This window comes from Juglans microcarpa x Juglans regia, chromosome 7D, assembly GCF_004785595.1.
Source record: "Juglans microcarpa x Juglans regia isolate MS1-56 chromosome 7D, Jm3101_v1.0, whole genome shotgun sequence".
Taxonomy (NCBI): domain Eukaryota; kingdom Viridiplantae; phylum Streptophyta; class Magnoliopsida; order Fagales; family Juglandaceae; genus Juglans; species Juglans microcarpa x Juglans regia.
In genome coordinates this window covers 6,336,567-6,457,964 of record NC_054606.1, presented here as the reverse complement: position 1 = coordinate 6,457,964, position 121,398 = coordinate 6,336,567, and the positions used below count along the sequence as shown (strand labels likewise).

Here is a 121,398-nt window from a genome sequence, read left to right as displayed (position 1 = left end):
CCAAATCAACAAAAAAGGAAATCTACTACAAAGGTACCTAGAGGCAATTACAACGCACCTTTCCTTATGCAAAAAAGAATCGAGGTCGGGGGGTCTTGCCAATAGTGGTTCCCGCCACCTTTGGTGATAGACCATACAAATAGGATCTACCTAGATCTGTGTCCCTTAATAATCGGATGGTCCTTCGACCTTGCTTCAATGGATCTTGACAACTGCATAGATCTCATGAGATTCGCCCACTAATCCTATGAAAAAACCTCTACACTTTCCCTTTCTCAATTATGAAAAAGATCGAGAAGGGCCCGAAAGCCACCAAACCAGAAATGAAAATGAAAGCCTTTCGATTCACTCTCCATTCATGATTCTTTCTAGTATTAGTTAAGCGAAGATCCATTCTTGCAAACCACCATGCAAATAAAAATAATTAAAACCTAACAGGAGGGTGGGGAACAAACTTCATTGCCCCTTGCATGGTGGCGTGGAGCCCCTTCCACCTTTGGAGGGGCTGTTGTGGGAGGCTTAAATCCTCTCCCTTCCTACCACTTTTCTCTTCAGGGGTAGATTGAGGTGGGCATGCCCCTTAACCCATCTAGTGGGTTAAGGTGATTCATTTCCCTCTAGCCCTCCCCCACAAAAAATTTGGCAATTTCCTCTCCCCTATAGGTCCTCCACACCTTGGGAGGGGTTAAAACATTAAAGATTTAGAAATTCTCACATATTTTGTTACTAATTTTGGACAAAAAATAAATACAAATTAATGAATGCAGTTACTTTTGAAAGAATACGGGGATGCTTGAAAAATGAGATGATATGAAAAATCTGTGAATAGTAGTGAAATGATTTGAGTTAAGCTATTTTATTAGGTTTTTGGGAAATGAGAGAAAAAGTTGAATAGAAATCTTATAAAGTTAAAATATTATTAGAATATAATTTTTAAATATTATCCTTGTTTTGAGATTTGAAAAAGTTGAAATATTTTTTATGTTTTGTTTGAAAATTTGGAGAAGTTGTAATAATTTGGTAATAATTAGATGAAAAAATTGAAGATTTAAAATTGAAAAGTGCTTGTGTTTGAGTGATGTTTGAGAAGAAAATTATAAGAAGTTTGAGATGAGACGGAATGTATTTCCCAAACAACCCCTACGAATTATGCCAAAGAAATTTGAGTACTTATAAAATTTGAGTTGAATAAAGAAAACTATTTGGCTACCCCGTGGTGGCCCTGAAGTTGAAGGGTGGTTGGCAGAAACTAGTCTGACCATATAGTTATCCATCAATTTTTTGCATCATTTGTCATTCCTGGGGTGGTTATTCATCTGCATGCGAGTTTGAGTGCTTTTGAATTGTATGTTTTAGCTTTCACAATTTGCACCACCATCTTGAATTGGCTACGCAAATGAATGCCCCATTTATGGCAAAATGCCAATTTCTACAAACTCATCTATTCTTTCCACCTAATTGAAGCACTATTCTCTCGTATTTGTTTGGACCAAATTGTGATATACTTCAGGTGTGATGACATTTTATGGAGAAGATTAGTTTTTTATTGGATTATCTTTCATAGCCCCAAAAGGTTCTTGGGGTTCTATGTTTCTTTGAATCAAACATGTCAATGGAATAGCTAGATAACATAGTTTATGTTATGAGTTCCTGAGGCACCACGTGGAAAGTTTGTTAGTTTGTTATTCTGCTGTATATTTTGTTGCTATGGATGTCTATGGGAAGAGGGAACAAAAGGGACATCTTATCCAGAACCTTATGAACGTCTGTAATTGTGGAGGTTGAATTATCTCGGACTAATCCATGGCATTTCTGTGAGAATTTCATCACTCATTTCTATCTATTTCTTCTTTTATTCATTATAATTGTTTGGGGAGATAATTTTCATTGGAGTCCAGTGGCCAACTTCATAATAGCTAGTATCAGAGACCCGATTCAGATGGCAGACAACACTAGATTCAAGCAGCAGCAAGAGACCTTTCAATGCCAGGTTGAGTCATATGAGGAGAATACACAAGGAATCAAGGAGAGGTTCGAGCAACTTGCTGACATGATGAGGACGATTTTTACTAATCAAACACATATGGCCAACAGAGAGTTACCCATGAGAAATGAAATGGAGTTACAGGATCCTAAAAGAAATTTTACAATGGGAGTTAGACTGGATTTCCCTCACTTTGATGGTGAAAATCCATCGAAGTGGATTTTAAGGCTCAACAATACTTTGAGTTTCAACAGACCATTCATGCTCACCAGCTTCTTATGGCCTTGTATCATATGGAGGGTGAAACCCTAATTTGGTATCAAGATGCTTTGGAGAGTGGACAGTTTAATAATTGGGAGACCTTTACACGAGCACTGCAGGTTATATTCGGGCTTATAGCTTATGACGATTCGATGGAGGCACTCATTAGGCTCAAGTAGATCACCACTATAGTGGTGTATAAAGCCCAATTGGAATCCATGTCGAATCAACTGAAGGGACTATCGGACAGTCACAAACTAAGTTGCTTTCTGAGTGTATTGAAATATGAGATCAGGCTGCCCATCCAAATGCTGAATCCAATTAACTTGAGGGCTACGTTTGGTCTAGCCAAGATAGAAGAAGAGTATTTACTCAACACAAAAGGTCTTTAACCAACTAGGGAGACTCTCACCTCAGGAAGGAAGCTCCCAGACTCATTTGGAACAATCTGGAGATAATAGTAGTAAAGGTAAGAAGTCCTTCCCACCTGCAAGAAGAATTTCATCAACTAAAATGAATGAAAAGAGAAAAAATGACTATTATCATTGTGAATGAAAATATAAATCCGACTCATGTATGTAAAAATCATAGAATATATCTGCTACAATGAGTGGATGAAATAGTAGAACAAAAAAAGAGATGTCTTCTATGACTCTAAGGAGGTAGAGAAAGGGTTGGTAGTAGTGACAACAGAGAGAGAGCTCGAGATTTCTCTTAATGCCATCACTGGAACTCCAAGTTCAAATATAATGAGACTGGTTGGAAATGTGGGTAGTAAGAGAGTAGTTATTTTGATGGACTCAAGAAGTACTCATAACTTCCTGGATCCTTCAATAATGAAGAAAGCAAGGTTGGCTATGGATCCCACTATCAGATTATATGTTGAGGTTGCTATTGGTGACATAATCAAGAGTGAGGGTTTGTGCAGAGAAGTGAAGCTGAAGATTCAAGGTAACCATTTCTCCTTTACCTTCTATGTTTTATCCTTAGGTGGTTGTGATGTTGTACTTGGAGTGCGTTGGCTTGAAACCTTAGGACCTATTATTTGGGATTTTTCCCAGTTATCTATAGATTTAAGTGGAGGAAAAATGGTAAGGTTAACTGGTCTCAGCTTGAGAAATCTGACATTTGAAGGGGTAATAAACTGATGTTAGCATCAGCACACAAGGGAAATGGGTTGTTAGTTCAGTTGCTATCCATGGAAGAGAGTTTGCAGGATGATTATCAGGAGGTGGAAATAAATAAGTTGATGGAAGAATTTTATATGTTTAGCCCCCAAAAGGACTCATGATCACAGGATCATACTTAAAGATGGTATTGCCCCCATTTCAACCAGACCTTATAGGTACCCCCATTATCAAAAATCTGAAATTGAAAGGTTGATATCAGAATTATTGAAGTCTGGGGGTGATAAGGCCAAACTCTAGTCCCTTTTCATCACTTGTTTTATTGGTGTGTAAGACAGATGGGAGTTAGAGGTTATGCGTCAACTATAGAGCTCTAAATCAAGAAACTATAAAAGAAAAGTTTCCAATTACTGTAATTGATGAGCTCTTAGATGAATAACACAGGTTAGTGGTATCTTCCAAACTAGATTTGAGGTCCGGGTACCATCAAATCAGAGTTATGTCTAAGGATATTGCCAAAACTGCATTTAGAACTCATGAGAGGCATTATGAGTTTTTAGTGATGCCATTTGGGCTCACTTATACACCCTCTACTTTTTAGGGGTTAATGAACCATGTTTTTAAGCCATTTTTAAGAAAATTTGTGCTGACTTTCTTTGACGATATTTTGGTGTACAGTAAGAACTTGGGGGAGCATCTAAACCATCTTAGACAAGTACTGAAGGTGTTAACAGATCATAAGTTATATGCCAAAAGGTCAAAATGTAAGTTTGGAGTAAGGGAAGTGTGGTATTTGGGGCACATAATATCAATAGAGGGAGTGAAGGTAGATCCCTCTAAGGTGGCTTTTATGCTAGATTGGCTAGTACCCAAAAACCCAAAATCATTGAAGGAATTTTTGGACTTAACTAATTATTATCGAAAGTTTATTATGAATTATGGACTTATTGCAACCCCATTTACTGCTCTACTGAGGAAGAATGCATTTACATAGGATGAAGGGGCAACACAAGTATTTAATGAGCTCAAGTTGGTCGTGACTAGGCCACCTGTTCTGAAGTTACCAGATTTCTCCAAGATAATTGTCATTGAGTGCGATGCAAGTGGGAAGGGGATTAGGGTAGTATTCATGCAATCGGGGCTAGCCTATAACTTATATGAGTAAGGTTTTGAAGGGGAAGACTCTCTTAATTTCCACTTACGAAAACGAGTTATTAGCTTTAGTAATTGCTATTCCAAGGTGGAGACCCTACTTATTAAGCAAATCCTTTACTGTGAAAACAGACCAACAAACACTTAAGAGTTAAGTTTCTCTTAGAATAAAAGGTGGGCACTGTGGCCTGACAAAAGTGGACAACAAAGGTGATTGGATATGATTTCGTTAATGAGTATAAAAAATGGAAGAAAAATAAAGTGGCTGATGCACTCTTTAGCAAGCAAGAAGTAGAAGATGAGGTAGAAGGACTTTTGGCAGTAATTACCTTCCCAACTCCAGTGTGGATTGAAGAGCTTAAGGAGAGTTATACAAGATCTCCAGAAATGATGAGCTTGTTAACACAACTCAAGAATAACTAAGAAGTGCCAAAAGGGTTCACTCTCCTCAATGATCTTATTCTTAAAAAGGAGAGTATTGTAACTATTCCTAAATCCTCTTTTAAAGCCAAGGTTCTTCAATATATCCATGTTAATATGCAAGCTAGACACTTAGGTTATTTGAAGACATATCAGAGGGTAAAGAGGGATTTTTTTGGGTAGGAATGAAGAGGGATATCAAACAGTTGATACAAAAGTGTGATGTGTACCAAATTTCCAAGAATGAGATTGTACCACATGCAGGGTTACTGCAACCTCTTTTTATTCCTCAATAAGCTTGGGAAGACATCTTAATGGATTTCAATGAGGATTTAACCTTATCCCAAGGGCGCAATGTGATTTTCGTGGTTACAGACATATTTACTAAGTATGGGCATTTTGTGGCCCTGTCTCACCCCTACCATGCGCAAAATGTGGCACAAGTGTTCTTTGATGGGGTTTTCAAACTACACGGCCTACCCAAGTCTATAATCTCTTATAGGAACCCTATTTTCTTAGAGTTCATTCTAAAAAGCCCTATTCAATTTTCAAGTGTTTACCTTAAATTATAGTTCCACTTATCATCCCCAGTTAGATGGTCAAACGGAGGCCTTGAATAAATGTTTGGAAGATTATCTAAGATGTTATGCAGGGACTAAACCTAGGAGCTGGTCTTCATGGTTATCAATGACTAATGGTCATACAATAACTTTCAAATCACTATCAAGATCTCTTGTATCGGATGCTTCGAGTAACGAAACTGTGGATCAGCTGTTATGCACCCGAGAGCAGGTTAAAGCTTTGTTAAAGGAGAATATAAATGCTATCCAGAACCGTATGAAGGTGTATGCAGATAGGAAAAAGGACAAAGTGGCAATTTGAAATCGAAGATTGGGTTTATCTCTGCCTTCAGTCGTACCAACAAAAGTTTGTGCCCATGCGCCACCACGCGAAGCTCGCTTTGTGGTTCTACGGGTAGTTCTAAGTTGTATAGAGGCTGGGCACCGTCGCCTACCACTTGAATCTGCCAATGAACTCAAAGATACACCCTACCACATGTCCTACTTGAAGAAGAAGATTCGTGAGCAGATCCAGCCTATCCTAACCCTACCCCTAGTCAATGCATACAGGGAAGTCGAACCAGAGCCTGAAAAACTCTTGATCACTGCCTCAAACGTGTGGATCGTCGGTATGTGACAGAGGTGTTGATAAAGTGGGCAAGGGCTATGGCAGAAGACAATAGTTGGGAACCACTTTGGAAGTTGCAAGACCTTTACGCACACCTTGTGGGCAAGGTTCTCTAAGTGGTGGGAGTTGTTATGAGTTTCTGAGGAGCCACATGGATGGGAGGGAACGATGAGATAGCAAGGGAAGATTTATTGCTTTCAATAAAAGAATGCCTTGAAACAACATAGCTTAGGAGAAAGTGGAACGCTGCGTTTTTACTACCCATTGCATTTTACTACAGATTCTAGAAGAATGTATTAGGTTGTTTGTAGTACTGCCACATGGAAAGTTTGTTAGTTTGTTATTCTGTTGTATGTTTTGTTGTGATGGATGTATAAGGGAAGGGGGGAACGAAAGGGACATCTCATCCAGAATCTTATGAACGTCTGTATTTATAGAGGTTGGATTACCTCGAACTAATCCATGGCATTTCTATGAAAATGGCATCACTCAGTTTTTTCTATTTCTTCTAGTTTTTTTTTTTTTTATTATTTTAAGAAAGAAAAATGCCATTTTAGCTATGATTAGCACGTCATTCCATGTTTATTGGGAATCATAGTAATTGGAAAAGGTCAAGAAGATATTGAGGTCCTATAAACAATCAAGTGGGGAGACTCTATTGTTTAACACATTCCATGTCTTTGATTCATAGAGTATTCGGTTGGACTGACATGATTAAACTATAACTTCCAATGAATAGTGCTGCTTCTCTCTATCTATTTTTTTTTTTCATTAGCCATGAGAACCGAATCCATTTAAATTTCACTCAAAACCTTATGTGGGAAGCACAACCCAACATGCGTGGTTACAGAATGATTACCTCATGCTAAAGACACTCACTTTTCTCCACTAATTACTACCAGCTTGGGTAATACTCAAGTCAAATCTCCCATAAAATTCTCAATAATTTCAAACGTGCTCTCACTTTCTCAATAAAGGATTTTGGTTGGTGGACAATTACACAAGTAAATAATGTATAATGCTATGTACCATATTGCTATTAGGACTGTAAATAAACTAGTCTGTTTGATAGTCTGCTTGGTACTCACCTGGTTAAACTCGAATTGAACCCGACTCGTAAAAGAAAAAAAAGCTCGCCCGTAAAAGCAAATATCCGCTCAATTAGTAAATGACACATACCCGACAAAACTCGACTTGACTCGACTAAGATTCGTTAAGGCCTGGTTGTTTATACCTGAGTCGACTCGTTAGCTTGACTCGATTAAAACTCATTCATAAGGTTGTAAAAATAAACCGGAGAACCGAAAAATTGGTCCGAATCGGCCCAGACCGATTGGTTCGGTCGGGACTTGTTCCTCCATTTTAAAAACCGCTCATAACCGATCCTGTCTCGATTTTATTTTTTCTTGGACCGGAACGATTTGCATATTTATATATTTTTAATTAACTTTTAATATTATATATAATATTTTTTATATTATATATAATTTTTATAAATTATAATTATATATGAAATAATGTTATATTATAATTTATAACATAAAATTTTAATCTTAAATATGAACATTTATTTGATCATATGTTTTAAATATAAAATATATATTAATTACATTTTATTGCTTAATAAATTTTTAACATATTCCTTTTGATAAATATATTAGTAATACTAATATACATTAGTATATTAATTACTATATTATCACTAACATATAGTAATAGTACTATACCAATAGTATTACTATATACTAATAGTATTAGTGTATTACTAATATTTATATATATTAATATATATATATATAAGTATAAGAGATTAAAGATTTAATATATATTAAAAATTAGAAAACCGGACCGAACAGGACCAAAATCGATAAAACCGGAAGTACCGGTTTAGGAGGATAACTGGTGCGGTATCAGTTCTTGAAAATGCAAAATCGGCGTATATTGGTTCAATTTCAAAATTTGTCCAAAACCGGACCAAACCGAACTCGTTACACCCATACTCATTTATATATTGATAAATATATATATATATATATATATGTATATATATATATATATATATTAGCTAATAATATAAGCATAACACTTTTATAATTAAATATATAATATGTATCCAAATTACTTATGTCTATATATTGAATATACTTCATAGTTATATTTTATAATTTGAACAATAATTAGTCGATAAGATTTAATAATTTTGTCTACTAGAATGTGGGAACCATATATGAAATAGATATATGCTATCATGTTATGTGTATGTATTAATAATTTATGTAGGCATATAATATATTGTTATTATGGATAAATATTAACTAGTTAGATATTAATTATTTATAAATTTTTAAAATCTTATATTTAATAGATGTTTTACTTGTTAGTTGTACAAATTCAATATTAGATTTTTTTATTTTTTTATTTATCTAATTTATTAATTATTAAGTCTTATTCAAAAAATAAAAAAATAAACAATATTTAAGTCGAGCTCAACTCGAGCTCGAACAAAAAATAAATAAAAATCTCGAGTTCGAGCATTTTGAGTCGAGCCGAGGTCAGCAAGCCAAAGACTGACTCGGCTCGACTCGATTACAATCTTAATCGCTATCTTACCAACATCTTGTTATAGTAATGTCAAATGTGGGGTAGAGTGTCAATACCCCCATTCCATCATTTAAAATAAAAAGAACAATACTATTATCATTTTTGTGAGTGCCATGTCACCATAATAGGATGTCAATGGGATATTGATATTGTATATCTAAAAAAAATAAAAGTGCTAAAAATTATAATATTATCCTAATGAGTAGGGGTGATCTCGGTCCGATCCGGTCTTAGGCAGCTTTGTAGACTGGATCGGACCTATTTGATCAAGGGATTTTCCACCATGGACCAGACCGAGTAATGTATAGGACCAGACCGGTCCAGAGTGGTCCATTTAGTCTGGACCATGCCCAAAATGGGCCATTCAACCCATCTAAATCTGGTTTTTTGGGGCCCAACTTCAATTATTTTCGGCTCACTTCAAAATTTATACATTTTTTAGCTAAAAATACTAAAAAAAAAAAACTTGACTTGAAAAATACAATGATAAAAAAAAAAAAAAACTAATCTATATAAAAAACTAGAAAAACCAAATAATAATAATAATAATAATACAAAAGTTATTACAAATTATAAATTACAAATTATAATCCAAAACGTGACAACTTAACATATAATGGGGTACATGGCATGAAGACCATATTTTCCAACAATATGAAAACCATATTTTCCAGCAATATGAAGATGTTCCTGCATAGAAAGAGAGAGATTTAGCACGCCGTAAGATCCATTCTGCAACTCGTGAATGCAAGTAGGAGTGCCATAAAAATTAGATTATGTTGCTACAAAGTGTTTTCAAAATGCATCTCATGGATTTTAAATTTTAACAGTCACTTCTAACTAAGTTTTGTCAATCCTGTTAAGGGTGCAAAGTACTAGCATCTAAGTACGAAACATGTAAAAATTGAGTTACAAATTTTGACTTCTCATGTACATTATAAAAGCCCAAAACAACACTCACATGAGCATTTGAGTGAGTGCACAAAACCATTAAGCAAGTTTAAGTACCGTGTCGAAAAGCAAGTATTTTAGCCAACTTCTTGTTCAGATTGGGCAAGCCATCACTCACCATATTCGCTCCCCCACCCACCAAATAATTGCTATAAATAACGTTCACCCAAAGCATAACGATCAACATATGAAGCAGCATAGAAAGAGAGAGAGAGAGAGAGAGCATAAAGGAATTAGTCGTAATAAAACTCCATGTTTATCCATTCATTTGTTTTCTTAAAAACTCAAGTCTTTTCATAATTATACTATCACACCATATAAAAATAAAATGAAAAAGAAGTAAACATCAGGATTTGTTATGGTATATAAACCCATCGTACTCGCCACTTCTATTATAAAGATTCAAAGAATTTATAATGAAGGTATATCAAATTATATGTGGTTTCATTACAATCAAAGGGAAAGTGTAAAGTGTAAACATTAATTCATAATTGATCATAAAAATACTGAATTATTTATTCTTTACTTCATGACTGAAACACCCCTCTTAATTAACTCTTGATTAACCTTTAAGTACTCTAGATTAGGTTTTTATTTTTGGATTAATCACTTTCATTAAGGTTGATAGTGAGATTAGCATTAATGTTGGTACTTAGTGTTAATGAGATAAGGATTAGAGAGGCAAGTCCATTAGTAATTTTGGTGAGGTTTCTAGGACCCAAGTGCATTCATGGGCCTAGCCCAAGAAAACCTTTAACCAAGCCTTTAAGAAATCAAGGCTAGTCTTGGCCAAAGTATAGGAAGGCATAAGGCTTTTGGTGTTGATTGGATCCTTAGCCCTTTTCATGCCCATATGGCCCAGAGCCATGTTTGGACTCATTTTACCATTCAAAGATCAAAGGCCCAATACACCATACCATTGGTTTCCTTAAGCCCAAATCACACTCAAAGTACCTAAATTAAGTTTTGAAAATTGGCTAAGGTCATTAACCATCATACTTGAGATTAGTGCACTTTAAACTATGCTTTGAAACTTAATCATGCTTAATCTTCTCTTAAACTTTTTAATTCAAATTTTCTTGAATTAATACTCCTTTAAACCATGATTAGACCATGTTAATACCATAGCTAAACCATTCCACATGTCATTAAGGAAAATGACATAACAAGCCCAAACCATGCTTCGGTCGGTTTTGTGCATTGCCCTTTGTAATGCTTGGACTGTTTTTCCCTTGGGTCCAACATTTTGTTCTTTGTCCTCAAGGGTATTATAGTCCTTAAACACCTCATGAGACACTTCCAAACTTAGTTTGAGCTTTGGACAAAATTGGTTGCATCAACCAACTCAAATAACTAAATCGGGTGCACCTTGTTCTAGTTTGTGTAGGAACCATTTAGATTGAATTTGAACAAGCCTCCTGCCATGGTTTGCACCACCACCCCACACCATCTCCTTTTCCACCCAATCACCAAGAAGTCCCATGACCATCATGAAAAATTTTGACTCATTTTTGTTCCCCAAAAAATCCAAAATCGAACTGATTTTCTGCCACCACAAAACCACCTTCATCCACCTGTTTTCAAAGGTGGTTTGAAGGATCTTTTGACATCCAAATGATGCCCCACGACCTGAAGTAATCTACAAGACCCTTGCAACTACTATGGAGAGAAAATGATGGTGGTTTATGGCACTATTTCATTCTGCACAAGTGACCTAAACTCATGCAAGCAAATCTGAAAATTTTACAAATTTGAGCACCTCACACTTCAACCAATCACCAAGCACCAAGCACCGAAGCCAACGTCCCTCACCCATTGGCCACCTATAAATACTTCCCTCTCCTTCTCATCTCACCCACACCACAGCTCCAAGTATCATCTTGAGGCTTGAGAGCATTTCCCATCTAAGAGATCAAAAGAGTGCAAACCGAGTGAGTTTTGGTGAGTTCTTGAGTGTTCTTGTGTGAGGCAGTCTAGAGAGCTTGGAAGACCACAAAATTTGTAAGTTTTCTTCATTTTGATCTTAGCTAGCATGTCAAGCTTTGTTTCCAAGTGTTGGTACGAAATTTGGTTGAGTTTTGAGAAGGTTATGATGCTTAATGCAAAATCGAGTCAATTAAAGGAATGTTTGAATGATTGAATGTTTTTAATTAGAAATTTAGTTATGGCATATCCTAATAATGATTTGATATGATCTATCATTATCCTAACATGATTATGGAAGGTTAAATTTGTGATTAGAAGCATGTCATGATAGGTTTTAAATCTATCTTGTTTTGATAATCAAGCATGAATTGGTTTTAAGCATATTGGTGATTAAGAATTTTTTAGCTTTGATTAAGTGTTGGGATGAACTTAATTACTCAAGGATTAGACTTCATAATGTCCCTAAAGACGTTAGTGGTCATTAGTGATTAAATAAAATCTCATATGCATGTATTCATAAGGATCAATAGTTGAAAATATACATAGGCATCAACTAGGATGCATGCCATGGGTTGGGACTAATTGGACAAGTTCCACTTTGAATTTTGAAAATATAAGGGCATATATAGTTTTATAAGGCCAAAAATATGAAGTCCATGAAATTTGGTTAAATTTGATGTTCGTTTCCAATTAGTAAAAATTTAGGGTCTAAATGGTAATTTTTGAAAGTCTAGGAGTATTTTTTTGTAAATACTCAATTTTTTTGAAGCCTTTGAATTTGAATCTATCCATAAGAATATTAACTCTAACTTAGTATACACACGATTTACGCAACTACAACGCTAATTTCGACTTTCCCTGGAAGTTTGTAAGTTGGCCTCTAACTTACACCTTGATAAATTATTTATGAATTCTTGATAAATGTCCATTCATATTTCAATTATCATTTATATGATACATTGACTGCATACTTACAGGACATGTGATATTTTTACCATTTTTAGTATATTGCATATAAATGTCATTTTCCATGAAACTTGCTACATATGCACGCCATGAAAAATATTTTTCAAAACATTATATAAAAATCATTTTATCACGACTCCAAAGGCTGGGATGGGGAAATTATCCTAGTGAAATTCTTCTTTTCATTCTAGAGTGTTTAATAATGGAGTGGTGACCCCTGGGTTGACGAAGAATAGTCAACAGGCTTCGAAATGGTTCTTTTTAAAGAACATCGAAGAAGTCAACATGTTATGACACTTAAAACTGGTGGGTGTACACGTCATAAATTTTCATGATGATATGTTATATTTACCAATGCATTGAGAACGAGTCTATAAACAACGTAGTTTCAACATAAGTTATACTACGGTCACCGACAGGTACTCACAGTGCATATGAGGAACTGTGACATTACCACACGTTATGTTATTAATTAAGATAATAATGTAAGTCTATGATGATGAAAGTTTATGATGAAATTTTTATAAAGAAGTTATATCTTTTCAAAAATGATGACGAAATTACTTACTGAGTACAAATCCGTGTCTCCATATTTTTAAAAGATGTTGAAGAATCTGGATGGGAGACATGTAAAATGATTTTATGCATCTCATGCATTGCATATTTATCATTTTTTATGATTGGTTTATCTTTGTGCCAATTAGTTGTTTAACTTACTGAGATTTTGAATAAATCTCACCCTTTTATAGGACCACTATCATTCCACTCGGAATTATAGAAGTTGTGTCAGGAATCGACCAGAACGAGATTGATGGAGCATATGACTCGCATGATTGAGGAGGAGTCGGATCTAGAGAGAAAGCTAGACTTAATTTTGATGTTCATAGCCCAAGTTCTTTATGCTTTAGATCGCATGAAGAGAATGATATGACTTTGTATATAAGTCTATGCTACTTTAGTATTTTGAACATAATGATTATTTAATGAAGTTGGGATGTGTTAGTTATTATGGCATATTTTTCACTGTAACCTTTTATTTCCGCTGCAATTTTTTTATATTTCTAATTGCATACTAGGATGCATTGCATATTAACTGTCATTAACGGAGGTATATAACCTTGTGTTACATATCCCAAAGTTCTAAGTCTCCGTTCCATCCCAAGCGGGGATTGGAGGGTCACAATGATTGTCCATGATCATGTCCCACAATACTACAGCCATAAGATATTTCTCTTTTGTGGTCCATTACAATCCACATAACCATCATATTTTCTAACAAAATGAAATTAGCTCGATGATAAAATCCAAGACCAAAAATGATAACCAACAAATTTCTCACCTCTTTAGTCTTTTTTCAACATTTGGTGTAGGGCCAGTAGGCATTAAATTTGACACTTCCATAGAATCAACAAAGTTCGGGTACCTAATAACTTCTATTCATAAAAATTTAAAACAAAATAAATTAAAATGTTAAATAAAATTACATAACATAGAAGATAAAACACAATAAACCACAAAAGATATCAAATGTAATTTTATTACATACTCATATCCAACTGCTTCTCAAATTCTTCCACTTCATCCAATAAAGTCCTAAGGCTTATTGGAGTAGAAGAAGAACGAAACCAGTTTTGTGCACATATGAGACCCTCAACACTCATTGGATTTAAACTACTTCAGAAAGGGTCAAATATACGACCCGCAGTGCTAAATGTAGGTTCATAAGCCATAGTAGATACCGGTATTGCAAGTACATCGTTTGCAACCTTTGAAAGTACACAATATCTAATTGAATTCACCTTCCACCAAATTAGAAGGTCAAAACTATCATCTTGATCCTCACATCTTTCAGCTAAATATCTATCAACCTCTGACTTACTTTCCAAACTGTCTTCTGACTGTAGCTGTTGCTTAAATTGGGCCATAAAATTTGCCTTTCTACTCGCCACTTTGTCAGTTGAAGGAGCTACATCTTTATGTGGGGAACTTGCGCACTGAAAAGAATGCCCTTCTTCATTTTCCCTATATGCCTCATACATGCAGATAAATGCATTTCTCACCTTTCAACTGAAATCATTTTTTTTTTTTTTTTGCATGATCATATGCATACATTTTTTCCAACCCAAAATCAAGATATCGCATCTTGTAGCGAAGATCAAGAAGAACACTAACATAGAGCAGATTTTTCAAGTTCTCTCAATACCTGTCAAACTTTCTCTTCATATTTGTGGCCATTAATCCCACTACTGGGTTTCGTTCTTCACTCTTCATGTTAATGGCATCTTTAATAGTAACCAACTCCAGGAAAAAAACATTGCAAGTTACATATTCACCACCCGAGAAGCGTAAAGTTGCATCATGAAATAATTAAAAAAACCTCACAAACAACTGTACCTTCTTCCAATCTGATGCATTGGGAGGCCCTAACTTTTTTAACATTCTCGTATTCATCACATGGTTCACATTTTTATCATCGACATCATCATCATCATCATCTCCAATACTACCAAGGAAGCACAGATCTTCTTCCTCCAACCGATCATAAGCCCTTCTAAATTCTGACGCCCTCTCCAACATAAGATAGGTGGAGTTCCATCTAATCAGTACATCTAAGCAAACTTGGTTTTTGGATTAAATTTCTTTCAACTCCACACATTTCTTAAATGTACTCCACATTTGAGGGGAGGATTTAAAATACTTTACAACACCCCTCACATTCGCAATAGACTCATCATATTTTTTTTATCCTTCACGAACGATTAAGTTCAAAATGTGGGCACAACATCGAACATGTAAGAATTCATGTTTCAAGACCATGTTTCTCCTATACTTGGTTTTTTTTTTCAAATAAGAAACAAACCGATTATTAAAATTTGCATTATCAAGTGTGAGTGCAAGTATTTTTGGTCATCCCCAATCATGCAAACACTTCTCTATGCCCTTACCAAGAGTATCACCTTGTGATTTTCAATCAAACAAAAGAAAAGAATCATCTTGTGTAACTTTCAGTCATCATCAATAAAGTGTGTTGTGAGACATATATAGTTTAGGTTTTGCATGGATGTCTATGTATTCGTGGTGAGAGAAATTCGCTCCCCTCTAAGAGCATTTCTCACCTTTTATTTTTCTTTTAAAAACAAACTAAAGCAATCATTGGCAACCGTCATACGTGATGGAATCCCTACCCACTTAAGGCAAATCACAAGCATAAACTTCCTGAAACCCTCCCCTTCAGCATACCTAAAGGGCAACTCATCAAGAATAATCATCTTTGCTAAGGCTTGTCGGTAAGCCTCAACATTAAATGCAATAGGCACAAGTCCCCCACTACCACTACCATTTCCTCCCTCCACCTTCCAACCTAGAGTTGTCTGAGATTTATCCGTCTTCTTAAACAGACATTTCTTACATTGATGCTCAATGTGATACTTCATGTTTTTCGTACCATTAGTCTTCGTATCACATGCATACGAACCACCACAATAATGACATACAACCCTAGGTTTACTTAGATCACCTTTTGATATTATTGTAAAGTGATCCCAAACAAAAGACCTAACTCTACCTCTTTGTGACCCACCAACTGATTTATCACTTACATTGGATGGGGGTGGGGTGGGGGTGGGGGTGGGTGACTCTTGCACATCATTTGTAGAAGACTCCATCTATAAAAAGGATAAAAGGACAAAAGAATTAGAAAACAAACATTAATTTATGTACAAGCAAAAAGATAATGAATAACACTTTGAAGAGTAAAGAAGATATATAATTAAATAGGTTCAATACAATATTGTCAGCTCGCAAAGCTAGAGTTAAGTCATGCATATGTCTTTAAGAGAAGATGTGGGAGTTGTTTTCATTTCTCTCTCTCTCTCTCTCTCTCTCTCTCTCTCTCTCTCTCTCATTTCATTTCAGCAATGGACAATTTGCAGATTGAAGCATTATAACCTAATTAAGATCACAAATCATAAGGTTCAGAATAACACAATATAATAAAAGTATAATAAGACTACAATTCCTGAGATATTTTTTAAAAAATCATAATACAATTTATCATGTTTTCCTCTTATTTCAATAATATATTTTTTTATACAAAACCTTATCAAGTTTATATATTCATAAGATGTAGGTTGATGATGTACAACTTTTCTTGGGGCCGCTGATTGAATCTGAGGGGTTACAGAATAATAGAAATATTTACATTTGTATGATTTAGGTAAGATATATAGACAGTGACTATTTCTGAGTTAAAACTAGAGGCATGCAATTGCAAATCTTTTATTATTAATATATACAGAAGATAAAAAAACAACTTATCTCACGAAGCTAAAAGGACAAGACATTAGCTCAAAAAATAATCAGTCTAGTACTTATAATCGTATCTAAGACTATAATATGTATAAGTTGGGCATTGCAGGAAAACTTGAACTCTACCTACAAAATCAGAGAGAGAGAGAGAGAGTACCAAATCGGTTGCCTGCTGCGACGGAGGGGGGATCATGGCACCTAGGGTTCGCAAGAGGGGAATTGGGGAAAAGTAAAACTGAAATGGAAATGAATGGGGGGAAGAAGATAGCGTCGAAGAGAGAGAGAGTACCAAATCAATTGTCTGCTGCGACGGAGGGGGGATCGAGGCGCTTAGGGTTTGCAGGAGGAGAATTGAGAAAAAGTAAAACTGAAGTGGAAATGAATGGGGGGGGGGGGAGACGATAGCATCGATAGGCTATTCCCTAAAACGGCGCAGTTTGGGATTGCGTGAAACGATGCCGTTCCACACAACCCAGTTATTTTTTTCTCCTGCAGTGACTAAAATGGCGTCGTTTGGATCCAATTTTGTACCAAACGGCGTCGTTTCTAGGAAGATAGGCTAGCAGCTCACATGTCACAGTCACATGTGTGTTTTGTAACTTGTTGTGATTCTGTTATCTTTTTGGCACATAAATTAATTAAAAATATATTTAAATTAGTAAAATTAAAATTAAATAAACTATTTAATGTGGATTATTTAATTAACTCATTAAAAAAATAATTAATGATAATTATATTTATGATGTTAAATGTTAATTGCTAATTTGTTACTAACTTAGAGTATGTCAATGACTCAAATTCAATGTATTATAAATTTATAATCTATGATTCTATGAATCTATGATCATTTTCAATTTTTCAATATATTAAACCTTTAAGTTTTTACATTTTGTATATGTAAATTTGTAATATGATTGTATTAGCCTATAAACCTATTAGGTATATATGGTTATAACTTATAACTTATAGTGATATTAATACTATACTATTATACATATATTATGCTATAATACTATAACTTTTATAATATGCTATTAATACTATAACTCTTATATGAGTATAGGTATATAGTTAGTATAATATAATACTAAATAACTATAGACTATACTAATACTAATAGTGATAGTAATAATATATACTAATGGTGATATTAATATTATATATAGTTATAGACTTATAGTACCATATTAAGTTAACTATATTGTTAATCTATTATATATATATATATTATGCTATAATTCTTATAATATATTAATATATACTAATTGTGGAATATATATTATATTATAATACATTGACACTAAATTATTACTAATACTATATACTGTATTATGCTATAACTCTCATAATATATTAATATGTACTAATACTATATATTATACTATTATAGTGTTACTGTTACTACTACATATAGACTTATAGTGTGTGTGTATATATATATATATTATAATGATATAGTAATAGTAATACTATATATTATATAATAATACATTAATACTATAGACTTATAGTGATTAGTTATCATGAATCATGATTAGTATAACTATATAATAGTATTAGTATTAGACTATTAGTAATATAGTATAGCTATATATTAGTTACAGTGATTTAGTATAAGTTATAACTATATTAGACTATTAGTATTTTTTTTTATACCATATTAGAGTCTAGAGTCTAGACTATTAATATAATACTTGTATAAATATTAGTATTAGTATAAAATTATAAATATTAGTATTAGTTAATAATTACTTAATAGTGAGTTAGTGATAGGATTATGTTAATTGGTTAAATGAAAATTATATAATTAATATATATAAATTATAATTTTTTTTTAATTTTCATTCGGTCTGGTCTGGTCTAAAAAACCCCTAGATCATAGACCAGACCAAATGTATTATGTCCTATAAAATTCAGACCGAGACCGACCGAAACCATTCCCGTTTCAGTCCGGTCCTGACCGAATTGGCCGGTCCAATTAGTTTTTCTGGTCTGGACCTCCCGATTCTCACCCCTACTAACAAGTTTGGTACTTACAAGATAATGTGAAATATACTGTTTATTATGCAATCGGTCAGTCATAAAAAAAGGTTTACACAAATATTTTTTATGTTAATTCATATTAGTAGAATATCTAGTGGGTTAATAAATAGAGTTACAAATAGAATTTTCTATTTCATTTTTATCTTAATTTATAGTTAATAACCTCGTTAAAAAAACAAATGGGAAAAAGGTCTTGCCTAACACTGACCCAAGATAGGAAATTCTATATCAGGAGTAGGGCGTTACTACTTCTTGAAACCAAACACACCCCTTGTCTCTCCCAGCTCTCTCGGTCTCTTATAAACCGGAAGCCTCGAGCCTTTTCACGCAAGCTTTTACAGACACTCTAACCCTCTTTCACTCTGCTAGAAAACCTCACTTATTCCTATCCCTGCATTCGAATCCCCAATCCCTTTTTCTCTAGGATTTTCGTTGAAGAATATGGCGAGCACAGAACCGGTGCACGAGCACAGAGAAGACGAAGAAGCCGTCGCCAACGAGGACGAGGACACCGGTGCTCAGGTCGCCCCGATCGTCAAGCTCGAGGCGGTCCCCGTCTCCACTGGAGAGGAGGACGAAGATACCATTCTCGATCTGTATGATTTATTTATATATGTCCTGCCTTGTTCTTGTAAATCTAGGGTTTTTTTTAATCATTTTGAAAAGATGGGTACGACTTGATTTTGGTTCTCACCTGCAGGAAATCGAAGCTCTACCGATTCGATAAAGATGGGAACCAGTGGAAGGAGAGAGGTGCCGGTACTGTGAAGCTCCTCAAGCACAAGGAGACCAGCAAGGTCCGCCTGGTTATGAGACAGTCCAAGACCCTCAAGATCTGCGCCAACCATCTCGGTCTGTTTCAATTTGAGTTATTTTGATTTTCTTGGTTAGGCTAGGGCTTTTAATCTTTCTTTGTAAAGGTAGGGTTCTTTTTATCTGATGCGGGGATCTTCTGTGTTATTTTCTCAGTTCTTCCGACGATGACGGTACAGGAACACGCCGGGAACGAGAAGTCGTGTGTGTGGCATGCGACTGATTACGCGGATGGTGAACTGAAGGACGAGCTTTTCTGCATTAGATTTGCTTCCATTGACAGTGAGTCTTGATCTCCTTAATAGAGTCACAGTATATTTGAATTTTGATCGGTAAAGCTTGATGTGCTTTTAGATGCTAGCCAAATATTCTAGGTTTTTTTTTTCACAATCGATTAGTTTTAATAATCTGAGTGATCAATAATATTGGGTACGGTTCTTTTATGTAAAGAAAAAAGATCTGAATGCAGTTCACTTGGTTTTCTTATTGCCATATGATATATGCATGCATCATGTAAAGATTTTGCTACGTTATTGTGATGTTGCACAAGTTATTAAAAAACTATATGAAGTTAGGAGTAAAAGAAAAAAACTCAGAATGGAAATTTGATTGCAAGCGTCAAGAATTTTGATTTGTCACTATAACACCTGATTTTCCATTAGTTTAACCACAATGATCTTAATTGAGGTGATCTCAAATGATTGTAGTACTTATTTCATGTAATCTTAGAAATTCATTCATTAATTTTGAATGACTTGAGGGTTCTGTAATTGAAAGAGACACCTCAATTCTTAGATAATATCTGTGCTAAGTCAATAGAGGGTTCTGTAATCAAAACCAAGAACTACACGGTGTAAAGTTTTGCTATTGATAGGGAATCTTAATTTCAATTGTAAAGCATGAAAGTAAATCTACTTTATTGGAGAGCTCACTAAGCCTGCGAATATGCGAAGAAATAAGAAACAATGAATGCACCATCTTGCTCTAGATATTGGAATGAATTATGAACTCGTTAGATTCATTTTTTTGGGATGCAAGTGTGCAGGAATGAACGCGCCATTTTGCTATAGATATGATAATCACAGAAAACTATCTTCTTACTTATAAAAACATGATAATCACAGAAAACTGTTTGGGAAGTTTAGTTTAGATAGAGATATGAACTTAAGTATCCCTTAACTTTAGTCAACTAGTATTTTCTGCAGTTTACTAGATGCATTTGTGATAATTTCCTGCAACCATCTCTTGTTAAATTAGATTGTTGCGCAAAAGTCGTCACTGCATTCTATTTCCTGTTAATTTAAAAGGTTACCAACCCAACTGTTGTTGACAAATTCTTTAGTGCAGTGAAGAATTAAGTACATTGTCTGTTATGTCTTTTTTCCTTTTTCTTTTAAGGAAATGATTCTCTAACTCAGGATATTATTTATTTTTTCCTGTTATCAGATTGCAAAGCCTTCATGGAGAAGTTTCAAGAAGTCGCTGAATCCCAAGGCAAGAAAGAGGAAAACAAAGATGCTGCTGCAGCTGCTGGGCTTCTTGAGAAGTTAAGCGTTGAAGAAAAGAAAACTGAGGACAAAGCTGGGGAGGAGGTACCCGTTGCATCCGAAAAGGAAACTGAGGACAAAGCTGGGGAGGAGGTACCCGTTACATCCGAAAAGGAAACTAAGAGTGATTCAGAAAAGACACAGAAGAAAGATGAGGAGCCTGCTTCCTCAAGTTGAAGAGGTGATGATTTTAATGCCATAAATACCTGGCAATATGATGAGGTTGGTTGGCCGACCTTTTTCCCACCCATGTCTTGGTATACGCATGCAGCGAAAATTCATAGGATTGTGATTTGTGGGTTGGATGGTTTGGGTCGTCTTGTGCGTCCTTCAGATGGAGTCTTTTTCAACATTTGGTCAAACTTCGTTTCTTGTTTTTGGGTATTTGAGGGTTGTGTTTTTGCGATCTTGGAATTGTCGGAGTTCAGCTTATTATCAACACTATTTATTTACTTGATGTATGCTGCGAGTCATTAAGCTCGGGAGGTGCTGCAGGAAAGAGCTATTATACACCGAGTTTTGTGCAGAGTATGGAGTTGTTATCTTTCTAGTTAATGATCAAAAGGTCGTCGAATTGTTCATCCATTTCCTGAAGTTTTTTGTTTCTGCTTGTGCCTCAACCTTAAATCAATTCGCTGAGTTTAATTGAGGTACAAACTGTGGATTACTTTCTTTCAAGAATTGTGACGCAAAAAGCTTCCGGTTAGGTCGTGGGCTCGCCTCGACTTATATATATATTGACACACACACACTAATAAGGGCAAAAATATGAAAAATGTTTTTAAAATAAGAATTTTCTTGTAAAAGCATGTAATAACAAAAAATAGATTAATATATATAATTATGAAATGTAATAGATGCTAGTATTCAACAAATTTATATATATGACAGTAGATTAGATCTTACTTGGCTACCTGTCAATTCACAATGAAAAAAAAAAAGAGAGAATTTAAATCCATATAAATTCTTGAGTTTAATTATAAATGGACAGAATTTTACCTATATTTTAAGATTTTATCATAAAAAAAAATCACATATATTATCTGTAAAATATCTTGACTATAACATAGAAATTTTCACAAATACATTTTCAAATACACAATTTTCCAGATTGGTTCATAAGTGTGCTCAAGACAATCATCTATTTTCTATTTTGGATTTTGTTTGTAATATTCTCGATATATGAGGAATCTTCTTCTAACGATAAAAACATATAAAGAGCTCATGTATTAAATTTTTTAAATTTACCTAAAAGTACAAATCTTATCTCTCTTACATGTTCTACGAGATCTGTCATTGTACAATTTAAATTTCATTCTACTGCAAATCTAAAAGCGACTATTAGAGTTGATGTGCTATCATCATACACTTCTAAATAAACTTGACATCTAAAAATAGTAAATAAATTATTATTTATTGATATTAACAATTAATATATTCTAATTATAATGTAAAAATTTTTAACTCCACAACATGAAGAAAATTTTTTACCTTAATTCTGAAGTCTCATTTTTTTTTACATGAGACTTCATGTAACATATATGAAACGTTCTCATTTTTACCTTAACATATATGAAACATTCTAATTATATGAAATGTTTACCTTAACATATATGAAATTTTTTTACAACAAAAATTTCTTTGACACTATAACATAAAACGTTCTCATTTTTTTTTATATTCAGTTGTTTTGTTGCAATTTTTACATGTGTTGTAAATTTTAAACAGTGCATCTTTTTAAATTAACTATTATGAATTTGGAATATAAAGATTAAAAATTATTCAGAATGAAGTAGAGATAAATGATAAAAACTTCTTAAATATATGTTGTCAATTTGAAAAAATACATGTGGTTAAATTTAAAATATTAATTGTTTCTTATGATTCAATTAATATAATAATACTAAACTTTTATTCATATATTTAATACATACATGATCAAAGTCAGGTTGATGATGTGTGATTTACATTTGTAATTTTTGTGTTGTCAATTTAAAACAGTTCATATGTTTGAACTTAGAATATTGATTATTTATTAGTTTCTATTAACATGATAATATTAAATTTTTTTTATATCTTTAATTGTCAATTTTAATGCAGCGATCAACATTTCTGGTTAAAGGGAAATTTACAATATCCGATCTGCATCAACCATTTTTTTACTTATCATGTGCAAACTGTAGTAAAACCACTGGATACGAGAAAGATGAAGAGTTTTTATGCTATAATTGTAAAGAACTAACAACTGCACAACCAAGGTAAATACTCATCATGATATTTTCAAGTTAACAAATTTTACATTATAATTATAAAATACTATTTGGTAATACCAAGAGATAATAACTTATTTATTATTCCTAGATCTCGTGTCTATTTAGAGGCATTTGATGACAGTAGCTCGATCGCAGTAGTAGCCTTTGAACCTACAGTGGAACGAATTCTTGATTGTACAATAACAGATATTGTACAACATGCAGAGCAGGTAAGATTTATACTTTTAGACACATTTAATAAATTTAAGAAATTATTTTTTTATATGTTTTGTCATTACAGAACGATCATTCGTACATAGAGAACATTACAAATAAGATTCAAGATAAACAGTGGATGATTGTTTTAGGTGCATCTATGAATGAATTTGGGAAGCTGCGCCAAAACAAACTTAACGTATTATCTGTCAATGACATACCTGAGACAGCAGAATAACTATTTCAGAGAGTTTCTTCTAGACTTCCAATTATTATAATGTATAGATATAAAAATTTCATATGTAATTATGAGATAACTTTTACTTTTTATCTGTAATTATAATGATAATGCTTTTGTTCCAATAATCACTTTTTTTTCTACAATAGAACATTGTGTAATTATAAATATGTTCGTATAAATTTTTATGTTATAATCATGAATACTCTACAAATTATATATATGATTATTTTTATAATGAATAAGAATTATAAAATATAAACAAAACAATTAGATTTTATAATTTTATGTATTAACTTATTTTTTATTATTACATATTTTTATATTTCATAAATATTATTTTTTAAAATATTTTTTATATTGTCACAACTGGGCACACGTGCAATGCACGTGTTTGCCCTTTACTAGTATATATATACATATAAATATATATTTATGTGCGTTAAATATTAATTGAAGCGAGTGAATTGGATTCATGAGTGCATCTTAAAACCAGAGCTTGGCAATCAAACACAGCCAACCCCCAGCAAGAGACTCTTGGATTGGGAAAGCAATTGTAAGAAGACAAAAAAAAAAAAAAAAGGTCTTTTGCGAAGGAAGTTGCTATAGACTCAACACAGAGGAAGAGGATATGCCTAATCTGGAACGTTCATTGGATATCAAGGCTTGACAACTAACGATCGGCTGAAACCAAAACGAGACATCAAATCCAAATCAACAAATATATAAAAACTGGGACTAAGGATTAATTTTTCATGAACCAAAATGGTGGGATACGGATACCGTTTAAAACCAAAACTGTCTTTTGATGACACATCAGTGGAGCATAGGAGGAGGATGTTCCACACATTTCCAGATTCTTTTGCGTGTACTAGAGTCTCTTTTTTGCCCCCCTCGATGTTCAAGCCCTTGCTACTGGCTCCCTTACCGATGCGATCAACATATTTCCTCATGATACTAACCCTAGTGTTGAGACTTGAGAGTTTCATACTTGTGTCGGCACAGAATAATACTTTAATATTTTGTGGACTTTTTCATGGTCTGGATCGTGTTAGGCGAACACCTTTTCATAATAGTATAAACTAATCACTTAAATGGACTTTTCTGTCCACATAAGATATCTAAATATCCTTTCAGACCAGAAAATAGAAACATCCGACCCAAGATACCAGGGCCTTGTAATATATAGTAAGCTCCAACTTTGCTTGATCATATTGCCTACTGCCTCCTGCTAATATCAATCACATAAAGAACAGATCAGCATATGCACACGTGGCAACATCTAAGGTCAGAAACTGACTGATTGCCCCCTGATGGGACCCACTAAAACACAGACACGTGGACCAATTGGCTTACTTTTTTTTTTTTTTTTGTCCATCAAAACAACTTTTGGATAGGGTATGTGACCTTTCAAACATCCCACAAATCCAATCTTGGAAGGCCGAGCATCGAATCAAAATGGGGACACACATAAATACTTGAAGTAGAAAGCACACCTAACATAACGTATCCCCAGTTCTGATTCAAACTCTTTCATTCTTTCTTTTAAAATTTCCACCATCTCTCTCTCTGCAATCTGCAATATGCAATGTATTCAGAATTTTAAAACAATCGTGGGTTGGAACCCAATAACATCAGGACTAGATAGGAAAATAGACGACAAAGACCAACTTGGTTGTCTTGTTATTCTAATCATCTGTCTTGCAGTTCAAAGCCACAAGCAATCAATTTTGCCATAAAGAAATCCAATAATGGTGATGAACAAGAATTTGTACGGCTGGAACCCAATGACATAAAAACAAAAGACAGTCTGATTTGGTTGTTAAGGAAGATATCTCACTTCCTAGTTATGCAGCTTATGATTAAAATTCAAACACAATTATTTTTGCCCATAATGTAACAACCTACCTCACGAGCCTCTGACTGACAGTCCAGCTTCCAGAATTTTTTAGTTTAAAGTGTCGATAGATTTGTGTGGAATAGAGAGAGTTGGGAGATTAGACATAACTTAACATTGTATGATCTTTAGGTTAGTTGATATCATAATGTGTCTATTTTGTATCTAATTTGGTGGGTAACATCAAATCTTAGCATCTTATACTGTTTCCTGATAATGCATTTCAATAACAATTACTTTGACGCTGCTTTCAGAATTTTATGGACCACAGGGAAGTCAGCAGTCCAGACCAGCATTTTCTTGACCACCTTCAATTTCCATCTTTAAGAGTCGAACAATACTTCAATTATTCAGCATTTTTTTTGGAATAATGTATATTATTTAAATTATATGAAAATATTACAAACAAACTCAGGGCCGAATTTTTAGATTTTGCTAGAATTAATTATTTGATAAGATTTGGGACCAAAATTTAAATATAAAAGAACTATGATTACCATCCACTAGAATAATACCAACTCCGACAAAAAAGAAATAATCATAATATTTACGAAAGAGTAATGCTAGGCTACCACCCAGCAGTGATAGTTGGACGTGCCATCTAGGCAAAAGTCATGTTGTTTTATTTTTTTCAATTTTTCTTTTCACATTTTTTAAAATTTTTAAAAAATAAAATAAAATATCAATATACTAATAATCACTTCTTTAATCAACAAGTAAAAAAAAAAATTTTAAAAAATATATAAGCGGTCAAAATAAAAGATCAAAATAAGAGGATAAAGTAGCATTATTCTTTACTAAAATGTTCAGTTCAACTTTTAAACAAAAAAAATGTTCAGCTCAAAACCATTGACAAGCAAATTTAGAAGGAATTTTGTTTGCTTTCTTGGCCATAAGATCCTCAGAAAATATGGTGATCCTGAGCAAGGTCACTTTTTAGGAGAGGACCACAAATATGGTGGTCCTAGGGTTCAGTCAGACATATAATTTTCTCTGTGTCACCAACAGCAGAGCAGAATTATAATAGACAGCTGTGATACCCTAGTACTTTCCTAAATGAATCTCGTTTTCCTTTCTTTATTTTTTGCAAAAAGAGATATGCAGGATCTTTACTGTAGAAATAAGAGAATGTAGAGGAAAGGATTTTAGAAGGTACACGTGTGTATCATGTACAACCTTCTGGCATTTTAGCAGCAAACACCATACATACTGATATCAGCTGCACATAAGAGTTACATGACATGTCAGTAGCCAGTAGGTATGATTTAGGACCTTCTTGCTGAAGAAGCTTTGCCTAATTTGTTTTGGTACAGTTTGGCTGGTCAACTTTAACGTGGGTTCCCACACTGAATGGAACATGAACCTAGAACTAACAAGAAAATTGTCTTTTTCCTTTTAGGAAAGTTGTTTTTTCCCCCTAAAAAGATCATGTTGCTTTTTGGGTCTTGGAGGTAGAATTTTCTTAATGAAATCATACACATTTATATATGGTAATTAGAATTAGATCGCATGGTTTTTTTTTCCCCCTTCTTTATGTTATAGTAATTACTTAACCTTCTCATTTTATTTGTAATTCAACGAAACCAAGCTGATGCGAAATTTTCTTTGTCTATATTCAAGCTTTGTATCCTAAAACAAATGAGACTATGATGTCCATTCGTCGATCAAGTGAAAACTGAGAAGTGCTAAATTTCTATGAGGGAACTGTTATCAAAGGCTTTTGTTATGACATTAATGGTTCTTCCAATTTCCAGTAGTTGGTGATATTCTACAAGGTTGCCAGAACCTCGACGCTATTTATTCACCCTTACCAGCAAGACGGTAATGCCTCCAAGAGAAAAAGATGAATTGGGTAATTAAATAACAATTAAAACAACAGGATAAGCATAATATTTTGGTGAATATTCTGCTTTTCAGAATTCATTCTGCAGTCAATGTTCGTACACCATTGTTTTTCAACAAATGTATTAAGAAATTCTTCTACTTTATACTTAAAACAAATAAAATACAGTTAATAAAGCACAGGATGAGAAATGGAGAATAAAATAACTGCAATTTAGAGAGAATTAACCCAATGTTTTAATCCAAAAGATTTCTAAATAATTTCTCAACGGAAAGAGAGGTCGAGAGAATTGAATGCGTTTTGGACATGTACACCACTTGCCAACTTACTGCTGCTCACTTCCTACATCCTCTACTTTCTCCCTCATTATTTATATTCTCATTCTCAGGCATCTTCCTTTTCAATCGCCTCTCTGACTCTGCCTCCCTCTATTTCTCTCTCAGAGCCATGAACCCCTCTGCAGAATTTGTAGAACGCGGAATGTCTCAAGAGGTATGCTTCTTCTGTTGCCTCTGAATTAAGCAGTTATGAATGTCGATTCTAGTGTCACCTTTTTCTCTTCAATTTTTTCCTAAAGAGTTTCTGGGTCTATTAGAATTAACGACATTCTATGATATGATGTCTATAAATAATGTGCTTACGAAAACTAACGTAAAAAATAGTGAGCAGTATCACATTCGGATTGTGAGTGGTTCCCAGGTTGATTAGTTCTATTTTAAATGGAGTTCTGACAAAAGATTGATTGCTGAGTTTTCGTATGATGCAGTAAAAGGAGGAAGGGTGTATTCTGCTTCAATAACGTAGTTCAGGGTTTTTGAATTCTGTAGCTTTTTCATTTTAAATATGACATCATTGTGTGTAAAGTGATGGCTTTTTCATACGCTTCATCCCATGCCTTCTTGATAGCCTTTCAAGCTGGAATCTCAACCAAATATTCTGTCTAATGGCTCTACAGCCTTTACTAGGCTTGCTGCCTCAACCATGCCAATCAGGGAAAAAAGAAAGAAATATGATTTAATCTTAGTCAGGCTTGAATGCTGAACCTGGTAGGGTCGTGAATTTGTGACAAAGCTAATCCATTATAAATAGATTTTGATTCAACCACTAATGCTTGTTCATTTTCTTTTCTTCTAAGTTCATCTCATATATGTTAATAGATTTAGTGTCTTGAACCAGAACTTGAAAAGGGTCTCCCGCACAACAGTGCTCAAATTGGCTTATCAAAGTCTAGGAGTGGTGTATGGAGATCTCAGTATTTCTCCCCTCTATGTTTACAAGACCACCTTCTCTGGCAAATTGAGCCTCCAAGAGAATGATGAAGAGATTTTTGGGGTGCTCTCCTTTATCTTCTGGACAATTACTCTCATTGCTCTATTTAAATACATATTCATAGTGATGTTGGCCGATGACAGTGGTGAAGGTATGACTTTGTCATTCCTTTCAATAATTAATTATTTAAGATTGATAACGTGATCGAACTTATGACTCAAATTTACTCATCCCTCAACTTTCCCTCACACCCCTGATATAGTTTACTAGGACACAAAATATTATGACACCATTTGTTGCACAAAGATCATTTCTTGCTCTAAATCTGGACTGCAACTGCATGTATGGAGAACATGCATGCTACATCGCCAACAACTGAAAACAAGTGGTTTAGTAAATCTTACAGCTTTTATTCAAGCTATTTTCCCTTCTTACAAATTTGGGCAGTTAAAATGTCATGCTAGCAAGTTAAACACTGCTTACTACAGTATAGTTTCCTCAATTGAGAAGGAGCAGCTGATGCTTTTTCAAAACTTTGTGCCTGAGATTTCCTTCTGTATTTCATATGGTAGGCATAAGCATCAGAAAAGAATGTTGTGATCAATATGTAAGGCAGTACTTTTAATACTTCGGGACTGCAGATTTAGGCAAAGGAGAAAGTTAATTAATGTCAATTTTTTGCTTCTGATGCAGGTGGTACCTTTGCATTGTACTCCCTTCTCTGCCGACACGCAGGACTAAGCATTCTACCCAATCAACAAGATGCGGAAAAGAACTTGTCTTCATATTTAACAGAAGAATCTGCAGAAACATGGCAGAGTTCTGCTCTGAAGTCATTCTTCAAGAAGCACCCAAGATTTCGCAAAGGGATTTTTATTTTTGTACTGCTTGGGACCTGTATGGCGATTGGAGATGGCGTACTCACTCCCGCAATATCAGGTAGCTGGATTTGGTGTAGAAGCTTGGCCTCTAGTGCTATTTACTTCTTAACTGATATGCTCTCCATCATTTGAATTTTTCTGATAGCCAGATTTATTCACATCAAGTCCACATGATATAGATTCAAGTTTATCTAGCATCAAATTTTTCTTAGTTGCATATAGCAAATATGCTGCAGATTTACTAAAGCTCTTAGCATTTCATTTCACAAGTTTGTTTCCATTATCATGAGATTACAGAATATCTTCATGAGATATTGGCAATGAAATTTATAATGAATCCAGATCTTAACCACATAATTCTTTATAAAACATTCCGTGTAGTTACAATATAATTTAAGTAATATATTCATTTATGTGATATGTCTAGTTTTGGGACTTTTTAGAAGCAGAAATGTAGGAGTCAGTCATAAATGACTTTTTCACTGATTTTAAAAATTATTTTTGGAAAAGCAAAGAATTGTTCATGTAGAATCCTGGATCATAATTCTAAAAAGAGCTTGGCTGAAGATGATTCTGCATCATAAAGGCAAAGAGTGTAAAACTAAAATTCACTCTGTTTTGGTGGGGGTGGACACTGGACAGGAAGGATTGTTCATCTTCTCTTTGGTCTTGATCCTACATGCTGAAAGTTTGCCTTTAGTATTTGAGTCAAACGAAGATTTGCTGGTCTTTCAATTTTATTTCTGCTTCACTTTCCACTAATGCTCTTGTAAAGATCGACATGTGTTCCCATTTCAGTTCTTTCAGCAGTTTCGGGCATCAAACTGAAGATCGCAGAACTTCATGAGAGTAAGTCCGGCTTAATACACTTCTATCTTCCAGTTCCCTTTTAAACTCCTCAGCATCTAGTCTATTTTTTTTTGGGCGGTGGGAGGGGGGCTTCTACTTGTTCTATCTGATTGTCTTTTCTTTCAGATTATGTTATCATAACGTCATGCATCATCTTGGTGGGGCTTTTCTCCCTTCAGCACCTTGGAACACACAGAGTAGCTTTCATGTTTGCTCCTGTTGTCATATCTTGGCTTCTCTGTCTTGCTGGTATTGGGGTGTACAACATATTTCGGTGGAATTCTCATGTATATTGTGCACTTTCTCCGATTTACATGTTAAAATTCCTTAGAAGCACAAGGGTTGAAGGATGGTTATCATTAGGAGGAGTGGTTCTTTCAATCACGGGTAACTCCTTCTTCACAATTCCAATATGACTTTCTGTTTATTTGTGGCTAAAAGGAGCAACTGGAACTAGTTTTACTTGGAATATTGTCTCAGGTGTGGAGGCAATGTTTGCTAATCTGGGCCATTTCTCTCCACTCTCAATTAAGGTAATCTGAAACTCAGTGCATGTATGGGACATCAATGGCAGACATCAATGCCTTTTCTTATTATCAAACCTAGAGCATAATACTTGGTTTTCAAATCCCAGATGGCCTTCATATTTCTGGTCTATCCCTCTTTGGTTCTTGCATATATGGGTGAGGCTGCATACCTCTCTAAGCATCATGAAGATATTCAGAGAAGCTTCTATAAAGCCATACCAGGCAAGAAAATACTGAAGTGCCAGTTAGTTTATATCATTCCTTCCCGATCTCATGTTAATGCCATTGTCCTCTGTGCAGAAGCTGTATTTTGGCCGGTGTTCATAGTGGCCACTTTTGCAGCTGTGGTAGGAAGTCAGGCTGTAATATCAGCTACCTTCTCCATCATCAGCCAGTGCTGTGCATTGAATTGCTTTCCCCATGTTAGAATCATTCATACTTCAAGTAAAATATATGGGCAAATATACATATCTGAGGTCAATTGGTTGTTAATGTGCCTGTCTTTAGCTGTGACAATCGGACTGAGGGACACAAACATGATGGGTCATGCATACGGTATAAACTTAAACCACCAAGTAAACATGCAAATTTCTAATGCTTCTATAGGCCCTTCATGTCCATGAATGAACTTGGTTGTTCTGCTGAACATACAGGACTTGCAGTTACTACTGTCATGTTTGTGACAACTTGCTTGATGGCATTGGTGATGATAATAGTGTGGAAGCAGAAGATAATTTCTGTTGTTTCATTTCTTTTGTTGTTTGGGTCATTGGAACTGCTTTACATCCCTGCATGTATGTTCAAGGTACCTGAGGGTGCATGGATTGCGCTGGTACTGTCTTATGTCTTCATGGCTGTAATGTATGTATGGCACTATGGAACAATGAAGAAACACCAGTTTGATGTGGAGAACAAGGTCTCAATGAATAGGATAGTGTCTTTAGGGCCAAGCCTAGGCATGGTTCGCGTCCCTGGAATTGGACTTGTTTACAGTAATCTGGTGACAGGGATCCCAGCTGTTTTTGGACACTTTGTGACTAATTTACCTGCATTCCATCAGGTGCTTGTATTTGTTTGCATAAAATCTGTCCAAGTTCCCTATGTTAGTGAAAAGGAACAGCTTCTCATTGGTAGGGTTGGCCCGAAGGAGTGTGGTATGTACCGGTGCATCTTGAGGTATGGTTACAAGGATTTACAGCAAGAAAGTTACAACTTTGAGAACAGGCTGGTGTCAAGACTAGTACAATTTGTAGAAACGGAGGAAGAAAGTGCATCAAAAGCAAGAGCTGATTTTTGTGCAGAGTTTGAAAACTTGAATACTGAAACCTTTGATTTTTCAGTGCACATGATAGAAGGGAACAGTGTGAAGTCTGCACATGATATTCAAGCAATGACATCTGGCATCAGGCATGTCGAAAGTTTTGTCCTAAAGGATGAGTCCCTGCACATTTTAAGAGCTAAAGAATCGGGTGTCACATATGTTCTTGGGCATTCCTATGCAAAGGCAAAGAAATCATCTTCCATCTTTAAGAAATTTGCTATTGATGCGGTATATGCTTTTCTGAGCAAGAATTGTAGAGAACCTAATATTCTTATGAACGTGCCTCCTACTTCTTTGCTGGAAGTTGGTATGGTTTACCACGTCTAGTATCTATAATGCTAAAAAAAGAAGGGTTCACCAGCAGTTAGACTCAGAAGATCTCCCCACAAGTGTTGTTTCTCCCCTCTCTCTCACACAGATAATTTGTCACTGATCTTTAGGTTTGCATTGCCAGACTCTGAAATCTTAGGATGTAAATCATATGATTTTCATCGTTTTGACAAAGTAAATTCATACAGCAGAACTAGCACTTCCTTAAAACCACTTCTTCTTCCTCTATGGTAATGAATCGAATGATAAATTGCTTTGAGCCTTTAGCAAGTTGTTAGTCTACCACCCTACAAGGTCCCCTGCCCAATAAAGTAGTATTAGGAGCTAAAGAAGGACAAGGCCAAGAGCCCTGTAGAAACTCCAGATCTGTACCAGCTACTGTTCCATTTAAGTCACTTCAATTGCATTTAAGGTTGTAAAGATGCATCTAAGTTCTCTCGAACCTAGTAATTGTACCTCAAGTTTACAAGTTCAAGTGAGATCAGGAGTTGAGGGGCATTGAGCAACCTCTCATACTATGTTGTTTAATCTTCTTTACCACAATTATTATTCTGCTGAAGTATCTCTCAGATTCAACTACCACAGAAAGCACAGTTTCGCCATCAAATTACTTTGCCCATCGCACCATCATATTTGTTTATGTAAAAGGCAGCAGTGATGTCTATATTCAAGGAATTCCCAATCAACTAAGATCCCAAAGTATAAATCCAGGCACAGATGGGGAAAATATAAGAGATTAATACTAAAAGTTAGTTAGGCTTGAGGAAAAATATCAACTAATTGTCAAGAAGATCACATTCGGAATATGGTAGGCTGTAATAATCAATGCTTTTTGCTTTTTCTTGTACTTTTCACTGTGAGCATCCTTCACCAGTATTCATTTCTCACTCCCTTTTTCTTTACTTCCCAATGCTTCGCAAGCAAAGAATACCAAATGGCAATCAAGTCCACGGAGAAATACTGCATCAATCGTCATACGAACCTCAGAAGTGAAACCAGATTGACCTAATGATTTCACCATCCCAATCTGGGATTGACACTTGGGCCACGAGGATTTCAAAGTTCCAACCGTGGGAAGTTGGACTGTTGGATGTTTTCTATCAGTCATATTTCCTTTTCTATTCGACGCATGTTTCAAAAATTATGTAAAAGTATGAAGCAAGTAACACATACGGGCCAATGATCCCAACAACACACGCCATATCAGGCTCATTGGTTTTGTACCATGATTTTGTTAATACCAACACAACACAACACATAAACATGTAGTAGGAACAACAAAATTGAGTTTAATGTTGTACCTACCGAAAACTCATTGAGAATTATCACATGCTAATTTAATCTGCCTTTTTTTTAAACTTCAATTTGTAAGACCAAGACTTGCACATGCCGAAAGCACCCTTGTCTACAGTATGTATACTGTATGCCCCCAATGCAATTACTAGAATATCCAGGGGCATTTTCTTGAATGCCACTTGTGAGAACATTGCAACCTTCAAAAGCAAGGTCATAGACATAAAAGGGGAGAAAGATACAGCAATTGGGTATGACTCTTGTTCCTGTGTCATCCTCAGGATGAAAGCAGAGCACAAGAGAATGCCACAAGAGGATGATGAATCAGAGATCAACCTCCTCAAGAAGGAACTTGAAGTCTCTCTGCAAAGAATTGATACATTGGAGAAAGAAAACCAGGAGCTAAAACAGGAAGTAAGCCGTCTGAAAGCGCAGATAAGTACCCTTAAAGCATACAATAATGAGAGGAAGACCGTGCTCTGGAAGAAGTTACAGAATTCTCTGGACAGCAACTATACAGATGCACCTCAATACAAACCGTCCGCTTTCATCAATGTATCAGAGCAGATTCCAGGAACTGAAAAATCATCTACCAGAACAAGTTTCCTGGAATCAACAGCGGAAAAAACCAGTGAAGGTTCCAACCCCGCCACCGAGACCCAATTCAGTCACTCCCACTTTGCCCAACAAAGTGAAAGGAAATAAAGCTCTATCTCTGTCATCGCCAGCACCAGCACCACCACCACTTCCATCCAAATCGCTAGCTGGGTCAAGAGCAGTGCGTCGTGTGCCAGAGGTGATCGAGTTGTACCGTTCACTAACTAGGAGAGATGCTGCCCACAAGGAGAACACAACCAATCCTACAGGAACTCCAGCAGTTGCCTCTACTAAGAACATGATTGGAGAAATTGAAAACCGCTCAAAATATCTCTCTGCTGTAAGTATGGTTGCAGCCTACTGTTAAATAATAGTTACTCTAAATAAAAACCCTGTGCTGACAAAATGAAAATGAATGGACAGATAAAATCAGATGTGGAAACACAAGGGGATTTCATCAAGTTCCTTATAAAAGAGTTAGAATCTGCAGCTTTTAGAGATATTTCCGATGTGGAGGCCTTTGTGAAATGGCTGGATGGGGAATTATCTTCATTGGTTGATGAAAGGGCAGTGCTGAAGCATTTCACACAATGGCCAGAACGAAAAGCAGATGCACTGAGAGAAGCTGCTTGCACCTACCGAGATCTAAAGAGCCTTGAATCTGAAGTAACACATTTTGTGGACAACCCAAAAGAGCCTTTGACCCAAGCTCTGAGAAGAATACAAGCATTGCAAGACAGGCGAGCGTGTACAAACTAAAATATAACAATTCAGTATTTCATTCCATTCTTTAGATTAATTACATGATCTTATTTTAACTTAAAGGTTGGAGCAAAGCATTGACAACATAGAAAGGCTGAGGGAAAGCACAAGCAATAGGTACAGGGATCTCCAGATCCCTTGGGAGTGGATGCTGGACACAGGGCTTATTGGTCAGGTACGTAGCACATAGCTGATCTTTGTCCCCAAAGCTTAACAGCTTACCAAAGAGGAAAAGGTTTGATAAGCACTGAAGTTGCAGTTTGAAGTAGTAGAAATCCATCAATTCTTCAAAGCTTTTCTTTCTTTTAACATTTTTGGCTCAAACGTTTGAGCGTCCATCCATAACCAATACAGTAAATAAGAGACTAGTAGTCCGTGTCGATATTTTATAACGAATAATACCAGTATACTCTCTCGTTTTGCCACTGCTCATGTATCAATTTATTTTTTTTACTTACTCGTAACGAATTGAATATTAATATATTGATTTTTTTTTTTTTTAAAAAAAGTGTTTAAAGATATTAAAAAAAGTGAAAAGAAAAATTTTAAAAAATAATAAAAAAGATAATTTTGTCTAGGCAAACACCCAGCTGTCACTTCTGGCAGCAGCCTAGCTAATATTACTCTTTTATAACACTAAGTTGTGTTTAAATGTTAAACTGAATTGAATTAAATTAAGATGATAAAATACTGTTAGAATATTATTTTTTAATATTATTATTATTTTAAAATTTTAAAAAATTGAATTATTTATTATATTTTATGTTAAAATTTAAAAAAATTGAATTATTTATTATATTTTATATTAAAATTTAAAAAAATTGTAACGATAAATTAAAATAAATTTAATATCCAAACTTACCCTAAAAATCCTCATTGACATTTCACCAACCAGAAGCCGACCAAAAGGACAAATAGTCAGAAAAATTACCGGCACAAGCATTCTTCGATCCGGTCTGTGACGCAGATCGGTAAAAGGCAACCCATAAAGATATCTATTTTGGATCCATTTCCAGATCAGTCAATCTGTTCGTGATTTTTCCTACTGTTAGCAGATGAAACTAAGTTCATTGAAGCTCGCCAGAAAATACATGAAAAGGATAACTAAAGAACTGCATGCTGATGAATGCTCGGGTGAAGAGAATCGCATGCTTCAAGGAGTTCGATATGCATATCGAGCACACCAGGTACAATGGGTCTCTAAACAATGAATGCAACCTTAAATGTCCGTCTAACTAACCATCAGAATGTTCAGTTTGCAGGCGGTTTTGATGCAGAGACCATACAAGCATTTGAAAATCTAAAGAAGGCTGGCTTGAGGAGAGAGTGATTTTTCAACTGTCGCCAAACACCCAATACATGTCAGAATATGATAATGGATAAGTGGTATAGAATAAATCCACCAGTATTATTAAGCATCCTCGCTAGTTAACTCATATGATTCGTTCAATGATTGCAAATGTTGGTTCCATATTATAGGCAAGGACGTGGAAAACAACCTTGGTAATTTTAAAGCTTATGAAGCAAGTCCTTCCACCTATGCAATGCACAGCCGTTGCAACCCACTAGACGGGTCAATTAAATAATGGATCAAAGAAACTAGAGAGCCATTCCTTCCTTGGCTGCCTAGGAAGCACTAAAAAATAAAACTCAAGGTGATAATCTACACATGCAAGCTCAGTATGTCCTAGATGATTGCAAAAACACTAGGCAAAGCTCAACAGCATTTCAGATATTCTGCATGATACAGCAAATCAGAGACTCTGTTCTTTATATATCGCATGGAAAGCATAGTACAGAATGCTTTAGACACACAGAGACATCACAGGGGTTGGATACTACCCATGAGAACCCACGCACTGACGCAAGCGCATCATAGTTAACATAAATCCTAGGAAAACTCTATTCGCAACCGGCTGGAGAACCCCCATGTAACCGGTGCAATAAAAAATTTTATTCTCTTCATTCAGTTCCCTCTTTCTCTCTCTTATCATTTTTTTTCTGAAATACTCTATATGCAGGCCGTAGAAGACCTGGCATGACCAGCTGGAAAATGGTACAGGGCATTTTGGGGAGCTCGAAAAATGGGATGTGTCTGAGCGGGAGAAATGGAGAGGAGAAATGTCGTGCATTGAAATCGTTGAATGAACACGGTTGCGGAGGAGTGCAGATGCATATATTTCTCTACCCCAGGGATACATTGATCTCATGCCTACATAGATGTTTGCTTCTCTGTTTCTTTGCACATCATGGTTAGGAAAAAAATGATCTTTTGTCAAAATCCCTCATTGAGAATGGCTACACCATCCAACGGTTACATCCGACGGTTGTCTGTAGCATTGTTGGCTAAGATATTCAACCGATCGCGTTTGCCGTTCACAGAAACCGTACCCATCACACAAGCATGAAAAAATAGCTGCAACGATGTCACATAATCCATTTCATAAATGCAAAATTAAACGCTTAACAGAGTTAATCACTACGCCAGGATGTATAAATTGAAAGATAAAAACAAAACGTTACGAGATGTTCCACAAAAAGGCATAAACTAAAGCGAGGAAATGAAAAATGGCAGCGAGAGCGAGCCTAAAGCCGGAAAAGAGCTCCATAGGCCCCAATGTTACTCTGCTTCTACTTAGATCTCTGCCTCATCTTTCGGCGCTTCCTCTTCAGCCTCCTCATACGCTTCTTCTTCCACTGCAAAAACACGATCACCATAGTAATTTAGCGCGGTGAAACTTCCTTTTACAACAAAAATGATATATTATAATCTTTTGATTACTACCTTGGCTCTCATGGCGTCGCAGAGAGAGAGAAACCTGCCTAGCCTCCTTGAAACCCTAGATGGCTCTGCGCAGCGAAGAAAAAAGAAAACTTATGTCTACCGGTGCGTTTGGTTGTGGCTTCGCGGTATTTGTATGCAAACCCTAGAACTTTTAACTAGGCCGGTTTTGAAAACCGGGCGAGTCTGGATCTGACCCACTTAAAGACCGGGGCCTTCAATGGAACGTAACGCTTGCGTGGCCACCACACTTGGGAGCCCATGAGCCAAGAGGATCTTTGTGGTTGAAAGAACCAACAGAGAACTAGCAAAACGTCAATAGTTTAACAAACAAAAAAAATTTCTCATATTTACTATTCCATATCTTATATCTTATCAAAAACATTTTCACATTTTAAATAAAAAAGAAAATATTATAACTGTGAAAGTAAATAGTAATGATATTTCAGCTAAATTTGTTTAGCTCCAACAAACATATTTATCATGTGATATATTTTACATTGTTATAATTTAATTAATTAATTAAGAATAATCACTTAAAATCTGTTGTATAAAATGGAAATTATAAACGCGTAATTATAAATAATAAGAGTACTAGTAGTGGACTTAACTTAACTAAAATTTGGTCAAAATTTAGTTAAATCGCAACAAAATTGACTACAATTTACTCAATATAACTACAATGATTTTAGCCAAAGGTATTTTCACTGACCAAATCTGGATCTTATTTGGGGAATAAAAATACTCTTCTCGCCTACTATGCATCCCGTGCAAAAAGAAAAACATGAAGAAAAGCTTGAACTCCTTCATTTATCACTGTCCCCGAACTCGTTCATTTCTCAAAAGCTTGAACTCCTTCATTTCGGCCAATCCAGCAGCTACAGTGACTCCTGATAAGCCACGTCTTCCATCGTTGCCACCGAATGCCTCCTGGTAAGCCACCCAATCATCGCCTTTTTTTTTTTTCTTTTTTCTCTTACTCAGTTTTTTTCCTCAAAAAATTGATTTCACATAGTTTTTGATTTGGAGTTTATATATATATATATATATATATATATATATATATATTTGATTTGTTCATTTCATTTTATTGTCGTAAATCTGTGAAAAATTTAGGAGACTTTTCTGTTTTAGGTGTTTCTCTGTAATTGCCGTAAATCTCGTAAGTGGGTGTTTCTCTGTTTTGGAATCCATGGGAAAGGTTTGTCATAGCCGAAGGTGACCCATGGTTTGATATTGGTCTGCGTGAGTCACAAAGAAATCGAGATAGTGTTGGGTCTCAATTGGCCAAAGGTGTGTATACGTCTAGTGTTGGGTCTCAGTTGGTCAAAAAGTTTAAAATTATTATTTTAATAGAATAGTGATAAATTTTTATTTTAATAGAATAATGATAAATTTGTTAAATTATTATTTAATGTTATTGAAAAATGATTAATTAAATTTATTAAAGTGAATTTTTTAGTTAAATTTTAATCCAAATTTATTGAGCCCACTCTAGATAACACAAGATAAAAGAACATTTCTTTAAAAAAAAAAAAAAAAGATTCGACTGTCACAGTTATATGACGTGGCAGACAATGACCGGAGTGCATGCGAATATTCGTGGATTTGGGGTAGGCCATCCCCATGTCGTGGTAGCAAAAGGAACGCCCAACGCAGTCACCTTTTATAAGACGGACCCGATAACTGTCACCAGTGCGCACACATGACCAATGGAAAGATAAGAACCGCCCGTGTCCACTAATCGAAGCCAATGCAAATACACCTGATGTGAGTACGACTAGTCAAAAGCGACCCAAATAACTATGATATCCAGATAAAATCATATATATAAATCCCCCGAATTTTGACCCCTTTCTCTTTCTTGTATAGAATTTCCGATTTCAATTTCGACGTGTTTATTAATTTGCCGTGCAGTGCTGTCGTCTGGGACAAGTAAGGTGACAAATTATGTTTTTGAGTTATGTTTGTGTAGTGTTAAGTTATGAATATATAAATCAATTTAAATACAATCTATTAAGTTAAATATATCAAATTTCTAAACTTTAATCCAATCTATTTAGATAATATGTAATATCGTATCACTATTTTGATATGTTTAATAATTAATTAGAAATATATCAACATGATATGACATGATTCATTTTAACCTATTTGTTTCATGTAAATAGATTGAATTAAGATGCATAACTCATTTAACCTGATTAATATAATTTAACATAAAAGTTAAAATCTATATTTATTAATAACCATAATATCTTAAAAAATATATAACAATATTTTTAAAATTTTAACATATAATAAAATTAATATTACAAAATCATATAATAAAAAATATGAGTATACGTCTAAAAGTACAATTCCAACAATAAAAACATAAGTAAACTGAGAAATACCAACATTACAACTTAACAATAATAAAATCTTAATTTTGAAGTAAATTCTAAACGGGTAAAAAATGGTTGATTTCATGTTAAACAGGTTGACTCGTTATTGACCCGTTTATAAATCTTGTCTTAACAAGTCAACTTGTTTTAATCCGAACCCATTAACATCAAACTCAAATCCATTAATTTCGTGTTATGTTCATGTTAGGTTTATGGGTCATATCACATATTACCACCCCTAAGGACAAGCTAAAAACCAACTGCAAATAACTATGGAACAATTAAATTTGCAATAGATCAATTAATTTAGGCCTCGTTTGACTATCAAGATAAGATTCATCTTATATAATCATTACAACTTTTTCAAACTTTACACAAAATATAATAAACAATTTAAATTTTTTCAAATTTCAAAACAAAAATTATATAAAAATTATATTTTAACAATATTTTATTCAACTTTCAAATTTTATCTCATCTCATCTGTGTAACCAAACGAGACCTTAGGCTCCGTTTTAATTCATAATGGTCTCAATTTATCTCATCTTAACATCTAAATACTATTTAAACAGAAAAACCTTGCAATTTTAAATTTTCAACTATTTCATCTAATCATTATAATTTTACCAAATATTCAAACAAAACGCAAAAAAATCAATTTTTTCAAATCTCAAAACAAAAATAATACTAAAAAATTATATTATAACAATATTTTAAATTTATAATATTTTTATTCAATTTTTTATCTCTCATTTTTTAAAACCCATAAAACATCTTGACTCAAACGATTGCAATACTATTCACAAACTATTTCACTGCTATTATTTATCTTTTCATCTTATCTCATTTGTGTGACCAAACGAAGCTTTAGTGTATGTTTGAGAATATGGTGTATGATATAGCTTTTAATTTAAGGATTTTTAGTCATAGAGCTTAAGTTTTGAGTTTTACTATTAAAAAGTTATTTACTATTCAATAACCATATGTCAATTTTTTCAAATTTAAAAATAAAAATAATATTATAACAATATTTTAAATTTATAATATTTTTATTCAACTTTTTATTTCTTATTTATCAAAACTCAATAAAATATTTTAACTCAAATCATTTCAATACTATTCACAAACTATATCACTTCTATTATTTCTCGTCTTATCTTGTCTATTTGTGTAACCAAACGAGGCCTTAATGTATGTTTGAGATTGTGGTGTATAATATAACTTTTAATTTAAAGAGTTTTAGTCATAGAGCTCAAGGTTTGAGTTTTATTATTAAAAAATTATTTACTATTCAATAATCATATGTCTAAAACACTTCAAACATGAAAAATGTTATATTTATTTAAAAGCAATATAAAGAAATATTTGTTGAGTTAAGAATGACATAACAAGTGATTTGAGGAAGTGTCGTGCATGTAATAAGATTACAGGGTAAATCTGTAATTATCTAAAATTTGTATTGGTATTCTCACCATTTGTCAATTTTCTTTAAAATTGAAACTACCTCCCGCAATATTAAAAAAAATACGTTTGAGGAAAAATATTAAAATAATTTTTTTAAATGTACAATTTTATTTTTAGTTTTTAGATGAAAGCAACCAAACAAATTAATTTTATCATTAAAATTTGTTTGAAACTATTTAAGCATTTTTTATTAGGAAAAGTCTTTTTGCAAGCGAGTTCGTACACCAGACTGAACACCAATACTGACATATAAGGTATCTATTTAATGAAATGGTGTAAATTGAAAATGAAAATAATTTTTATGAAACAGATGACTTTTTCTTATCTCAAAATTTGTTTTATTTTATTTTTCTTTTCAATAAAAAAAAGTAATGTCAAAGTTGGTATGCAGTTTTGGTGCACCAAACCGTAGTACCTAGCAAGGCTCCTTTTACAATCTTTGACGCAACCCCATATAAGCTCTTTAGTATACGAAGCAAATCTTATAATATCGACGTTAAAAAATCAAGTTCGCATAATATCTCTCTACTAAGATATAAAATAGAATCCACTTCTTTATATCAGTATAAACTTTTAGAATAAGTAGTGATGAATTAAAACCATGACTATATACTCTACTCATTTAATTAAATATTTCAAGTGTTGAGCCCACTCATTTAAGGGGAGTCTGGTTCACGCGTGAATGATAGTGTTAATATATAAAATAAAATTTACTTTTTCTTATCAGTTTAAACTTTTAAAATAAGTAGTGATTTCACACTCTCATTTCAAACTCTTATTTTTACTCAAATTTTTATTGTCAACTATGTTGATATACTAACTTTTTTTGCACTTCACTTTACAATTAATCAATGCAATCATAATGTTTTATTAAATTACCATAGTTTTAATACAGAGTTGAATAATGATAAAAAAGATTGTAAATTGATAGTTTTCTATTAATATTTAATATAAGAGTAATACTAAATCTAATTATAGAACGTACACATTCTGTACATTTCATTAAAAAAAAAAAAAAGATAGAACCCATTATAAAAAAATGAGATTTCTTTATACTAGTCTCATGTATATTCTACTTTTATCCTTTTTAAATGATTGCAAAAGACTTTGCTTATAAAAAAGAAAAATGTACAAATCACTCTTTACTCCTTAACATAGGGGTGCTACCCGTATATGTGGGGCTGGGTCGACCTTTCCCCACATCCCGCCCTGTGAGGTGGGGGTCGGCTCCCTCACCCACTCCAATGATACCGATGGTCTATTGAGTTTAAAGATTTATTTTAGGTCAACAAAATATTTTTTAACCAAAATTATTAAATAATTAAAATTGTAAATTGAAATTTATAAATATAATCATAATTTTAAAACTAATAACATAGTTTTTAAATTTGTTAGACTTGTATTTATAAAATTGTATTGCTTTGACCTCTTAGACCAATTTTTATACAGAAGGTCAATGCAATACAAAAATTTTATTTAAACAATGTGATACTTACTATAAGTCTAAGTCTAACAAATTATAATATATACAATTTATATAAATAAATATATATATATATATATATATATATATATATATATATATATATATATATATAAAAGTGGGGGTGGGGAAATGCGGGCCGGGGTGAGCCCAACCCTGCTGGGAGGCTAGATATAAAATCATATATGACATGTGGTGTGTATGATGAGTAAAACTTTTTTTAATAAAAACGTTCTCAAATAAATTTATATTATCACAACTTTATTGGATTATACTGATTGCCCGAACCATTTTTTATGGTTATTTTATTAAATTTAAATAGTGGATTTATTAAATTAAATATATATTCTACAGGCCAAACAAAATTTTGAATTAAAATTTAGAAAAATACAAATTTTATCACTTGAAATAATTGATAATATTTATGAGTGTATAAATATTTAATAAAAAAAAATTCTATACACCACTACTATCTTATTTTCATTCTATTATATAAGATGTGATATATTCATCATAATTAAATGATTTTTTATTAGATATTTTTTATCATTTAATGATAATAAATATATTATATATTATATAATGAGGTGAAAGTAAGATGAAATTAAATAGTATTAAACTCTTTCTTCTGTTAATCACAAATTAGAAATTAAAATTCTACTAATAAAAATGTAGGGGGTATTCTAATTTTTATCATCTTTTTGTGATTTCATGATTTGATATTATATGATCGGAAATTATTTATTATATTTTATTTATAAATTTATTATGTAATATCGTATTATAAGATGAAGAGAGATGAGAAGAAAATTTAGGATGAATTGATTTTTTCGTTTTCGACATTTCGGAAGAGAATCCTATTCCAACGTACTGACCCGGAAGCAAAGACCAATTACCAGTTCATCCACTTCCGTCGATACCAGTAAATTCCAAACGGCATAAAACCCACATAAAAACCATTTATAGTTTACTCCTCTATCTCTCTCTCTCTCTGTCTCTCTCTCTTCATCTCCATCTCTCAATCTCTCTCTCTCCTCTATCCAGTATCAGAAGAAACAAAATGGTGTAACTTCAGAATAAACTCTGAACACGCTCATATCCATCCGCTTCAAGCACAGGCGGGAAAAATCCAAAACTAGTGGTACAGGTTTTTGTTTTGGGAGAATTGGAATCGGAATGGGAACCGGTGCGTCGAAGAGTACTGACGGCGGGTCTCACGGGGGCGAGGAAGAGCGAGAGGAGAACCTAGACCAGGCGGGTGGCCAGCTCTACGTCTCCTTGAAGATGGAGAATTACAAGCGCAAGGGGGACCTCATTCCCCACGTCTACGGCTCCGTCCCTCTCGTTGGCTCTTGGGATTCTTCGAAAGCCGTATTTAATTTCTTCTCTATAGCACTCATTCTCTCTCGGTTATCTCTGCTGCGTTGGATTGCGTTTTTCTAGTTCTAATTTTTTTGAACTTTGTTTTCCTTTTAAAGCTTCCGATGGAACGCGAATCTGCGTCAATGTGGGAATTGAGCTTTGTTGTTCCCCCCAATCACGGTAACCATGTTTCACCATGAGGCCCTTACTGAATTAATCATCTTAATTGCTTTGGAAGTGCTTAGTCGCTTCTGGAAGCATAAAATGCCTTCATGCATGCTCAATAAATCAACAAACAACGCTTCCAAAATATACTAATATATCATTGTTCTTGGTTTCATAGAACAAAAATAAAAGAAATTGTTGTACTCAATTGAGAAAACTTGTGTAACCACGGCGTAACACCGTGGTAGGCATTGATATGCCCAGCACATCAACCATAAAAAATGATTGACTTTCCATGTCAGAAGTGTCACACTCGTTTGTTTTCACAGATGAGATGTGATGAAATGAGTTGAGATTAGGTTAAAAGTTGAATAAAATATTATTAGAATATATTTTTTTAATATTTTTATTTTGAGATTTGAAAAAGTTAAATTGTTTATTTTATTTTGCGTGAAAATTTGAAAAAGTAGTAATGATTAGATGGGATGAGTTGAGAAGAGTTGTGAAAACAAATGAGACCTAAGGGTTTTGCGAGCAGAATTTTTCTTGATATTATCCTTAATCCGTTGGAAAATATGGCTTTAGATGGTGAGAAATGAAGGAAAAAGGAATCTAGTTATTTCAATTTTCAAATATTGCAGCAAACAGTTATGCAATAAAATTTAGGGGTTTGGGCTTGTGCATTTCATGTTTTTATTTTGTCTTGGATGCAGAAACATTGGACTTCAAGTTTCTTTTGAAGCCTATGTACAATAATGCACCCTGTATAGTGGAGGAGGGTCCGAACCGACTGCTCACAAGGGGAACCTTGCAAGGGGATGCAAGGCTGGCTCTGTTTAGGCTTAGTGCTGAAGAGGTTCTTGAGTATCGGATATTCATTCACGCTGATAGGGTTTCACCATTCGATCTTGCTGCTAGTTGGAGGGCTTATCAGGAGAACCTTCGGCCTTCGGCTGTTCGTGGTATTCCTGATGTCAGTATTAATTCAGTGCCGGTGTTGGGTGCTGAGGTGCATTTTTCACTTACAATCCTTTACCACTAATGCTTCTTCATTAAGACTTTGTTGAAGAGGTATTCTGATGGAAAATAACTTTGAGAGTTGTATTCTCATTTCAATAAGCTATGAAATTCAGTTGAACTAAAAACATATAGAGAGCTTGTTCCTTTCCAAGAGATGATTTTATATAACACCATCAAAATTTGAATTTTCTTCCCCATGCCAAATTAGAAGCTTGAGATATCTCTAGTTCTATTTAAGGCAGCTGAATATTGGGTATAAACGGATTGTTTATGAAGTGCCAATGAGGCTTTCTTCGCTTGAAATATGAGTTTATACTTTATGACATGTATTTTGCAATGTCTTATGTAGTTTTATAAGAGTTTTGTTTTTGTTCCCTTGTCGTGCAGAATGGTTCTTCAGCTAGTTTGGAGCTTGATCTTGAACATTATCTTGTTCCAGCTCCATCAACTTCTGCCAATTCAGGTTTGGTTTATGCAGCTAACAACACAGAGACTCCAAGGTCATTAACACGTGCTGGGGTTTTTAACAATATGGATGCCTCAGGGAGTGTTTCACATTTCTTTAAGGATGGTGGTGTTTCTGTTGATCGACCTGCAACTATAAAGGTTTTTCTTGGTAACCTATCCTGCAAATATGTAAATTGACTTTATTTTGGGCTTTGGAGTAATTGTAAGCTATATTAGCATGAGGATATGACTTTCGACATTCAGGTGTTCTTTAGTCCATAATGGAATGGAACTTACTATATGCAACAACTAGCATATTTATGTTTGGCACACTTGTTGATTCAGTGGCAACACGACACTATTACTTAAGGAGCTAGATAAGACCCTTCTGGTCGATAAATCTGTCTGACTTGCATATGCCTCCAGCATTTATCCTTTTCTTCTATCAAATACTATGTTATTCTGGACCTGATGGTTTATAATCACTTGTATGTAGGAGATGGAGGTAATTGTCCCTGATTCATCCAGGGTGTATTCGGGCTCTGGAATGGTTGAATCAAAGTCAGTTGGTGCATTTTCACCTTTCCAAAAGCAAGATAGTCACAGGGGTCTCCTCGTAGATAGGGGTGTTGGATCTCCTAGGCTAGTTAAATCGGCTAGTGCAAGTACTTTCGCTATTGATCTCAAAATTGACACAGAAACAAAGGTTTGCAAAAAGATTCATTTCCTCTAATCAGTGAAGATTGTGCTGGTCAAATACTTGCTTTGGTGGTGTTGGTTTTATTAAATGATCATGTGGTTTCTTTTTAATTGTTAGAATTCAATGCCGGCTGCCGCTGGAGCTGTTGCAGCTGCAGCTGTAGCTGATCAGATGCTTGGACCAAAGGAGGATAGACATTTGGCGATTGTCCTGGTATTTCTTTGCAGGACTGGAATTCAAAATTTGAACCTTGATAGCCTGAAAACTAGGTGTTGGCAAATATTGCCAACATATCAGTTTCGCATTTCTAGCTTCATAAGGAGTTCCATTGAGAGTGAATAGTTCTAAATATTTATTTTGACTTTAGGTTGGTTTGCCAGCTCGAGGAAAGACTTTTACTGCAGCCAAACTTACTAGATATCTTCGTTGGTTGGGTCACGATACTAAGCATTTCAATGTTGGAAAGGTCATTTACATTCTCACCATGACTGAACTTTTGCTCTTCAGATCACTTGTTAGTTTAGAAAAATATGAAGATGAAAGCTATCCTGATTTTTTTTTTCTCTTGGTTGCAACAGTATCGACGGCTTAAGCATGGGGCAAATCAGGTACATCACTGACGTGTTTTCCACATTGATAATTCTTTTAAGTTTTCTGAAGTTTGGTATGAGTAATTTCAGGCAGATCTGACTAATTGATTGTAATCTGTTGAGTGGTTTACTGGTCGTGTGATGGTGGTGTGATAAATACATTTGAATAGTTGATCTCGTAGTGTTCATAAATGATGCTCTGTTTCCTTCTCCGCTAGTCTCACTATTTCTATATATGAATTTTTTGTCCTTAATCTCACCTCCTCTTATGTCATCAAAGGCTCACAATTTCATATGATTCATAACCGTGAATATGACATGCAAAAGTGCAAGGCAGAGACGATGGTAGAAAACTATTTTGAGAAATCTTGTCAAATAGCTGATGGATGTGTGCTTGAATAATTCCTAGATCATATTGGTAGGATTGGATCGGGTTTCCAGTCCACTTCAGCAAACTAATCTACAAGTACATGTTGGGATTGAAGGGGAAAAGAGAACTGGGTGTGGGCTTGGGTTACAATCAGTCTGTCATGATGTAATGTTGGGTGTCGATGCCAATTTTGGTATACCTGCCACTGCCTCACTCCCTGCAGTCAGAATGAACCTCGGAAACCCGAGGGGGGACACCTCCAATACCTAAGTTAGTTCTTTACCCTTTAGAGCGTATAGTATTAATGAGGAAAAGATAAGGGATCAAGATCTAGGTTTACCTCCCATTTCCTATGTATTGCTGGAGCTGCTGGCAAAGCCCCCCGTTTTCCTCTACAGCCCGATATGGACATTTAATGCAGTAACCCGCTCTAAGCGTTTGATCTTTACGGCTTGCCATGGGCATGTCCCTTGAGAGGGCATTTCAGGGCATTTAATACGGTAACCCCCTCTGGGCCTCTGATCTTTACAGCCTGACGTGGGCAACCTGACATGGGCATGTCCCTTGAGGGGGCATATCGGGGCATTTAACATGGCAACCCTCTCTGGGCACACAATTGTCATTCTGGTCTGACATGACCACCAACTGAGCCGGTTGGGATGGAGTGACTGGACTGGCCAATGTCGATAGGTTAGCCATCACGGGTCGTACTCTGCTGGGATGTGGCCGAATGGTGACGCCTGTTCGTGGACTTCCCCTCGTTGGGCGGTCCTTAGCCGTGGGAGAGAGGGGCCTCCAGGCCCTCTTTGACCCTGCAATTTTCTGGGCCCATTTCCCATAACATTGGGATATATTAATTTCGAACAAGAGGGAGTTGGAGTTTGATAGGGGGTACAAATGTGGTTGCCTCTAATTATTGTGTCTTTTCTAAACAAGCTAGCCTGGAAGTTTTTGTTGCTGGAGGAATTGTTGTCTTTGAAATGTTAGGGACTTCATAGTTTAGGAGAGGAAGCCCAATGTTTATCTGTCTGCTACATCTGCCAGTGCAGCAGAGGGCACCCAAGCTTTTACAGGGGAATGTATTTATATCCTTAAGATGTCAGGGTCTTCATATTTTGTCATCAGGCCAAGGTTTCTTTTTGGAACATCTTACTAAAGTCTGAATAAGATTTCATTAGTTTTCTTAACTTTCTGGAATGGGTCCTGATAAATGAAGAATATATTTGTGCAGTCTGCAGATTTTTTCCGAGCTGACAATCCTGAAGGAATGGAAGCACGCAATGAGGTGAATATTTACCAGAATGATTTGTTGCTTTGAGTATATCCTGCAAGTATTAATTTGTTCTCTATATTACTCATGGCTTATGTAGATGAGGTGAATGAATATGGTGATGAGGGATAATAGTTAATTGATTATACTATTGTGAATTGGGTGTATCATCCCTCTAAGACCTGATTTGTTATTATAATTTGATACGAGTAGTTTTTTTTTAAAAAAAAAAAATTATATTCTGGTCAATTGGTAATATTAACGCCATATTAACCCTCTTCTTTGTACATAGTTTTAATATATCACATGCTACTAGGTAGCAGCCTTGGCTATGGAAGACATGATATCTTGGATGCAAGAAGGTGGCCAGGTAAGTTTATCTTAGATTCTTTCGTATATCTGTGGCTTCTGCTAATCCATTTTTTGCATTAATCCCAATTTGGTTTTAGGTAGGGATATTGGACGCAACCAACAGTACTAAGAAACGAAGGAATATGCTGATGAAAATGGCTGAAGGGAAATGCAAGGTACCATGACCACTGCATGGGTAAGGAACTCCATGCATGAATAGTAGTATAAATAGTATTGAATCTCGATGCATATTATTTTGTTTGAATGCAGATTATTTTTCTGGAAACACTCTGCAATGATGAGCGCATTATTGAAAGGAATATACGACTTAAAATTCAACAAAGCCCTGATTATGCAGAAGAGTATGATTGCTCTCTGAAACCAGTTGCTTCTTACCTTGATTGAAAGTCGTGTACCTCATAAATTATGTCCTAATGCAGGCCGGATTATGAGGCCGGATTGCGGGACTTCAAAGATAGATTAGCCAATTATGAAAAAGTAATTGCCTCAACCTTACTTTTATAAATTGACTAGGTGAGATTTGGTTAGTAGAATGCTTTGCATCATACTAAAATATGCACCGCGCTCCTGTTACAAGGTTTATGAGCCTGTAGAAGAAGGATCTTACATCAAAATGATTGATATGGTCAGTGGAAATGGTGGACAAATACAAGTAAGTTTGCTGACTTTATTTGTTTGAAGAATCTTATGTAAAAAGTTGTTTTCTAGTAAATCTATGTTTATCTTTTAATTGTGCACTCTGTTAATTGGTTTGAAAATTGCTTGATGATTATTCAGAAATTTTGGATGTGGTATTAATTGCGTATTGTTTGCTTTACTGCCTTATATTTTTGAAGATTAAATTCTATTAAATAGTACTTTAGTTCATAGCATTGACCTCTTGTATACTCCCTGCGTACTTGGGCTATGCCTAATTATGTGGATTAATAAATTTTTACTTATAAAAAAAAGTTCATGGCGTAGGGCTTCCCTGCCAGGTAAGGGGGACTGGTCAGGGGCAGTAGTTGTCAGTTAACGTGTTTGTTGTTTCTTGTAAGCTGTTGTTATTACTTAAAATATATATAAACATATATATGTCCTGCAAATCCTTTGATGTTCATGCATCTTTGTCGTCCTCCTGATGTAATTGTGCTGTGAGATCTTGATTTTCGATTTACAGAAGACATTTTTTATTCTTCAGGTGAACAATATCAGTGGCTATCTTCCTGGGCGAATTGTATTTTTCTTGGTATGTTCTTGTGAAAATATGGTCGTGGTTATATTATATCTTCCTTATTTTATAAGGCTTTGTGATCTCCAGAATCTTTTCTCATCTTGTTTAAGCAATATGACCACATCTGGTTTGTTCTTTAGTATGCAAATTGGTCAACTGCATGGCTAGCTCTCACATATTTATAACTCTTGAGCAAAGAATTGTCATTTTTCAAATTTTTGATGAACATATCTGCGTATGTGGCTGTACTATGTAAACAGCAGGTATGCCATTTGTGTCAATGATAGCTTAGGATGTACTGGATATGGCCTGAATAAGTTTTTTTTTGCAAGTAAGTTGGGCTTGAAAAAGATCAAATTAAGAGATAGAAGTGTAAACTGTGATAATTAATAATCTTCACATAATAGGTTCCCCACATATTTTCCAATAGATTTGTTTCACTAAATTTAAGCTTGTAAATAGGGACTGACTTCTACATCACTACACTTTAAGATGAATGAGTGTAGAGTAAGGTTACCTGGAAGGTGGTACATTTAGTTTCGTGGCATCCCTATGAGAATGTGGAAAGCTTGGGCCCCTTATGTCGTATGGTGGGGGTAAGCTTAGTTGGTTTGCTACTTGGTCGTAGTACACATTGGGACACGATTTAGGTCATGTAAAGATCACCATTAGTATTTATGCGTGCATGCATGTAGCCATGTCGGTAGCTAGGTATGTACACGTATGGATTTCACCATTTGTATTGTTGTGTTGTTTTCAGATATGAGATCTTTTTGTTGCTCATTAAAAAATAATACGAGATATTTTTTGTGCTGTTACCATGTTGATATATCTTCAAATTCTTGGAATGTTTCATCATATCTGTTGCAGGTTAATACCCATCTCACACCCCGCCCAATTTTACTTACTCGGCATGGGGAGAGCAAGGATAATGTTAGAGGCAGGATTGGAGGTGACACTGCTGTGAGGTATATCTTTCCCTTCACCTTAGAGACAGTATGGTAGAATCTTTAATTTTCATCTGTTCATACAGATATGGTATTCTGTTAGTAGCTGAATTAACAAATTGGAACGAGTATATTGCAGTAGTGCTATCACCAGCCTTTGAGAAATGTCTTCTTTATGGGGAGATTGTTTCCAAGGAATAAGTTTGGTTTTGACAATCTGGTGATAAGATTTGGAATCTATCCAATTTTTTTTTTTCCTTTTATTGCTGGTACTGCTAGAACTGCACGCTTGGAGAATTTGGAATCTCCCCTATTCTTTTTCATTTGATTGGAGGTACTGCTAGTCTCCACTAGGACCACACTGCAGACTTGGACACAAAGCCATTTTCTTGCAATCCTGCCATCCTGCTTGGGTTTGCTGAAGATCTGACTTCATAGACCAGAAAAGCTATTTTTGCAATTATTACAAAGGACTAAATTCTACTCTTTTGGCCAATGGCCTATGGGCCAACTGGCATCCACCCTGGTCCTTTGGGACCATGGACTAAAAGCTGGAGGGTCCGACCCTCGTTCTAATGCCTCTAAAAGATTTCCTAGCAAAAGAAATAATAATTCTACTCTTTTGCCCTTCCAAGAGCTTCTTAAGAACATAAATTTGGCAAAAGAGACATGACAAAAATAGAAGGAAGTCATCAGTGCTGTCAATTGGTTGAGGCTGGATGGTTTCCGTGGTCTTCTAAGGAAAACACATCAATCACATCGATTTATCATAACTGTATCTCATCTGAACCTTTAATTAACATGAAGGGAATGATTGACTATGCAAACACCAACTGCTACTCATAAATGCATCAAAAAATGAAGGTCTGGTTGTTTGGATGCTGGTTCAAAACTCAGAGAAGTCATAATATACCTTCCTGACTTGATGTTTTCGGTGAATATTTTGCATAACATTATACAATGACATGCCAACAGTGACACTAAAATTCCATCTGAAAATTTGAATGTTTTATCTGTACCTAATCTTCTTCTGGCATCTAATTAGTTTTTTTACCCTTTTCCTATCATGAGTGTTGCCCTGTATCTGGTTTCATTTTCTTAAATTCTGAGATATGTGTGCATGTTTTGCCCTGTCCGCTTAGCTATCTAAGCTATGCACTGTGATTTATTTATGAAATTTAGTTCTGCCATGGAAATCGGTTTCAAACCATGATGTGACTCACCCCTCTATACTGCAACTTGTTTGTACAGTGATCGTGGAGAAGTTTATGGTAAAAAGCTGGCTAACTTTGTTGAAAAGCGACTCAAGTCAGAAAGGGCTGCTTCTGTAAGCTTCTTTATATCAATGATAGTGATGTTTACTTTTATTGTATCATTTACTTTGAAGCAATATTTTTTTTGCGTTTATAGTGACTTGCATGTATTCTTCCAAGTACAAGAATTGAAGCAATAGCAAGTTGATTATCGAACCATAAAGGACCTCCCCTTTGCAAGGCAAACAAAATAACCTACTTTTGTTTATTTCTTTCAACCGCTGATAGACTTGGGAATACAACTATCTTTATTTGAGGTTTTGAAATTCCTTTTCTTGCGCTCTACTATCTTTATGAAGCAAATTGGTAATTGATGTTCTCAAAAGCCAGAAGCAATTCCAATTTCCAAGATGTTATGTGTTGACCTAAAAAAAGCTCAAACCACATTTGGACTTATACTCTAAAGCTAAAGATCTAGTCAAGGTTATGTATGGAACCTATTGGAATAATTTATAATCCACAAGAATCTTTACCTCCTAGGCAATGTGGGACCCCACACACCCTTTACTACTAAATCTAGGGTATCGTAATCTCTTCTCCATAAATCTCTGGCATCCTGTCAGTCCATTTTGTTGTGGGTGGTTCAGCTCAAATTGACAAATCCTACATTAAAGCATATTCATTACATATAATGTAGCACAAGCATTACATTTTAAAGCATTTGCAAACTTGAATTTATAACATATTGAAAGGCTAGTGACATGGCATATAACATGACAATTCATTTAACGTAATGTAACATTTAAACTTGAACATTAAGGGCATGGTCATACTTGAATGTTTAAATGGATAGAACTTTTCTAGAATCATTCATGCAACTTGTCTATATTGCTTATCACTATATCGATTGACTTTCAACTATTAATTTTTGAACTTCTTTGAAGTGACGGACTACTTTCTTTTATGCTTCGTAATCTTTTAGATTTGGACAAGCACACTGCAGCGAACAATTCTGACAGCAAGTCCAATTGTTGGATTTCCAAAGGTTTGTCTTGGTCCACAGGAATGTCACTGGACGAAGCATCCTTTTTTTCTACGTTTAAATGATTTTGGTGGGCGATAGATCTCAATTGAAATTTATTCTACAATGTGGGTAGGAGGTTGTGTAATTTCTTTTGTATATTTGGTAGATACAATGGCGTGCACTTGACGAAATAAATGCAGGAGTTTGTGATGGGATGACATATGAAGAGATAAAGAAAAACATGCCTGAGGAGTATGAGTACGTTGCAATATTTATTTATTTTATTTTTTATATTTTATCTGTTTCTTTTAGTTGGTAAATACAATAATGTATATAAAATCTCTCCGAATAACTGTTAGTTCAGTACATTTTTTGTTGGTATGAATAAGCTGTGTTTTATTTAAGGTGTGTGCTGGATAATTATGTCATTGAAAAAATGTCAGGGCACGTAAGAAGGACAAGCTGAGGTATCGGTACCCTCGTGGCGAGTCCTATTTGGATGTTATTCAAAGGTCGGATATTCATAGTCTTTGGATCCATTGTCTTTGAATACTTTGTTTTGCAACATATTCTACAGTTTTGACATCCTCCCACACTGCAGGCTAGAACCTGTAATTATTGAGCTTGAACGACAACGGGCACCTGTTGTAGTGATATCTCACCAGGTTATATATATATATATATATAATATATATATATATCATAAACTTCTGTTGTATCAAGTTTTGATGTTGCAGTTATGATTCGGTTAAGCTTCTCCATTGCTTTATTCTTGCAGGCAGTATTGAGAGCGTTATATGCATATTTTGCTGATAGGCCTCTTAGAGAAATTCCACACATTGAGGTTAGATGGCCTGTAACATTGCCTTTTTATGCTTGAATATATTTTACAGTTATTTTACATTCCTTCCATGTTTTGTGCATGTATGTCGGGGCAAGAGGGATAAGGATCTTTCTCCTCCACCAGAATATAAGAAATCATCCTTACTAGGGTTTTCAGACAATCATCTGTTATAGTTGTTGATACTGTGTATGTAGAATTTCATCCTAATAGGATTGGTTTTCTGGTTTTCAGGTGCCACTTCATACTATAATAGAGATTCAAATGGGAGTTACAGGTGTCCAAGAGAAACGATACAAACTCATGGACTAAAGTTAGCGTACAAGAACTCTTGTAATTTTAGTGACTCAAATGTTGAGGCAAGTTTCCATTCTTTTTATTCTCATTCGTCAACAAAGATGTAAACATCGCCATAAATGGGACATTGAATGCATATTTTCAATTGTCATCAATCCAAATATGGTTCTTACTGCTACTTAAATTTTCCTTGTTCTTACCTCATGGGTGAACCTTTGTTTTGTTAAATTATGGTGTTCTTGATCAACAAGAATATTGTACTCTGCAAATCCAGATCCAACCCGATTTAATCTGTACGGATTGGATAGTGAGTTGAGTTGGAATAAAAATTAAAAGTTGAAATAGATGAAACACTTTTGTATACAAACGGGTCTCGAAGTTTCATATGGATGTTGGGTTTTTGCTATAAATTGCGTGCCCTATGACAAGTCTGTCACATTCATGGTGCGTTTGACCCTTAGCTGGGTCGCATGTCACAAGCCTATAACTAACACTAGAATTTAATCACTTGCCTGAAACATGCAGCGAAAAAAAGTTGGAATCTAGCGAAAGATCTACTGTAGTAGCAGAGGATGGTGGTTGTAGAGTCCAAAGAAAACCTTGTCTCGTAAATTCGTAATGCTTTGATTCACATGGGAGTTGGGACCCCTGTTCCCATTCACAACTTAGTCTTGTGGGTCCTACCTCACCCTACTACCAAGACTACCATACAATGATACAAGGAGCACCAAAAGAAAAAAAAAAAAAATGGAGTTGAAAAATTGCAGTAGAAAAAGGAAAAAACTTTGTCAAAAAGTTCTGAGGGGTTTCAAATTAGAGGAAATCAATCTTAATATATTTATTAGGATTAATGGTAGGTAAAAATTTTAAATGTATAAGTTTTGCACAATTTTTTTTTGTAAACATGTGAGTTTCGTTAAAATAAAAAAGTGAATTTTTCATATTTTTTTTAAATGATGGATATTTTTTTATAAAAGATTTTGTAAAATTTGTGTATTTGAAGTTTGTATATATCATTTCTTACTTATTGAACATTTAATACATCTTTTGCTTTGTCCATTTTCTCTTCTCCCAAAGCATTTGGCCTCATTTAAATAGTGATATGAATTTAAATAGTGATATGAGATGAAATAAGATGGTTTTAAATAAAATTAAAATTTTAATAAAATATTATTATAATATTATTTTTTAATATTATTATAATTTTAAAATAAGAAAAAATTATTTTTATATCTAAACAGGAACTTAGTCCCGTTACCGCCTTTAAAAAAAAAAAAAAAAAGGGTAAAGTCATAGAGTTGTTCCGATTTTTAATGATATTATGAATTCTGTTTTTTTAAATAAATTACTTCACCTTATCGGAAGATTCGGAACCATCCTCAACTGCACCTCGGTGGGTGTAGCACCAATCCGTCTTGAATGAGGGGTTTCTCTTGACTTCAAAGCTCGAAATATCCTCCACAGAGTCACACTGACACATACTGGAGAGAGAGAGAGAGAGAGAGAGAGAGAGATCTTGGCAGCTGCTAAGAAGGGCATTAATTTCACGTAACGTTCTTTCATGCTAAAGAAGAAGATCAGGAGCATTCTATTTCTTACATCCCTCACCTTCTCTGCAACGAAATAGTTCGTATGGAGAAATTGATCAGAGAGAGAGAGAGACCCACCAATTCTATGCTCAGTAAGATCACAATGTTTCCTCCTGACTCGCCAAAGCAACCCACCTACATACCGACCCACATTGTCCGGAGCAATATATTCTCCTTCGACGGAAACATCATGCTAGCCGCCTTAATATCTCTTCTTCTTGTCATCTTCTTCGTCTTCCTCCTCCACGTCTATGCAAAGTGGTTCCTAGCGCAAGCCCAGCAACGGAGGCGACGCTCCATGACCGTCTCGCACATCCGACGACCCTCTCGGATCCACCATTTCCATACCTTCGACTTTGACACCTCCGTTTCAAACTCTCCTAGGAAAGGTCTCGACGCCTCCGTCATCGCTACTATCCCATTGTTTGAATACAGCTCGGAGGAGCAAAAGGCGTTGGAATGCGTCATCTGCTTAAGCCCGTTTGAGGAGAAAGAGCTAGGGAGGAACTTACCAAAGTGCCACCACGGTTTTCACTTGGAGTGCATAGACATGTGGTTGAGTTCGCATTCGAACTGTCCCATTTGTAGAGCTCCGGCGGCGTGTGAAGCTAAGGTTTTGACGGTTGGTACGGAAGCAAATGACGGGACTTCAGCCGTGGATTCTTTCGAGGGAGTGGGAGTTGATCAGATTGGTGTGAGCAATGCGGATTCTGCATTGGAGATTGTGATTGATGTTCCAAATTCAGAAAATGTGACTGATCAGAATGTAGTGGCGGGCGATACCGATTCTATGTCTGTGTCTTCGTCGTCATCTTCTTCGTTGAGTTGTTCGTTGAAGTGGATGCTGAACAGGAATAGATCAGAGAATGATCAGACTGATCAGAACGTAGTGGAGGAGAGTTCATTATCAATGTGTTCATCATCTTCGTCCCTGGGTTGTTCATTGAAGAGGATCCAGAGCAGGAATAGATCATCAGAACGAAAGGTTTTCCCATCGTATCACGCGAATGAATTGTAACAGAGATCATTGTGAATGTCAAACCCAGATCTTTTGTTGTATAGAATTCATGAAAGTGAACATCTTTTGTCAGTTATGCAACCTTTGTGATAAGATCAATGAACTCGTATACATGTCTTCCTTTAATGGTAAAGTCTTGATTTTCAGTTGTTGGGCCTAAAAGTTGGGCAGTGATATGATGTATGACGAATCCTCATAAATGCAGACATGATATTTGCACATGATTTTGTGCACACCTTTACCAGCAGCAGATGTGATTAAAAAAACATGTTCAAATAATATTTTTGAGAAATTTACCTTTCACCTCAAACCATTAAAATCATTATCATTATTCATTCAATTTAGAGTATGATCTTTAATTTATCCAAGATGTGATATTTAGATAAGTACAAAATACATATAACTTGACACAACAAGTTACAAATGGGTAGCATTTGAGCATGTAGAAATAATATTTATAATTTTAAAATGTTTAAATTCAGCGCATTTTTTTAAAAAAAATAAATAAATATAAAATTTAATTAAAAATAGTACTAATTTAAATTTAAAATATGAAAGCAACAATATTAATACGTAGATTGGTACGCAAACTTGCTTGTACATAGCAAAATTCTTTTTAAAATGATATATTTACACCAATTGATTGATTAAGCCTTAGTTTGGATTGAAAACTCATTTAATCTTATTATTGCAACTTTTTTCAATTTCTATACAAAATATAATAAACAATTCAACTTTTTTAAATCTCAAAACAATAATAATATTAAAAATTAATATTTTAATAATATTTTATTTAACTCATTTATAAATCCAAACGGATCAAAATTCGTTATCTTTATGATTAAAGGGATGGGTCATATGTCATTAACAGGAGAAGAGCAATTGTTGCATAGGTAATGATAGACTTACAATCCTTTTACCACCGCTTTACTACCTATATTGTATTTATTTATTATTTTTTTTTAAGTATTATCTTTAATATATTTAATTATTAAGAAAAAATTTAAAAAATATACAATTTCATTAAGAGTAATGTTATATATACAATTTTACATACAAGTTTCATTTTGTTAGTTTTTTTATTATTTCAAATTTTGAATTTTAAATTTTATAATTTTTAGTATATAAATAATTGACATGTAGATAAATAAATTTTTTTATTAATAAAATTTTTTTAATCATTAAATAAATTTGTTTTCGAAAAAATAGTAAAAATATAATAAAAGGGTGATAACGCTGTCATCTTGCTCGGGACACTGGAGAGAACAGTCAAGGCAAGGGCACAGCCTTTTATGATTTTCTGGCCAATGTCTTTAGTCTGTCATCAATTATTATGTGAAGATAAAAGAAAGGATCAAACAACTGTTGCTATTCTCTGCATTAATTGAGGTCGTTTTCTGTCTCTCCTTTCAAGATGCACTGCTCATTTGAAATTGAGAGGTAATTTTATATAATATATGAGATATATTTTATAATAAAAATAATTTTATAATCTTAAATAACATATTAAGGCTTGTAGATTTATTTTTAAAATTTTGAATTGTTTACGGAGTAATGATAGGCTTGTAATCTATTCGTAATTCACATATAATTTTAAATATAATAATATTTTTTATTATATTTAAATTTATCAAATTAAAAATTAAAATTAAAATAATATTATTCTATTATTAAAAAACAAAGAAACTCTACCTCCACGGGATTAAAATCTTCGCCTGTTGTTATCTGGATTTTACTTCATTTAATCCATTCTTTGTTAAATTCTATAAAACTCTCCATTTTTATTTCGTTAGAGGTAATTTCGAATTTTACTACTCATCATCTTATACACTATATATTATATTTATTTTTATTTATTATTTTTTTTAATTTTATTCTTATTAAACGAATTAAATTCTTGTACTTCTTATCTCTACCATCACATACTGTTAGCAGAAAAAATAAAATAAAAAATTATATAGTGTGTGGTACAGGAATATGTTGGATATAAATTTTCTTGAAATTTAGACAAAAGACCAAGGATGAGCTGCTCAACCTTGTTTCGAGCTGCAGACGATGAACTCTGACATGGTGCAGGAGTACTCTTGCCCTCTTACGGTCCGCAAGTCTCATATATTTTTTTAGAAAAAATGTATAAATTTGAAATTCATATAAACAATTATTTTTTAATAATAGTCTTTATTTAATTTTACTTACATATTATAAAATTATATCTACTATTACTCTACTCTTATACAGACAATACAAGCGAATTGATTTTGGGATACAGAACAAAGAATAGAGACAAACAGTATAAAGCTCTTTTATATTTATGACAAAAATTGAGCTTCATTGCTGGGAAATTCTTTGAAGAGTCAGTATTGACCTTTTTATTTTTTAAAATTAGGTCTAAAAAATTATTTATACAATCTTAAATTGTTTAAGTTTAAAAAGAGTAAGAAACTTATTTACTTTACGATTATATTTAACATTTATTTATTATATACGTAAAGAGAGAGTTGATTAGTGGGTATGCGTATTTAATGAAAGAATAATAATAGTCTTATCATTCTTCTATTATTTTTTTAATTTTTTTTTATTTAATAGTTAATAAAATGATTATTAATAAAATTATATATTTTTTTAATAATTATTAAAAATATTAAAAAATACTTAAAAGGAAAAAAATATTAAAAATAGTAAAATAATGATAAAAAAGTTATAAATTTATCATTACCTTTCGCAAGACACGCATGCATGAATGCTGATTTGACGGGGCGTCTTTTCAAAAAAAAAAAAGAGAGACAGGGGCATCTGACATGGGCTTTTTGAGGAAACGTATGAGTCTGCTTGGTGGGTAATGGGCCATTATATGGCCTGGAATTACGAGGCCCAATTTTCTATTACAACAGCCAAGTTAAAATGACTTAAAAAAACCAAAGATCAAATAGATGGTCCCGGCGGGGCTCGAACCCGCGACCTTCGGCTCATAAGACCAACGCTCTAACCAACTGAGCTACGGGACCTTTCTCTTGAGAAAGGCCAGTCAGTTTATTTTAGCTAAGTTTTGTAGTTGTTTCTAAATTATAACCATGAGTTAATTCGGAGAAAAAGCGATTGGAATAGGAGAGAGGGTTTTAATAAACAGTGTTGGGTTTTGTCTTTTGTGTGTATGATTAATGTTTTTTCATTTATTTATGTCTAATAAAGAGTCGTTTACACTATCTATCTATCTATCTATCTATCCACTTCGTCCTCCACTAACCTGATCAAAATCCTTTCTTTCGACTTTTAAATAATGCTGGTGCTTGTTTGTGCACTTCCGTCTATATTTGTTTAGATTATATATACATGCACTCACACATTGTTTATTCGTGGGAATGACCAAGGACGCAGCTCGATGATGGTACACTGCTAAAGGTATGAATAATTATACATACAAATCACAAATGTACAAGTCTCGGACTTTTATAAAAAAGAAAAAAAAAAGATTTCACTATTAAAAAGTATAAAAAACATTCATTTTTTTTTCTTAATGGAGCTCACTTTTTACAAAATGTTTGGTAAAGCTTGTATATTTAGAACTTATCCCTAACATTACTTAATCCTCACAAAATAAATATTATAATTACAAAAAGTTTATACAAAAACAAACTCACAATCTGTATTTGACATAGTTTTATAAGATAACCTTAGATCTACTTTATAATAAAAATAACTGTACAATTTAATATACCATATCAGTCATGTTCGTTTGTGAATTTATTTTTGTAACATCCATCGCTTTATAGCTAAAATCTCTCACAACCATCCTCCCCCAATTTTGATTAAGATGTACATTTCAGGTAATGGCCGAACCAACCCAGCAAATTTTTTCAATGTATATTCCTAAAATTAACAACCAAAACCCCGAATTAAAGGGTTTAAGCCCAAAGGGCAAGGATAGACATTGCAGTAGAGCCAAGGGTTAAGGCAATGTAGGAAGCCTTTTTCAACCATGGACTGGAACTCATCATCTTGTTGTGGAAGAAATCGACGGCAATGAGATCCACGAGAGCCATGTATATTAGTATTCCTGAAGAGAATGACCCCAACAATCCCTCCATTATCAAGGCATTTTTGCTACTGTCATCGTAACCTGTCACCGAGAATATAATCATTCCCATCACTATCCCCATCGGCGTTGTCACTGAGAACATGAAGCACATGTATGCCGTCGTTGCAAACCCAAAACCCGCCTGTAATTTTCACCATCATCATTCATCACCGCCATTAATTAGGTACAAACAACGATGATTATTAATCCTAATATGCATGAAAACATATAATTCCTAAGACGTCTCTAAATCCCGAAACCAACCAGATCACATCTCTCAGTTTGAGGTAGCATTTCCTCTGGTCCCCAAGTTGGCAAGTCCGAGTCGTGTTCTGTCGTTGTAATAAGAATGTAAACAAACACGTGTCGGCATGTTGGCGATTGCGTTTTACGTCAGTCTATTGACTGCTAGTACTTAGGATGTTTGTAGCCTGAATTATTTAAAGCTATAGAATGGAGAACTGTCACAAATAATATTACAAGTTGGGAAATGGTAAGACACTGAATTCGTTGGATTCCAATAGGATAGTACATCCAAAATAATTAACTCTTAAAATGACATTAATTTACTGCCGTTATTGCTACAACTAGCCAGATTAATTAGGAACAACCTCTCCCCTGTGTTAAATTTGGATTATGATTTTTTATAATCAGAAATTAAAATTGGGATTGAGAATAGATTACTGTTATAGTTATAAAAAAAAAAATTATAGAAAATAACCTCACAAATTAATGAAAGATTTAGTTTATAATTTAACAATCACTTATAAACTTATTTTTATATAATCTTTTTTACCAGATTTTTTCTTTTGAGAATAAGGAGGTTCAATTACTAGGTTGATGAAATTAATAAAGTAAATATACCTGAGCAATGCAGCCTCCCAGACCCATGCCTTCAAAGATCTGGTGGAAAGCAAGAGCAGCCACGAGAGGCCTGATGGTGCACTGGTTCTGAGACATCCCCATCGTCACTCCGATTATCACCGAGTGGAATATTATCCCTATCTCCAGCACCTGCGACACCAGCCTCTGCTTCTGCCTCACCAGCTCTGCCGCCACCCGCTCCTCCTCGCTCGTTCCCGACTCGCACCTCGATTCCGCCGATTTTTTTCTCTCCATCAGCTCCTCCTGCGTCAGCGCCGGCACCGGCGAGTAGTGATCAGCATGGCTGTGGCTTTGCTCCACGTGCGAGCTGGCGGTGATGTCAACGAGAAGAGCGAGCAGCGCACCCACCATGGTGACCAGGCCCGAGAAGGGGAAGTCCTTCCATGGGTGATGGGAGGCGACTTGGCAGTCAGAGATGGCGGTGAAGGCCTCGGGGAGTACGTGGACGAGGGATGTGGAGAGTATAACTCCGGCGGCGAAGCACTTGATCAAGAGGACGGCCTTGTCGTAGAGGGGTTTTCCATGGAAGTAGCGGGCGAGGAGCACAGGCGAAGATATGCCTACGACGCTAGTAAAGAAGATTACCCAGATGGAGATGAACTTCAGGTGGGCCGCCGCCTTACCGTCCCGGCACGCCAGGGCTCGAGCCGTGTCCAACACGCACGCGGCCATGGCCTATACAATTGAACTCGGATTACAAACAGATTCAGAGACAGATGGACCCGAGTACGGGGTTTACTTTGTGGACTTTCTTGCGAGAGCGAGAGAGGGAGAGAGAGGGAGGGAGAGAGAGGGAGATGGGATTGTGCGGTGGTGGAGTCTAACATGGAGAAAAAAGAAGTTGAATTAAATAGAGTGGGCCATTTGATGGGGTCCACGGAGTGACAAACGTGGACGCTTTTCACGGGTTCATTACTCTTCTCCGTACGTGAATTTTATAGCGGAGTGATGTGTAAACTTATTACTCTATTATTATCTATTTATTATTATTTTTTATTTTACTTAATAATTAAAAAAATAAGATTTAATAAAATTATATATTTTTTAATTTTTTCTAATTAATTAAAGATGTTAAAAAAATAATATAAAAAATAAAAAAATATTTAAATAATAGATGGATAAGCCTGTCACTACTCTTTCCATGATCATTTTTCAATGACATGGAAAAATTGGGCAAATAGTTGAGACGTGATGGATGGATTCATCATTCATGTACTCTTCACTGCGTTTGGGTATGCAGAATGGTATTCAATTCCAGCTCAAACTGCATTATGAATTATTGCTAATTTATTTATTTTTTCCAATTTTTTTTTTTTTTTATGGTGGACTTGTTTGAATGGTTAGATTTCGTGCAAGTATTTTCGTTAAGTATTTAATTTGGTGTTTCGGTAATATAGCATTTTAAGAAGTATTTTTTGAGTGTTTTTATTGCTATAACATTTTAGGATTGTTTTGTAAATATTTTGAGGAAACTTTTTACACAAAAAAAAAAAAAAAAAAAACATAATACTTTTTGCTCTAGGCAATTTGATGGGTCCACACGATCTACTTTCGATTCTCTTATAACGTTTTTACAATTCATTCTACAATAAATCATTATAAACATGTCATTTTATTACAATAAATTTCAATTTTGTAAAACTAGCCTTCATTTAATATAGCATTAGTAAGAGAATAATCTTCTAGTGCTATATATTCGTTTTTCCTTTTTCCTTCGCAACTAATGCAGAGCATCCTATTTTTTCTGACAAATAACTTTTATAGGAGAATAATTCAAGGATAAATAGTAATATCACGATGCGGAGATTCAGGGAATATTTTAGGAAGTGAAAAAAATGAAAAATTGATGTCTTAAGCTCAAATTCTAATTGACATAAAACTTACCTTTTGTGCTCAAACTCTTTTTTTTTTTTTTTGAAATTGAAACATACTTCCTTCATTGATAACTAAAATCAGTCATTACAATACTTCTCCATAAGTATATCATTCTTAATTTCTATTAGACTATCTTCTAACCACACCCTTTCATCAGAAGAATTAATTGCTAACTTTGTTAGTTTGTGTGCTATACAATTTGCTTCTCTATATATAAACCGTATACCCCAGTTCAACCTCCCATTAATCACTCTTCTAACATCCTCTATGATACTCCCATATTCAGCTCCTATCTCCTCCCCACTAATTGTAGCATTCACAACTAACTTAGAATCCCCTTCCAATATCATGTCTGATAACTCTAGTTCAGTACACAAAAAAGCAGCTCTCCTTAACCCCATAGCTTCGGCCACACTTGGGTTACTAATGTTAACAAAACAAGAACAGAGGCAGGCTACTACCTCTCCATTTGAGTCCCTGATAGCCACTCTAATTCCCACATTTTTGTTTCTGACATCCACAGCAACATCCCAGTTTGCTTTCACTACCATTTCCTCTGGTTTTTCCTATTTAATCACACTTCTATCCACATTCCTTTGCAGCTGAGTTTTCTGTTGCAGTAGTAAAACAGTTTCCTGGGCAGCTTTGAATTCCTTTAGTCCCTGGGTTGCAGTAGTAATGAGCTTCTTCGGGTGTTCAAAATTCTTCTCAAAAAGGAAAGAATTTCTCCTCATCCAAATCTTCCTCATAATACATGCTACCACCTCCACGTCCTTTTCTTTGAGAAAAGCATTCAATTTCACCCACCAATCCACAAAAACATCCTCTGCACTACACCATTTATTCACTAGACTTTCCTTCTCAGCCCAAACATCTGAGGTTGCTGGGCAACTCCACACAGCATGCATAAATGTCTCGGGTTCCCTCTCACAAATAGGACAACAATTAGACTCAGTGATGTGCTTCTTATACAAGTTTAGTTTCGTTGGGAGTAGGTTATGGGTTGCCTTTCACAGAAAATGTTTCACCACATTTTGAATATTTAATCCCCATATCAATTTCCAAACTTTCCCTACATTATTATCATTGGAAAATTCCCCATTTCTTTTCCTCATCTTTTCATTAGATGGTAAGCACTCTTTACCGAGAACTTACCATCCTTAGAGCACCCCCACACTACTCTGTTTGGTGTTCCCCATCTACTTAGAGGGATGCAACATATAGTTTCATCTTCCTCACCATTGAAGGTGTCAAATATCAGTTCCTTCTTCCATGCCCCAGCTTCAGTGTCGATGAGCTGCTGCACAAAAGAACCAGCAGACAGGTTTTTAATGGAAGATTGCACACGGTGAGTGGTTTGAGTTGGCAACCACTTATCCCTCCAAATATGAATTTTACTACCATCTCCCACCCTCCACAGCAGCCTCTCCTTCACTAATCCCAAAGATGACCACAAGCTCCTCCATATAAATGAAGGCCCATATCCCAATTTAGCATTCACTATCCCCACTTTCTTGAAATACTTTTCTTTCATGATCTTAGCCACTAAGGAATCAGGTTGCTTCAGCATCTTCCAGCACTGCTTTGCAAGCATTGCCTTGTTAAAGCACTCAAAGTCTCGGAAACCCAATCCCCCATTAATTTTTGACTCTCCTATATTAAATCAACTTCTCCATTGGATTTTCTTTTCATTTTGTTTATGGCCCCACCAGAATCTTGCCAATAGGGATGCTATTTCTTTGCATAGTCTCCGAGGGAGTCTAAATACACTCATAGTGAAAGTAGGTATTCCTTGAGCCACGGCTTTTAATGAAATTTCCTTACTTGCCTGTGATAGGAAAGAGTTCTTCCAGCTGCTGAGTTTGGACCAAACCCTTTCTTTCAAATTCTTGAAGGTGATATACCTTGATCTACCAACCATGGTTGGGAGCTAAGGTATTTTTCATAATTCCCACAGATGGATACCCCTGCTGCCCTCTGAATTTGTACTCTAGTAGCTCCAGCAGTATTAGAGCTGAAAAAAATTGAAGTTTTCTGCATATTTAAACACTAACTTGATGCTTGCTCATATTTCTTCTGTAGATCTTTAATCTTCAACCACTCATCTAACTTTGCTCTCCCAAATATTACACAATCATCAGTAAATAGTAGGTGGCTAATCCTTGTTCCTCCCCTTGCAACAGTCATTCCACTTATATCCTCTCTACCATCAGCTGCATTAATCAGTGAACTTAACTCTTCAACATATAGGATGAACAAGTAAGGGGATATGAGATTCCCTTGTCTTATTCCCCTTGTTGGTTTCAGCATTTTTCCCGCTTCCCCATTAACGAGTATTGAGTATGTCACAGTAGAAACACACTTCATAATCAGGGAGACCCATCTGTCACCAAATCTCAACTTTCTCATAACCGCCTCTAGGTATCTCCACTCTAACCTAACATAGGCTTTTGACATATCTAGCTTGAGAGCCATACTGCCATCCCTTCCTTTTTGTCTTGTCTTCATTGTGTGCAAGGATTCATAGGCTATCATCACGTTACTTGTTATGAGTCTTCCAGGAATAAAGGCACTTTGATTGCAGGAAATAATAATGGGCAAAATCTTCTTGAGCCTATTAGCAAGTGTCTTCGAGGCAATCTTATACAATACGTTACATAAACTAATGGGTCGGAATTCACTATCAACAATAGAGTTTTTAACTTTAGGGATCAAAGCTAAAAAGGTACTATTAACACATTCCTCCATCTCTCCCTCCCCATTTAAGAAACACAGTACTGCCCTACTCACCTCCTCCCCCACCGTACTCCAATATGCTTGATGGTCTGAACTTTGACCATGAGGTGTTCTGGGTCCATCTAAACAATCTGTCGTTGGCTTGTATGACGAGAGAAGTGGGGTTGCAAATAGGGGCAACGATTGGAACTGTGAAAGAAGTAGATATAAGGGAGGATGGGATTGGGTGGGGAAGTCATTTACGGGTTAAAATTGAAATAAATCTAAGGAAGAAAATTACTAGGGGTCGAACCATAGATGTATTGGGCAGTAGAATCGTGATCCCTTTGAGCTATGAGAAACTTCTCAAACTGTGTTTCAAATATGGGAAAATATGTCATGGAGTAGAGAGTTGTATGGGTATGGTAGGGAACAACGAAAGAGCTCAATATGCGGCATGGCTTCGTGCCAACTATACTGGGAAGGGGAAGGTCTCAGAGTCTTTCAGTTACAAATACAATGAAAAAATGGGCGAGAGCGATGGGAAGTCCTATAATGAATCTGTAACTGACGAAAGGGAGGCTAATGAAGTTGACATCAATACACAGGGTGTTATGGAGACAAGTGTGTTTGAGAAGGAACCAAAAGGTTTGGAAAAAGGGGCTCTGGGATCAAAGGGAAGGGATGAACAACAGGTGCTTGTTAGAAATACTGAAAGAGGGAAAGGAGAGGAGTGAGATGACAGGGGAGGATTGACAACAGAGGAGCTACTTGAGACTAATGCTATGACTAGTCTTTAGCACAGTGATCACGATAAAGAGATGGGTGAGAATGATGGGGGCTTGGAGAGAAGAAGATGGAAGAGAAGGGCAAGGGGAGTGGGGAAGAAAGGTGTTGGAGACATAGTAGCAGGTGTAAAATGTAGACTTAGAAGTGAGGACTTTGAGGAAGACAGTAAAGGAGTCTTGAAAAAAGGAAAATTACATGGTGAGGATGGGGCATCTAGAAGAAGTACGATATTGGTGGAGGCTGTAAGCCAGCCCCACCAGCAGTTATGAAAATACTAAGATAGAACTGCCGGGGACTTGGGAAGATTCGGACAGTTCAAAACCTTCTCTTGTTGGTGAAGGAAAAGAAACCTAAAATGGTCTTCTTAATAAAGACTAAGTTAATAGCTTGCAAAGTTGAGAGTATTAAATAGAGATAGGGATGGGCAGATTGTTTTGTTGTTGACTCGATGGGAAGAAAATGGGGCTTGGCATTGCTGTGGTGTGGGGAGATGGATGTGGAAATTATTAATTTTTCCCAACATCATATTAAAACTACTGTTATAAGTGAAGAGAAAAAGGTGGCCTGGGTGTTTATGGGCTTCTATGGGCATCTCGAGGTTAGCAAAAGGAGAGGAACTTGGAATTTGTTATCCTTACTAAATCCTTCAATTGAGAAGCCATAGTGTGTAATCGAGGATTTTAATGAGGTGTTGTATCAAGATGAAAAGTTGGGGGAAAGACCCAGGCCAGAGGCTCAGATGGAGGACTTTAGGCAAGCCTTAGAAAAGAATGGTATTTTTGACTTGGGCTGGAAATGAAGTAAATATACCTGGATTAATAAACACATGGATAACACATATACAAAGGAGAGGTTGGATAGAGTTATGGCTAATCTCCAATGGTCTGGAATTTTCTATGATAAAGTGGTGGAAGTTCTGATAGTATCTCAGTCTGACCAAAAGGCATTGCTGCTAGACCTGAGACAACAATATTCAGCTAGGAAGAAAAAGAGAAGATTATTCAGATTTGAAGCTAAGTCGACAAGGGATGAGGAAGGAGAATTAGTGGTGGAAGGGGCTTGGGAGAGGTCTGATGTAGTTCATTATTCTTTTAAAAATGTGCAAGAAAAGTTGCATAGGTGTATGGGTGACCTTATTAGATGAAGTAAGGCGAGAGATAAGGAGGCTGATATGATTATGAAGCAGAAAACTGAGATCTTAAGGAGGGAGCAGGAAAATGAGGGGTCACATAATGTTGAGATGATAAGAAGTCTACAAGAAGAACTGAGATCTTTGCTGGAACAAGAGGACTTAAAGTGGAGACAAATAGCAAAGAGAACATGGTACCAATTGGGAGACAAAAACACTAAGTTCTTCCATTCATGTGCCACTCAGAGGAGGAGGAAAAATCAGATAAAGGAAATAAAAAGTGCCCAGGGCAGATTGGTGATTGAGCAAGAAGGGATAGAAGAGGTTTTCTATGAACACTTCAATTCAATCCTCTGTTCAACACAACCGGCAGTAGAAGCTATTGAGGAGTGTCTAAAGGAGCTTGAGCCAAGAGTAACTGATCAAATGAATGTAGAGTTGCTGAAGGAGTTTACAAAACTTGAGGTGGAGGAAGCTTTGAAGCAAATGGGATCGCTGAAGACATAAAATCGGATTAGGATTTTGCGTTTAAGTGGTGTTGAGTAGATTTATCAATGTGTTTGTATAGATGCCAAAAATCATGCATGGGAAGATTTTTTTTTAATATAAATTATTAAAAGTGAAAAATACGAGAAAACAAAGTTTTATATATTTTGGTGAAGAAAAATTATATCTGCAACCGTCTTGGGTAACCGTGGTGGAACCCTTGCCCCCGTGGCAAGTGAAACGACGCGTTTTGAACGAAACAAACCGTTTTCTTTCACTCATTCCCTATGTTTCGAAACTCACTCCTCCAGACTTCTTCTCTTCATCTTCCTTCATCTTCCCTTCGTCTTCCTTTGTCTTCTCTGTCTCCCCCCTTCATTTTCAACAATTTCACTCCGCCAGCGATCCTTTGTCTTCAACAATTTTCTCTCTAGCAATTTCACTCCAGTCTGCTATTCACACCCATCTTAATGAAATCTTCCCACAACAAATCAAGGGCAAAACAAAAACCATAAAGGAAACCAACAAAATGAGAAAATAAGTATGAGTTTGCATAAACTATAAAGAAACCAGTACCAGTATGAGTTTGTAGAAACCAAAATGAGAAAATAAGTACAAGTTTGAGCAAAACAAATTAAAGAAAAGAGATCCAAGCTCAAGCAGGTTTTTCTCTTCCAAACACGAAGATGACGAGGATGGTGACGACGATCTCTCCTTCTTCCAAACTTGAGATCGAACAGAGCCGAGCTTTTCTTCCCAGACCCAAGATCGAAATGAGTTTTTCTTCCCAAACCCAGACGACGTGATCTACGGTTCCCAGACCCAGCGGCGAAAGCTCTTCTTCTAGTTTAGAGATCGAGCAGAGTAGATCTTTTCTCCCTTTCTTCCAGACAACACAACTTCCAGTTTCCCTCTTCAACAATTTTCCTTCCGTTTTCGTTGTGTTTTGTTTTCATTTTCATTTTTTTTTAATAATATATCGGTTAAGCCGGTTTCCTCATGGTTACAAGAGCCGATGGTATATAGAAGAACTCATTAAATAAAATGAAAAAAAAGTTTGAGATGAGATGAAGAAGGGAGCTTCGTGGGTCTGTGGAGAAGACGAATGGGTTAGCTTCGTGGGTTTGTGGAGAAGACGAAGGGAGCTTCGATGGTGGCTTCGTGGAGACCAGATCTGAGTGGAGAAGAGAAGAGGTTTCTCTGAGTGGAGATGATGAAGTGGTCTTTGATGGTAGCTTCGCGGAGACAACCAGGGGTGGAGAAGACGAAGGGATCTGCTTGGCTGGAGTGGAGAAGACGAAGGGAAGGGGAGGGGCATTTGAGTCATCAAATGAAACGGGGCGTTTAATCTCCACGTGGGCAACGATTTCCCAAAGGTTACCCAGGGCGGTTGTATATAGCATTTATGGTGAAGAAAAGTTATGGTTTCACCTCAAGATATGACGGGTGGTGAAAATTTGTGATAATATTTTTTTAAACAAATTATTGTTTGAATTAAAAAATAAAAAAAATAAAAAATTACCGGCCATGCACCTCGTGGGTCCCCCACCGGCGATCTCATTTGAGCCTCCCATGGAGGTGGCTGACGTTGGCCACCTTTGGGGGCCCCACAATGGGCTGTCCAAGGAGTAACTTGGGAGTGGCGCCACTCCATCCGTCGTTACTCAATTTATTGTTTTTATTTTTATTTTTGATGTTATTTTAATTGAAGAAATGAAAACATGTTTGAGATGAGGAGTCAAATTAGTTTTGAAGTTAGATGGTTTTTGTCAAATAAGTTTTAATGGGTTGTGCAGCTTGTGCTCATTGAAACAAAAAAAGATTGTGGGTTTGGATAGTTTCAGAATTGATACAGTATAAAGAGATTACATAAAAATAATCTCACAAATTGACATGATTTCATGTGATGGTTCGGATTTGCTTTACGATAAAAATAACTTTACAATTTAACAAACCAAATTAATTTGTGAAATTATTTTTATGTAATCACTTTGTGGTTAAAGTATTTCTCTTTCTAAAATCATTTTTGAGCATTCACATTAGCTTATGCATATGCATATGCAAAGTCATATTTGCATAATATGAGCTTAAATTCCTCCACATTGGATTATGCATCTCTATATTTTTGCATAGTGTCTATACAAATTTAGAGATATATTATTCACTCTTCAAATGTTATTTTACCAATTATTTCTCTCTCCTCCCACTCTCTCTTTCACAATCATTTCCTCTTCTCTCTCATTCAACAATACAACAAACCTTTACCTGCACATTCATTTTATTATTATAATATATTATATATATATATATTTTTTATTTTATTAAATTTTTAATATAAGATATAAAAAAATTATATTTTTTATTATTACAGTTGTATTATTAATGTCAAATATATGTAGTGGATGCTAAATGCAAAATATATATAAAAAAATTGATTTTAGAAAAACATTAATAATAATAATAAAATAATATTTTATTAGTATTTTGTTTCAAATATGCATAAGCCAATGTAGAAGTTTTGCTTGAATGGAAAAATAGATATGCAAAAGATGTAATTTTGAATATATATATGTATAGACCAATGCTAATACTCAGCAATTTTTTAGTTATAAATTGTCCTAGAATGAAGAAGGTGTTGATGGGCCGTAAGAGATCTGAACTGAGACAAGCAAGGCCTAGTTCTAGTACTTAATTTATAACCTACGAAGTTCTATATTATTAAGCGAGGCCCAATGTGATTTTCTTAATATTACATGGGCCTAACAATATATGATATTTTGCTTTGAAAATATGTGGTGTGCTGCTCCAAAAAATGAAGTCCCCGCTTATTGATGTCAAATCCAATATCTCATCAAACAATGAGTCATGTTAAGTATAAGTTCTAAATGTATAAGTGTTTTATAAAAATATGAGCCCTACTTTAAAAAAGTGAGTTTTTTCAAATTTTTTCATAGTGAGGTCTACTTTTTAATAAAGGACTTGTATGAGATTTGTAGATTTAGAATTTGTATATATCATTTCTCTAAAATAAATGACGGAGGAAGAAAAGAGAGAACACTATAAAAGCTATGTATTTTCCGTTAGGGTGGTGGTGCTAGCTGGACCATTGAGAACCATACCGAATTTTTGTATTGAGGAGTTCAAATTTTTATTTTGGTTTCTTTTTTTTAAAAAATATTTTTAAACTCTTTTAAACATTTAAAAGAAAAAATAAAAAATTTTTACAAACGTATTTAGAAATAATTCTTTAATAATTAAGTAGAAAAAAAGAGCCATTCATATCTTTTTTCGGTAGCCACTCTCGAACATTATGTATGGTACCAAAGAAGAGGGAAGTACAGTGCAAGAAAAGTATAATAATATTCCAAAACATGATGATCTAGCTAGCTAGATTGAATAATATTAGTAGTCACTACAAGAAAACTGCTTATTTGTGACCAGTTAATTCCAGCGAAATGATTATTTACAGTCAAAATGAGTCTGTTTTAATCACAAATAGTCTTTTCGTCACAATTAAATGGTCACAAAAATCTATTTTTCTTGTAGTGATTACTGGTCCAAACTAATATTTGAAATTAGGATTACGCCAACCTAGTTTGATGGAAATTAAGGCGGGCTTATTCTTAAAAATTCTTTGCAGCGAGTTCTCAATGGGTCTAAATTCTTCATTATTTAACTTGATTCTGGTTTTCTTATGTTGAATTTTCCAATATTGTTGTTGGGTCTCAAAGCGAGTGGATTGGGGTTCACATCATAGCTGTTAATTATTAGTGGTCCAAAACTAACCTAATTAATTCTTGAAATTAATGAGCATGGGAATTAACGTAGAAAGCGACTGCACGTGCATGCGCATGCATGCAGATAGTAACATATATCTGAGCCCATTAATTTAGACCATAAACTCTTAACAATTTAACATGATGATCTATTGATGCAGCTTATAATCATACTTGGGCGATCAATCGAGTTAGGTATATACGTTTGTCAATTAAGATTCCAAATTCCTAGTTCAGGACCACCTCATGGCTAGCAACCTATAATTTCTTCTTCTTTCAAGTTCGTGAAGATTTGAGAAATAGACATATATATCAATCGATAATTTCTAGTATTTATTATACGTCATTTCATCGTGTGGTGCAAAGAAATTTCATGAACATTAATAAATATTGCATGTGGAGCTTACATCTTCCACAATTAAGGCTTCAAACTTGGACAAAGGATCTTTGATCTTTCTTGGATTTAGGTTTCTTTCTTGGCTAAGCAATTTTTATGTCTGTATATATATATATATATATATATATATATATATATATATATATATATATATATATATATATTTTTTTTTTTTTTTTTCACGTCATTATTTTATTTAGGGCCGACGCTTGCGGGGGTTTGAACTTTTTGAAAATAGACAAATAGTCACAAACTAGAGATCATCGTTGTGGAGGCCATCGATCATGAGACCAGACTCTTAACTCATCATCGTTTCGGTCGGATATTGAATTTGGAAGAAATCATTTAAAAACTGAATGGACGGAATTGATTATTTATTAGAGTAATGCTTGTAGATATGGTTAGAGGGTGTGCAAGTCTTGCGCACTCCGTTTGAGGAAAAAACAGGTCATCTATTATTAAAAAAAATAATTTTTTCGTGTGAATCATAAATTTAACCATTTTTTTTAAAAAAAAGTACACTAGGCTTGCATATCCACACAACCCTAATTAACTTTCATCTTTGGGACATGATGATCCTATTAGTCCCACAGTAATCTTCTTTTAGTATATATGTCGTTGGATACATATATAGTACTATATATATATATATATACACCATATATTAATACAAATTCATATGATCAGTTTGTTTGGCTGCCTAGCTAGCTAGCTACGTACTTTGGTTTCTATTGATCTGCAGTTCCATATTATATATATTTCTCGTAGTTAATCTACTAAATTTTAGCAAATTGTTGATTCATTTGAAAGTTTAATCGTAGTACTAACAATAAGATGATCGATCATGTAATTAAATATTTGATTTTCCATCCCTTATAATTCATGTATATTTAATGACCAAACAAAGTAGGCTGCACAGCTACCTCAGTATTAATTCAACTAATTTACTCACTATTTCTTTCACATGTGCGACATTCTATAATGGTGTGGAAGTACTGATAGCGATCTCTAATTTGCGACCAGAAAATTACCATTGCATGAATTGGTGCGGTAGTTGGCTTGTTCATGCATGTTTAACCTCCAATGTCCTATCCATTTCAAAGACAGGCAAATATATCTGTACGTACATAGATTGTCAAAGATCACATGAGTATAATATATATAGGAATTAGATACAAATTCCAATTAGCTAGCTAGCTTTGCGTTTATCCATTTCATAGGCTTATCTTATTCTTATCCTTCTCTCAATTTCTCATTTATCGGAGAGATTAAGATATAGTTCGTACGTTGGATTTCATTGTACAAGAGTGGTCGACAACCACGGGCACCTCAACCCACGAAATGCAGCATTAGCCGAAACTTTCTGCAAAACAAAGATTCAGGGTTCCTTGAATAGATTTGGTTCTGTAAGTGATCTCCAGTCCACCTATATTTCTAAGATTTATTCTTAGGGTTCCAGCCAGCTTTTTTAGAATGAACAAGAACTAATTAATTTTTTGAAATTTTATTAGACAATCATCTGGTTTATGCTGGTGCAAGCAGCAGCATCTAGGCCGTTTTGTACTGATGGAAATGCATGATCTCTTAAGTTCTATTCATTATTTTCTGCAGTAATTGGGTGAAGAAGTTTTGCCAAATAGTGATGATAGTGGCGTCATAAGCTTATAATATATATAGCATGTAGGAACTAATTACATCATGCTACTGAGGTTTGGATCGAAGATCAGTTCATTCTAGTGCCCAAATGAATCCAGTATTCTAGCAGGTAGCTAGGACTTCAATGAGCAACATATATATTCCCATGCATATTCATGAGCTACTTTGACGATTGATGCACAGATAATTAATATTGAATACTAATGATAAAATTAATTTTTGGACCAACAATGTCATTGTCGAGGCCCGCAAGTGAAACACCACTTGTTTGCCACTGATCAACCCGTGCCGAATGTTCCACTGACTGCGAAATTTTTCTATGAAAAGGATAAAATGCCTCTTTAAAGAGCCGAAGTCCATTGCAGTATGACTGTTAGCTCTGTGAATGGACTTTTCCAATCTCCCATCTTTCATATATATATATATATATATATAATATATATATATATATATAAATACTATACACAAAGAAATCCCACAAAAAAATCTCACATACTGATGTGGCACTGCTAGTGTGCCATGTTTCCCCCTATTTATTTTCTCTTTCTTTCTCTCCTCCCCCCGTGCCGCCACCCTTGCCCTCTCCCCGTGCCCTCTCTCTGCCGGTTGGGGACCACCTCAGGGTAGGTAGAAGACACCGATAGTCCAAACGACATTGCCGGCGTGGAGCTCACGGCAGTTCGCCATGCACATTATGTGTTTGGTCAACCTCGTGCTGCTAGGTGGTTGGGGTGGTGGAATTGGAGCCGATGACTTGCCTTTTGACCGTTTGTGGTGGTTGGGAACCATCCCGGGAGGGCAAACAATACCGGCGATGAGGGAAAGAGGGAGGGAAAGGGGGGAGAAAGAGAGGAAAAGGGGGAGGAGGGGAGGCATGGGGAGAGAGAGAGAGAGAGAAAGAGAGAGAGAGAGAGAAGAAAAAAACGGAAGACGCGGTGCTAGTATGTTATATTAGTGCGTGGGATCCCTTTATATCTTTAGCAGCACTCATATATATATATATATATATATTATATAGCCAATTAATAAAACTAGCATCGGCATTAATATTATATTCCCTATAATTAATCAGGCTAATAATTATCATCGTTTACGAAAGGGCACAAGCTGCTAAGGTCCTTTTTGGCATACACTGTCATGCGCGCGCTCACACACACACACACATATATATATATATATATATATACACGCGTTAACTTGTGGATGATCATCCTTTTTAGTTATATATACTGACAGTAAAGAAGCTTAATTAATTAGTTACTTCTTTGGCAGGAGTGTATACGCATCTAGCTAGCTAACTCATGCACCTTTATCTAATCTTTGATACGAACTTGACTTTCTAGAGCCGTGGAACCGTAACCAACGTTTTCTATCCACAAAACTAGCTAGGGTTATGGATAATATTATAGCATTCCGCATTTGGCTGCAGAAGGCAATGCTCTCTGGCAATGAAAGAGGTCCAAAAGTTCTTCCAATTATGCTAACCTTCTTTGTAGGAATATTACATTTAGTGGTCAAATTCCCGATAGAAACCGACTTGAGTTCATACATATATATGATGATCATGTTCTCGATCCTTTCCTTTGAATGGAATAATTAATCTCAATTGTCAGCATGCTGTTATGGCATGTAATTAGGGAGATGGATGGTGTGATGGGACTCGACAAAAGAGAAGGGATGGTCCAACTAAAACTTTTACCCGAATGGATGGAGACAAAGTTGGACCACTGCGCCTTATTGATTAGTCTGATTCATGAGGCGCAAAATCTAGTTGCGAACAAGGACAACAAAGGGCCGGGTGGCACCTATTTAAGGAAATCTTGTGTGATTTTGTGTCACCGACGTGAAAGGAACAAGAGGAAAACCCCCAGTACCCCAGGAGAGATGGATTGGACTTATCAAACAGTAAATGAGGTGGGGTTTGGCTCCAAGGCAAAGAAAAGAAAGGTCGGAATATTTTTTTGGTTCGTCATACTTCTCTGGGGTCTACAAAAAGAGATCTTGCTGGTGGGCTTTTTGTCAATTCATGGAGGCTGTTTTTCTCTTCAATTTTCATGGCCTTCATGCACCACAGATCTTCCAGGCACGAGAGCAATTTCCAGTGTGGGATGTGATGTCTCAGCGTGTCGTTACCTGCAACTTCTGTTACGATAACCTTACAGTCCTTACACTTTGTAGCCATGTTGTGTACGAATTTGCACAAAGTCCTCACCAGCTTTCCAGACATTGGACCCTCTCGGTGCACCCCATACATGAAGTAGAATCCAAATGAATGGAAGAAATCCGGCAGGAAAGGCAGTTTGAAGCACGGGAAAAACTTATCCATCAAACTCGAGCTTTTTGTGTATATTAAGCAGGATAAGGGTGCTTTCCCCAGCCTTAGCTTGAATAGCTCCCCGCTGTTCCATACGCTAAGCATGGCCCAACTACTCGGAACCTGCCCATGATTTGAACCAAAACACTCACCTCTAGGATAAGCCACCCATGTCCCCAAACTTAGCCTGTTCCTTAGCACTTTGTCTATGTCATGGGGGAAGAACTCTACGGACGCCATGAATCTTCTGTACAGAAATTCAGCTTCTTCTATCTTGAGCTTCTCTATCGCAACGTTGGACGAAATACGAAATGGCTGATTGTGAACTGGGTTAACGAGTATAGCAGGAGTCCTGAACTTGATATAGCCAAACTTGTTCACGAAGAGCTTAACCGAGGCCCCGTTATCTTTGTCAGTGGCCATGTATGCATAATCCACATCGTTGGCACCGAACCATTCCTCAAGCCGGCGCACCAGACTCGAGCCAATCCCTTTTTGTCGATGGAGGGGTGCAACCCTTAGGCCTAAGATGTAGCCTACCCTGGCTAGATCCTTTGGAGGAGGCCTGTCAACCGTGACAACCTTAATAGAACCTTGAATGACACCGACCAATTCCTTGTCCAACATCGCTACCTAACATGATCAGTAAATATTTGATGTTTTTATTATTAGTCGTGGATGTTTATCGAATGGTGCAAAGAAAACCAAAGAAGAAGATGCATGAAAAAAAAGGAAAGAAAGAAAGAAAGGCTGCATGTACGCGCGTACCAGCATCTTGTACATCGGACTGTTTCGAATTCTGCATATGGGGTCACCCATAGTCTCCGTCAAGAGTAACACTCGTTCATCTGCTGGCCCTACCCCACATCTTCGCTCGAGATCTCTCACTTGAGCTCTATCGGATTGCTCTTCATAGCTTCGAATTGTAGCCTCCTCAAACCCCATTCTATTCCAATACACTTCCACCCTGCTAGCTTACCACTAAATATGTAAAAAAAAAAGGAGAGATAATAATAATAACAATAATAATATTTTTTAAAAAAAAGCATGCAAAAGAGGGTGGTTTGAGTGAGGTATATCTAAGATAAAGAGAAATGAGAACTAGCTCGAGCTCATGAGAGGCCGATTATATGTACATATATATATATATATAACACACTATAACTGCTATAATATATATATATATATATATATATATAGAGAGAGAGAGAGAGAGAGAGAGAGAGAGAGAGAGAGAGAGAACTTTTGCCCTGCTTTGAACTTTCATAATTATCATTACTTATATGGAGGGAAAGGAAATGGGAATGTTGTCTATCATGATCAGCATCAACCTCGTCTTCTACAATAATACTTGTAGACAAGTAAAAGGTGATTAAAAATAGCATATGTGTTTTGTCTCTCGCTTTTGCACTCGCTTATAAGTACTACATAAAAAAGTCTATCCACACGTTAGGATAAGTACCTCAGGCTCACGCCAAGGTGCACGTACGCCTGATTTAAGTCTTCTGTGTTGTTGGCGGCCGACTCCAATTCGTTAGCCCACAAACTAATTGACTAATTTACAAATTAAGATCAATATATTTTCTTTGTATAAATTATATATTTATTATATGTAGTAATTTTAGTATATATATATATAAATTTCTAGCTAACCTACCATATATTTGATATCATGACGTCTATAGTATTTTTTTAAAGATAAATATTATAAATTATTAAATTGACAGTTTAAATATTTAAGACGAAGTGCTAGTTTTAATTTTACAAAATATCGAAATAAAAATCTTGATATTCTGAATTTAGAACATTAAAATAAATTTTCTATCAATTTAAACTTTTAATTAAGACTGATGATTTCAATATCTATCCATGGCTTTTGTTAATTTGGTCTGCAAACATTATAAATATAATCTCAATCGAAAAGAAGCATTTAATTTACCTAAATTAATGAATAGTCCGGAGAGTAGCGTTGGCGGGAGTACTACTTCTTCTTCTACTACTACTACTACTACTACTACGTATATATACCCGCACTATAAGAAAACTGTTTATTTGTAGCCAGTTAATTTTAGCGAAATGACTATTTATAGTTAAAAGGAGTTTGTTTTAGTCACAAATAGTCTTTTTGCGTCAATTAAATGGTCACAAAAATCTATTTTTCTTGTAGTGGCGCGTATTGTGCATGAAAAGAAAGATTGAATTATTTTAGTGTTGGGGATTAATTAATAACGGGTTTGGAGGGTTTGTTAGTTGGAGCTGTATGGAAGGATCGAAGTCCCTTTCTTTTCGCACTAATCCTTTTAGTACTTTAGTTTTGTATTATTATTTAATTAACTATGATTATTATATATTATTATTGCTAATTGAGTGAATAATGCGGCTGCGTGGCTAGCTTCTTTAATTTGGTGGTCCATCCCCCCTTTTGGACACTTAGATTGGATATTGGTGAAAGTGAAAACCCCCCCACTAATTATAAATATAATATACTTACCTCGCTTTCTGCTAATTAATTAGGTAAATTTTATAATTAAAGCACTACTGGGGTATATTAGCTTAATCAGCTTGCAATAAGCGTGTAGAGAAGTTATGCATGCATGTGCTATATATATTGATCCAGCAAATTAATTTTCATGATCAATTGAAGTTATATATCTATATATATATAGACTCAAAAATAAAAAATAAAAAATAAAAATAAAGAAGATATATATAGTTTATAATTACTTGTAGAGAAAACTCGATCTATTAATTAAATCCTTAATTTTCTTCTGTATTTCTTAATTAAAAAAAAAAGTTTTCAGTTATTTAATAACCAAGGGTAACAGATCTATCAGTCTTTTAAAAGATCAATGTGGAGCATATGAACAGCCAGGAATTAGAGAATCTGGCATTACATCCATCCAAAAGGAAACGAATTAGAAAAGTTAAAAAAAAATTCTGAATATCACAATCGTAGTCCCTGTAATAAGTGACCCTTTCAAATACTTTATCATGTTTTGTTTTTTTAATCCTCTTAAAGTAGTAAATCTCTCTTTCGTGTATGGAATTGTAATGAGATATTTCGTGTATTATATAATATATATGAATGGCACAAAAACCCAAAGCACTAAAACACATGCATCAAACAGAATCCCCAATAACCAGCACTAATACAAGATATATCCACATGATTAATCCTCTTAATCAACTCCCAAAACCCACATAAAATGGCTCACAAACTCCCAAAAATCACTATAAGAAAACTACTTATTTGTAATCAGTTATTTTTTATAAAAATGATTATTTTATGTCAAAATGAGTTTATTTTCATCAAAAATAGTTGCAAATAATCCGTCGTAAATGCTTACTTTTTTTCATATAGTGAATCGTCGGCGCTATTATCATGATCATCTTTTCAAGCCAATTTCTTCAGATCCCTTTTTTTATGGCCCTCCTATAGCTTTAACCTACTTAGTTCCAACTACTTCACTTTTCCTAATTAATCATTAGGCCTCCCATTATTACCCCAAAAGACACGTACATCTTCTATCACATATGCTCCATTAATGACCAATACAAAGTAGACACGTGGGCAAAAGCCCTCCTCCCCCCCTCCCACGCCCCACCAAGTAAATCACACTTGCTACTTAGTCCCCACCTCACTCATTATCATTCAATCCTCCACAAGTGCTCCTCCAAGAGGTGTACAAACTCATGTCTTCTTTTGTGTTAATATTCTTTGCATGCATTATGTTGTCCTCGACATGCTTTCTTGGATGGATACTTTGGAGCTATCTCCTGATCATCATCATCATAATATATATGTCCATGAGTAGTAGTGGGGATCCACATTTTTCATGTAAAAGGAGATAGCGCACTTGTGCAGGTTTTCCGGGAATTTGATTGTTTGGAGTTGTCTGACTGGACGAGGGTTGTTCCAAATGATTCTAAATATTCACAGCACGATTGATGTGCGAGCAGCGCAGTACCCTGTTAAAGCATATGAGAGGTTTTTGCTATACCCAGCTTGTCATGTTAATGTTGTACGTACGTTAATTAATTGCTAATTCTTAGTGTGTATGTATATATATATATAGAGTAATTCTACATAAAATCGGGAAGTGCGTAAACATCGCGTAATTATTTTGAAAAAGAATGAGGTCTACTATTAAAAAATTAATTTTTTTCACGTCGGCCTATGTTTTATTTACTTTTTTCAAAACTATTACGCGACAGTTATACAATTCACAGTTACAAATATCGTTTCTCATATATATATATATATATATGTATGTTCCACGTACACGACCTTTTTTTTCATTTTATCATGTCTTAATTCGTCTTTACATCGATCCCTGTCTGTCTCTCCAAACCTTTTAGGAGATGTTTACTATGTTGGAATAGAGTCCATTGGCCATGGTACTTTATCTTCTTTGTCCATTTCTCTCAAACCCTTTTAGAGATGCTTACAGTGCTAAGACTCGTCTTTATATTCTAAGCAGGACGGAACCAGGAAGTGAATCTCCTGGGGGGGTCGGCTTCTGTAGATTTTTCTTTTGGAGGGGCCACTATTAATTAATTAATTATTGAGTAAATGAAAAAGAAACCCTAGAATATTTCCTTAATTTCACAGATATTATCTTTTGGTGGGTTTAGGGGTCCCACTGCTCCAAACGATATATCTCCCCTTAATTAATTCGTCCCTGATCATTCCAATTAAGATGCATAAACAAGCTGATCAGCAGCTAGCAATGATTTAAACAAGCTTTAATTTCTTGAAACAAGATCAGGAGCAATGATATATAGGATATGTTATAGGATATGTTAGATTAAAAATTAATGGGAACTTGATCATATATGGACCACTATTGTAGTTTGTAACGTGTCCTAATTCTGTACACACACGTATAATTAACTTACAATTGGGATAAGAACTTTCAAGAATAGATATATACACACACAGATACACACCATAAATTATACTTTAACTATAAAAAAGTTTTATAAAAATAAATTTACAAACTGATGTGACTTGATGTAATACATCATATTATAAAATTAATTTTTATTATAAAATAGATCAAATGGATTAATAAATGATTAACCCACATCAATTTGTGATTTTATTTTTATAAATTTCCATTAATGTGACGGTAACACTTGATCTATTTGTATATATATTATATGTATATATAATAGTTGGAACATTCCCTCCTAAATTCTATGCCTTTTGGAGTACGGAAGTTTGGATGTACATGGGATTGATCGAGTGGAAGTGGAGTTGCAAGTCATCAATTTATTAGACATGAGCTCCGTCGACGTATAGAAGTTGGAAACCGAAATTAGTACGCAACCTTGCTATCTATTTCTACACACACGAACGACGTACGAGACGCCCCCCACCCCCGCGGCCGCGGCCCTTAGTACGTACCTGGTGACTTGCATGGAAGGATAAATATTTCCTTCTCCAATTTAGTAAACAACACTTTATGGGATCGATGCACATCAATTATTTATTTTATATATTAAGAGTCATAAAATAAATAATATCTTTTTATATTAAGCGGTGTAGTAAACTTCCACATCATCCAATTCATGATCATAGTCTTGTAGATAGATTTCTTTTCTTTAAATAGTAATCCTGGGCACGTTTTCTCCTCTTGAAAGCTAGCTAGCATCCTCCTTATCCATATGAACGTACGAAGACAAGATCAAGGGCCAAATAAGAAAAGACATTTACTAAAATATAGACAACATCAGAACAAATAATGGACCCTAAAATAACATATTCATTCAAATCATTAAAATTAAGAGTCCTATTTAAGTTCATTTTATATGTTCACAAAAGTTCTATTTACAAAGTTTGATTTTTTTAATCCATAATTATTAATTAGAGAGAAACTCAAAGATGGTCTGGATGCATTAAATGCTTGGGCCTAGGCCTAGCGGCAGATATGTGTTTAAGGGCCGGTCAGGACTTGAATTGAGGGGCTACCCTACCCAGATAGTGAAGGGGTGGGTATATGCACTACTGTCTACCATAGGGGTCCATGAGGTTAAGGAAAGTAGAGGATTGATAATAGGAAAAGACCATTCACTTAGCCCATTAGTCCAGAGCCCAACCTTGTTTAGTGAGTCTTCTTCCAGCCTAAGACATATTGACATGTACTTTTTTTTTTAAAAAAAAATATTATTATATTTACTAAAGAATAATGGTTTTAATGATAAATATTTTAATATTTTTACATCCATTAATGCGTGGTAATTACACTTCATAAAAAAATATTACAGTTTTTAAATTTAAATCTTAAATTTTACATGATTGTCTCTATTTAATACTCTTAACTGGGGACTGTATGTTGTATTATAAAGCCAATTGAAAACCACAATGAAATTGACATAACTCCTAAAATTTAGGAAAAAGAAAATCACGAAAATCTACTGGGTTACAGACATACAGTTTTAGTAAGTAAGGTGGTCCTTGAAAGGTTTGTTTCTAATGTCGAAATTACAGCTACAGACCAAAACGCCTACTGCATCTGCAATGGCTGTCACTCAATCTCGATCATATGCAACATATACATGATCCATTACTGAGATAAATATGGGTCCCATAGTACCGCAAATCTTCAACATTTTATTATAATCAGAAGAGGCTCCTGAAAAATTACAATCTGTGGTGAAAATTATATGAGTCTTCTTTTACATTAATATAATGATGTAACAAATTTTATTTTGAAAAAGAGAAATTTTTCAAAGCAATCTCTGAATGGGGACTGCTTTGCATGCCTTATGTGGCTTTTAATTTAAATGAAACAGATCGTTTCATTAAAGTGAAAAGCAGAGAACGAAATTCGACGCCCTCCTTCATCAAAGATTCAGAATATCCCCTTCCTCAGAACACTGCGAATACTTGTTCCCTTCTCAAATCAACTTTGCCGTAGCCATCGCCATCGCCATCGCGTGCGCAGCTTCCCATCGCCATCGACGTCGCTGTCCCCTTCCTCAAGAAAGGACCCCCTTCCGCGAGTTCGTCATCGCCAAACCCAGTCTGCCTTTGCTATTTGGTATTGCACTTGAAAAATCAATGGACTGAATTAATAGTTTTTTCTTATAAATTTAGTGCTGTCATGTGAAGAACCTTGTCAACACACTACAAATCGTGTTAAAATCTAGTCCCAGAGCTATCACCCACCTCAAGTCAAGTATTACCAGAAAAAATTCCATATCCTTTTCTGATACCATTACATAGCCCCACGCCCGTGCTAGCATGTACCTCAGTTGTACACCACCCAAGTAAGTATTTCTAATTTCTTGTCGTTGAAGACCAGAGGTAGTGGTAGTGGCTATTTGGTCATTTAACTGAAGAGTTTTTCTACAGACAACCGCCACTGTGCAAACGGGATGTAACCGGCGGGACGTGGCACAACTTATGGGAAAAAAAAAAAAAACAGAAGAAATCAAACATCATGAAACCATTCTCTCTTTTCTTGTGTACTATCTTCTTGATTTTTTTATGTGATAAACACAGTTACCTTCAAGCTAAAGAAAGCAACCACAATAGCAGAGATGGGTTGTTTCGGTTTTTGCAGCTCCAAAACCCCCGCTCCCATGCAAACTTCCTTATCTGAAATTGCTCAACAAGACCTAGAACCCAAAAATCTCAGACAAGAGGTTCTTTTGCAGATCCCAAGATGCAAAGTTTATCTGTTGGATGAAGGAGAGGCCACAGACCAATCAACAAGAGTCGTTCCTCAGTGAGACCAAGAGAGAACTTGGTGATGATGGTTCCAGTAATGACAAAACCCACCAGGAAAGGCCAGTTCTAATTCCATTCTCTCTTGAAGAACACCGGCCACGGATCAAACTTCACATCTTCTATTCGCTTTCTTTTCCTTGAATTCTACTCTATCGTCAAAGCACATATTATGTAAGAGAAAAATAAAAAATAAAATAAAAAAGAGAAAGAGGAAGAGGACGCTTTCTCCTCCAACAAAGACAAACTCACTTTTTAGATTTCATATTTAATAGGTTTCTCTCAAATCCATTTCCACGATTTCTTTCTTTTGTTACAAACTAGAAAGCGGAGAGGAAAAAGGGAGAGGGAGAGGAAAAAAAAGATGAAAAACTATACGAAGGAGAGAGAGAGGGATAACATTAAAAACACACCGTTTTGGTTTTTTAAAAAATAGCTAAAACATGGTCGTTTCATTAATGACATGCACACCACATCAGCAATTGCAGGCCGATTGTTCTATGGCCGATTGCATTTAACGTTTCTGTTAACTGAGACACACGTGCATGACTGCAAAGAGTTCCGAGAGTGTACATAGCACAACTCTTTAAAAAAAGAGATTTACTATTTATCTTCTTCGCATACTGTACATAATATTTTTTTTTTAGTTTTATTCTTTTTAAATTTATTAAATTCTTCTACTTATTGTTCGTATACTGCACATTTAATAAAATAAAAAAATAAAAAAATATAAAAAAAAAATATACGTAATGTGTAAGAATAATTAATAAAATTTTTCATAAAAAAAAAAAAAAAATTAGAACCCCTCAAATGTTGGGAGTTCCCCATCCTTCCTTTACTTTTGCATGCTCTATTCACTTGCCCTAGCCTCTCTGCTAGCTGCATCCCCTTTCCCTCTACATTCCATGACTTTCATCTAATTTGGTGACTATGAAAAACTCGACTTCAAAGGGTATAATGAATGATGGCTCTAATAGAGAGATAGGTTGGGAGCTCAGGCCCAGTGGCATGCTTGTTCAAAAGAGAGATTTTGGGGATGCCTCTTCTGGGGCTACGATCAAGATCAAGGTCTCCCATGGTTCTTATTACCATGATGTCACAGTCCCTGCACGGTCCACTTTTGGTAATCATAAAACTGAAAACTTTCTGGGTTCGTGTAAATTTACACTGTCAATTTGGTGAAAAGTTTCTTGCCCATTTCATAGTTTGGTGTTTATCATTTTCACCTTTTGAGTCTTTGTTCGATGGAAAAGTGTAAGAGGGTCATTGCCATAAAAGCCACTTTCATAATTTTGTCCTGCATTTTAGTAAGTTTTTATATTGTAGAAAAATATAGCTTAATGATTTTGAGAAAGTTTAGAGGCAATTTCAATTTTGAAGTTGATATTTCTCCAATGTTTAGCATTGACCCTTTTAATTCAATAGGCAATTGACTCTTAAGAGTTTCCCTTCTTGTCTATACTAATCAAATTTCTGTTGGCTTTATTTATTGTTCATATTTCCTCTCTCTAGAACCCATTATTTGGTATTCACGAGGCTGTTAAAATTTTGCTTCATTACTTGGTTTCTTGGACTTATAATGTCAATTTTGAACTTAATGCTCAATTGCTATTTCGTGGTTCACTGAAAGGGGATTTGAAAATGGTTCTTTCCCATGAAACTGGTCTGGAGCCTAAGGAGCAAAGATTGTTGTTTAGAGGGAAAGAAAAGGAGGATGAGGAATGCTTGGACATGTCAGGTGTAAAAGATATGTCAGCAAAGAGAGGAAGCTTGAGGAGATGCAGAGAAATCAATGTGTACTAACGGCCTGTGAGGCAGTTGCCAAAGTGAGAACAGAGGTTGATGGGCTCTCTGCGAAGGTTGGCATCTAATATCTAAAAACTCAAATATCCTAAGCATCCTGAAAGCTCATTCCGTATTTTTAAATGCTTGCTAAGATTATGGCTTTGGAGGAAACTGTTCGCAGAGGCACCAAGATCACGTATAAAGAATTCGTTGTATTGACGGAGTTGCTCATGGTGCAGTTGCTTAAATTGGATTCTATTGAGGCTGATGGAGAAGCAAAAGTGCAGAGGCGGTTTGAGGTATGCGATTATTGCTGTTTTGCATACTTCTATTTTTCCTATTTATTCACACTATTTGAATATTTTAATTCGACCGGACAATACTCTTAAGAGGGTGAACATGTGTTTCATGCCATTTATAACTAAATTAAAAATTCAACAAGAACATTTTTCAACCAACCATAGTCAACATAATAAAAGCAAAAAACTCCAAGGGATTGGCCCAAGTGGTGAAGACATTGGTCTTAGAGTATCACTCCCTTCAAGGTCCAAGGTTCAACACTTCATGGGTGCAAACAATCCTTTAGGGCCACACCTCCTAGCGAAAAGCTAGCTCCATGTAGGAAAACTTCCAAGGATGCGGTGCACGGGACCAGAATTTATTTTGCAAGGATGGGTCCGAAGGGCCTTACCTTGGAGAGTTTCCGTGACACTAAAAAAAAAAATACTAAAAGCAATAAAAATAAAAAACACAAGACTTTTGAAAACGAAGCAAAAATCTATTGAAAAGCTCTTTAAAACAAAAACCACACCGAGTGGTCGAACACTGCCCAAAATTTCCATTATAAAAGATTTTATTACAATCTATTTGGAGACTTATAAAACCTTTAGTAGACACGAACTCTGGCTAGAAACTTCATGAGCGATCCACTCAATCTTTACACTGGTAGTTTTGAAACTCTGGCCTCTTCTATAGCATCATTTATGAACAAACTCATCTGCCAAACTAAAACTTTAGCAAATAGCAACATCTTAATCAAACAACAATTAAAAGAACTTATAGGTGGGCTAAAATCAAGTTTAAATCAAGACTCAGAATTCTTTTAAATTTGAAATCAGCCACATTCACTCGAGCTAATGTCTAGGGAAATGATTACGCAACTGTCGCTCAAGCCAATGTCATGGGGTATGCCTCATGGATCAAAAATCACAATTTTCACTGTAGCCAAGGTCTGACATGTTGTCTCATTAAGTTGTGAGCATTCATGCTTGAGTTTGTGTTTGGGCGTGACTTCTCACAAACTTTTGGGAAAAGTGGCTCAAGCATTTGAAATGCTAAGAAATGCTCTGTGTTCTGGAAATCTAAATTGATGCGCACTGCTTTTACCACAATTCAGATATAGAAACATTTGAAACTGGAAAGTACCTATTTGGAACAACTGAAAAGATAATGGTGTTTGAACTTCTGGCTCGATTGAGCGGATCGCTATCATTAGGCATTGTTGGGCATCAGATGAATTTTGGATTCTTTCTTTTATTCGGATTCTTTAGAAGAAAATTCTTATGGCTTCTTGCTCAAGCCAACCCCAACTTAGATGGTACTGTAGTTGTTATGGCTTTGTGCTTAAAAAAGAACACGAGCAAGAGATTGGCCAGAAAATCTGTCCTGACATCTTGTATACATAAAGCAAATGATGTTTTTTCTTTTTTTAAAAAGATTTTAAGTCTGAGCTTCCCGATCAAATGTGGTTTTATACACTTTTACTGATAAAAAAAAAAAGCCTGAGCTTCCGTGCTTTCATAGTAAAAGACATGTAATGGACCACTATTTTTGACCTTTTATTCGATACACAACATTGTTACCTTTAAATATTGTTTGCTTTGTAAGTATCTTAGTGATTCCTCAGTGGTTTGTAACAATCATTTTTAAGTTTTGCTGTGAATGATTTCTTAGGATGAAAAAGAGAAAGAGAAGATTACATATAACATACTATATGTTTGATTGCCATCTTATTTGCTAAATTTGAGGATGGGAACTTCACATTGATAATTGGTTGCACAGGTTCGTCGAGTCCAGAGCTTCGTGGACACACTCGACAATCTTAAGGCACAAAAATTTAATCCCTTCTGCAAAAGTACAGATTCGGCATCAGTAAGTACCAAATTGGAGACGTTTGATTCAGGTGTGGGAAGCCTACATGCCCCAACTCCAGTGCAATCTTCCACCAAAATAACTCAAGACTGGGAAGTGTTTGACTAGCCAGAAGTTCCATCCATTACATGGTTCTGTACAAATTGGTATCGCAGTATATAAGAAGTGCTGGGAACGGGAAGCCCGTATAGCTTGGTGACTTGGTCATTGTTTTTTTGAATGTTGGAAAGCTATTCTGCATAGAAATTGGACCTATTTATGGTTGAGCAACTATGGTAGCTGTAGATATGGCTTGTATATATTGAAAGGTTGACATGCTTTTCTATACTTATCTGATTGCCTTCTCTTGTGCATTCATACCGGAACCACATTAGCTCTGTTGTAGTTTGTGGGATCGTGTATACATTTGACTTTATGATCAGTCTGTGAGCTGGCTAGAAATTGCCAGACATCATATACTGACTTCCTAATGTGCTTTTCCTTTGAAAACTATGCCTCTGATTCAGTCTGGGCAAGTGTATCCGGCCTATATGAATGAGGCTAAATGCAGGAACTTACTCTTTCTCTTTCTTTATGGTTTAGAGAGTGTGCGCATACTATATATCTTTTTAGACTTCTTTTGCGCATTTCCTATTGTGAGTAGTGATAAATTTCCTCCCTGCTTCGCTTGGAGACTTTGCCCGAAATTACTCCCGGAAAGCCTTTTGCATTGATGGCACGACACCTTCCATTCTATAATTCTTCCGAGTCCAAATCTAGCTTTCATATTATTGTGAATTGCATTCAATTTCAAGCCGTTGTAGTCTAGTTGGTCAGGATATTCGGCTCTCACCCGAAAGACCCGGGTTCAAGTCCCAGCAACAGAAATTTTTGTTTTGGGAATTTTCTCCTTTCTAATCGTAAATAAGCACATTCCTTTTTTTTTTTTTGAAACTTTTTATCTCATCAATATAACTTTTTTAAATTCCTATATAAAATAAAATAAATAATTTAACTTTTTTAAATACTAAAACAAAAATAATATTAAAAAAATATATTATAATAATATTTTATTTAACATTTTAATTTTAATAAAGGCTTCATTTGATTATTAAATCCATCTCAACTTATCATTACAATTTTTTCAAATTCCAATACAAAATAAAATAAACAATTTAACTTTTTCAAATTCTAAAATAATAATAATATTAAAAAATAATTTTCTAACAATATTTTATCAACTCAACTTAGTTCAATATCTAAATACAATCTAATTCATTTTATCTCATCTCATCTCGTCTATAAAAACAAAACGAGTAAAATGATGTTCATATTAATTTAGGCGACACCTTGAAAACTTCAAGCCGGAAACGACTTTTTTAGAGGTTTTCTTTCAGTTCTGAATTTCATTGCCTTTTGGGTTGATTTAGTGCAAAAATTAACTAAAAGTTTTGAATAATAAGATAAAATGAGAAATCTGTAAATAGTAATTAAATGATTTATGAATAGTAAGAAAATATTTGAATTAAGATGTTTTATTAAATTTTAGGAAGTGAGAAAGAAAAAGTTAAATAAAAATATTATTATAATATTATTTATTAATATTATTTTTGTTTTAAAATTTGAAAAAATTAAATTATTTTTGTGTTTTGTTTGAAAATTTTAAAAATTGTAATGATTAAATTAAATTTGAAATTAAAAAATATTTATATTTGAGTAATAATTGATAATGAAATTATAAGAAATTTTGAGACGAGATATTTTGTGCTTCGAAGAAAAGAAAAATTTTATTCATATCTCCACACCACATACTATACTTTTTTTTTTTTTTTTTTTTATCAAATGTGTAGCATATGGATGATGAGTAAAATAATTTAATAAGTTTAAGAAGAATAAAATAACAAATAAATTTTAAAAAATTAAAAAAAAAATGTGATGTCTAACGTGGGAGAATAGCAAAGCTCCCAAGAAAAACCTTGCTCCCGACTAGGACATGATCAAAGGATGTTGGTGGTAATTTGGTACACATGCCATTACGAATGCTTCGTGAATCGTCCCATAATTTGCTGCCGTAACACCGGCAATGGATGATGCTGAGAGCCACACTTTCTCAAGTAATCCCAAGCTTCGGCAACTTTCTTCCATGGAAGAACTAGAACAAGCCCAAGCTTTTGTCACCAAAGCCGGCCTCTACACCCACCCCTATGCGCTCGCAAATCTCATCGCTTTCTCGGCCCTGTCGCCACTAGGAAGCCTCGCGCATGCGCAAGCCATGTTCGAAGAAACTACGAAGGACAACTCTTTTATTTGTAATACCATGATTAGAGCTTACGCTAAAAGCGTTTTTCCCATTAAAGCTATTCACATTTACAACCATATGTTACGCATGAATGGTAAATCTGATCATTTTACTTATACTTTTGTACTAAAGGCGTGTGCTAGAGCTTCGAGGTCCGTGGAAGAAGGTGGATCATGCGATCGCTTTGGTATTGCTCGTAAGGGAGCTGAGATTCATTGCAGGTTTTTGAAGTTGGGGTTTGATTGTGATGGTTGTATTCAGACCTCGCTTATTTTTATGTATTCTCAGTGTGGGTTTGTACGCCTCGCTCGTCTAGCGTTCGATAAAATGACTGAAAAAAGTGTCGCATCGTGGAATATCATGCTAACGGCCTATGATCAAATTAATGATTTCGAAGCGGCGGATGCTCTACTCGAGTTGATGCCTCAGAAAAATGTGGCTTCCTGGAACACTTTAATCGCAAGGCATGTTAGGTCCAGTAACATTGAAGCTGCTAGAAAGGTGTTTCAAGAGATGTCTGAAAGGGATGCGGTCTCTTGGAATTCCATGATTGCTTGCCATGTTCAGAGTAAGGATTATGCTGGAGCATTGACACTCTTCTGTGAAATGCAAACTGCTAAGGTGGAGGCAACAGAAGTAACGCTTATATCCGTTCTGGGTGCTTGTGCCAAGATGGGTGCATTGGAGATGGGTAGGAAGATCCACGAGTCCTTGAAAGAGAAGAGATACAACATTGAAGGGTACTTGGGTAATGCACTTGTAGATATGTATGCTAAATCTGGGAATTTGAGTCTGGCATGGAAAGTATTCAATGAGCTGAAAATGAAACCGATTAGTTGTTGGAATGCAATGATTATGGGTTTGGCCGTCCATGGTCATTGTGAGGAAGCTTTAGAATTGTTTGCTGACATGGAGTTAAGGCTAGACGAGATCAGGCCTAATCGGGTAACTTTCATTGGTGTTCTAATTGCTTGTAGCCATCAGGGATTGGTGGCAGAAGGGCGTCAATTCTTTAAGCGCATGATGAATGAGTACAAGATCATGCCTGATATAAAGCATTATGGTTGCATGGTCGATCTTCTTAGTAGATGGGGATTGCTATATGATGCTTGCCAGATGATCAAAACAATGCCTTTGCCCTCGACTGCTGTGTTGTGGAGGACATTGTTGGGTGCGTGTAGGGTTCACAGGAACGCAGATTTGGCCGAGGAATCCTTCCAAGAGCTTGCCAAGTTGGAAGCTCTTACTGATGGAGATTATGTTTTGTTATCGAACATTTATGCTGAATCTGAGAGATGGGATAACGTTGAGCGCCTGCGGAATGAAATGATTGGTGTTGGAGTACTGAAGAAACTTGGCTCCAGCAATATAGAGAAGAGATGATAAAAGGAATTATCTTTGAAGTTCATCATTGATCTTGTGGCTTCATATTCACAATTGTTTTGTCCAAACATCTAAAGAACTTGAACTGAGAAAATCATGTAATGTATTCAGCCATGAATTTCCACCATATAAAAATCAAGAACATATTTCCCTACCCAGTATATGGTATTTGGTCATTCGCCTGTATCCTGAAGTTAGGCTGACAAGCTCATCTGTTTCATGGCTCTGGAAATGTGCCATTTGAGTACTCCTCACCTGCAACACCGGATGTTCCGTTTGATAACTGGTTTGTGCTGGTGGAATTTGGATAAGGAGAGTATGTAGAAACAGGGCTCCCTCGTGAATGCCGGTTCTGTGCAGCTGTGCTACTTCTTGTTCCCTTGAGTCGAGCCTTTCTACCCTATAGCGGATGGAGTACAAAAGTGAAACGTTAAAGAAAATTTTTAGTTACACAAAGAAAATTATAAAAAAGAAAGTACATTAAACCCCATCATTTTGTAAAATATTTTTTTGTTTTTCTCTTTGTAAATCAAATATTTCTCAAAGTTAAATAAAGCTCACTCCAAATGCCCCATAACAAAATGGTTTTTTTTCATGATAATATTTCAAGAGTGAACTGAATCACAATGTCTATCATTGTGCATTGTAATCTATGCAAACCATCAGATATGTGTATATATAATTTCCAATTTTAATCAATGGAGTACTAACTAACAATTCAAGGGAACAAACGATCACCTTTCCCATGCACTTCTCCAAATGAGGAGCAAATCTCCCAGCCATGATAGGACGATGACAATTCATGCACTCAAATATATCACTGGCTATAGGAGGATGAGTTTGTCCAAATATGTCAACCACATACTTGCTATTGGCTTCACCACTGTTATTAGGATCAGCTACCCTTTCCCGAGCTTGTGCTGAAAGCTTCAGTTCTTCTTCCTCTTCTTCCAAATTACGATCAAGGCCCAACCTTGATATTCGATGACACTCAGATGCCACGTCAACAATAATGGAATCAAGGAGATCCCCAAAAAAATGAGATGCAAGCTGCGAGCAAAACCAAAGAAATATGACTAATTCCACACAGAAAACTTTCTACACATACTAACAACTTTCTACAAATATGAAAAACTCTATCGTGATTTTTTATGGAGTGGACTGGGAGATGAATTCAAGTTCCACCTAGTTAGTTCGGGATAAGGTGAGCAGACCAATTTCCGCAAGTGGGTTGGGGATAAAGAATTTGAGAACTTTTAACCGGGCACTCATTGGGAAATGGCTTTGGAGGTACAATATGGAACCGGAAGCCCTCTGGAAACTAGTGGTTGATTGCAAATATGGCAGGTTATGGGGGGCTTGGTGTTCTAGCGAAGGGAATGGGTCTTATGGTGTGGGGGTTTGGAAATACAGAAGACGAGGGTGGGGGGTGTTTAATCAATATACTAAATTTATGGTGGGGGAGGGTACTCATATCAAATTTTGGAGGGACATTTGGTGTGGGGAAGAGACACTTATGGACTATTTTCCTTTGGTTTTCCAAGTGGCACGTGATCAAGAAGCTTTGGTGGTGAGTCTCATGGTTCGTTCAAGGGATCAAATCCAATGGAATATAATCTTTAATAGAGCAGTCCAAGATTGGGAACTAGATAGTTTCGATGCTTTTTTCAGTTTAGTGTATACTACGAAGCTGAATGGAAGGAGTGGTGGACACCAGTAGGTAAGGGTATCTTCTCGGTGCGGTCCTTCTATAAGTCCCTTACTTTACTCCCAAATACTCATTTCCCTTGGAGAAAACTGTGGAGGAATAAGGCACCTCCCAAGGCACTCTTCTTCACTTGGATAACGGCCCTGGGTAAGATTTTGACTACCGACAATCTACAAAAGCGTAGGGTAATTATTCTTGATTGGTGTTGTATGTGCAAGAAAGCTAGTGAGACAGTGGATCATCTTTTGCTACATTGTGAGACAGCTAGAGCCGTGTGGAGCGAAGTGTTTCAGCCGTATAGGGTTAAACTGGGTGATGCTTGCTACAATGGTGGAGTTATTGGCTAGTTGGGTGTTACCGGCTGGAGCTTCACAAATCAAAGCTATGTGGAATATTGTTCCTATCTACATTATGTGGTGTATATGGCGAGAGCGTAACAAGCGGACATTTGAAGATAATGAGCGGACTCTAGAGGAGTTTCGAGCTTTATTTTTCCGCACCTTACTTCTTTGGGCTATAGCTGTAAATTTTAATAGCCTAAATGTACATGATTTTCTTGTTTCTTTTAGAGCAACTTAGATAGGTTTTATCTCTAGTATAACTTCTTGTGTACTTAGGCTATGCCTATTCTTATTAATACTATCGTTTACCTATAAAAAAAAAAGTTTCTAAATTTTTATTATAATGAGACATCAGGAAAGAGTCTGAACTATCTTTACTTCTGGACAATATATGAAACCAATCTGTAGTATTTAGGGCCATCTTTCGTTGGGAAGTTAAACCAACAAAAGATAATGACAGCTCCTACCGCGCCTCATATCTGATATATCTAATTCAGTTGAGAACTGAAATATCACAACAAAAGAAGGGAAACGAAAATTAAGTGAAACAACTTGTAAACACAGACACAAAAACACACAAAAAAGGGACGATAAACAGGAATGAAGAAAGAAAATGTTTAGTTCTTTGCAGGCATCATGCACAAGAGTAGAAAGGGAGGCTCTTAACAACCCCCCCCCCCCCTAAAAAAAAAAAAAAGAAGAAAGAAAACACAATCCAGAACACACCCTTTTTTAGACCTGATTTCAGCCTAAGACAGTGTATTAGCCCAGGAAACTTGAGGCCTTCAATCTTGTTGTAATGGATTGCCTTAATGGTAAGTTCCCAAGGAACTCCTTGCAATGCAAGAAGAATCCAACCAATTCAAAACTAAAATCCTGGATGTTCACATATCTTCCATTGTTCAACAGTTAAGCCACAAAATAGTATGTTTTTCAATGTATGAAAGGAATACCTGAGCATGAGAAGCCATATTGTCCTCGTTAGGCACTGATATGAGTCGTAAGAGCAGAGTTGCTAGGTCCAATGTGATGCCTGCTAGCCTAAAACTTCAGATAAAGGCAGAAACACTATATTCTGTCACAACTAGCAGATGATGAAGATAAAACCAATGATCACAATTATGATGATAAAAGCAAGCAAAATGGTAAAAGCAAATGAGTGTAGCCGTAGCACAAGGGAAGTATACAAGAGAGATGCAGAAAGAAAGAAGGGAAAAGCTAATCTCAAATCTAACTCTACCCGATGTGCTGCCATTGTGAGATGCTAGTTAACTATAAGAATATTATCAATTCTGCTAGAACCAAAAAAAATTTAAGCAACACCAAAAACATGTGCCAGCTAGTGCTGCTGTCTTTGAAAGGAGTGGCATTGCTCTCAGATTTCCAATTCAACTATCAAGTATGCCACTGTCTTATATGGGAAAATGAATCATTTGACCGATTCAGAATCTCATGAAGTAGGCATTTGATCATAGAGATCATGATTATGATGCATACATCCTTTCAATAGTTTTCAGATCCATATTGCTTATACTTAAAAAAAAAAAAAAAAAGATACATCTTATTTTTATTGAATTTGTGGGCGCTCCGGCTCCTTCAAACATAGGTTTGGTATTAGATCTCCTTATTTTGAAATCCTATCCAGAAGTTGCACACATACATTTCAAGTCAATTACACAACAATCACTATATGAGTATAAGCTCATCTGGCTTCACCGGGAACTATAACGTTTAGCAATGTTTCGTATCAGACGCCAACCGATGCATGTGGTAATAAAAAGCAATAATTCTACAAGGAGCACACGACCTTTTTGCTTCCAACAGGGGGAAAACCAATTGATTATTGAAGAAATAATTGGTCAGAGGCAAAATCAAAGACCCAATGGTGCTATAATGCATGGAATTATTGCAGGAAAGCGAAGTCTATGAACTTTCACCAAAAAATAGAATAAAAGAAAAAAAAAACTGGGAAAATTAACTGAAAGGAAAGCCGTAGCAATAAAGGTAGACGATGATCAACTTGGAAAAGGGAAATCGGTAGCCTAGTAAATAATCTTTAATGAACCCCAATGATATTTACGCGTTGATATGTAACATTTATACTGACGAAAACACTACAGTATGAATTTGCAGATCCAGAAAAGTAGGTGTTTTGTCTCGGCGAGAGAGAGAGAGAGAGAGAGAGAGAGAGAGAGAGCCCACCAGGAAATTATTGAAGAGCGGAGAGTGAAGTGCCTCTAAGGTAAATGTGAGTGAGAGAGAGAGCTGTGCTTTGGCGTAGGGAATCAGGGAAGGGGAGGACGACTCGGGATTGGGAATTTAGATCAAGTTCGTGCCGCTGAAAAGGTTTAAAAGAGGAGAAATTTTTCTAGAGGCAGGTTGTAATGGCGACATGAATTTGTTAAGGCGCTGAGCGTGGCTCTCACAATTCACAAAGACAAAGAATGAGACCGTCGCCTCGATAAAAAGTTAAAAAAAGGCGTGCAAAAAATGCTTTCCGTTGCCGGGAATCGAACCCGGGTCTCCTGGGTGAAAGCCAGATATCCTAACCGCTGGACGACAACGGAATCATGCAATGTTATGTTTTCTGCTTTTTTCTTTGTATTTAAAATCTTTGTATTAAAAATTAAAACTAAACTCAGTTCTTGATTTAATTGCATTGTGATTTATTAAAAAATATGAATTCGAAAGAATGAATAAAATTAAAATATTTGTTTGGTTTTAATTACATCTGATCGTGAGGATAATCTGTTAAAGAATAATAATGCTAACAACTTTTATTAGATATGAGTAATTCTACGTACAATCGTGAAATACGTAAATATCGTGTAATTGTTTTAAAAAATAGTAGGGTCTACTATTAAAAAATTATTTTTTTTTATATGGATTTTATATTTTATTATTTTTTTTAAAGTGATTACACAGCGATTACGTACTTCATAGTTATATGTAGAATTATTCGTTACAAAAAGCTAAAGATCATGTTGCACACCCAGGGGTCCCTTGAAACATAAACTCGATCGCATAAAAGATAAAAAATAAAAAATAAAAAAGTGAGGAAAAAAAAGTAATAGAATGGTCTAAGTTCTAACCATCTTCAAATAAAAGTATTCATATAGTTTGGAAATTTTGCAGAATAATAAAGTGCACTAGTAAATTAGTGATGATCAGGCTCACAACAAATTCGACGTCAAACACTTCGGACAGCCCTCCATACCATCAAAAATAATTCATTCTCATTGATCTCTACTTCACATGAGGAAAAACACTCTCCAGTTTTTTCCCATCTTTTTATGTAAGCCTCTCTCTTTGCGAAGCAGTCGTAAAATTTCTCAGGCTTTTTATAAAAGTCTCGAGTGCTTTATATTTTTGAGTAATGCTACATACAGTCGTGAAGTGCGTAAGCGCTGTACAGTCGCATTGAAAAACAGTAGAGTTTACTATTAAAAAATTATTATTTTTTCATGTAAGTCCTAAATTTGTTTACTTTTTTTAAAGTGATTATATGATACTTGTGCACTTATAACTACAACTATCATTTCTCTATAATTTTTTTAAGATATCGTTGACTATTCGAATCAATAAAAACATGTTTGAATGGTAAAATTTTAAAAAATTGGTGCATGCATGCTAACTTCTGGTCAAATTTTACTAAAATTTAATTGTTCGAATGGATTGTAAATGTGTTCAAACGTAACAAGATACAAATACATGATATATAACTTTTAAAAAATTAGCGTGTTTTAATTTCTGAATATTAAGGCAATCAACTCATGTGCACCTAAGGCTGTAAGTCGGTCAGATCGAGAAAACCAACCGGACCGACTGGTTCAGTCCGGACCGAACCTGACCGAAAATAGACACTCTCGGTTTCGGTCCTCACAAAATAGGGTTTTCGGTCCGATCCCAAGTTAAGGGGTTTTCAGATTGGACCGACCGAAAAAAATAAAATAAAATTTTAAATTATATATATATATATATTTATATAATAATTGTATAATAAATTATGTAATTTTCATCTAACCTACCCCATGTACAATATAAAAGTTTAAATATGTAATTACAAATTTACAAATTAATATTCTATTAATTATATATTACCAATGGTCCAATTAACCTATCATCAATTCACCACTAACTAATTACTAAACATCTACAAGACTACATCTATCTAAGTTATTAGATAACATTTTTTAATATATCTAAGTTGTAAGTAAATATAAAGCAATACAATGTAACTAATGTAAATTGTAATTAACTAATGTATCATGATTCATGTATGACATAAATATCAATTAACTCACCTATCACTAATTCACCATTAACTAATTACTTCTATGACCTAAGTTGCAAGTAAATTTAAAGCATGTATGGATGTATCATGTATGGATAATTAAATTATCTATGCTTATTGCTTCATATCCAAAATCTAAAAAGTTGTATGTAACTCATTATGCATTTTAACTTATAAGTTAGAACTATCATAAATTATAATACATTGACATGCTCTAAGTTAGTAATAAAGTAACAATTAACATCATCAATATAATTATAACTAAACTAAATTTATAACTAAATTAATGTAAGTCTATCAGTTATTATAACTACAAGTCTATATATAGTATCAATACCACTACGACTAATGAGTATTACTAATGAGTAATGACTATATCATTGATTCACTATGACTCTATGAGCATATATTACTAATTTACTATTAGTAATTTAGTATAGTATAGTCCATAATTTAGTATCAATGTCTTATTATATAATATATAATATATATTCCATAATATATAACATATATTATTAGTATCACTATTAGAGTATAATATATAATATTATCATTAATTATTTTTTCAATGAGTTAAAAGAATAATCACCATTAAATGTTTAATTAATTTTACTAATTTAAATAATTTTTTTAATTAATTTATGTGCCAAAAAGATAAAAAAAAATTACAAGTTAAAAACACACCAAATCTACCAAACATTAAATGACGCCGTTAAGTACAAAATTAGATTTAAAAGGCACTATTTAAGTCCCAGCCGGATGAAATGTATTCACTGGTTGAGTGAAACGGCGTCATTTCACGTAACCTTTTTTTAAAAAAAAAAACTAAAGCTTATTTAAACGGCGCGCCGTTTTGTCACCCCCACTTCCCCAGTTACTCGGTGCACCAATGCAGCAGCACTCACAACAATGCACCTCATTCAAAGAATATTCTCCAATAATAGACTTTGAAAATATCTATGCACTAATAACAGAATAGTAGACTGGTGTTATATTGTGAATGGTTGATAGATTGAAATATGTTATACATGTACCTATAAATAGCAGACTTTGCTTGTATAGAAAGCATGAATAGAAATCATGAATGAGGTTTACATAACTTGTCTTCCTCTCTAGCATTTCTACGAACAGTGCGTATGCAATTTCATTTTCTTACTTCAACATGGTATCCAAAGCCTGAATGACCCACGTATTCTTCCTATGGATTCCTAAGATAAATCAACCCCTCCATCTATAAACACCTCCATCATCACAGCGGACTCACACCTCGTTTCTATTAAACTCACCCTTAAAAATTTTCTTTTATGGCAGACACAAATAGTCAAAGGACATTAGCTCTACAGATTTGTCAATGGTTCCAACCTACCACCTGCACCTACCCTTGATGACAATCCCAACCCAAGCTATACACGATGGTCCTTATAGGATCAGCTGATTATTTTAGCCATTAACTCTTCTTTTTCTGATAGTGTCTTAACCCAAGTGTTAGACTGCAAAACCTCACACGAGGTCTGGACAACTTTACAAAATTTGTTCACTACTTGGTCGTCTATGCTTGTTATGCATACCCAATATCAATTGGCTACTCTCAAGAAGGGCTCAATCTATTTCTGAGTATTACAATAAAGCCAAAACACTAGCATCAACTTTAGGTGCTGTCGGCCACCCCTTTTTCAATCTTGAGTTTTCTATCTACTTACTTGCTGGACTGGGCACAGACTATGTCCTTGGTGACCTCATTAACCGTCCCGATCCCCTTCCACCCCCCCAACAAATCTTCAGCTATTTATTCAATCATAAGTCAAGACTTTCTCACCAAACCTAGTCCTTATTCTCGAGTACCTCTCTTCAGCTCAAAACACTATGTTTCGACCCACCCATTCTAGTTCCTCTAATTGTGGTGGTCGTCACACTTCCTCTTGTGGCGGTTGTCGTGGCCGTGGCTATGACAGAGGCGCCTACTCTGGTCCTCAAGGAGCAAGTTCTTCCTCAAATTACTTTACCAACAAACCAGATACCAAACCTACCTATCAAGTGTGTCAAAATCCAGGACATTCAGCACTTTTATGTTACTATCGGTTTGACCACTCCTATCAAACTCCCCCACCTCCCTCACTCACGGCCAATTTTACTTCTCTACCACCTCCACCATATAATCCCACCTCGGCCTAGTTCCCAGATACAGTTGCTACCCACCATTTCACCCCAGAATACTCGAATCTCAACCTCGATTCTACATCATACCAGGGATCCAATCAAGTCAATATAGGCGATGGTTACAATCTACCAATCCAACGTTTTGGCTCAGCTTAACTCTCTTATCCTTCTAGCAACTTTCTCTTACATAATATCTTACATGTTCGTTTAATTTCCCGTAATTTACTTTCGATCAGACAATTTTGTCATGACAATCATGTATTCTTTGAGTTTCACTCTACGTTTTTTCTTGTGAAGGATTCTCAATCCCAGGCAGTGCTTTTTCGGGGAACCGTTGAGAACAGATTGTATGTCCTTCCCTTCACCACTACTGCAGCATCATCTCCCTCAACCTTTCCACCACTTGCCCTTATCGACACTCGGACATCATCGCACCTCTAGCACCTTCGATTGGGCCACCCATTTCCTAGGATAACAGTTCAGACTCTCCAGCAATTCAAGCTTCCAACCACACGGACTGGGCTCACTCCGTGTGTCTCCTGTCCACAGGCCAAGGCCCATAACCTCCCTCATCCCCTTTCCCCCTCTCGGTCCACAAAGCCTTTTAACTTGCTTTTTTAGATGTATGGGGTCTGGCCCCAATCCTATCCACTAGTGGCTGTTGTTATTATCTGTCTGTTATTGATGATTTTTTGAAATATATATGGCTATTTTCAATGCAAACCAAGTCTAATGTTACCTATCTTATTCTTGCCTTTTTACATTTTGTCACTAATACATTCTCTACCACTATTGTGTCGGTCCAATCTAATTGGGGAGGGGAATTTCGCCCTCTTCTTCCCATCTTCCAGAACTTTGAAATTCAATACAGCATCACAAGTCCTCACTCCCATCAACAAAATGAGAGTGTTGAACGTCGTCACCGTCACATAGTGGAAATTGGTCTCGCCCTTTTGTCTCATGCTCGCATGCCCCAAAAGTATTAGGCTAAGGCTTTTCAAATGGCAATGTATTTAATCAATCACAAGCCAACTCCCATACTATCAAATAAATCTCCATTTGAGACATTAATGGGCTAAACACTTGATTATGCCTTTTTGAGAGTCTTTGGATCCACATGCTGGCCCAACTTAAGACAATACAACAAACACAAATTGCATCTCTCTTATGGTAGAACCTACATCTCGCGTGAAGTGATCTTTCATGAAGATCATTTTCAGTTTCAACCCATAACCATTCCCTCTCCTATTTCATCACATCCACCTCGCATCTCATCTAGATCCATTCCACTCTCGCATGTGTCCGAACCATCCACAACCATCTTGTCTCAAACTGATCCCACTTCCAGCCCATCTCACTCTCCCAGCCTAGTCCAGTCCATTCCATATCTTCTTCTCCTAGTGTCTCTTCTAGGGCTTCGAATTCCATAGACTCTCCCTCTCTTCGATCCTCATCCTCAGCAACGCAGCCTTCCAACTCCACCGTTCAACCTCTCCCTTCATGGCCTTCTTCTTCCTTACCCACTCATCCCATGACAACAAGATCCCGCTCCAACATTCACTGCCCTCGACATCATACCAACGGCACCATTCCATGGTCGTCTTCCAAACCTTCTCTATTTCTAACCACTACCACAGACAACCACCTCTCTTCCACTCAATTGGTTCCTAAAGAACCATCCTCCTTCACTGAAGCCTCCAAACACCCTGAGTGGCGCACAACCATGAACATTGAATTCCAGGCCTACTCCAGAACCATACATGGGATCTTGTTCCCCCTCCTCTCAGTTCAACGTTTTGGGATCCAAGTGGATTCTCAAAACGAAATGCTGTGCTGATGGGTCCCTCGAATGCCGCAAGGCTCGTCTTGTGGCCAAGGGGTTCCATTAGCAACCTGGCTTGGACTTCTTCAAAACCTTCAGTCCAGTCGTGAAACCCATTACCATTCGCCTTATCCTCTCCCTAGTCATCACCACAAACTGGCCTCTCCATCAATTGGACATCCAAAATGCATTCTTACTCGAAGAAATAGTCTATATGAGGCAGTCCCGGGGTTTTGTGAATCCAGATCATCCATCCTATGTATGTAAGTTACACAAATTCATTTATGGTTTAAAACAGGCCCCTAGGGCCTAGTTTGCCAAACTTAGTGATTGATTGATTTCTCTTGGGTTTCATGCTTTACAGTCAAACAGGTCCTTGTTCATTTTTCAAAATAATTCTGATTACATCTTTATTTTAATTTATGTAGATGACATAATCGTCACAGGGTCCAATTCTACTTTGATCACTGATTTTATTACTTTCTTGAGTGTTTTCTTTCCGGTCAAAGATTTAGGGGTGTTACATTACTTCTTAGGAATTAAAGTTACCCATGACTCCTTTGGTTTATTTCTAACTCAAACCAAATACATCAATGATGTGCTTGTGCGCACAAACATGCACAACTCAAAATCTGTTTCCACCCCTATGTCATCAGTGAAATTAACTGCCCTTGATGGGTGTTCTTTTAAGGATCCCCAACTATATAGAAGTATAGTAGGCAGCCTTTAATACTTGGCCTTTACTCGCCCCGACTTTTCCTTTGCAGTAAACAAAGTGTGTCATTCATGCACTGTCCTCGACAACCCCACTGGCAAGCCGTCAAACATATCTTACGTTATCTAAATAATACTAGGTCTCTTGGTTTGCATCTTTCTCCATTCTCATCTATGAATTTATCTGCATTTTTTTTATGGGCAGGATGCCCTGATGATCTCAAGTCAACATGGGGTTTTTGTGTATTTTTTGCGACTCATCATTGTTTGGTCTTCCACTGAAACCAAGTACAAATCCCTAGCCAATATAGCCTGTGAACTACTTTGGATTCAATATTTGTTGCAAGAACTTGGTATTTTCATGGCACAACCTCCTACACTATGGTGTGATAACATTGGTTCCACGTACTTGTCTGTAAACCCAGTTCTACACTCTCGGACAAAACATGTTGAACTTGACTATTATTTTGTAAGAGACCGAGTTGCAGCTAAGTCCCTTCAGCTCTCATTCATTTCCAGCAAGGATTAACTAGCGGACATTCTCACAAAGCCACTGTCTCAGCCAGATTCTTACAACTTCGATCAAGCCTCACTCTCAATTCAGTGCTGCTTGATTTGCGGGAGGGTATTAAGGCAACCAACTCATGTGCACCAATGCAACAACACTCACAACAATGCACCTCAGTCAAAGAATATTCTCCAACAACAGACTCTGTAAATAGCTAGGCACTAATAACAAAATAGTAGACATGTGTTAGATATTGAATGGTTGATACACTACAATAAAACTATTTATTTGTGACTAGCTATTTCTTCCTGCGAAAATGACTATTTCCTTCTAAAATGAGTAAGTTTTCGTCGTAAATAATCATTCTCGTCGCAATTAATCCATCACAGATGCTCGTTTTTCTTGTAGTGATAGATTGAAATCTGTTATACATGTACCTATAAATAGCAGACTCTGCTTGTACAGAAAACATGAATAGAAATCATGAATGAAGTTTACACAACTTGTCTTCCTTTTTAGCATTTCTACGAACAGTGTGTATACAATTTCATTTTCTTCCTTCAACACTGAACAATATTTGGTTTAGATTTGCATTTGAATGAATTTTCTCAATTCGAATAGATACCATTCAAACAGATTTCATATTGTTCAAACGAATTTATTTCCATTCAATCATATTTGTTACTGTTCGAAAAGACTCATTACAGTGTTTGAATAGTTTTGATGCCGTTCGAATAATTTTGATACCATTCAAACGAGATATACAACGTTCAAATGATCATTATGCATTTAAATTTTTAATTACTATACCATAGTTCGAACATATATATATATAGTAAATTGTTGGAACGGACGAATGATTTTGTTCCTAAGAAAATATTACCGTACAAATTTCATCTCTAGAAACCACTTGAAAAAAATTTGATCTTAAAAAAATATCAAATTCTTAAGCTGTGAGCAGTGGCTACAATTTCGTCATTTTCCCGCCGCTCGTCCACATCGATGCTTCACCGCGACATCTTCCTCTGACATGATAAGACACCACGGCCTCCGCGCCAAAGCTACGTGAGATTGACAATCACTTCCCATCGACACCCTCTTATTATTGCAAAGATTCTTCTGATACTATTTACCCCTCGGCCACGTCCACATTCCACGTTTTATAAAAAAAACGCCTTGCATTCTATGAAAAAATATAAGAATAATATGAAAAAAATATAAGAATTAATAAATAATATTTTTATTATTACAATGTAAACAAAAAAGGTCAAAAAATAGTCTGAGTTAATGATGGAACACTTTCTGCGTAAGTACGTAGTACGTACCAGAAAATGCGGGCCATGTACATGTATATATATATATGGCTCTACAAAAAGAGAGCTCATGCATGTAAATATATAGCCAAGAAAAAAAAAAAAAACAAACATATAATATAGTAGTGATCTAAGTTTTTTTACCCCTGCAAAAATTTAAAATAGCAATATTAATCATCAGACAATCTTGCAAAAATGGGATTTTGAGTATAAATTCAAAAGATAGCAACGAATTAAGGAAATCTGGTTTTGATCATGAGAAGTACTGAATGTTATCTTTGTCATTATCATTGAAGAAGTATATAGCTATATGAATGGAGAATATTGCAGATGATCAGCAGCATATATATACAAGAGCTCATGATGAAAGCAACTGAACCAAGCTCTGAGCGAGCCTGCTGGTCTACCGACAGAGGTATGGCAAATTACCATCGAGACGTAGAAAGCAGCTCGCTAGCTAGCCTCATGTGGTATAAAGTGACTAGCGATCGAGCAAGGGCCCGCGCAGGTATAAGAAGTTTCCTTGGCTCAAAACAGCCAAACAAACGGAGGAATTTCACTCTTTCAGAGGCAAATTACGGTTCAGCCAGCCTTGACCAACAGAATTTATAGAAAACAAAAAGGTGATCACGAGCTGACGCGCATCGAGGCCTGGCTAGATATTTAGCTTGATCCCTGACCTTAGAGTTCGTACTCCAGCTAGCTAGGCATGCATGTACGTATGCCTAGATATTCTGTATGTTTTTGTTCTTTTCCTACCTCACAAGCGCTCCAAAGATAACTACGTTGTGGGTATCTCAGTGGAAATGGGAATTATGTTAACTTGTATATATGGCATAATCCCTTTGATCATCTATAGTATATATCATGCACCCATGCATGCATCAACGTTTGTAATAGAACTATATACCTAACTATATTGTACGTGCATGTTAGAACTAGTACAATAAGTCAATAATCATAATCTATTTATAGGGCTCTACTAAAGCGTATATATAATTATATATAGACCCCAAAACGGGTAAAACGATGCATGTTTATGTGATCATGTGTTTGTGTGCGTGTGTTTATATATATATATATAAATATATATATATATATATATATAGTATGAATTTATAGATGTTACAGGCATGCATGGCCATTGATGTGTTTTTCTACATCATAATGAAATATGAAAATATCTGTCTGTATAGCTAACATTACCTTTTTTTGGTTTGTTGTTCACAAAGGAGAAGACGACAATAATCTTTAAGTATATTAGAACATATCATGCATGCATGGAATATACGATTTACGCGTTAGACTTGAGTATTTTATGTGGTTTCTAAGACCCCACACGGAAACTATGCTAGCCCTAGGATTTGGAAAAGCCGATCGATTTACTCCACCTAAGGTTGGGCCAGGATTCCTGCATGTTTTCTCTTGGAAAGTAGGGCCCTGCAACCGGCCATGACCAAACTGGGAATTACATGTATTAACAGCACGTAGGACGAAGTAGAGGAAAAAACAAAAGATGCTAGGTATACAAGGTCCACATTCACCCGAGGACAAAATGGCATGGACATAGCTAGCCAAACGTAGGGATAATAAAACAGAATAGTTTTGGTGGCTTCGCGTTAGTCAAAACGAGTTTCACATTCAATGGAACACCCAGATATGAAGCAAAGCATCAAACAAACAGAGCTAGAGCTAGATATGAATAAGGAGGAAGTAGAAGCGATGACACGAAGATGGATGGCTTCCTGCAGCGGGCGGCTCTGTGTCTCGCCTGCCATGGCTCCTGCTGCAGGCAATTCGGAGTCAGAAGATGGGCTTCTCTTTTTGCGTGACAAGCACTTTGAGCTACATGGAGAGATCATGATGTTTGCGCTTGTCGCTTTCTTCTCTCTTTTTATCCTATTCCTCGTCATGCTGCCTTATCTCAAGCGCCTTAGCAATCATGAATCGGAGTATTCAGGCTCTGTGGCACCGCAAAACTGTCCGTTTCCGTGGCTGAGGAAGAGGAGGATGGAGGATGTCGCACCAGAAGTATCACTGCAGGGCGAGAATGAATTTAGCAGGAAATTCCCCCTGTAAGTGCTTTGGTTACTTTGAAAGAACTTAATTTCCATAGAAAAAAGCAATAGTTCCTTGTATTGAACAGCTAGCTAGGTATCATGACTATGCCTGAGGCCGGTTAGTACCTAATGTTTCATAATCCATGACTGCTAATTTTTATTTTATTTTATTTTGTTTGTACTGAATATAGTATTCTGAAGTTTGGCTCTGATCGAAGCGTGTCTTATCTGGTTTCGCTGCGAGCAAAGCCATAGTATTCGTAAATATCTGGCTACTGCCATAGGTTATCTACTTCTATAAATTAATGTTTGCAATTAGATTATTCCTTGGTAAATTAGAAATTAACTCTCTGATCTCTCTCTCTCTCTCACACACACACACACACAAAAGCGAACTTTCTTCTACATTTCGCATATGGAAACAGGTAACTGTGCAAGGCAATTAGCTCATGTAAGAACGTTTGGTTAGAGGTAGGCCAGGTAGTGCTCGATGTACGTATGTTCTTCATTCTTGCTTGCCAAACTAAGCAGCAATATTATTTTCAATCCTAGAGAGGCCAGACAGGTCTTTGTATAAATAATAGGATTCCTTGAAAATGTGGGGAATGAAATTTCTTTTGGACTCTTTATTTTTTCCTATAAAAGTGGAGACCAAAAAATATGTTTAAGAAGAAAAGCTTAGTCATGTATTTTTGAGTTTTAGTTGCATTGAGGTCCAAAGGTACCACCATGAATGCAGCAGTACTAGCTGACTAGCGGTAGGCATTTTATTTTTTTAATTACCAAACATTCATTTATAAAGAAATAAATCAATACAAGCTGTTCTTATCAATCCATATAGCTTGAGCAACAAACATAGAGACATCAACCCACCATGACACACGACACATAATTTATGTGATTTGACAACGTGTTTATATCTACATAACTGCAAAAATTTTAATTTATTAATTTAAAATATGTACTCACCTCTCTTTGTTCGCCCTGAAAACAATTGAATTTCACATACAAGAGATCAAAATATTACATGCATAGTTATAGAAAACTGCACTGAAAACCCTATGTAAGGGATTTCCCCCCCTAGGAAAGGCCCACCAAGCCTCGACCTAGAACCCGGCCCAAAGCGTTCTCTATCCAAGTAAGGAACAAAACGTCAACTAGGGAAGGGCACCGTCCAACCGACAAGATAGATCGACCTGAAATTCTGTAGCTGCCCTCAGGAACATTATTTGCATAGAACGTACGAGAAACACGGAGGACCCTCGATTCATCATCATCAAGTCATCCACAGCTCATATAAATCAGATCAGAAGTCATGGAACCATACTGCATTAATGACACTACTGATTAAGTTATACGTCACATTTATGGAGCCGACGTGGAGCCATGCCACATTAAAGAAAGTTTGACAACAAACATAAAAAGAAAGCACGAACTTTGCGGGAATAAGACTATCTGCACCCTCCACAGACACGATATAAATAGCAAGCTCCAGGTACCAAAAAATCTCTCTGATTCCTAAACTCTCTTACTTATTTGCTACCCTCTAAGAATGTTTACTAACTTTGGCATCGGAGGTTATCCGGCCCCAAGGCCGCTCTCTGAAAGCCTTGGTCTTTTCTAACTTATGCAGGACTCTTTTTTGAAGACCTGAGTTGTTGAAGTTTGGCCCAAAAGTATATGAAATACGATGTTAACACCCTAATTGACAAAAATACGTTCTTCACTCGAGCGGCGTGTTGAGCGCACCTCGAGCGAACAACCAATGAACATTGACTCGAGCGGTGTATCGAGCACAACTCGAGTGAACACTAAGGTTTGTGTTTCGCTCAAGTCCACTCAAGCGAACTCATGGGTTAAACTTTGCTTGAACGCCAGGTCTAGCAACAGTCGAGAGAACTCACGGGTTGCGCCATTTTTTTTTTGGCTTACGAATTAGGCTCCACATGTAAACCAATAGCTACATAGCTGGCACGAGACATGATCTCTTTTCATCGTGCTCTCTCTAATAGTCGTTAAAATTGGGATTTTGACTAGGGTTTTTTAGGATACTATCCTCTTCTAAAATGATTGTTGTGGGTTGCTAAGGTTTCTCCATTGTTTGGGGTTTGTGGGTGGGCGATGGCATTAAGGATTGCCTCTGGCGTTTGGGATAGTTTCCTTTTACGTACAGATGAGGGTGGCCCTTCCAGAGATAGGGTGCAATGATGGCACTCTTTCACGTCCATTAATGGTTCTACTAAACTATATATGTTTGTTATTCTTTCACGTCCATTTGTTAATTTTTCTTCTCTCATCAAACAATTAACCCTGCACATAGGCTGGATCCATGAGTGAAGAGAACTGATGACACGTACAATTGTTTTAGGACTTGGGGTACTCAATTGATTTGATTTCCTCCAAGAAAAGTTGTGTTTTGTGTACTGAGCTGCTAAATCTGCAGAAAAACAAGAGACTTGACCAGCTTTCTGAATGAGAATATAGCCAACTTTGGGCTGGGTCACGGCCCTTCATGTTTAGATTGGGTTTCAGACTTTGCGTTCTCCGGTTCACATTTAGGCGTGGTGCTCGAGTGTGGCAAGGCCTCCATTAGGTCAGGTTACGAGTGCATGTGGAGGTGTTGACATGTTGTCCAACCAGTACTGTTTGGGTGTGACAATGCTCTTCTACGATCATTAATCCTTCTCACCTCGCTGGCCACTACACCTTTTCCTTATTATTTTTGGTCCAAACCCTAGCTGATGTAGATCACCAGATATCCAAATGGTTCATGGTGAAGTTTGAAGGTCATGAGAAATTACGGGAGCCCATAATGGGTAAATTTCAAAAGAGAAATAATATTCATAATTATAGAATGTGCAAGTATCCTCATTCCTTTTTATAAAAGAAGATAAATATAAAATTTATATAAAAAAATTAATTTTTTAATAATAAATCCAATTCTTTTTTAAAAGATGTGCACAATACTTATACAAACCATAAGTAATATATCTAACACTAGTCATTTTAAAAACTACTACACAAGTCTTGCATGAAATTCATGATTAAAAGTACTCATTGTGACACGTGCGTCATGGTGACTCAAGCGAACTTCAATTTTAGTTGAGTTTCAATTTGAGGGTAATTTTTCCAGATTCTCAAATTAGAGTTTTCTTCAACATCATGTGTTGAATATTTAAGAATGGGTCGAGCAAACCTCTGAGACTTTCATATCCGTTGTTATATCATATTCTGTTTTAAGATTACGAAAGATTATTTGACTTGTGTTTGTAGAACCTGATCATTCACATGAATATGACATGCTATGATGGTAGTTTGAATAGTAAGTTGAGATGAGATGAAATGAGATGAAAGTTGAATAAAATATTGTTAGAATATTATTTTTATTTTGAAATTTGAAAAAGTTGAATTATTTATTATATTTTATTTAAAGTTTTGAAAAAATTGTAATGATTAGATGATATGAGATGAGTTAGAGATCTAACTCATTATCCAAACAATGTCCAAGGAGTACTATACATCCAAAGGTGACCAATCATGTGTTATGAGGGCCAGAATTCCAGTCCTCAACATCAAGTACTTTCTATTCTTGTCCCAATCATAAAACCAACTTGGCAGAATTGATGCAAGTCTCCCGCTATCGGTACTTTTGGATGTTGCTGTTGAATTTGATTTAATATTATATTGATTTGATTTTTATAATTATCAAGTAATGATTTTGATTTGATATTATATTCGACCGTTGTTTGGGATTCTTCCCACCATCTTGTATCTCCATTTTAGCCTATTGCCTAATATTATATTTAACAGTTCGTCTAGATATAGATGATTTAGTAGACGAATCCACGTAAGAAACTGACGTGACTTACGATTGTTAGCGCTTTTTTTATTTAAAAAAAGAATAGAGAAAAATACGAAGAGAAGAGAAAAAGAAGACCATCGGCTTCCCAAATCCATTTTCGATCTCCCCTTCCCCAAATTCCATCTTTCTTTTCTTTTCTTTAAGTTCTTTTTTTTTCATTCTCTTTCCATGCCCTTGAATAAAATTGACGACTCATCCATTGCTCCCATTATAAGAAACCACAATATATATGCATCTTCCTTTCCTGAAATAAAACTGATCTCTCGTTCTCTCAGTTCATTGTTCTCAAATTATTCTAGCTTTAAGAAGCAAAATCCCAGAACTAGAAGCCAGAAGCTTGAGTACAAGATCGCAGAAGCAAAGAAATACAACATCATCACAATTTCCTAGGAAAAAAGCTACTGTACATTGCTCTAAGATCCAAGAAAAACCAAACAAAAACCCAAAAGAGATCCATGGACTCACTCCCAGAATTAATGGAGAGTTCCAACTCTGAGAACACTAGCATCACTGATTCTATTACGTACCATCAATAACAGCTTAACTGTCGCAAGCTCTTCTTCAACAGTTTCTGCTCCTAGAAGCTGCTACGAAAACAAGAAGCGCCGGGACTGGAACACCTTCGACCAATACCTGAAGAACCACCATTCTCCTCTTTCCCTCCCGAGATGCAGTTGTGCCCACGTTCTTGAATTCCTCTAGTAGAGCATAAATTAGTCGACAGTACTAGTTTTTTCCCAAAAGCTTAAACTAATTAATATTAAGGGTTTAGAGTTCTATAGAAAGGTTACGCAATTTATATATTGCAACAGGTACCTTGACCAATTTGGGAAGACAAAGGTGCACACTCCAATCACCCCCGCTAGCTGTTAATTTGATAATTTCGTCTCCTGCTTGAAATTAAGACGCCCCCTTTTTATGTTGCAAGTGGCATGCCAGGTAATGGGGTGCAAGGGGAGTGCGCGAAATCGACTAGAGACTTGAGTTTTAACACATCATTGGAGGATATAGAGACTTGACGCATCAACTAATAAATAGAGGTTTGACTTTTTCATAACTAAGTGGAGTCGTACAATAAGTTGTGTTGACACATGACCGCACCAAGTTTGCTAGTATAATTCTTCTTGAGTTTAGATCAACATCCCTTGGAATTGAAATTTGAGACAGACTGTTGGAAGAAAGAAGCACGCTTGAAGTTGCAATATTGTGTCCTGAACGATCTAGATTGCATGAAGAAATAACCAGCAATTCGTGGAGAGATGGAAAGCAAATATGACCAAGTTTAAATATCATTTTAATAAAGATATACAACAAATTTTAATAAAGCAATCTAATTAGGGTGACTGTTGCAACTAATCAGATTGTTTGAAAAATCTAGTATACAACAAAAACACCATGCACCTCTAGATTCAATTACTCCAGCCTCTTTCCTCTGTTCAATTTTGCACTCTCCATCTCCTGAAATTAGAAAACAAGAGTGCCCACCAAGATGGAAGTCAAGGGAACTGTGAGATTGTCATCAAGCTCAGTACTTATAGGGAGTGATTCCACCAGTGCCGAGGCAAGAGAGACAACCAAAAAACCCATAACCATTCCCGAACTTTCTTGAAGAAATCCAAATGAGGAGAAATAGTGCATATACCTGTGAAAAAAATTATTATCATAAGAAAAATCAATAGATCATTATGCAGAGGCCAAAGAGTAAAGAGGGGAAAAAACAAGTACCCAAGAGATGCTAAAAACCCAGCAGATGCCATTGCAACACTACCAGCTACAGACTTGTTTTTGTTGTATGGAATTTTATGACTACCGAACCGCCTTCCAATAATGTCTGCTAAACCTGAACATAATTTAGCCAGGAAAAAAAAAAAAAACCCAAAAAGAAGATCAGAGTAGGTTTGCAATTGTAAGAGATGCAGTTAACTACTACAACATCAAAAGTCCACCAAATCAAGCTAAAAAAATCAGAGAGAAAGCAATGGGCTCTTTAGGAATTACCATCCCCAGCACAGAGGTTACAAATTGCCGCAATTGTAATAGGGGAAGTTCTCCAATAAATCATGCAAGTCAAAGTGATTGTTGCAGCATAGTAGAGTGGTCCCTTAAGAAGTTCCCTGATGGATGAAGTAAGCCATGGACAAACTGAAAAGTCATGTAAAGATTGAACAACCAATCAATAGAAAATGCGTAACCTCATTTCTGATCTGGGTTAACCAGCTGAGTCATTTCATAACTAAATAGATCAAGTCCAAGGAAGATAAGCACACACACACAACTCATTTTTCAGAAAGGTAGTCTGAAGCTATAATTATCTGAGTTATAACCTATAGTCTCCGTTTCTGCTCATTGACTTCACAATAGCCTCATCTTTCATGATCCCAAGTCCCAAGAGAAGCATTTGTATGATATTGATGCCTGGGATAAGAGCTGCTAAGATGGCTCCCCGACGACCAGGACTGCAATATCAGTAATGGCTATTCAGCAGGAAGATATGAGTATAATCACGAAAGTAATTCCTTGATAATAACAATTATTACCTGAACAGTGGCCAGCAAAGCATGAAAACTAGCCCCACGCTTATATGCACAAGCTTCCTATTCAATTTCTAAACTTGAAAAAGAAGTAAATAAATCAAGGGAAAATTTGAGGAAGAGAAAAGATAAGAGAAGTCTTTATATTGGAGTTCTAGTGTGATAGCATTGTCAAACAATATATATATATATATATGTGGTTAATATAACATTGCTTGGTCCAAAACCCAGGACTTTAACCTTTTGCATTAAATATGATGTTCCAACCTGTTATATCAAAACCTCACTTAAAAGACTTAGCATTTCTCTCTCCAACGCTCTACAGACGAACAAGGTGTTTGTTTGTCCCATATAACTCGACTACATTGAACTATTGGAAGAATTACTCCTTTAATTCTGCACGTAAATCTAAATGATGTCTAGGCTAACACAAGGGCTAAATTAAAGAGAGAATAAGCTAGTTAATATATATCATATATATGTATGTACATATCAATATCAATACGAAATCTCAGAGGGTTAAAATTGGACTGTTATAAGCTCCAAATAAGGGAATTTTAACGTTTAAATGTAATGACAGATCAGTCTTCAATCAGTAATTGAAAGACGAGCACCCTCTCTTGTTTACAACGTTTACCAAGTCTTGACTGAAAAGAAACCGAACCAATATTTGTGTAATTGATGAATCTCACAAAGTATACACTCAAACGGCAACGGAGATTCACTAACCGGAACCATGAAGGGTTTTTCTCCGCAAAATAAGCTTTAATAAAAAACAAAAATTTACCCAAATCAGTAAAAGAACGATCGAATGGGTATACACAAGCTAAAATTAACCACTCCCTGACATGATACATACTCCTGAAACAACAATAACATGAGTTTGGTTTTGACCTGGTCGAAGATCCGCAAGTTGGCGGTTTCCCCCCATAACCGGAGCAAGGAGAGCGCGATGCAACCGGACAAGCCGGCAGCGAAGATATCGGAGGCGACAGGGTTTGCCGGTAGCATAAGGGCGGCAGGCGGTTTCGGGTCCCGGTTCGGTAGTCTGGTCGCACTGAGTCTCAAACCAAAGCTAGTAGTAGTACTACTACGGGCAACAGAAAGCGAGCAGCAGGGAGAGTTGAAAATTGGTTGTAAGTCGGGTCTCGGGAAAAGAACGTCGAATCGGAACGAACTGGACCGGATTGGGGAGAAGATGTAGACATTTGCAGCCATTTCCTTCTTTTAAATGGTTCAGCTTTGTGGGTGGGCTTTTTGTTTGGGTAGGTTTCCATCGATGCTCGTATTATCTATCAGACACGCTGGTAGCAGTAGGTACGGGCTATAACTACGTGATTAGTTAGCTGCCTTTAATTTCAGTTTCGGCAGAGCTCAGTTTTTTTTTTTTTTTTAAACATAGTGATTAAGAAAATCGTGTTTAATAATATTGTCAATTTTTTTTTATTTTTTTTAAATATTAAAAAGTGTTAAAAAAATAATATAAAAAATATTTTTGTAAAAAAAACTAATAAAAAAAAGGGGAGCGGGGACATCAACGAGAACCCGATGAGAGGATTCCTATCATTTTCCTTTCGGTTTAAGTTCTTAGATTCAAGTGAAATGTTTTATTTCAAAGTAATGAGTTCTCGTTTGAGTTATTTTATTTCATCTCATCTTATTATTATAATTTTTTAAAATTTTTACATAAAATATAATAAATAATTTAATTTTTTTTTAAATTTTAAAACTATAATAATATTAAAAAAATATTTTAACAATATTTTATTCAATTTTTAATTTTAACTTTCATCTAAAATCATCCCATCTCATTTCACTATCCAAGCCGCACCTAAATTTACAAATTTATGTAATTTGAGGTGTTATTTTAGATTATAAAATTTTTTTATTATAAAATAAATCTAACTTATCATTTAAAATCATATTATTTTATAAATTTATTTTTACGAAGTTTCTTTATAATTGTAGCACTTATATAGATTAAATTCTATTTTGCATTACACAAAGATTTCTAAAACCAAATTTTTTTTCATATTAATATTATCTTGTAAAATATAAAACAGTAAAAGTATTATAAATTCACAAATTAAATTAAAGTTTCTTTAGATAATAATCCAATCGTTCAATAATTTGATCAAACATTATAACAAATAAAAAAGTCAATTATAAAACCAACTACCATAACATTATGAGGATTAGGGAGGAGCATAGTAGCTAGTCTACGTACGAAAAATAAAACACATGCAAAGGACAGCCTGCGAAGCATTTTTCAATTAATAATTATTGAACTAGGATCGGTGTAAACGCCGAAGGATGATGCTAATAGCATCGGTTGTCCCAACCAATGTTTTAAATATCGGACCCGTCGAGATATTAGAATAAAATATTTTAATATTAATATGTATCATTTCGAAATAATTAATATATAAATAAATAATATATAAATAAATTATATATATAAATTATATTTCAAAATATTAATCTATATATAAATAAATTATATATAAATACATGTATATATAAATTATAAATAGATTAATCTGAATGAGGGGTCACAAAATAAACTTGTAGTTTGAGAAAAAAAAAAAATTAAAGGCTGAAATATCAACCAGTACGAGCCGAAATACAAGATGGTACACGTCGAAATATAAGTCGTTACGAAATATATACAATACCTGTACCGAACCAGTAGCTGGTACGGCATATTTTGACCGTACCGACCGATACGGTACTCTATTTGAAACACTGTCCCAACCGATGGTCCAACTGATAAAGTGTAATTTTAACTTTTTTAATATTTTAAAATAATTTTTTTACAAAAAATACAAAAATTCAATAATATTTACTTTTTTAATCAATGCTGAATGGGGATTTTTTTTTGTACGGACTCATTCAACGTAAAAGACATAATGAGTTTGGGAATTTGTTGAGTCACTGAGTTTGAAAGCATGGGCCATCGGTACACTGAATTTTCTTAGTAGTACAGACTTTGGGCTTCTCTTATCGGCAGAATTGTTGGGCCCAAAACGAAAGGGAATAATCGGCTCAAATATTAAAAAGATATTAGCCTAGCTAGCATGTGTTTTATTAACCATCACATACAAAATAAAAAAAAGGAGCGTGAAAATGCTTATTAATTCTTTAAATTTATGAATATTTAAGTTCAACATACTACTTAAAGCTCTTTATAGTTATAATCATTTTAGAATATTTGGTAAATACAGATAACTTTTAATAACCAAGATATCTATAAATCTCATTTTAGCATGGGAAAAAACAAAATTGGATTTTTCTCTTTTAATTTTTGAATATTTTAACTTGCATATATACCAGTGTGTAAACACACCGTCCACGCTACTAATATGATATAATTTGAGTCATAAGAAATTAAATTATCTTCAAAATTAAATTTTGCCATGTAGCGGTGACCTCCAAATTATCGATCGGTCACCGGCTCGTGAGAATATATATGCTTTTTGCTTGTGAAACTAAAACCACATTTTAAATTAGCTGATTAATTTCATACTCTTATATATTGGATGATGGCTAATTAATTACTTCCTAAAGATAATTATAGGAAAATCATAAACCCAAAGTATGACAGAGTGGACTCTCAAAGTAGCTTTAAACGTAGTGACACAGATGTCCAAATGGAGAATGTTGCCAACGCAATCTTCTATGTTTATTATGCAGAGTTTAATGAGGATGCAGTCCATACCATAAATGTTGCCAACAGTATAGTCAGTGCCAAAGTGCTTTAAATTCGTAATTATCGGGGCTAATTCTTAAGGCAATGTAGGGTTTCCATAGGTATAGATCACTAAATCTTACATGTTTTGTCTGATCCAGTCCTATCTAGCTATTTGTTCCTTTTTGATCTTACGTAGGAACTCGAAAAGGATATATGTTTGTTTGCTTGTTTGTGTTTTCTCATGATGACTGCGATGATGATCTTTCTGTGTATGTATAATACTCATGATGAATACGGATTTGGGTGTTTTTTGTTGTTTAATTCGTAGGTGATTTAAGTTGTTGGAAGAAATGCAGGGCGTAAATGATGAAGATGGAATCAGTTGTGGCCGCTCCAACATGTTGAACTCTAGCTATGGTACTAAGGCCGCGCCATTCAGCCATGGAAGCTGTAGCTATGACAAAAGAGTTGCACCTGTTGGAGCTGATCAGCCGAAGAATAAGATGCAGCACGTCCCGCCCCTGCCCCCGATTCACCCCCCTGCAGCCCCGGCCACGGCCTCTCAAAGTCTTCGTGACCGAGACGCCAAGATTACTGACCCCAAGAAACTCAAAAGGTTTATCATCAGTTTATATATGCCTGCTCTCTAAAACACGTATAATATATATTATATATATATATATATATATATATATATAATCGTATCCAAAAATATATACTTCCTTTGATTTGACAAAAAAATGGCAGCAACTTGACCCAACATTAATTCTATTCCTCTCGATTTTCATTCGACAACCCATGCCAAGCACTCATGATTATTTTTGGCCTCGATCTATTTGTAAGTGAACGAAAACTTTCGAGTGGTTCGATAATTGAAGATTTTGAAATGAGGATCCGCTTGATCTCCAGCATTGATATTGTTTTTTCAAAAAAGACTTTAAAATTTATGTCCATGGATACGTATTAGGACTATATATAAACCAAATTTTATCAAATATTTTTTTTTATTTCTCATTCTGACATTTACAAATGATATGTTGCCAATAATTTAATTTGCATATATCGGGAATAATTATTATTTTTGAATAATTATTTCTGATAGTATAGATTTAAAATAAATTTAATAAATGACATGATGATATTATTATATATTAATAAAGGCCTTAATTCATATGGAAACACCCCTGTTTGGTTGCCTGCATTTATACATGAGTACAGTTTTTTTTTTTTTTTTTGTGAGAGGACTCCAAATCTCCATTTTAAAAGTTTAATTGACCAGACCACTGGCTTTGGCTACGTGAGCACAGTTGCATGTATATCTTCTGAATAAATTTTATTCAACTCAGCTATTTAATTAATTTTCCACGCTTAATTTCTCGATATTGGTTCGTAGGGTTCTGGCAAGCAGACAATACTCTCAGAAATATCGACTGAAGCAGCTTCAATATATGATGGAACTAGAGACGGAAGTGAAAGCTCTGCAGGTAATTTTTGTCAACCTAGCTAGCTGCATATATATATATATATATATATATGTTCATATATATGTTCTTGTGTATAAATATGATTTTTACTTCTGTAAGTTTCTAACATCCAGACCTTAGTTCGTTTCGTTTTTTATTTCTTGTTTCGGTTTGTGTGTGTGTCTGTGTGTTTAGGCCGAAGTGGCGATCAACGGGCCGAGGATTAGGTATGCTGATCGTCAAAACACGCTGCTGAGAGTAGAAAACAATTCAATGAAGCAAAAGCTTTCCAACTTTTCCACCGAACTTATGTTCAAAGAAGGTATTCTTTCATTCTCACTCTCTTTCCATGCATATCCATCTCCTCTTTCTCAGTCTCAAGACTCAAATAATATGAACGGGAGAAAAATGTTGCAGCTGAATTCGAAGAACTGGCGAATGAAAGAGACATGTTGAAGCAGTTGTTTGAGAGTTATCAGAAGCATCAGCAATTACCAGACTTGTTCAGATCAAGCTCTGGGAATTATCAGTTTCCGAATATGGGATTGAACCAAGTACCGGAGGAGACTGATGATGATTTTTTGCGAAATGGGATGCCACAGATGATGAACCAGAACCTGAACCTAAACGAGAATCAGAACCAGAACTCGAACCTACTTGGGAATGCAGAATTTACGGAGTACATGAACTCTCTGAGCCTTGACCCCTCCTACAACTTCCTGTGAACTTTGATCTAGTACTGTTGGCTTGTCCCGGGATGTTATCTAGATTTATCCCATCTTTTAAAAAAAAAAAAAAAAAAAAAAAACTAGCGGGGACGAAGCTAGGAATTAATTTGAATTTAGATCCTCGAGGATTAGGCTCCACTATATTTTTGTGGGGCCAAGATTAATATATAGAAAGAAAAAACAGGAAACATGCATATCCAAGTTTATCTAAACAATTTTTGGTGGTTGAAATTAAAGCACCATATATATTTGTGTTACCAATTTGTGTGTTCCATCGACATTAATACTCATTCAAATGTCGGACTCTGATCTCTAGTACTTTTTTCTCATACTTCTATATAGTGCTTATAAATCTATTAAAAAAATTATAAAAAAAAATTTATAAACTGATCAGTGACTTGATATAATACAAAAGAAAATTTATAAATTAAATATGTTCCATTTTTTTAATAACACCGCTGTTTTAACTTGAGGCTGGTCTCCAAAGGTAGAACCTTCAATTAGTTAACTTGCTTGGTGATCATGCTGTCCTTACAATTATTTGTACGTACGTGATGCTCATGTCCATTTCCTTGTTTGCAATTTGTCAATGGTTTTGTGCTGCTAGCTGTTGCTTGCAGC

General features: G+C 35.4%; 12 protein-coding genes, 1 long non-coding RNA gene, 3 other non-coding genes and 2 pseudogenes across 19 annotated transcripts; 10 read left to right on the top strand and 8 right to left on the bottom strand.

The window, feature by feature from the left end:
- The first annotated feature begins 19,245 nt into the window (after nucleotides 1-19,245).
- Nucleotides 19,246-21,813, top strand: LOC121238974 (ran-binding protein 1 homolog a-like). The gene is made up of 4 exons (XM_041136086.1): nucleotides 19,246-19,523; nucleotides 19,628-19,779; nucleotides 19,897-20,022; nucleotides 21,187-21,813. The coding sequence occupies exons 1-4, from the start codon at nucleotides 19,369-19,371 to the stop codon at nucleotides 21,462-21,464; spliced, it is 711 nt and encodes a 236-aa protein (XP_040992020.1). The 5' UTR covers nucleotides 19,246-19,368; the 3' UTR covers nucleotides 21,465-21,813.
- A 6,108-nt stretch (nucleotides 21,814-27,921) lies between these two features.
- LOC121238895 (potassium transporter 1) lies at nucleotides 27,922-33,462 on the top strand. Its single transcript, XM_041135981.1, has 9 exons — nucleotides 27,922-28,225; nucleotides 28,910-29,153; nucleotides 29,696-29,941; nucleotides 30,682-30,732; nucleotides 30,859-31,119; nucleotides 31,213-31,265; nucleotides 31,367-31,481; nucleotides 31,560-31,814; nucleotides 31,913-33,462. Exons 1-9 carry the CDS (start codon nucleotides 28,040-28,042, stop codon nucleotides 32,905-32,907), a joined length of 2,406 nt encoding a protein of 801 aa, XP_040991915.1. The 5' UTR covers nucleotides 27,922-28,039; the 3' UTR covers nucleotides 32,908-33,462.
- A 940-nt stretch (nucleotides 33,463-34,402) lies between these two features.
- On the top strand, nucleotides 34,403-37,041 carry LOC121238935 (annotated as a pseudogene).
- A 948-nt stretch (nucleotides 37,042-37,989) lies between these two features.
- Nucleotides 37,990-38,676, bottom strand: LOC121239004. The gene is made up of 2 exons (XR_005935216.1): nucleotides 38,348-38,676; nucleotides 37,990-38,259 (listed from the first exon to the last, which is right to left on the bottom strand). It is a non-coding gene; the product is annotated as an uncharacterized LOC121239004 (long non-coding RNA).
- Nucleotides 38,677-44,666: 5,990 nt separating this feature from the next.
- LOC121238897 (6-phosphofructo-2-kinase/fructose-2,6-bisphosphatase-like) lies at nucleotides 44,667-55,727 on the top strand. Its single transcript, XM_041135983.1, has 23 exons — nucleotides 44,667-45,049; nucleotides 45,157-45,220; nucleotides 45,919-46,214; nucleotides 46,613-46,831; nucleotides 47,169-47,378; nucleotides 47,490-47,585; nucleotides 47,740-47,838; nucleotides 47,951-47,980; nucleotides 49,564-49,617; nucleotides 49,919-49,972; nucleotides 50,052-50,129; nucleotides 50,224-50,315; nucleotides 50,394-50,451; nucleotides 50,552-50,626; nucleotides 51,155-51,202; nucleotides 52,058-52,155; nucleotides 53,386-53,461; nucleotides 54,370-54,432; nucleotides 54,578-54,669; nucleotides 54,855-54,923; nucleotides 55,013-55,076; nucleotides 55,190-55,255; nucleotides 55,487-55,727. Exons 1-23 carry the CDS (start codon nucleotides 44,855-44,857, stop codon nucleotides 55,562-55,564), a joined length of 2,274 nt encoding a protein of 757 aa, XP_040991917.1. The 5' UTR covers nucleotides 44,667-44,854; the 3' UTR covers nucleotides 55,565-55,727.
- A 1,256-nt stretch (nucleotides 55,728-56,983) lies between these two features.
- On the top strand, nucleotides 56,984-58,377 carry LOC121238964 (RING-H2 finger protein ATL64). The gene has a single exon (XM_041136074.1). The coding sequence runs from the start codon at nucleotides 57,182-57,184 to the stop codon at nucleotides 58,154-58,156; it is 975 nt and encodes a 324-aa protein (XP_040992008.1). The 5' UTR covers nucleotides 56,984-57,181; the 3' UTR covers nucleotides 58,157-58,377.
- A 2,710-nt stretch (nucleotides 58,378-61,087) lies between these two features.
- On the bottom strand, nucleotides 61,088-61,161 carry TRNAI-UAU. The gene has a single exon. It is a non-coding gene; the product is annotated as a tRNA-Ile (tRNA).
- A 739-nt stretch (nucleotides 61,162-61,900) lies between these two features.
- Nucleotides 61,901-64,049, bottom strand: LOC121238954 (zinc transporter 6, chloroplastic). Its single transcript, XM_041136063.1, has 2 exons — nucleotides 63,096-64,049; nucleotides 61,901-62,373 (listed from the first exon to the last, which is right to left on the bottom strand). Exons 1-2 carry the CDS (start codon nucleotides 63,786-63,788, stop codon nucleotides 62,059-62,061), a joined length of 1,008 nt encoding a protein of 335 aa, XP_040991997.1. The 5' UTR covers nucleotides 63,789-64,049; the 3' UTR covers nucleotides 61,901-62,058.
- Nucleotides 64,050-65,068: 1,019 nt separating this feature from the next.
- Nucleotides 65,069-65,542, bottom strand: LOC121239502. Its single transcript, XM_041136757.1, has one exon. The coding sequence runs from the start codon at nucleotides 65,540-65,542 to the stop codon at nucleotides 65,069-65,071; it is 474 nt and encodes a 157-aa protein (XP_040992691.1).
- An 11,863-nt stretch (nucleotides 65,543-77,405) lies between these two features.
- LOC121238947 (probable N-acetyltransferase HLS1) lies at nucleotides 77,406-79,330 on the bottom strand. Its single transcript, XM_041136052.1, has 2 exons — nucleotides 79,022-79,330; nucleotides 77,406-78,886 (listed from the first exon to the last, which is right to left on the bottom strand). Exons 1-2 carry the CDS (start codon nucleotides 79,196-79,198, stop codon nucleotides 77,909-77,911), a joined length of 1,155 nt encoding a protein of 384 aa, XP_040991986.1. The 5' UTR covers nucleotides 79,199-79,330; the 3' UTR covers nucleotides 77,406-77,908.
- Nucleotides 79,331-86,868: 7,538 nt separating this feature from the next.
- Nucleotides 86,869-90,242, top strand: LOC121238973 (annotated as a pseudogene).
- A 475-nt stretch (nucleotides 90,243-90,717) lies between these two features.
- TRNAE-CUC lies at nucleotides 90,718-90,790 on the top strand. Its single transcript has one exon. It is a non-coding gene; the product is annotated as a tRNA-Glu (tRNA).
- A 1,196-nt stretch (nucleotides 90,791-91,986) lies between these two features.
- LOC121238918 (pentatricopeptide repeat-containing protein At5g15300-like) lies at nucleotides 91,987-93,743 on the top strand. The gene has a single exon (XM_041136017.1). The coding sequence runs from the start codon at nucleotides 91,987-91,989 to the stop codon at nucleotides 93,583-93,585; it is 1,599 nt and encodes a 532-aa protein (XP_040991951.1). The 3' UTR covers nucleotides 93,586-93,743.
- On the bottom strand, nucleotides 93,586-98,062 carry LOC121238985 (SAGA-associated factor 11). 2 transcript variants are annotated; one of them, XM_041136097.1, is made up of 4 exons: nucleotides 97,837-98,062; nucleotides 96,588-96,667; nucleotides 94,324-94,635; nucleotides 93,586-93,985 (listed from the first exon to the last, which is right to left on the bottom strand). In XM_041136097.1, the coding sequence occupies exons 2-4, from the start codon at nucleotides 96,603-96,605 to the stop codon at nucleotides 93,803-93,805; spliced, it is 513 nt and encodes a 170-aa protein (XP_040992031.1). In that variant the 5' UTR covers nucleotides 96,606-96,667; nucleotides 97,837-98,062; the 3' UTR covers nucleotides 93,586-93,802. The 2 variants fall into 2 exon arrangements, with proteins under 2 accessions (XP_040992031.1, XP_040992032.1); XM_041136098.1 differs by having other exon boundaries at nucleotides 96,588-96,675; nucleotides 97,837-98,059.
- A 67-nt stretch (nucleotides 98,063-98,129) lies between these two features.
- TRNAE-UUC lies at nucleotides 98,130-98,201 on the bottom strand. The gene has a single exon. It is a non-coding gene; the product is annotated as a tRNA-Glu (tRNA).
- A 9,775-nt stretch (nucleotides 98,202-107,976) lies between these two features.
- LOC121238995 lies at nucleotides 107,977-108,648 on the top strand. Its single transcript, XM_041136116.1, has one exon. It carries the CDS (start codon nucleotides 108,087-108,089, stop codon nucleotides 108,519-108,521), a length of 435 nt encoding a protein of 144 aa, XP_040992050.1. The 5' UTR covers nucleotides 107,977-108,086; the 3' UTR covers nucleotides 108,522-108,648.
- Nucleotides 108,649-113,241: 4,593 nt separating this feature from the next.
- Nucleotides 113,242-116,195, bottom strand: LOC121238963 (probable phytol kinase 3, chloroplastic). 3 transcript variants are annotated; one of them, XR_005935208.1, is made up of 8 exons: nucleotides 115,790-116,195; nucleotides 114,902-114,969; nucleotides 114,689-114,820; nucleotides 114,363-114,478; nucleotides 114,090-114,204; nucleotides 113,766-114,006; nucleotides 113,465-113,508; nucleotides 113,242-113,403 (listed from the first exon to the last, which is right to left on the bottom strand). XR_005935208.1 is itself a non-coding variant. In XM_041136073.1 (6 exons), the coding sequence occupies exons 1-6, from the start codon at nucleotides 116,111-116,113 to the stop codon at nucleotides 113,829-113,831; spliced, it is 933 nt and encodes a 310-aa protein (XP_040992007.1). In that variant the 5' UTR covers nucleotides 116,114-116,195; the 3' UTR covers nucleotides 113,638-113,828. The 3 variants fall into 3 exon arrangements, 1 of the variants encoding a protein (XP_040992007.1); XR_005935207.1 differs by lacking the exon at nucleotides 113,242-113,403 and having other exon boundaries at nucleotides 113,464-113,584; XM_041136073.1 differs by lacking the exons at nucleotides 113,242-113,403; nucleotides 113,465-113,508 and having other exon boundaries at nucleotides 113,638-114,006.
- Nucleotides 116,196-118,925: 2,730 nt separating this feature from the next.
- LOC121238970 (basic leucine zipper 61-like) lies at nucleotides 118,926-120,895 on the top strand. Its single transcript, XM_041136084.1, has 4 exons — nucleotides 118,926-119,202; nucleotides 119,980-120,070; nucleotides 120,245-120,371; nucleotides 120,467-120,895. The coding sequence occupies exons 1-4, from the start codon at nucleotides 118,937-118,939 to the stop codon at nucleotides 120,772-120,774; spliced, it is 792 nt and encodes a 263-aa protein (XP_040992018.1). The 5' UTR covers nucleotides 118,926-118,936; the 3' UTR covers nucleotides 120,775-120,895.
- The last annotated feature ends 503 nt before the right edge of the window (nucleotides 120,896-121,398 follow it).

Coding starts and splice junctions, on each gene's coding strand:
- LOC121238970 (XM_041136084.1), top strand. CDS start 118,937: ATGCAGGGCGTAAATGATGAAGATGGAATCAGTTGTGGCCGCTCCAAC. Junction 120,071..120,244: donor CGGAAGTGAAAGCTCTGCAG/GTAATTTTTGTC, acceptor CTGTGTGTTTAG/GCCGAAGTGGCGATCAACGG. Junction 120,372..120,466: donor CGAACTTATGTTCAAAGAAG/GTATTCTTTCAT, acceptor AAAATGTTGCAG/CTGAATTCGAAGAACTGGCG.
- LOC121238963 (XM_041136073.1), bottom strand. CDS start 116,113: ATGGCTGCAAATGTCTACATCTTCTCCCCAATCCGGTCCAGTTCGTTC. Junction 114,205..114,362: donor TAACCTCTGTGCTGGGGATG/GTAATTCCTAAA, acceptor AATTATGTTCAG/GTTTAGCAGACATTATTGGA. Junction 114,007..114,089: donor GGGTTTTTAGCATCTCTTGG/GTACTTGTTTTT, acceptor TTTTTTTCACAG/GTATATGCACTATTTCTCCT.
- LOC121238947 (XM_041136052.1), bottom strand. CDS start 79,198: ATGGGGTTTGAGGAGGCTACAATTCGAAGCTATGAAGAGCAATCCGAT. Junction 78,887..79,021: donor GTCCGATGTACAAGATGCTG/GTACGCGCGTAC, acceptor TGATCATGTTAG/GTAGCGATGTTGGACAAGGA.
- LOC121238995 (XM_041136116.1), top strand. CDS start 108,087: ATGGAACACCCAGATATGAAGCAAAGCATCAAACAAACAGAGCTAGAG.
- LOC121238918 (XM_041136017.1), top strand. CDS start 91,987: ATGGATGATGCTGAGAGCCACACTTTCTCAAGTAATCCCAAGCTTCGG.
- LOC121238974 (XM_041136086.1), top strand. CDS start 19,369: ATGGCGAGCACAGAACCGGTGCACGAGCACAGAGAAGACGAAGAAGCC. Junction 19,780..19,896: donor GATCTGCGCCAACCATCTCG/GTCTGTTTCAAT, acceptor TTATTTTCTCAG/TTCTTCCGACGATGACGGTA. Junction 20,023..21,186: donor TAGATTTGCTTCCATTGACA/GTGAGTCTTGAT, acceptor TCCTGTTATCAG/ATTGCAAAGCCTTCATGGAG.
- LOC121238895 (XM_041135981.1), top strand. CDS start 28,040: ATGTACACCACTTGCCAACTTACTGCTGCTCACTTCCTACATCCTCTA. Junction 31,120..31,212: donor AGTGGTTCTTTCAATCACGG/GTAACTCCTTCT, acceptor ATATTGTCTCAG/GTGTGGAGGCAATGTTTGCT. Junction 31,482..31,559: donor CTTCTATAAAGCCATACCAG/GCAAGAAAATAC, acceptor TCCTCTGTGCAG/AAGCTGTATTTTGGCCGGTG.
- LOC121239502 (XM_041136757.1), bottom strand. CDS start 65,542: ATGGTAGTGAAAGCAAACTGGGATGTTGCTGTGGATGTCAGAAACAAA.
- LOC121238985 (XM_041136097.1), bottom strand. Junction 93,986..94,323: donor TGGAGAAGTGCATGGGAAAG/GTGATCGTTTGT, acceptor CATCCGCTATAG/GGTAGAAAGGCTCGACTCAA.
- LOC121238964 (XM_041136074.1), top strand. CDS start 57,182: ATGGAGAAATTGATCAGAGAGAGAGAGAGACCCACCAATTCTATGCTC.
- LOC121238954 (XM_041136063.1), bottom strand. CDS start 63,788: ATGGCCGCGTGCGTGTTGGACACGGCTCGAGCCCTGGCGTGCCGGGAC. Junction 62,374..63,095: donor TGGGAGGCTGCATTGCTCAG/GTATATTTACTT, acceptor TGAAAATTACAG/GCGGGTTTTGGGTTTGCAAC.
- LOC121238897 (XM_041135983.1), top strand. CDS start 44,855: ATGGGAACCGGTGCGTCGAAGAGTACTGACGGCGGGTCTCACGGGGGC. Junction 47,981..49,563: donor TTAAGCATGGGGCAAATCAG/GTACATCACTGA, acceptor ATATTTGTGCAG/TCTGCAGATTTTTTCCGAGC. Junction 50,452..50,551: donor GATTAGCCAATTATGAAAAA/GTAATTGCCTCA, acceptor TCCTGTTACAAG/GTTTATGAGCCTGTAGAAGA.